At 46.5% G+C, this 144,179-nt stretch overlaps 1 pseudogene; it reads right to left on the bottom strand.

The window, feature by feature from the left end:
* Positions 1 to 23,724: 23,724 nt before the first annotated feature.
* On the bottom strand, positions 23,725 to 23,821 carry LOC125085351 (uncharacterized; annotated as a pseudogene).
* Positions 23,822 to 144,179: the final 120,358 nt, after the last annotated feature.

The following is a 144,179-nucleotide window of genomic DNA, read 5'->3' as shown; positions in this document are numbered from 1 at the left end:
GCCTGTTTAACTTGGCCATCCAGCCAGTTTCAGCCTTCGCAGGTGAGGCCCTTTAATGTTTTTTGTCCTGTGAAACAGCCAGCCTTGTTTCCCTTGATCCCTAAAATTGGTTGGGATTCTCTCAATTTGGCGGCACATTTCTGTTTCTGTGGGTTTGGGCTGAGCCTCAACAGCCGCCTTTCCACTTGTGTGAATAAACTTAGGTAAACCCAGCCATCCGGGAAAGGACTCTGAGATCCATTCCCAATGGGATACTAATGTGGGGAGAAGAGAGGAATAAACAGGGACAGAAACACCAGCCCGGTGGACGAATTTGAGTTCTCAGCAGAGGCATTGTTGGCAGCAAAATGACTCCAAGGTGGGCAGTGGGGGAGAGAAAGGAAAGCGGGGAGTGGAGGGGGAGGAGGGAGGGGATCGTTAATCAATGGGGGAGTGTTAAATCTGGGACTGTAGTCAAAATGTCCAATTCTTCCTTCACCCTCAGCCTAGATAAATGAGAATTCTTCCCAGTTCCCTTGGCAAAAGTGCCTGAGATGAGAGCATGAGGAAAGACCGTTAGGTGATAGAAAGCTTCATTTCTTTGTCTTTACACGCTGCCAAAGTGGGGCCCACCCCAGAGCCAGGACTTAGAGGCAGGAGATCGGTTCAGCGTCTGGTTTGCCCACTGCCTTTGTTTCTGTACCTTGGAGTCAAAGACATTTTATTTCTCTCCTTTTTTCCATGGTGTTGGTCATGGAGACTAAAGCAGGGTTGCCAGATTTAGCAAGTAATGGGACAGGATACCCATGGAGATTTGAAGAATGGCTCTATCTGCCAACTTTTTGTAGTTTATTGAAGCACGCTGAATACAGGACATTTAGGAAATCCTGACAACATCAATACAGGATGAGACATCATTAAACACGGGACAGGTCCTGGCTTTACAAGGACCCTGGCATCCTGGATGAAAGCCATCACATCTAAGGGCCATTTCGAGCTGTGATAAATACAAAGAAGGAAGCACAACATGGAGTACACACACACGTGCTCACCACTAGCTACTTATTCACAAGAAACAAGTTTATAACTTCATCCTTTGCCCAAGAGCTCCATATGGAATATTTCTGTGTTGATCATGAGCTAGGAAACGTGAACACCAACTATTGTACCATTGATCATTCTTGGTAATCACCCATTCATCTACTTGACTAGATGTCTCCTGGACCCATATGGGAACAGGGCAGACCCTGTGCTCTCTTCTTCAGCACCTGACTCTGGGGTTATTTGGGGTTCTGGGTCAGCCCCCTGGCTGTGTTCCCACAGTGAACTCACTGATTTCATGCAGATGGGAGTTCTGATGGACATCAGTCCTGTCCTTGCAGAACTCACTACAGGTCAAATCAAGAACTTGACTAAAGGTCAAGATGTCACATGACATCACCTGCAAGAGCTGATGGCAGGTGGCAGGAATTGGGAGGCCCACTGAGCCCAGGTGGGCAATGCAAAAGAAACCAGTGTTGGAGAACGGGGGCCATGTGGGAGAAGGAACTTTATGGCACACAACAGATGCACCTTTCTGCTTGATAGAAATTTCCAACCTGTCTTGTTTGGCTGTCAAGAAGCTGGTGAGGCGGGGTGCCTGGGTGGCTCAGCGGGTTGAAGCCTCTGCCTTCGGCTCAGGTCATGATCCCAGGGTCCTGGGATCGAGCCCCACATCAGGCTCTCTGCTGAGCAGGGAGCCTGCTTCCCTTCCTCTCTCTGCCTACCTGTGATCTCTGTCTGTCAAATAAATAAAATCTTTAAAAAAAAAAAAAAAAGAAGCTGGTGAGGCTTGGGATGTGGCAGAAAGGGGCCAAGTGTTCTGGGAAAGGCTGGCCTGCTCTTGGGGCTTGGGCAGGGTGGTGGAGGGCGATGTTGAGGAAATGCCTCTTGGGAAAGGAATCAATGGTTTCAGTACTAGACTGCCATGACTTTCCAATCCATATGTCTGTTCATCTGATTCCAAAATGGCGCTGAAGGGAGAAAATGGTGGCCAAAAGAAATTACAGATTTTTCCAAGGTCTCTTAGCATACATATGCCAGTACTCGGGTTATAACTTGTGGTCCTGTTTGAGTGGAAATGCCCAGAATGAGGGTAGAAATCTAAGATAATAATCCAACCCTTGCAAAATTACTTTCAACAGACTTTCAGCAGACTCAGCAGACTCAAAGAGTTACTGAAAAGCAGAACAATTAAAAAAAAAAAAAAGAACTAAAATACCTGCTGTGAGTCCCAAAGAAGGGATCCACAAAAGCCTAGGAGAAGTCCTTGTCCTCAAGGAGCTTGGACTTTAGTGCAAGAGATGAGCCAGACAACACACATGAAAGTGAGCCAACCATACATGACAAGTGTATTCTCGCATCCTGAAGCTGGCCACTTATATATGAGGAGTATATATATGCCAAATAGAATATATTATATATAATATTATATCACACACACCCCACACACACTTGCACCATAGTCACTAGCTTCAGGATCTGGGAATAGACTCCCTATGGTATATACATGTAGCATATAGAAAAAAAATATATATATGCCTTTAGTCTATTTTGAGTTTATTTTTGTGTATGGTGTAAGAAAGTGGTTCAGTTTCATTGTTTTGTTTGTAGCTATCCAGTTTTCCTAGAAGCATTTGTTGAAGAAATTTTCTTTTCCCCCTTGTCCATTCTTGCTTCCATTGTCTTAGATTAGTTGACCATATAATCAATCATAGGTTTATTTCTGGGCTCTCTGTTCTGCTCCATTGATCTACAAGTCTATTTTCTGTGCAAGAACCATACTGTTTGATTATTATAGCTCTGTAGTATTGCTTGATATCTGGGATTGTGATACCTCCAGGTTTGTTCTGCTTTCTCAAGATTGCTTTGGCTACTCAGGGTCTTTTCTGGTTCCATACAAATTTTAGTATTTTTTTATTCTAGGTCTGTGAAAAATACTGTTGACATTTTGATAGGGATTATGTTAAATCTGTAGATTGCTTTGGGAAGTATGGGCATTTCAAAGATATTTTTTCTTCCACTCCACGAGCATGGAATATCTCTCCATTTATTTGTGTCATCTCTAATTTCTTTCATCAGTGTTTTAGTACAGTTTTTAGAGTATATTTCTTTCACCTTCTTGGTGAAGTTTGTTCCTAGATATTTGATTCTTTTGGGTGCAATTGTAAGTGGGGTTGTTCTCTTAATTTCTCTTTCTGCTGCTTCATTATTAATGTATAGAAATACTACAGATTTCTGTATATTAATTTCGTATGCCATAACTTTACTGAATTCATCAGTTCTAATAATTTTTGGTGGTGTCTTTATGGTTTTCTGTATATAATATCATGTCATCTGCAAATTGTGAGTTTTACTTCTTTACTTACCAAATTTGAAGCCTTTTATTGTCTGATTACTGTGGCTAGCAATTCCAGTTCTGTGTTGAATCAAAGTGATGAGACAGGACAACCTTGCCTTATTCCTGATCTGACAGGAAAAATCTCTCAGTTTTTCACACTGAAGATGATATCAGCTGTGGGTTTTTCATATAAGGCCTTTATAATCTTGAGGTATGTTCCTTCTAAATCTATTTTAATTGTTTTTAACATGAATTGATACTGTACTTTGTCAAATGTTTTTCTGCATCTATTGAAATGATCATATGATTTTTATCCTTTCTCTTAATGTGATGTACCACATTGATTGATTTGCAAATATTGAACCACTCTTGCATCCCTGGAATAAATCCCACTTGATCATAGTGAATGATTTTTAAAGTGTATTATTGGATTTGGTTTGTTAATAGGTATAGTCCTTTTTATTTATTTATTATTATTTTTTTAAGATTTTATTTATTTATTTGACAGAGAGAAATCACAAGTAGACGGAGAGGCAGACAGAGAGAGAGAGAGAGGGAAGTAGGCTCCCGGCCGAGCAGAGAGCCCGATGTGGGGCTCGATCCCAGGACCGTGAGATCATGACCGAGCCAAAGGCAGTGGCTTAACCCACTGAGCCACCCAGGTGCCCCGGTATAGTCCTTTTTAAAGAAGACAAATTCTTTTAGATTCTGGGACTAATCCCTGAAACCTTTAGGAGTCTTTTCAGGTCAAGTATATGAGATACTGAATTTTTTTTTTTTTCAATCCAAATTCAATTTATTGATTGAGAAGTTTTTCTCATGGTTCAGATACAGTTCTGTCATATGAGTGCATGTTCAACTGGGAGGCAAAGAAAAAAGCCACTGTATTTTCATTTTAACTTTTTTTTTTTTTTTTTAAAGAATTTTATTAAATTTTTTATTTTTTTTCAGCATAACAGTATTCATTATTTTTGCACCACACCCAGTGCTCCATGCAATCCGTGCCCTCTACAATACCCACCACCTGGTGCCCCCCAACCTCCCACCCCCCACCCCTTCAAAATTCTCAGATCGTTTTTCAGAGTCCATAGTCTCTCATGGTTCACCTCCCCTTCCAATTTCCCTCAACTCCCTTCTCCTCTCCATCTCCCTTTGTCCTCCATGCTATTTGTTATGCTCCACAAATAAGTGAAACCATATGATAATTGACTCTCTCTGCTTGACTTATTTCACTCAGCATAATCTCTTCCAGTCCCATCCATGTTGCTACAAAACTTGGGGATTCATCCTTTCTTTCTTTTTTTTTTTTTTTTTTTGCAGCTTTATAAACATATATTTTTATCCCCAGGGGTACAGGTCTGCAAATCGCCAGGTTTACACACTTCACAACACTCACCATAGCACATACCCTCCCCGATATCCATAACCCCACCCCCTCTCCCAACCCCCTCCCCCCATCAACCCTCAGTCATTTTAACTTTTAATACTAGCCTAAACCTTATCAAAATCAAATATTATCAGATTGTTATAAGAGTCAAAAAAATCCCCAGTGCTTTTTATCCAGTGACTTGTGCAGTAAATTGCACACATTATTGAAGATTGATATCTATTAAATACTGAAGATGTTAGAATCAATAACACAATGTTCCTTTGTATTAATTCTGCACACTAGCCTCGGACTAATTTTAAATAAATGCATGTAAATGAGTGTGATCATAAGAAGTTCTGTGATGTTTTAGAAGTAATAGAACAATTCTACGCAAGTAGGAAATAAATGTGTTTTTTCTTACTATTCCCAAATTGTTTGTAATCACTATTTTTAACAATTTGAAATTTTTCTAATCATGAACTCATACAATAGTCCAAATGTCGTTTGTGATTAGACTGAAATTTGTAAATGATTGCACTTTTAAACAGTTAACCTGAAAGTACAGAAATAAGTGATTTGCATCAGATAATTTGGGCTGCCTTTGTGCCTAACAACTGGCGTGTGAGCCCCAGTGGCCTGGAAATAGTCATTTTTAACAAGTTCACCAATGATACTAACGGACTGGAAAGCTTATCTACTTTGTTACTTCATCACTTTTACTCTGGAGAAGTAAACAAATCAGACATACAAGTTTACCTAATTTGTGACCCGTTTTTGTCCAGAAGGCAGGATAGAAAGAAGGAAAGAAAGAAGAAAAAGAAACATTCCTAATTTATGTGAGAAATTCTCTACGTATTATTACTTCTTTTTTTTTATACCTTTTTTTATACCTTTTTTTTAAATTTTATTTTTTATAAACATATAATATATTTTTATCCCCAGGGGTACAGGTCTGTGAATCACCAGGTTTACACACTTCACAGCACTCACCATAGCACATACCCTCCCCAGTGTCCATAATCCCACCCCCCTCCCAACCTCCCTCCCCCCATCAACCCTCAGTTTGTTTTGTGAGATTAAGAGTCACTTATGGTTTGTCTCCTCCCAATTCCATCTTGTTTCATTTACTCTTCTCCTACACCCTTAACCCCCCATGTTGCATCTCCTCTCCCTCATATCAGGGAGATCATATGATAGTTGTCTTTCTCCGATTGACTTATTTCGCTAAGCATGACACCCTCTAGTTCCATCCACGTCGTCGCAAATGGCAAGATTTCATTTCTTTTGATGGCTGCATAGTATTCCATTGTGTATATATACCACATCTTCTTTATCCATTCGTCTGTTGATGGACATCTAGGTTCTTTCCATAGTTTGGCTATTGTAGACATTGCTGCTATAAACATTCGGGTGCACGTGCCCCTTCGGATCACTACGTTTGTATCTTTAGGGTAAATACCCAGCAGTGCAATTGCTGGGTCATAGGGTAGTTCTATTTTCAACATTTTGAGGAACCTCCATGCTGTTTTCCAGAGTGGTTGCACCAGCTTGCATTCCCACCAACAGTGTAGGAGGGTTCCCCTTTCTCCGCATCCTCGCCAGCATCTGTCATTTCCTGACTTGTTAATTTTAGCCATTCTGACTGGTGTGAGGTGATATCTCATGGTGGTTTTGATTTGTATTTCCCTGATGCCGAGTGATATGGAGCACTTTTTCATGTGTCTGTTGGCCATCTGGATGTCTTCTTTGCAGAAATGTCTGTTCATGTCCTCTGCCCATTTCTTGATTGGATTATTTGTTCTTTGGGTGTTGAGTTTGCTAAGTTCTTTATAGATTTTGGACACTAGCCCTTTATCTGATATGTCGTTTGCAAATATCTTCTCCCATTCTGTCAGTTGTCTTTTGGTTTTGTTAACTGTTTCCTTTGCTGTGCAAAAGCTTTTGATCTTGATAAAATCCCAATAGTTCATTTTTGCCCTTGCTTCCCTTGCCTTTGGCGATGTTCCTAGGAAGATGTTGCTGTGGCTGAGGTCGAAGAGGTTGCTGCCTGTGTTCTCCTCAAGGATTTTGATGGATTCCTTTCTCACATTGAGATCCTTCATCCATTTTGAGTCATTTTCGTGTGTGGTGTAAGGAAATAGTCCAATTTCATTTTTCTGCATGTGGCTGTCCAATTTTCCCAACACCATTTATTGAAGAGGCTGTCTTTGTTCCATTGGACATTCTTTCCTGCTTTGTCGAAGATGAGTTGACCATAGAGTTGAGGGTCCATTTCTGGGCTCTCTATTCTGTTCCATTGATCTATGTGTCTGTTTTTGTGCCAGTACCATGCTGTCTTGATGATGACAGTTTTGTAATAGAGCTTGAAGTCCGGAATTGTGATGCCACCAACTTTGGTTTTCTTTTTCAATATTCCTTTGGCTATTCGAGGTCTTTCTGGTTCCATATAAATTTTAGGATTATTTGTTCCATTTCTTTGAAAAAAATGGATGGTACTTTGATAGGAATTGCATTAAATGTGTAGATTGCTTTAGGTAGCATAGACATTTTCACAATATTTATTCTTCCAATCCAGGAGCATGGAACATTTTTCCATTTCTTTGTGTCTTCCTCCAATTTCTTTCATGAGTACTTTATAGTTTTCTGTGTATAGATTCTTAGTCTCTTTGGTTAGGTTTATTCCTAGGTATCTTATAGTTTTGGGTGCAATTGTAAATGGGATGGACTCCTTAATTTCTCTTTCTTCTGTCTTGTTGTTGGTGTAGAGAAATGCAACTGATTTCTGTGCATTGATTTTATATCCTGACACTTTACTAAATTCCTGTACAGGTTCTAGCAGTTTTGGAGTGGAGGCTTTTGGGTTTTCCACATATAGTATCATATCATCTGCAAAGAGTGATAGTTTGACTTCTTTGCCGATTTGGATGCCTTTAATTTCCTTTTGTTGTCTGATTGCTGAGGCTAGGACTTGTAGTACTATGTTGAATAGCAGTGGTGATAACGGACATCCCTGTCGTGTTCCTGACCTTAGCGGAAAAGCTTTCAGTTTTTCTCCATTGAGAATGATATTTGCGGTGGGTTTTTCATAGATGGCTTTGATAATATTGAGGTATGTGCCCTCTATCCCTACACTTTGAAGAGTTTTGATCAGGAAGGGATGCTGTACTTTGTCAAATGCTTTTTCAGCATCTCTGGAGAGTATCATATGGTTCTTGTTCTTTCTTTTATTAATGTGTTGTATCACATTGATTGATTTGCGGATGTTGAACCAGCCTTGCAGCCCTGGAATAAATCCCACTTGGTCGTGGTGAATAATCCTTTTAATGTACTGTTGAATCCTACTGGCTAGTATTTTGGCGAGAATTTTTGCATCTGTGTTCATCAAGGATATTGGTCTGGAGTTCTCTTTTTTGATGGGATCCTTGTCTGGTTTTGGGATCAAGGTGATGCTGGCCTCATAAAATGAGTTTGGAAGTTTTCCTTCCATTTCTATTTTTTGGAACAGTTTCAGGAGAATAGGAATTAGTTCTTCTTTAAATGTTTGGTAGAATTCCCCCGGGAAGCCGTCTGGCCCTGGGCTTTTGTTTGTTTGGAGATTTTTGATGGCTGTTTTAATCTCCTTACTGCTTATGGGTCTGTTGAGGCTTTCTATTTCTTCCTGGTTCAGTTGTGGTAGTTTATATGTCTCTAGGAATGCATCCATTTCTTCCAGATTGTCAAATTTGTTGGCGTAGAGTTGCTCATAGTATGTTCTTATAATTGTCTGTATTTCTTTGGTGTTCGTTCTGATCTCTCCTCTTTCATTCATGATTTTATTTATTTGGGTCCTTTCTCTTTTCTTTTTGATAAGTCTGGCCAGGGGTTTATCGATCTTATTAATTCTTTCAAAGAACCAGCTCCTAGTTTCGTTGATTTGTTCTATTGTTTTTTTGGTTTCTATTTCATTGATTTCTGCTCTGATCTTTATGATTTCTCTTCTCCTGCTGGGTTTAGGGTTTCTTTCTTGTTCTTTCTCCAGCTCCTTTAGGTGTAGGGTTAGGTTGTGTACCTGAGACCTTTCTTGCTTCTTGAGAAAGGCTTGTACCGCTATATATTTTCCTCTCAGGACTGCCTTTGTTGTGTCCCACAGATTTTGAACCGTTGTGTTTTCATCATCATTTGTTTCCATGAATTTTTTCAATTCTTCTTTAATTTCCTGGTTGACCCATTCATTCTTTAGAAGGGTGCTGTTTAGTCTCCATGTATTTGGGTTCTTTCCAAATTTCCTCTTGTGATTGAGTTCTAGCTTCAGAGCATTGTGGTCTGAAAATATGCAGGGAATGATTCCAATCTTTTGATAACGGTTAAGACCTGATTTAGGACCAAGAATGTGATCTCTTCTGGAGAATGTTCCATGTGCAGTAGAGAAGAATGTGTATTCTGTTGCTTTGGGATGAAAAGTTCTGAATATATCGGTGATGTCCCTCTGGTCCAGTGTGTCATTTAAGGCCTTGATTTCCTTGTTGATCTTTTGCTTGGATGATCCCTCCATTTCAGTGAGGGGAGTGTTAACGTCCCCTACTATTATCCCCTACTATTATTGTATTATTGTCGATATGTTTCTTTGATTTTGTTATTAATTGGTTTATATAGTTGGCTGCTCCCACGTTAGGGGCATAGATATTTAAAATTGTTAGATCCTCTTGTTGGATAGTTCCTTTGAGTATGACATAGTGTCCTTCCTCATCTCTTATTGTAGTCTTTGGCTTAAAATCTAATTGATCTGATATAAGGATTGCCACTTCTGCTTTCTTCTGATGTCCATTAGCATGGTAAATTCTTTTCCACCCCCTCACTTTAAATCTGGAGGTGTCTTCAGGTTTAAGATGAGTTTCTTGTAGGCAACATATAGATGGGTTTTGTTTTTTTATCCATTCTGATACCCTGTGTCTTTTGATTGGGGCATTTAGCCCATTAACATTCAGGGTAACTATTGAGAGATATGAATTTAGTGCCATTATATTGCCTGTAAGGTGACTGTTACTGTATATTGTCTCTGTTTCTTTCTGATCTACTCCTTTTAGGGTCTCTCTTTGCTTAGAGGACCCCTTTCAATATTTCCTGTAGAGCTGGTTTGGTGTTTGCAAATTCTTTCAGTTTTTGTTTGTCCTGGAAGCTTTTAATCTCTCCTTCTATTTTCAATGATAGCCTAGCTGGATATAGTATTCTTGGCTGCGTGTTTTTCTCGTTTAGTGCTCTGAATATATCATGCCAGCTCTTTCTGGCCTGCCAGGTCTCTGTGGATAAGTCTGCTGCCAATCTAATATTTTTACCATTGTACGTTACAGACTTCTTTTCCCGGGCTGCTTTCAGGATCTTCTCTTTGTCACTAAGACTTGTAAATTTTACTATTAGGTGACGGGGTGTGGACCTATTCTTATTGATCTTGAGGGGGGTTCTCTGAACCTCCTGGATTTTGATGCTTGTTCCCTTTGCCATATTGGGAAATTCTCTCCAATAATTCTCTCCAATATACCTTCTGCTCCCCTCTCTGTTTCCTCTTCTTCTGGAATCCCAATTATTCTAATGTTGTTTCGTCTTATGGTGTCACTTATCTCTCGAATTCTCCCCTCGTGATCCAGTAGCTGTTTGTCCCTCTTTTGCTCAGCTTCTTTATTCTCTGTCATTTGGTCCTCTATATTGCTAATTCTTTTTTGATTTCAACTTGGTTAGATTTTAGTTCTTTTATTTCTCCAGAAAGGGCTTTTATGTCTCCCGAGAGGGTTTCTCTAATATCTTCCATGCCTTTTTCGAGCCCGGCTAGAACCTTGAGAATCGTCATTCTGAACTCTGGATCTGACATATTACCAATGTCTGTATTGATTAGGTCCCTAGCCTTTGGTACTGCCTCTTGTTCTTTTTTTTGTGGTGAATTTTTCTGCCTTGTCATTTTGTCCAGATAAGAGTATATGAAGGAGCAAGTAAAATACTAAAAGGGTGGCAACAACCCCAGGAAAATATGCTTTAGCCAAATCAGAAGAGATCCCAAATCGTGGGGGGGGGGGGGTAGAAAGGGGATAAAAAGAGGTTCAGAAAGAAAGAAAAAAATTAAAAAAAGAAAACCAATAAAGAAAAAGTATAAAAAGGAAAAAAATATATATATATATTAGATAAACTAGTTAAAAATGTTAAAAAAAGAAAAGGGTAAAAGTTAAAAAAAATTTAGAAGAAGAAAAAAAAATTGAAAAAGAAAAGAAAAAAAAATTAAATTAACTGCAAGGCTAAAGAATCATGGGGAGAAAGCCATGAGTTCCGTGCTTTGCTTTCTTCTCCTCTGGAATTCCGCCGCTCTCCTTGGTATTGAAACTGCGCTCCTTGGTAGGTGAACTTGGTCCCGGCTGGGTTTCTCGTTGATCTTCTGGGGGGGGGGGGGGCCTGTTGTAGTGATTGTCAAGCATCTTTGCCCAAGGCGGAGTTGCACCCCCCCTTACCCGGGGCCGGGCTGAGTCATCCGCTCGGGTTTGCTGGGTTTGCTTTCGGGAGCTTTTGTTCCCTGAGCGCTTTCCGTAGAGTCCGGAGGACGGGAGTGAAGATGGCAGCCTCCCGGTCTCCGGCCCGGAGGAGCCGAGAGCCCAGGGCCCCACTCCTCAGTGCGCCCCCAGAGAACAGCGCCCAATGACTCCCGCCACCCTGGCCTCCGGCCGCGCTCCGAGCTGACCAAGCCTGCGACCGGTTCAAGGCAACCCCGAGCTGAGAGTCACTCCTCGGCTCTGTCTCTGTAGCCGGCTTCCCCGTTCTGATACCTGTGAGCTCTGCGACACTCAGACACCCCCGATCCTTCTGTGACCCTGCGGGACCTAAGGCCGCGCTGACCCCGCCCGGGCTTCACCCGGTTAAGCCTCTGGAGCGATGTCCCTCAGCGGAACAGACTTTTAAAAGTCCCGATTTTGTGCTCTGTTGCTCCGCCGCTCGCCGGGATCCGGCCCCTCCCCCCGCGGTCTATCTTCCTGTTGCTTTGGATTCACTTCTCCGCCAGTCCTACCTTGCAGATAGTGGTTGATTTTCTGTTTCTAGAATTGCTGTTCTTCTTCTCTTCGATCTCCCGTTGGATTTGTAGGTGTTTGCAATCTTTAGATAAGCTATCTAGCTGATCTCCCGCTACCTGAAGTAGTCTCAGCCTGCTACTTCTCTGCCATCTTGACTCCTCCCTCCTGAATTATTTTTTTTTAAAGATTTTATTTATTTATTTGACTGACAGAGATCACAAATAGGCAGAGAGGCAGGCAGAGAGAGAGGAAGAAGCAGGCTCCCCGCTGAGCAGAGAGCTGGATGCAGGGCTTGATCCCAGGACTCTGGGATCATGACCTGAGCCAAAGGCAGAGGCTTTACTCCACTGAGCCATCCAGGCACCCCAATACTGAATTATTTAAGGGAGTTAGGCCATCACTTGTGCCAACGTGATCATAAGTAAATATAAATATAAAGCATGAACAAATGACCCAGAATACATTCATTTTGAATTTCTAGATTATTGCAAAGAAAACAAAATAATTGAGAAGTATCTTTACCTAGAAAATCTGTGAGAATGTACAGACAGAACCCCAGACATACATAGGAAAATGGAGAAATTGTGGTCAAGGACAATAGAAAAATTCCTTCAGGGGGAGAAATGGCCCTTGGGTTTGTGAAACACCTTAATGGCTTACTGGTTATACAAAGTTAACTTGGGTCTTGTCTGAGTGAAGGGGAAAGGTTAAGGCAGATATTTATTTGTCTATGTTCTGTTTTCTTTGTGGTGGCTGGAAAGACAGAGGGTCTGGCCATGGGTCCTGTGAACTGAGCAGGGGAATGGGTTCCTGCTGAGCAAAAGAATGAGCCCCAGCAATATGGTGGCAGGCTGGCACCAAGTAGAGGAGGTGAGGGCTTCCCGGGAGAGAAAGTAACCAACAAACTGAAGGAATAATGAATCCAACATTCAATCTCAGATATTCCTAATCCCAAATCATCAACAACAGACTGATGGACCCAATAACTTGCTATGTTTGGAGAACGAAGGGGAGAGGAAGAGGCTGTGTTCACTCTGGAGAAAGGAATAGAGAGAGAAGGCCATGTCCAGGGATGAAAGGGGGAGAGGCTGGGAGTTAGGTAAGAGCAGGAATTCAGAGTGAGAGAGAGTGGGAAGGTGGTCACGTGGCAGCACCGGGAAATCCTAGTAGGTGCTCAGTGTCCCTCAGGCCCATGGGAGATGTGGGTTGGGCTATATATCTGAGTTACCTTGCATGCAGGCAGTGACATCTCTGCTGTTGTCTGGTCTTTATTTGCATTATTCCCTTGTATTTATAATTATATCATACTAAACTTTTTCATGTGTTAGGTCAATGCCATCTCTTCTTCAGTAGACCCTGCTTCTTTGAAAGGTACAACGGACTGTTTAAGTTTGGAAGTCTGTATAGAGGAGTAATCGGAGAGAAGTTGGAAGAAGTTGGTTAGAGCCAGATCACTGTGTATTTGGTTGCTATATATTTCAGAATACTTCAGTGTGAGTCCTTCCAGGCTTGTGTTTGTAAATGTGTGAAGTTGACTTCACACCTTAGGAGTGGTTAGTAAACAATCAAGAACTTATATGTGGGGGCGCCTGGGTGGCTCAGTGGGTTAAGCCTCTGCCTTTGGCTCAGGTCATGATCTCAGGGTCCTGGGATCGAGCCCCACATCGGGCTCTCTGCTCAGCGGGGAACTGCCTCCCTGTTCTCTCTGCCTGCTGCACTGCCTACTTGTGATCTCTGTCAATAAATAAATAAACCTTAAAAAAAAAAAAAAGAACTTATACCTGACAGGAGCCTTAGCAAGTGCGTCAAATGGCATTGGATAAATCTGTGCAGAGAGCCCATTTCTTTTTTTTTTTTTTTTTTTTTTTTTTTTAGAGAGCCCATTTCTTAGCATGTCAGATATTAGAATAACTTTTCATTGCTGAAATAAGTAGCACTCGGACACGTGCTTGGTGAGAAAGTTTTCACGAACACCTGCATGATAAGGTGTGAGGACACAGGGTGCTCAGGTTCCCTTCCGCCCTGCAGAGCTTTCCATGGGAACTCTGATGAGTCCTACGGCCTTATGTCAACCTTCCCAGGGGGACAGTCTCACTTGGAGAGACTGGGTGGTAGAACTCCTACGGCCCTTGACCAAGAGTGGACCTTGCATGAAGGATGCTTGCCGGAGCCTAAACTGACAGAGAGAAGTACCTCACCAAGGTTCCAGCACCAGGTAGAACAATTGTTTTAATGCCTGCTGATGACAATCTCATCTGGGTGTTGTGCTCATTGTAACATTCAAAGGGGCAGAAAGCCACTCCTAATATTTTCTGGTCACTCTGCAACGCATGGGTAGGCTTGAGACATATGCAAAGGGTGTTTAGAATTTTAAACTCCAGCCATGAGGGAGCCATTGAAGATTTTTGAAGCAGGGGAATGACGTGGAGAAGGTGTTGCCGTGTTGAGGGCCTGGAGGCAGGGAGACAAGTTCAAACCAGAGATCAGGGCCAAGAAGGAGGTGGACCCAGAGCTGGGCTTCCGCAAGGTCAAAATCCACAGACCACCCCCCGCCCCCGCCCCACACCAAATCCTTTGAGCCCTGGGGCTGGCCCAGGACTTCCCAGTCAGAGGGGTTGTGAAGAGAAGCCAACATAGTCCACCGTGACAAAGCCACATTGTGATGAGTCAGGAGGAAATCTGTCCCAGACACATGGATCACATTTCCCCTCAGATATACATGGTGATGGGGGTGGGGATGGAATTCCGAGCCAGGCCCATGTGAACGGCAGCCTGAGCTTTGCCAAGAAGACACGCTCACAGAAATGATGTTGAAGCAGGCAGGAAGGCTCGGAGGCTCAAACTCTCCTAGGGCAGACTCACTCGATCTCGTCTCTTCTGAGAGAAAACCAGAGTCTGTTGTAACGGCCTCTGAGAGGAGCTGGTGTGAAGCATCATTTTCATAAAGAAATGAATGGAACAGAGAGTCACCCTATGGATCCCTTGACCAGAATGGTTGGAGCGCTGAGTTCAGGACCCCTTCTTGACTTTTGGTTCTTCTTCCTGTTTTCCCTTTCTGGCAGGGTCTGGCATTCTTGCCCCTGCTTTCCCTCTCTGCGACTCATTTCCTAAGTTTGGCTTTTTCTCAGCTGGAGGCTACGCTTTCTCTGATCAAAACTCATGAGCTGTGCAATGTGCTAATTGTTGCTCCCTGGGGTGGGTTTTTAAGAGTTTGCAAAAAATAGAGTAGAACAAATAGACTTGGAAACAGCCTGGTTCTCCCCCCCCTAACCTCCAGGGCACCCCCAGCCTACCCTCTCTCTCCCAAGCTAGGTTTCCAGGATGGGATGGAAAAACTTTTAGAAATCTTTAGCACAATGGCTTTTTCTTAGTGTTTAGGCAAGTGTGGACCCTTGGGGACCTAAGCTCAGGCCAGATCCCACCTGGGGTCTCTATTAACGACTGATGCCAATGGTTTTTTTCCTCAAGATCTTGACCTCTCCCCACTCACAGCACTGCCCTGAGGATTAAAAACTATTAGTGAATCATAATAATAATCACTATGAATAAAGGGAACCATCACTGAGTGCTTAGTATCTACAAGGCACGTGCCAGGCACTTCACAGGAAGTAACCCAGTCAGAATTCACAGCTCTTTGAGAGGGTGATTCCTGAGCTCCCATTTTATAGATGAGGAAACTGGGATTCACATTAAAGATTTGCCCGAAGTCATTGCAGTGGGTTGAATGGTGCCCCCTGACCCCCGCCCATATGCCTGAATCCCTCAACCTGTGAATGTGATCTTATTTTTATTTCTCATTTATTTATTTCTTATTTATTTATTTATGTAGGTATTTATTTTTTTTTGTGATGTTATTTTTAAAAAGTTTTTGCAGACATCATTAAGGATTCTGAGATGGGATCATCATCCTGAATGATCAGGGTCAGCTCTGATTCAAAGACAGGAGGAAAGACACAGAGGGAGCAGAAGGTCAAGGTGGAGGCAGATAGTGGAGTCACATGGCCCAGAGCCATGGACCGTCTGCTATCACTGGACCCTGGAAGAGGCAGAGCAGGCTCCTCCCCTAGAGCCTCAGAGGGAGTTTGGCCCTGCTGGCTACTTGAGTTTGGGTTTCTGCTGTCCACGATGGAGAGGATGCATTCTGTTGCTGTAAGCTACCCAGTTCATTCTAGTTTGTTCCGGCAGCCCCAGGAATCCAATACAGTCAGTGATGGAGCAAAGGTGCCATGAAAGTTAAAGTTAAAGCCGTCATTACAGAAAAAGAACAAGTGACATCCACAAAGAATTATGATATATCATCAAATGGAAGAAACTGGTCTTCAATATGTATTTTAAACTTTTCTCTATTATATATATATATATTCATATTTATACATTTATATGTGACATTTATATATGACATATACATTAGAAGGAGGTTCCAGGGACTCAGACAGCCCTGGTCACCTGACTGGTGAGGAAGCAGGTGATAAGGTGGCCCTTCTTGGAATAGCGCCCCGGGAAGCAGGGTTCTGGAAGATGCCCCACTTTTTCGGCCATTTGGGCCACCAGAATCCCCACATCCTCTAGCAAAGGAAGCCTCTGGATTCCTCTTGGGGATCACAAAGTCCATCAATTAATTACTTTCATTTAGATATTATTTCCATAGGTACATTGGTCCATATATTCCAGTAAGGCTGTGAGCAAATGAAGTTGCAAGACACTGAATTGTACTGAAACGCAACAGACTAGCGCCTCCTTGAAACTCGCGTGGAAATTTTTGTGAAGTAGGTTATTACTTTGCTTTGCATCTGCTCCCACTGCCCACCCTCTCTGTTCCTGAAGAATCCAGCGTGGGTAGACTAGATTTCCTTGAAGGTGGGGGGGCCCTTGCTCTGTTGTCAGGCACTTTTAGCTCTTAAATGCAGCTACTCCCGGTGTCGGCGCGCTCCCCACGCCAGGCACACACCCCCGGCGCGGTAACCCCCAGCCTGCCAAGCCTTTGGCAGCCGTGCATGTGCCCCCGGATGCCCTGTCACCCGGGTTAGTGGGGAGGCAGAGAGAAGGGAACCTAGCACTCCTGCTTGCAGGACTGAAGGGGGATGTCGCTGGGGAGGTGAGGCCAGGGGGGTCAAGAAGAGTTGCAGGTGGGCCTGAGGCCCTGGGGATGGGAGGAGTCAGATCTGGGGTCTGAGTTCAGGTGCGGGCTAGCGTGAGCCGCGCTGCCTCCAGTCCCCTGACACTAGCACCCCCAGGGCTCAGCAAACGTGCCCACCGTGCCCACCGAGGGGGCGTGCTGCAGGGGCATGGCACCTGTCAGACACGAGGCAGGGAAGGGCTGCAGGACTGCGAGCCCTAATAATGAGCCAACGGTTGCTCAGTGTTGCTTTGCTTCCAGTGATGGAAGCACTTTAAAAGGAAAGGGAGGTCAGAAGTGGGTTCCCCCCACAGCTGGCTTCGAATCCTTCCACCTGGATTCTTTCATTTCACATGCAACGGTTTTGTGGTTTGTTTTTTTTTAATCTAAATATAATAAATGAGGCACTCTAGATAAAACTGCTAAGTTTTTCAAATTTTATCCATGCTAAAACCAAAGAAATCTCAAACTGGGCATAGGCATTGTCCATTTTTCAAGGTCTTTTTAATGAAACATTGTCTATGGCTCTTAGGAACAATTGACTATCAGACTCTAGAATCGGCAGAGCTTTCCCCTCGGTCCTAACAGTACCATCTGTCTAGTTTGAGTCGAAAGGGTTTCCTTGCATTGTCGTATGGAGTTGGAAGAACTCAGGGCCATGAGGACCGCAGAGCAGACTTGGATGTTGCCTGGACAGGAGCAAAGGAGTCAGGACCCCTTGGCCAGGGACAAGGCCAAACCCTGCCACCATGACCCATGAGCAACCCAGCACCTATGTGTCAGGACATCAGAATCTACCTTGTGATTGTTCAGAACGACCAGCTACGGTGCTCATCGATTCCTATTCCCCTCCCTCCCTCCCACGTGGAGACACCACTGGCAGAAAAGACTTGATCCCTCACCTGGTAATGGTATGTGGAGCTCCAGCCCCACGTGGAAGACAGAGTCTTACATTCTCTGACCTACATCAGAGCTGTCATCAGGAATTTTTTTTTTAAGATTTTTTTTTCTTTTTTATTTGACAGAGATCACAAGTAGGCAGAGAGGAAGGCAGAGACAGAGAGAGTGGGAAGCAGGCTCCCCGCGGAGCAGAGAGCCCGATGTGGGGCTCAATCCCAGGACCCTGGGATCATGACCTGAGCCTAAGGCAGAGGCTTTAACCCACTGAGCCACCCAGGCGCCCCTGTCAGGATTTTTAAGGACTGACTTGATGAATAAAATAGAAGCGAACCCCAAATGTACGGGGTTCAGGGTAATAAATAACCCTTTGTATGCCGAAGATCCTTCCAGATAACCCAACCAGAGAAATCTCTGCTTCAGCCATATCTGCTGCTGGGGAATGCTAAAAAACAGAGTGACTATAAAATGAAATGAAGCTTGGAGGTGAACCATATGAAATTCCGTGGATTAGGGGAGAAATCATCCACTATTACAATCCACTATTACAATGAAGGAGGGGGAGGGGAGGTGGGGAGCCCGTGAAAAATCAACAGCAAAGACTGAAAATGTGGATTTCTCTGGGGAAGCTCCCTTCCCCCAGAAAGAAGAAAACATGAGCCGTGAAGCTTTGCCTGGAGAGCCATACTCTTCACATTTGCATGTTAAACGGATTGAGGCTCCCCTAGGCTGCCCCTGGGGAGGATGGTCAGAGGCAGCTGTAAGATCTAATGGCCCCTTGCCCACACCTTACTCTGGTTCAGAGCCCACAGCCCCTGAAGAGACCCTTGTATGCCGTAGGTGCTCAATAAATATTTGAAGTGCATTTAGCATGGATTGCATAGAGCACAGGGTGTGGTGCATAAACAATGAATTTTGGAACACTGAAAAGAAATAAAATAAAATAAAATGAAAATAAAAGCTAGTTTCTTGACTGACCTACCCCCCCCCCCCCCCCCCCCCCCCCGCAAAAGGCTAGGCTCAGGAATCTCCCTATGTCCATCTTGAATTCTGTGTAATCTGTACAGGGAGAATTTAGGAAGAGTTAGTTTTCATCCAAAAGCCTTCCTTGCATTAATTTCAGTTTTATTGCCTGCCACTTACCCACCTTTAGAAAAATAGGCCTGAATTATCCCCAGAGGTGCAGAAGCAGCACTGGGAGTTTGAGACTTGGGGGCTTGGCAGGGTCAGCCTTGGTTTTAGCTCTGGTGACTTGCAAAACCCCGGCTCGCCCTCCCCAGGATCTCTGGGTAGAGCATAGACTCCTTACCCCTTGCCATGGGGGCCAGGCTCATCAGCTTCGTGCAACTCACTTACATTATGCGCGGCTCTTGGGACACCCTCCCCCTTCACACTCGTGAGACTATCACCCTCTGCTCAGACCTCTACGTCCATACGCTTGGATTCTGGTAGCTTCTGATTAATACATTTCTTTCCCCCTTTTTCACTCGACATATGGTTATTGAAGGACTGCTTTGTGCTTAGGTGCTTGGGGAGACAAACTAGATAAAACTCTGCATTATGGAGCTTACATTCTGGTGGGGAAGGACGGACAATGACAAAGATGACCGGTAAGTAAATACTGCGTTAGAAAGTGATGTGCTTCTATTAAAAACAGAGCGGGAATCAGAGGATCTGGAGTGAGCGGGGAGGGATTGGGATGGAATTGGTAGTTGGGACAAGCTTCCAACAGAAGGGAAGGCCAATGGCACTTTCAGGATAGCTGTGGGCTCCAGGGAAAGGCAGGCATTGGCTGCACGGGAACTGGTCTGACTCCATTATCTGCACCAAGAGGGAGGATGGAGGGACAAGTAGTCGGGGTGCATGGGGGTAGGGGGGATTCATTTATTGATTTTTGCATATTGTTTATGCAGAATCTGAAACAAACCTTACAAATGGGGAGGAGGGTAAATGAAGAGAATGAACTTGACATAGATGACAGATGGGAGCCCTGTCCAGATACCAAGAGGAAGGTAGGGGGAGGATGGAGAGGAGGACAAGATGTGTGTGTGCCAGGACACGGAAGAATGTTCTGTGCCTTCCCACTGGGTGGGACCCAGGCTGTAGTGGCCCAGGGATGACCTCTGTGGCTGGGCTTGTGAAAGGCCCTTCAGAAAGCTCAGAGGAAATTGTGCTCTAGAGATGGGGGAGGACCTTACCCTGGGAGGAGGGTCCCCTCCTCCAAGGGGAACACAAGGGCACCCCACATTGATCTCTGGAATGCAAGGGGATTTTATCCATCTGTTTGGTTTACTGGTTGCATCTTAAATGCCTAGGAAGGAGCCTGGATCCTAGTACAAGTTCGCTGGATAAGTGTTGAGCGAGTAAATGGATTCATCAAGTACTCATGGGCTGCGCTCTGCAATTCCACACTTGCTAGGTATGGCAAGGTCACAAGATGTGAGTGTCACTCCTCCTGGCTCCTCTGAAACGCAGTTCAAGAAGCAGCCTCTTGCTCCAGCAAGCCAAGGTGTCTCCTGAACTTTAGAGATGAAGACACAGAGCAAAGAGCTCTGAACTTGGCATTAGGGAACCCAGGTTTACTGGCCCCAGACCTGGCCAAATCACTCAACTTCTGTGAACCCCCTCATTTGTGAGTCCCCAAGAATGGTGTCCTGCCAGTCTTGCCTCTTTTCAGGGTGCCTTTGAAGAACACAAATGTGTGTAAGGAAGCACTGGGGGACCAAACCACCATGCAGTGTAAAGCATTATTCTCTCTACTCTTACACTTGGGAAAAAAATTAAAGACAAAGAAAAGTACAAAGACTACTATAACAAATCCAGAGATACTCACCCGTCAGAGTAACAGGTGCTAATAATCAGTTACATTTGTTTCCTACCTCTCTGGAAAAAAGTCATGTTGTATAAAGTTCAAGTCCCCTGTTACCCATTCCTTAATTTTATTCCTCTCTACCCTCCTCTTCCTCACTATTATGAATTTGGTGTATAAATCCCATGTCTTAAATATTTTTAACATACTATTTATGGGAATCACAACATATAAACAAAAATTTATTAAGTTTTTTAAACAAAAGTTTGCATAGGAGCACCTAGGTAGCTCAGTTGGTTGAATGTCCAACTCTTGATTTTGGCTCAGGTCATGATCTCAGGGTTGTGGGATCGGGCTGGGTCAACTCCATATTCAGCTGGGAGTCTGCTTGAGATTCTCTCCCTCTCCCTCTGCCCTTTTCCCCGCTCTCAAATGAATACATAAATCTTTAAACAAATTAAAAAATTTAAAGTTTGCATAAATAATACTAAATTTCTGCACTCAATTCCAAGTGTGTGTGGTTGGAGGTTTCTCATACCACCAAGAAATTCCCCAATGCCATCTGGATGTCCTAGAATTCATCTCAGTTCTGACACTATCTGGAGACAGCATCAGATTCATCAGGTTAAGGGTTCAGGCCCACAAGAGTGCCTCCCCCCACCTCCGCCCCAATATAAATCACAAAACTGTACTTGTCATTAGCTATGGACTGGAGACTCCAACAAATCCCTCCATGCGTTCATTTAATTTGCTAGAGTGGCTCACAGAATTCAGAGAAACACCTTACTTACAAAGGGCACTGGTTTATTACAAACAGGTATAACTCAGGAGCAGTCAGATGGATGAGATGCACAGGCAAGGTATGGGGAAGGGCGTGGAAATTCCCTGCCCTTTCTGAGCACACCTCTCTCCCCAAATCTCCACGTGTTCACCAATATGGAAGTTCTTCAAACCCAATCATTTTGGGTTTTCATGGGGGTGTCATTACATAGGAAGGATTGATTAAATCATTGACCCCCCAGGGAGGTGACTCCCTGATACAGACTCTGTTTGGGGTATGCCAAGGAGAAATGAAACAGGAGGGACTGGTCCCAGCATTGGAAATCGTTTTCCCTTAAATTCAATTCCAAATCCTGGGCTTGCCCTGGAGTTAACCAACTAACAACTTGGGTCCTTGGGGGAAACAGATGGATAGGTTTGATGTATATTTGGAATTTATTTGGACTCTGACCAAAAATGATCCCAGCTTAGACCTAGCTCTCAAGGAAAACTGATGTTGCCTCTCTCTCCCTCTGTCGCGCTCCTGGCCATAGCAACAATCAGGCTGACAGGAGTTGCCCCCAGGAATGAAGCGTTCCCTGGTGTTTTCTCCTGCTTACAGGGGTCTGGGTGCCCAGTACCACACAAGGGACCAAGTGCAGGGCTTCAACTTCCAAGAGCCCCATCCTCTGGCTTGTTCTTCCCAATACATTCCAGAATCATGACGTGTCTCTCAGAAAGGAAGACTTATTTTTGCCCAAAGCATAAATAAATCCAGGAACCAGTTCCAGTAATCACAAGTACACGCCAACTCCCAAGGGCACTTGACAAAAGCAGAAAGAAATCAGTATAGGCTGCCCAGAAAGGCCACTGGCGGTGTGGAAGCCAGCGGGATTCTGGAGAAAGAAAGAAGGAAGGAGGGGCTAGAGTTTTATATAACATTATCAAGTTTTTCAAACAAATGGAAAGATAGAGCAATTTAAAAAACAAATTTGAAGTTATTTTGCCCAATTTACTCTAGATATCAAGATAGAAAAATAAGAGGGCACCTGGTGGCTCAGTTGGTTGAGGGTCTGCCTTTGGCTCAGGTCATGATCCCAGGGTCCTGGGACCAACCTCTGAGCAGGCTCCCTGTTCAGTGGGGGATCCACTTCTCTCTCTCTCTCTCCCTCTGTGTGTGCTCTTGCTCTCTCTCTTGCTCTCACTCCCTCTCAAATAAATAAAATCTTAAAAAAAAATTAAAATATTATGTTCCACTAGAAACCTGACCATACTCTTTAATTCTCTCCCCAGAGGTCTTTGATCCCATCAGGTTGTTTCTCGTGCTTGCTTTAATATTTTCATGATATAAAAATAACTGTATGTGATATTCTTTTGTTTTTAAACTTTCTTAATTTTTTCTTTGATAAATGTATGTATGTATGTATGTATTTTTAAATTAAATTTTAGCTAGTTAACATACAGTGCAATATTGGCTTCTGGAATAGAATTCAGTAATTCGTCCTTTACATACAACCCCTGGTGCTCATCACAAGTGACCTCTTTCATACCCATCCCCTATCTAGCCCATACCCCACCCACCTGCCTCCCTCAAACCTCAGTTTGTTCTCCACCGTTAAGAGTCTCTCAGGGTTTGAAAAAAAAAAAAAGAGTCTCTTAGGGTTTGTCTCCCTCTCTCCTTTTTTCTTTTTTTTCCTTCCCATATGTTCATCTGTTTCGTTTCTAAAATTCCATATGTGAGTGAGATCATATGTTATTTGCAATTCTCTAACTTACTTCATTTAGCATTATATACTCTAATAATATATCCTAATAATATACTCTAGCTCCATCCTTGCAGATGGCAAGATTTCATTTTTTGATAGCTGAGTAATATTCCCCTGTGTGTGTGTGTGTGTGTGTCTCACATGATTTTCTACAGTACATACGATTTTGCAACTTGCTTTTTAAGAAAAACGGTAGCAAAAAGAAAAAAAAACCACACGAGATTCACCCTCCCAATAATTTCCAACTGTATGGTATTGTCAAACACATGGACCCCTCCTTCATAACTGAATCCACACCCACCAACCAAATTCTCCACCTCCCCCTTTCCCAGGGCCTGGCAATTACCATTCTACATTCTACAAAGTTGACTGCTTTAGATACCTCCTATAAATGGAATCACCGAGTGTTTTTGTGACTGCTTTATTTCACTCACATAATGTCCATGTTGTAGCACATGTGACGTTCTTTCCTTTGCGGCTGAGTGATACTCCATTGTATGTATGTGCTGCATTTGGTTTATCCATTAATCCATTCATTGATGTTTTTCTTTTCTTTCAACAATTTATTTTTATTTTAATGAATTTAATTTCAATTTTTTATTTGAATAATCAATAGTATTGTTACAAAAACATGGAACATGTTACAAATTTGGGTGTCATCTTTGCTCAGGGGCCATGCTAATCTTCTCTATTTTTAGTGTATATGCTGCCTAAGCGAGCACCATTCATGGACATCCAAGTGTCCTGTTGGCTATCATGAACACTGTTGCCACAAGCATGGGTATGCAAACATCTTTTTGAGATCCTGTTTTAATTTTTTTTTTTTGTATACATATTTAGCGGTGGGATTGTTGGAGCATATGATAATTCTATTTTGAATTTTTTCAGGAAACTCCTTATTGTGTTCCCTAGTGGCTGTACCATCTTACCACCAACAGTGCACAAACATTCTAATTTCTCCTCATCCTAGCTAACAGTTGTTATTTTCTGGGTTTTGGGTAGTGGCCATCCTAATGCGTGGGAGGTGATATCTCATTGTGGTTTTGGTTTACATTCCCTGATGATGAGTGATGTTGAGAATCTTTTCATGTACTTATTAGACATTTGTACACCTTTAGAGAATTGTCTATTCAAATTTTTCACCCATTTTTAAATTGGGTTATTTGTTTTTTGTTATTGAGTTCTAGGAGTTCTTTTTCTATTCTGGATATTAACTTTTTACCAGACAAATGGTTCACACATATTTTCTCTATATGATTGCCTTTTCACTCTGTTGACTTTGTTGTTGTTGTTGTTCACAGAAAATTTTAAGTTTGATGTGGTCCCATTTGTCTATTTTTGCTTTTGTTGCTGGAGTTTTTGATGTTATAGCCAAGAAATCCTTATTAAATCCAATGTCATTGAGCTTCCTCCCTGTTTTCTTCTAGGAGTTTTATAGTTTCAGGTCTTACATTTAGGTCTTCAACAAATGTTGAATTAATTTTTGTATGTGGTGAATGCAACTTGCTTTCTGAAGTTATTTTGTCTTTATCCATGTTAGTACAAGGAGTTCTAGCTCAGCTGTTGTCACCTCTGATGGAAAGTCCGTGTAACATTCTCCACAAGTTGTTCATCCATTTTCAACTTGTCACAAACAGTATCATGATGAATGTCCTAGGTGTCCCACACACATGTGTAACAAGCAGAATCACTGGCCCCAAGAGTGTACTCGCACACCTCTTCCATATTAATAGGCATTAATAGACATCTTTCAATCATACAAAGAGGTTGTATGAACAGACAGTGCTGCTTCTCTTCCCTACAGGCACCTACCTGTACCCACACTCACTGATGATGTAAGACGGTGCCTCATGACGCTAATTTCCATTTTCCTGATTACTAACTAAAACTTGAGGTATATAGTTTATTAACCTTTTTCATGTTTTTCTACTCCCTGGAGTAGTTGGAACAGGTGATTATCATAATGATAAAACTCAGGAAGTAACACTAAGTTACTCCATGGAACGCTCTTTTGTCTCCTACCTCCACGGTTTCAACTCAATAATAATAACCCATCATAGTAGTTTGGGGCAAAGAGGAGGGAATAAAACCAGTCAGCAAAACTTATGCTTATCTTAAAGAGATAAACTAAAGAAGAAATAGGTGCCTCATTTGGATAATGGGTCTTTAGCAGGACAAGAACCACCCTGTACTTAGGGATCTGGGGCTTCCTAAGTAAAGATACACTATAAATGTGAGGTAAATGACATTTTTCAAATTCAGATTAATAGTGAGATGAGCTGATCTGAATTAGTGATGACTGAGTTGTGAGCTATCAAAACTGCAAGTTATAAAGTTTTTAAGGGCATACAACAAAACAAGGGCACATAGGCTTGCTTTGGAAGCCCTGTGAGAATCACCTGTCTGGTCTAGCCCTCTAGGTAGGAAGAGGTAGGCACCCAAGGCCCAAAGCTACACTATAAATGCAGAAACAGTTTGTCTATTTGGGGTTGCAACAACACCAGGTAGGCTCCAATATCAGAATGACCCCCTGAGAAAAGGCCCTACCAGAGGACAGGATTCAGGTGATAAAATAGTAAGAAAAGATGCTGATCCAGTGTATTTGGAAGTTGTCACCCCTGTGTTCATGACAAAAAAAAAAAAAAAAACTGAACAAATTGAAAATCAACATCTCTTCTTAGATTGACTAACTGTTAGTCTGACTAACTAAAGTTAAAGGCTCATGAGCTGTCTCCCAGACTGGAGAGACAGACAGGCAGATAGAGTCACAGCTTATTGGCAGAGGATCACAACTTATTGGAACAGTAGCTTAGAAACAGAAATCTCGATGGGAATCAGTTATTGGTGTAGGAAAAGCCAAACTTTAATTGATAAATTGCTAGAAACTCCAGTCTGAGAATTAGACAAGTCTGAAAGTTAAAAATTTCTGGGGGAACTCAGGATTTAGAAGAGGTCCCCTTTTGGTGAGTTTTACTTCCATGAGTCTATTAGGTTCTTACAGTGAAGATTGGAGAAAAATCTCTTGGGCTTCTTGTAGGAAGAGGGGGAGAAGTAACCATTCTGAAAAATGTTAGAGCATTCTGTCCTTTATAAGGTCTGCCCTCAAAAGAAACTACTAGTCTGCTGGGGCCTAACCAACTTGCAAGAGGGAAAACACCCAATTTCAGCCCCCTCTAGCTGTCCTATTCCATGCAAGTTGCAGGGGTGGGGGTACAACTGAGAAGCACTTGTGAAGATCACAGTCCAGAGCTCAGGCTCATTAAAAGACTGAGTCCTAATCATAAAATCATAGGCCTCCCCTCTCTCCTACACCTCACGACAACATCAATAGTGCTCCTGTCTAATATCAGGGGAATACAACAGCAGGACTGTCATGTGTCTGACCTTATTTAAGAAGACTTTATGGAAACCCAAGCATGAACATATACAGGGGAGACAAAAATAAGGACACTGGAGGCCATTTTAGCCTGTGACACCTATGGCGATAGCAAACAGTAAACACAGCCTAACTCCTAGCCAAACAAACAACACTAAAGGCCTCTTGACTTTGATTCCTTTGACTTAGTACATCCTGTCTGGTTTTCGCCAAAAAATCACAAGCCTTACTGAAAGACTGAAGCACAGTTTGAAAAGACAGAGCAAATGTTAGGAACACAATCAGGTATGGCAGAGATGGAATTATCAGACCAGAAATTTAAAACATTTAAATCATTAACTATGATTAATATGTTAAGGTAATATGTTAAGATAATATGTTAAGGTAATATGTTAAGAAAAAGTAGAGAAATGCCAGAACAGATGGGTAACATAAGCAGAGAAATGGAAATCCTAAGAAATAATCAAAATGAATTCTATACATAAAACCACTCTAACAGAAACGAAAAATGCCTTTGAGGGTTCCTCAATAGATTGGACATAGCCAAGGAAAGAATCAGTGAACTTGAAGAAATGTCGATAGAAATTCCCAAACTGAAATGCAAAGATAAAAAAATTAAAAAGATGGAACCGTCCAAGCACTGTAAGACAATTATAAAAGGTGTAATACACATATAGTGGGAATACCAGAAGGGAAAAAGAGATAAGGAACAGAAGAAATGTTTGAAGTAATAATGACTAAGAGTTTTCCAAAATTAATGACAGACATCAAACCATAGATCCAGGATGCTCAGAAAACACTAAAAAGGATAAATACTAAAAAATCTATACCTAGGTATATATTCAAAATGCAGAAAATCAAGGGCAAGAAGAAAATCTTGAAAGAAGCCAGAGAATAAAACACCTTATCTGTGGAAGAACAAGAATAAGAATCACGTATGGCTTCTCTTCAAAAACTGCAAGCAAGGAGAGAGTGGAATGAATTATTTAGGGTTGAAATTAAAAAATCACCAACCTAGAGTTTTGTATCCAGTGAAATTATCCTTTAATAGTGAAGGAGCAATAAAGATTTTCTCAGGCAAACAAAAACTGAGGGAATTTGCTGCCATCAGATCGCCTTGCAAGAAGTATTAAAAGTTCTTTAGAGAGAAGGAAAATAATGTGGGTCACAAACTTGGATCTACATAAAAAAAGGAAGAGCATTAAAGAAGGAATAAATGAAGGTTAAATAAAAACCTTTTATTTTTCTTACTCTTACTTAACAGAAACAGCACAAAACAATGACAATTCATTTGGTGATTGTACTTTATGGGTAACTGAAGTCAATGACATCAATGTTGTAAGAAACAGGAAAGAAAAATTGGGAATACTCTGTTACAAGGTACATGTTAATATTCATGAAGCAGTGTAGTGTTATTTGTAAGTGGACTTGGATCAGTTTTAAATGTATACTGTAAGCTCTAGTGCAACCACTAAAAACAGTTTTATGAAAGATTAAAATTGATGTGGCAGGCAGGGTTCTCCAAGAAATAGGGTGTGTGTGTGTGTGTGTGCGTGTGTGTGTGTGTGTGTGTGTGTATAAATAAGGAATTGGCTTATGCAAGACTGAAAAGTCCCAAGATCTGCAATCTGGAGTGCCAGGAGAACCAATGATACAGCTCTAGTCTGAGTTTGAAAGCATGAGAACTGGTAAAGCCAATGGTGAAGTTCCAGTCCAGGTACAAAGGCAGGACACCAATGTCCCAGCTCAACATCATCAGGTAGGCAGAAAGAATCCTCTCTGGTCCAGCCTTTTGTTCTGTTCAGGCTTTAACAGATTGGATGAAGCCTGCCCACATTGTGGGAGACAATCTGCTTTACTCCATCCACTGATTTAAATGCTAAACATCCCCAGACTCCCCTAGAATTTTCTTTTAAGAAACATCTGGGCATCCCAAGACCAAATCAAGTCAACACATAAAATTGGCCATCCCAATTGAAATGCTAAGAGAAGAGAAAGTGGAATCATATAAAAGGCTCAGTTAAAACCAGAGAGGGAAAAAAGAATAGAAGACAAAAACAAACAAGAAACAAGAGTGATAGCTAGATAATGTAACAAATATGGAAGATATTGATCTAACTATATCCATAATAAAAATTGACTTTAAATGTCAATTGTCTGAATATACCAGTTAAAAAACAGGCTGTCAGAGTAGGTTGAAAAAAAAAAAAAAGACCCTGGGGTGCCTGGGTAACTCAGTCGTTAAAGCATATGCTTTTGGCTGAAGTCATGATCTTGGGATCCTGAGATTAAGCCCCAAGTGGGGCTCCCTGCTCAGCTGGGAGTTTGCTCCTCCCCTCCCTCTGTCCCTCCCCCTGCTTGTGCTCTCTCTCTCTCATAAATAAGTTAAAAAAATTTTTTAAAGGCCTGATCATATGTTGTTTACAAGAAACTCACTTTAAATGAAAGGCAAGATTAAAAGTAAATGGATGCAGAAAGTTAAACCATACTAACACCAATCAAAAGAGGTTTGGAAGCACTACGTTAATTTTACAAACAAAGGAAACTTCAGAACAAGGATATTTATCAGAGATAAAGACAGGTATAGATAATGATAAAGGGATCAGTTCTCCAAGAAGACAGAATAATACTCAATGTGTATACACTTAACAGAGCATCAAAATACGAGATAAAAATTGATAGAAATACAAGGAGAAATAGATAAATGCAGTGTTACAGTTGGAAGCTTCAACACTCTTTTATCAGAAACAGATCCAGTGGGCAGAAAGTCAGTAGGATACAGCTGAACTAAACAACACACTAACCACTGACAACTGTATTTAATTGACATTTCCAGGCTACTTCAGCCAACAAAAGCAGAATACACATTCTTTGCAAGTTCACAAGGAACAGTCACCAAGATAGACCACATTCTGGGTCATAAAACAAACGACAAATATAAAAGAATAGAAATCATACAAAATTTTCTCTCAGATAACAATAGAATTAAACTAGAGATCACTAATAGAAAGATCATGAGAAAATCCTAAAGCAGTTGGAGATTAAACAACATACTTTCAAATAACACAGGAGTAACACACCCACACACACACACACCCACACACACACAGTCTCAGGAGAAATTTAAAGATATTTTGAACTAAATGAAAATGAATATAAACTTATCAAAATTTGTGGGCTACAGTGAAAGCAGTGTTTAAAGGGAAATCTATTGCATTGAATAAATTGAATGTATTATAAAAGAAAAAGATCCAAAATCAATTATCTAACCTTCTTCTCTGGAAAACAAGAAAAGAAGAGCAAATTAAATCCTAGTAAGCAGAAGAAAATAAATAATAAAAACCAGGACAGAAATCAATGAAATTTAAAATAGGAGATTAATCAAGAAAAGTAATGAAACCAAAGCTGGTTCTTTGAGAAGATCAATGTAACTAATGACCTCTAGCCAGATTAACTAAGAAAAAAAGAGAGAAGACACAAATTACTAAAATCAGAAATGAAAGAGGGGCCAGCACTACTGATCCCATGGACATTAAAAAGATAATAAATGAATACTATGAATAAGTCTATGCCTACAAATTTGATAATCTAAATGAAATGGATTAATTCCTTGAAAGCTGCAATTTACTGAAATGCACACAAAACTCACAGAAGGAGAAATATATACCCTGAACAGGCCCATATCTATTAAAGAAAATTGAGCCAATAATTAATCATCTTCTAAAACAGAAAGCACCAGCCCAGTTGGGTTCACTGGTGAGTTTTACTAAACATTAAAGAAAGAAACTATACCAGTGCTTAAAATCTTTTCCAGAAAATAGAAGCAGAAGGAATACTTCCTAACTTAATCTATGAGGCCAACATTACCCTAAAACCAAAACCAAAGAAAGACATTACAAGAAAGGGAAACTACAGATCAATATCTCTTATGAACACAGACGCAAAAATCCTCAACAAATTAGCAAAATTGTATCCAACATGAATAAATAGAATTATACACCATGACAAAATGGGATTTATTCCAGGTATGCAAGGCTAGTTCAACACTGAAAACCAATTAGTGTAACCTTAGTCTGCTCAGGCCAACTCACAATATCACAAAACAGATGGCTTAAGCTACAGGAATTTATTTTCTCACATTTCTGGGGGCTGAAAATCAAAGATCAAGGTGTTGGCTAGTTTGGTTTCTACTGAGGCCACTGTCCTTGGCTTTCAGATGTCTGTCTTCTCTCTATATCTTCACATAGCCTTTCCTCTGTGTGCACGTCGTGTTATCTCTATCCCAGTGTCCTAACCTCTCCTTATTCTAACCTCTTCACAAATAGATCAATGGAACATTCAGATTGGACTAGGGTGCATTTTAACTTAATTACCTCTTTAAGATGCCCTATCTTTAAATATAGTCACATTCTAAGGTACTGAGGGTTGGGGCTTCACATGCGAATCTTAGGGAGGACACGATTCAGTCCATAAAAGGGAGACTCAACTTTTCAAGATGTCAGTTCTTCCCAATTTGGCCTATATATTCAATGCAATCAATCAAAATCCCAGCAAGTTACTTCTGTGGATATAGAAAAACTGATGTAAAGCTTATGTGGTGAGGTAAAAATTGCAGAATAGCTAACACAATATTGAAGGAGAATAACAAAATCAAAGCACTGACACTACCCAACTTCAAGACTTACTATAAACTATAAAAATCAAGACAAAGTGGTTTGGTGAAGGACTAGGCCCATAGATCAATGGAACAGAAAGGATAGCCCAGGAAAAGATCCACAGAAATATAGTCAACTGATGTTTGACAAAAGATGAAAGGCAATTGAATGGAGAAAGGATAGTCTTTTCACATAGTAGTGCTAGAACAATTGGGTTTCCAAATGCAAAACCATGAATCTCGACATAGATCTTAAATCTTTTACAAAAACAAACTCAAAATGGATTATGAATCTAAATGTAAAATACATCAAATCCTGCAGGATAACATAGGAGAAAATCTAGGTGACTTTGGATTTGGTGCTGATTCTTTAGCTATAAGACCAAAAGTATGCTCCATGAAAAAAAAATGATAGCTGGGGTTTATTAAAATTAAAAACTTCTGCCCCGTGAGAAACACTATGAAGAGAAACAAAAGATAAGCCACAGACTGGGGGAAAAAAATCTTTGCAAAACACATATCTGATAAAGATCTGACATTCAAAATATGTAAAGAACTTCTAAAAGCCAATGTAAGTAAACAGAAAACCTGATTAAAAAAATGGGCAAAAGGGCGCCTGGGTGGCTCAGTGGGTTAAGCCGCTGCCTTCGGCTCAGGTCATGATCTCAGGGTCCTGGGATCGAGTCCCACATCGGGCTCTCTGCTCAGCAGGGAGCCTGCTTCCCTCTCTCTCTCTGCCTTCCTCTCCGTCTACTTGTGATCTCTCTCTGTCAAATAAATAAATAAAATCTTAAAAAAAAAATGGGCAAAAGACCTGAACAGATGCCTAACCAAAGAAGATACATACAGATGGCAAATCAGCATATGAAAGATGTTCCCCATCATATGTCATTAGGGAATTGCAAATTAAAAACAACGAGATACCACTACACATCTATTAGAATGGCCCAAATCCAAAACACCAACAACACCAATTGCTAGCAAGAATAGAGAGCCACAGGAATTCTCATTCATTGCGGGTGCGAATGAAAAATGGCACAGCTGTTTTGGAAGACAGTTTGGTAGTTTCTCACAAAACTACATATACTTTTTCTATTTGATCCAGCAGTCTTACTCCTTGGTGTTCACCCAAAGGAGTTGAAAACTTATGTCCACACAAAAACCTGCACACAAATGTTTGTACATTTGTTATACAAATGTTGATTCATAATTGCCAAAACCTGGATGCAACGAAGATGTCTTTTGGTAGGCGAATAGATAGATACCATGTGGCACATCAAGAACATGGAATATTATTCAGCCTGAAAAAGAAATGAGCTATGAAGAGGTGCCTGGGTGACTCAGTCGGCTAAGCATCTGCCTTTGGCTCATATCATTAACCCTGGGTCCTGGGATGGAGCCTGGCATCAGGCTTCCTGCTCAGCTGGGAGTCTGGTTCTTTCTCTCCCTCTGCCCCTCCCCACCCCACTTGTGTGCTCTCTAAAATAAAATAAAATAAAACAAAACAAAATAAAATAAAATCTTTTAAAAAAGGGAAATGAACTATCAAGCCATGAAAACACATGGAAGAAACTTAAATTCATTTTACTAAGTGAAAGAAGCAAATCTGAAAAGGCTTCACTCATATTGTATGATTCCAACTATATGGCATTCTGGAAAAGGCTAAACTATGGAGACAGTAAGAAGCTTAATGGCTGCCAGGGGTTGGTAGAGTGAAGAGGGATGGACAGGTGGAGCACAGAGGGTTTTTAGGGCAGCAAAGTACTCTGTATGATACCATATGGTGGGTGAGTGACATGATACTATTTTCCCTCTAATCATAACACTTCTGACACCAAATGTGTGGAGTTTTCCCATATTAACGAATTCCAATCTCCAGACAGCAACTAGATGTCCTACAATTCAATTCTGACACTCCTAGAAGTTGGTGGAGACTCTTCAAAACCCAGAGAATGCAAAACACAAAGAGTGATTGTTAAAATGTATCAATATTGGCTCAACAACGGTAACAAATGTATCACACTAATGCACAATGTCAACAACAAAGGAAACTTGGCCCAGAACAGGTAAGGCTGAGGAAGTGTAAGGGAACTCTGTTTTCTGATGCATTTTTCTGGAAACTTACACCTGTCCTAAAAAGTAAAGTTTATTAATTTAAAAAATAGAGAATCAGGTGGTTTGAAGTTGAGTCAAGTGGAAAGATGACCAAATCAGAATGGGGAGGCAAGATGGCAAAGGAGAAATGACACAGGGATTGAAACAGAGCACACAGAGAGGGCCGGAGGAACGGGCATGTGGATGGCCAAGGAGTTGGTCACTCATTTTGACAATACTTGCCCTTTGCCTGATCAGAAAAGAGCCTTTCAGTGGCAGACACTGGACCATAAAACCATTAAATATACAGGTAAGAAAGCTGAAAAACTTTGAAAAATACTTTTAATAAAGTAAACCTTAACCTGTAGTATAATTTGTCCTACTACTTTTTTGGGAAATTTGTTTATTTTAGAGAGAGAGAGAGAAAGAGCACGTGAGCAGGGGGTTGGGGGGGCAGACTCTCCGCTGAGCGGGGAACCTAGGTGGGGCTCAATCCCATAACCCCAAGATCAAGATCTGAGCTGAAATCAAGAGTCAGACACTCAAGCAACTGTGCCACCCAGGAGCCCCTGTCCTACTGCTTCTTTAGGAGAACTTGTCTTTCATAGATAATTCAAAAGTAAACTAAATCCAAGCCCCTTGGGGAGTCTAGATTGGGGTCCAAGTGAATGAAGTTTTCCTATGTCACCATTCTATTCTGAATTGTCCCTTTCTGTGGTGATGAAGTAGCTTCATGTTTCTGGGTATTGTGGAGGGTAACAGAAGAACAAACACAAGCTCCACCAGCCATTGGGCGTCACATTGGAGCTTTATAGAGATAGGCTAAGACTGGCTTCCATCATTCTCGAAATCCCGCCTCTTACCTCGTTACCCGATATGGAGAAGGAATATCGTTGACCAGTCTCTTCCAAGAGAATGAAAACAAGGAGGCAAACTGTTCAGCCAACACACTGGGCCTCACTGGTCAACTTCTGTGTTTGCTGCTAAAGCAGAGCACTCGGCATGTTCAGCAATGTTAACGAGACATCATGACGGCAGCGGAGGCTGTGAGGATAAACAGGAGACCCTGGGGGTGTGTGCTGGGGGTAGCCTGGCCCCCAGGCATCCCTGGGTGAACTCAATGCAGATGCCTCATCAGTGTGGGAGACTGTTGACATGGGTCTTGTGCGTCATGGAGCCCTGGGGGTGGCCCAGTGATCCTGGTCCTGGAGAGCTCCCGGAGTGCCCGAGGATATGCTGCGTGTGATCGCTGCCCGCAAGGCAGTAGTAACTTATGTAAATCAGCCTGCTGGGGGTTGGGGGGGGGGGGTGGAGAGTGCTTAGAAGACACATTGGGAGACTTTAATTCGTCCCCTTCAAAAACAAAACCAATCAGAATTTGCAACCCCGGACGCCTGGGTGGCTCAGTGGGTTAAGCCTCTGCCTTCTGCTCAGGTCATGATATCAGGGTCCTGGGATCGAGGACCCCATCCCACTCTCTGCTCAGCAGGAACTCTGCTTTCCTCTCTCTCTGCCTGCCTCTCTGCCTACTTGTGATCTCTCTCTGTCAAATAAATAAAATCTTAAAAAAAAAAATCCAACCCCTTCCTGCCCCCCCCCACCACCTGAGGATTCCTCACAAAACGTCCAGTAGGTTCTAGAAGCTTCTCAACTCCCAGGTGGATGCAGCAATACTGAGTGTAGACCTGTCAGTTCTCTGTGGGTACTTGGGGCCTCAGCTGACATCCCAGAGATCCTGGTGTTGCCTTTCCAAAATTCCACCTGCTCCTGAAACATAGCCACTCCCGATTTCCCAAACAGGAGAAACACCCCTGGAGAATGGCTGTCAGTCTTAGAAAGCATGAGACATACCTGGGGGAGCTTGTTTAAAGTCTGGATTATACATACCTGTGAAAGCAGTGATGATTCAGAGCCCCGACGCCCCCCGCCACAAATGCTGGCATCTGTAACAAGGGTCCCTTCCCAGTGGGGTATGTTGATGGTGGGGAGGCTGAGCGTGTGTGAGGGGGGAAGAGGGTGCTTGGGAACTCTGACTGTCCACTCAGTTTTGCTGTGAACCTAAAACAGCTCTAGAAAAATTAAGTCTATTTAAAAATAAAAGAGTTCAGATTACTAGGGACCCACTTCCCTAACTGGAAGGGATTCTGATTCAGCCCTGCCAGAGCTGGGCCTGGGAATCCACATTTAAGAAACTTTCCCATATGCCTTGATGTCTGTGGTATGTGGATGACCCTCTGAGAAGCAAAACCTCTCAGCTCCTCGCGACAGCAGGCAGAGGGGGACACAGCCTAAGGTTCCCTCTCCAGGAGTCGGTGGCCCCCACCCTACCCTACCCCCACCCCAGGAGTTGGGGTGGGCCAAGTAGCCTGCCCTGGGGGGGGGGGGTCATGGAAGAGGTTTGGGTTTCTCCCCTCCCTCGGGGCCTGCCTTTTGGGTTGGCAAACTAGCGAGAAGGTTTATGAGTGTTGACCTACCTGGCCAAAGGTTTGGTACAGGTGGAGGTCGGATTATTACAATGAATTCCTTCCTGGTTGCTCTCCCAGCCTCAGGCTTTTCTCCTCTGCAGTATTTACTTACACAAATGACCACATAATGTTCCTCTGACACATTCTCATTCTGCTGTCTCCTTCCGGAGCCTTCTCTGCCTCCCTGCTGCCTTCAAGGTCAACCCCCAATGCTAGTCTCTCTGATCTCCAGATCCCCCCAGAATGGCCAGCTTCAGGCAGTCTACTGTGCTGTCTGCTTTCTGGAGGTGGGTTCTCCTTACCACCCGCTCCCTCCTTCCTTCCCCGGCTCTCCCTATCTGATGCACCTTGTCCCTTGATTCTGCCAGCAGCTCAGTAGAGATCCTCTCTGCCTGACCCCCCAGGACCCCGGAGCATGCAGGAGTGTCATTACGGGGGTCCATCTGTCTGAATTGGCTTTGGTGTGTCCTTCCACCTGTCTTCACCTTGCCTCCTAGCGAAGAGGCCAGTACTTGGGCAAAGGAGGCACAGGACAGAGACCAACAGCACCGAACCAGGGGACCTGGCTTCAAGGACAAACTCTGCCATTTGGGGGCTACAAGACCAGCCTAAGTTCTTCAGTTTCTCTGAGCTTTTGTTTCTTTACCATAAAGTGAAAATTATTCTAAGAATTCTAATTACTGTAATGCCCTTTTCCTAGGACTGTCAGGAGGGGGAAAGGACAATGGTCAGGGATGTGAAAGTGCTTTAAATGAGATAGCGCTTCCCAAGATCGGGCAGCTGCCAGGCTTCATCACGCCCAGTTCATCAAGGACCACGCCGGGCCCAGGGCAGACACGAGGCCAGAGAGGGGCCACTGTCCCGAGGCTGAGACTGGGGGAGGACGACAGAAACCCTACCCAAAGGCTTGGAGTCCAGAGCAGCGAGGAAGAATGTTGGGCTGGGTGTTGCAGAGGAGAGATGAGCGGAGCCGACTGGCTGGGCACTCGGGCAGCAGAAACGTCCCAGGACTGAGGCCGGGGCAAGAAAGTGGACAAGCAGCGGGAAGAGGTTGAAGACAAGGACACCAGTTTCTCTGGTTTAGCTGAGAGCGTCTGCCACACTCTTCATCCAGGCCCCACCTGTGGCCTAAAACATCTCTGGGGCAGCCCAAGAACGTGTCCCCGAGGTCAGGAGTCCCAGAAACTCAGGAGGCTAACAGGTTCTCTGTTAGAGGGCGCTTGTTGGTGTAGGATTTAAGGAGCCTGGACTATGTAATGATCTGGGGATTTGAAAGACTTTCTGCAGCCTCTTTATAGTGTTTTGTAAATTCCCGAAACTTCAGTTCCTTCTCTATAGAGAGGCTACTCATAATTACCTCACCGTGTTGAGGATGAGTATTTAATCAGATAAGACACATAAAATGCTTAGGATAGGGTGGGAATACAGCTGGGAGTCCCGAATCCTAGTTCGAATAATCATTCTTATTCTCCCAGAAGCTGCTTAGGCAATCCGGAGAAGCTGGAAGGATGTGGAGTCTTTCCTCGCACAAAATACACGTAAGGAAAACATGAGCTACCTGCTTCCCTCAAGACCAAGAGAAGCTTCCTCTGGCTGCTGCTGGGAGGAGGGCCTCCCGTGCTTGCTTCTATCTGAGAATGAGTCTGCATCTCCAAGACGCAGATGGGGGCTGGAGCGTTTTCCAGACCAGCCTTGGTCGTTCAGCCTTCCAGGTTCCCAATCCTTTCAAAGAACGCTTTTCCAGGAGGATTATCTTGAAAATGCGTGCCGCTGTCCCGCAGCTCACGTCCAGTAACTCAACAGGAAGTTACCCACGTTGGGCACACAGGGATGTGCTTGTGGGGGAAGCGTGGGGCTGGAGGATGGGCCCGGGGAGGAGCTCGCTCTGCAGGGGCAGCCAGACCCCAGGGGGAGTGCATGGTCCGGGGAGACTTTTTTTGATCTGTGACACAGCTACCTTGTAGCTGGAGGAGAAAACTCATTTTTGTGGGTAAAAATTTGAAAGCTGTGTATGTTGAAGTTAGCATTTCAAGACTAAGATAATACTGGGAGAAGGAAGGGAGAGGAGGAGGGAGAGTGGGAGGCTGGACAGGCTCCTAAGAGACTTTGGACATGCCAAATATAAATACTACTTCAGTTCATGTTTACTTTGTCTCAAGACTAATTTGCTAACCATTTCTCGCACTGCTATTCAGCAGCGACGTACTCTTACAGAGGCTTCTCTGGAAAGGTGGTCAAGGGAGCCTTATGGCGGTCCTGCTTCTCAGATGGCACTGCTGGCGGGTGTCTTCTTCCCAGTCGAGTGACATTTAACCTCACCACACATTTGGAACAAGTGTAAGGGGCGTCGAGATCCTGCAGCCGCCCTCGGTGTTGGAGCCAGGTGGGCGGGGGGGCTCCCCATCCCTCCCGGCCCGGGGTTTGGAACAACATAACAGAGCATGTGGGCTTTTCTTTGGAAAGCTGTCACATGGGTAGCAATCTGTGTGTTCTCCCATTATATAGTTTGATGTCTTGTTAGAATAGAGAGATTTCAAAATTAGCATCAACATTTGAGAAGAAATAAAATTTCTTCCATATGCTGCTTAGCTTGGGTGGCAGCAAAAAGGCAGAGCTGAACCCCAGAACATTCTGTTTATCGCCTCTCCCCAGGGTCCATCTGAAACTGTTTGCAGACGTGCTGCCACCTCCTCGGTGGCCTGATTCCGGCTTTCACTGCTCCTCACGGTTCCCCGACCCCACAGCCCCTTGGGGCCAGCTCTGCAGCCCCAGCCCTTCCAGACTCAGCCTCCCCAGGAGCCGCATCAGTGAAGGGGAAGGCCAGCCGCCTCCTTTTCCTCACTCCTTGGCTCTTTTGACCGGGCCTTCTCGGGATGACCCAGACCTGGGTGTCTTCCGACTGGGCCACACCATATTCTCGGGAAACCCTGCCACACCTCCCCTTGACCTAAACGTACAAACAGATGACACTCATCCCTGTAATAAGGCATTCATGGAGGCCTCAGATTCAAAGAGCAGAGACCCTCAGATCGAGATAAGCACAGAGTTATGGACATTCTTGCCCAGAAGTACTCTGTTTTCTGACTTATTTGTATTCTGGGGACATAGGTCTCTGGGCATTTCATGGGGCCCTATAGTCCAGAAAAAAAAGCAACAAAGACCTTGACTTTTATTTTTTATTTTTATTTTTTGGTAAGCTGAACAGTGTCTTATGTCTCGTCCATGCAAATGATATTTTTCTTGTTCACCAAAGTCCCTATGGTAAACAGTAAATTCTAATACAAAGGAGACAGCACAGAATCTCATCAGATAGGACTTGACTCACCCTTGAGGGAACCACCCGTTTGATCCAGGTGATCTGTCTTGGAAAATTGTTAACGAGTCCCAACTGTAAAACAAAAGAGTTTTTTCTTAGTATGCCTACATCCTTTCCCTTGGCCTTTAGTGCCATCAGAGCACAGAAACTCCACGGCCCAGGCTTCAGGATCTGGGCTTTGGCCTTGGGTTTCCGCCATCTCCCATTCCCTCCTTCTCTCTTAGATGCCTTGAGGCCGAGGAAAACAAAATAACTTTGCTAATAAAAATGATTGTATATAATGTATTATGTTAATAGATGGAAGTAGAAAACTATATTGTTTTCATAACATACACGGAAACAAATGACAACGTCCCACATCGATGCATTCTAAATAACGATTAGCAGATTCGAGATAGAAAGGAGCGTCCTTCTCTGGGCCCTTTGTCATTGGCACAGGTTAGTTTATTGAACAAGGTGGTTGGCACCTTGAAGCCTTTGGGAGTCTGAGGTTAGAAGTGGGGCTGGGGGGTAGGAAGGCCAGCAGCGTCCTTTGGAAGGCATAGCACCGAGAAGTTGCCCTTGGCACTCCTGCTCACATCCCCCTGACCAGAGGTTAGGTGATGCCACACGCAGCCTCTGGGAGACAAGGACATTTGCTGTCTAGCTGGGCAGCTCTACGTCCTGCTAAAGCCCCAGCTGAAAGCAAGAGTAAGAGAATGGACTCTGGGAGCTCGTCGGTGGTCTTTGCTGCACCCTCCCTCCCAGGATGGCCCGGACGCTGAGCCCAGAACACTGGGTCCTGGGCCCCTGCGCTGCTCCCAGCACCTCTTGCCTTTCAGTTACTGAGCCTGCATCAGCCCCTGGCCCCACACGGCCTGATTTGAGGGGCCGGTCTACTACCTTGGCTTCTATTCCAGATTATTCCATAGAAATATGGACGCCACTTCCAGCTGCTGGCCACCTGCCAGAGGCCCTGGCTGGGTGCTGGCAGGGGTGTCTCCGTTCAAGCAGCCCAAGTCCTTAGAGGCCACAGAATCCCCTAACCCCTGTGTCATTGTCCGCCCTAGGTCAGGCCCAGGCCTTCTCCCTCAGGCCCTCCTCAGGAGACATGGCCCCTAAAGGGATCCAGGGGAGGGTGACAGATGAAGAAGTGTCTGAGAGAGCAGGCTGGAGGTGAGCCCTGAGCCCCAAAGCACTCAGTGCCACAGGGGCTCTTAGGAATTATGTCCCCCCAAATTCCTGTCTTGAAGCTCTAACCCCACCTCACCCAAATGGGACTGTATTTGGAGACAGGGCATTTTAAAAGGTGATTAAATTAAAATGAGTCTTAGGGCTGGCCTTAACCCAGTCCTGGTGACCTTTCAAGAAGAGGAGATTGGGACAAGAACACACACAGAGAGAAGACCCATAAAAACACAAGGAGAAGGCTGCCGCCTACCACACCAAGGAGAGAGGCCTCAAAGGGGATCAGCCCTGCCGACACCTTGCTCTCAGACTTCCAGCCTCTGCAATTAAATGTCTGTTAAAGCCACCAAGTCTGGGGTATTTTGTTATTGTGGCCCTACAGACTGATATAGGGGTGAGTAGGAACAACAGGAGATGTCAACTCCAATTGCTTGGCTGTCAAGTGCACACTGCCTCACTCCCCTGCTCCCAGGGCAGGGCGAGGGCCTTAGGCTCAGTAGCAGAAGGCAGGGCTGGACGGAGACGGTGTTATTAACAGCCTTGTGTTCAGATCTGCCCTGTAGGTCCGAGAGGGTGGGGCAGCTCTGTGGGGCTCAGTCACCATTGTCCATCCTCTCTCCTTGATACTCAGAGTCGCCAGGTCTCTCTTGTGCATTTTGGGGGTTCTGTGTAATGTCCCACTTACCAAAAAGAATCCAAATGCTTTGGGGGGAAAAGAGCTTGAAAGCTCCTGATTGAGGACAAAACCTTCATTTTACGCCCAAGAAAAGCATGGGCTGGAAAAGGTCAGTGAAGGAGCTGTAGTCACACAGGGAGTTGGAAATCTCAGAAACAGAGTCCAGCTCTCCTGACTCACAGCCCAGAGGTCTTCCTGTCCCAGTGGGGAGGATAGAAGGTAGCAAATGTTTCAGCACCTGTGGACCAAAAAAGGAGCATGTCCCAGGCTTCCAAGGTATCAGGCCTGGAGCTCAGGGGGTTTGGGGAGTGCAGAGCAGTGAGTTCTACAGGAATTCTGGTTCAGCCTTCCATGGGACATCCGATTTCACTTCTCAGAGTGGTGTAGAAAGAGCACTGGGAGGAGGAGTGAACCGAAGCCAGGAAGTGAATTGTTGTAGGTATTAATGGGAAGCAAGTAGGAAGTCTCGGAAGCACCAGACTACAGTAGTGTTCATCCATGCTTCTCAAACTTTCCATGCCCATTCTGACTCAGTAAGTCTGGTGGAACCTGATCTGGAATTTCGAACAAGCGCTTGGGTGATGCAGATGCTGTGATGGGATCTGGGATTTTATATATTAACTTGGCTGGGCCATGTCCCCAAGTATGTGGCCCAACATGATACTGGATATTTCTGTGAAGGTATTTTTAAAATGAGATGAATATTTAAATCAGTAGACTTTGAGTAAAGCAGATTACTTTCCATAATGTAGGTGGGTCTTACCCAATCAGTTGAAGGCCTCAAGAGAATGAAAGCTCACCAAACCTAAAAAGAGGGAATTCTTCCAGCAGATAGCCTTTGGACTCAAACTGTGACTCTTACCTGGGTCTCCAGCTGCTGGCCTGCCTTTCAGGTTGTGGACTTACCAAGACTCCACAAGGACATGAGCCAATTCTTTAATCTCTCTCTCTCTCTCACTGTGAGATTTTGGACAGACTATTCCAAATCTTTGCTTCCTTCTTTGTAAAATGAAGATTATACATTTCATACAGTGCCTGGCACTACTTAGGAAACTCTTAATAAATTAGAAAAATAACATTTACACCATGACAATTATCACCACAGCACTGGAAAAAAGTAAGTAATCTCGTCTTTTCTGCCTTTAGGGAATCTTGTCTCCACTCCTTCTAAGCAGTAAAACAAAACAAAACAAAACAAAAACAAAAAAATCAACTCATCTTTTCTTAGAAATCTCAAGCAAATGAGATTGTACAGACCTTTTCCTGAAACCTAGCATCTCTAGACTAGATCCTGCCAACTGTGTTTTTTAGTCCTGTACCCTGTCCCAGAGGCAGCCCTTCCTGGCCTGTGAGGGGACCAGTCATCTTCTCCTGCCACACTTGAGTTCCCTGGCCTGTCTGCTCAGACCTGGTGGCCTCACTCCCCACCTCTCTTCCCACTGCCTAGCAGAAGGGATAAAGCTGCAAAGGGTTTTCCAGTCAGGACATGTTTGCCATCCACTCTTTCCCTGGTAAAAAGAGCTGGCTTTCTCTCCTTGTTTCAACTGGCAACAATCTGTTTATTACCAGCGTGGTTCTTTGGAGAAAGACCAGAAAAATAATTTCCTATCTGAACAGTAACAGAACACTGAGCTCCTCTCGGCTTACTGACTATCTTGAGGACGAATATAGACTTCTGGCTCCTTCTGCCGCACGGATGGGCAGGCATACTGAGGTAGTGTCCTTACGGAGGACTTGGCTGGTATCAGGAACACGTTTCTGTAGCACTTTGAGTAGCTCCTTGAATTGTGCACAGAAGGGACTTGGAAGCAGGAATTTGTTAGCAGGTGGGGGAAGGTACTAGAATTGTCCTGCACCTGTGTCTCCAGAGCATCCCCTCTGGTTTTACTCAGATGCCATATTATAAAGCATGGAGGTGACAAACTTTGATGCTGGGCCAAATCTGGCCCACCACCTGCCTTTGTAAGTAAAGTTTTCTTGGAATAAAACCCCATGCCCATTCATTTCCCTATAGTTTATAGGTGCTTTTGTGCCGCGGGGTAGACTCGAGCAGTGGGACAGACACTGTATGACCTGAATGCATAAACCTCAAAATACTTACAGTTTGGCCCTTTCCAGAAAAAACGTATCAACCCTTGACAATGACAGAGCAGTGACAATAACAATGTCTATATAAACACAAGAATACATCCTTTGCATGTTGCAAATATTTGAATCTGGGCATGTCTTGAGGGAATGAGGATGCCTGGTGGGGAAAGGAACATAGGGTTTTCCTCAGCTACCCGTTTGTGCTGCGATGCTTTAAATGCTCCCTCCTCCCACCTCCTCCTGCAGAATGCCCTAAGCTCCAGGACTCTGCCTTGTGTTAAGGTCCAGCCTCTGCCTGGAGTGCCTACTCTCCTTTTCTTCGAGTTGTTTCTCAGTTTTTTCAGGCTGTGGGACCCGTGGAAAATGACATTATTTATAAAAGAATGAGGCTGCTCCCAGTGAAAATGTCCTGTGTGGGAATTACCCTACCAAGGCCCTATCCAGGCCCCTGAGACTAGGGCCTAGGACTGGGCATGCGTAGATGCCCTTGAGGAGTCTGGGTGAGCTCCCAGATGGGTGTTGAGAGCTCTTTGGATCTGTACATCTAGGGGGTCAAGAAGAGTGAGCCCCACTTTCCTGCTCCTGCTCCAGGATGGGACCTCCTGTTCCCCTCCCACCCACCCCCAAGCTCCAACATGGACTTACTCTACCACCGTGATAAGGACCTGGGGAACATCCTAGACCCAAAGGTGAGCTCTCCGGTGTCTTCTTCTACCTTTCATTTAAGCCCAATCGAAGTTCTGGCCTTAGGCCAGGGAGCTACTGCTGTCTCTGTCTGTAACTGAGGAAATGGAACCTTGGAGAACCGAAGCAGGCTGCTCATGGTTTCCCCAGGCCCAGGCTGGCCGAGGGCGTGGCCTCTTCAGCTGGTGCGGCGGTACGGGTTGGCCACGGGCTCTCTCCTGGAAGTGGGAGTGGAGACCATGTATGTGCAGAGCCCTCCCAGCCCTGGTGGAAATCTGCCCATCGTCTGGTTGGGGCTGGGCTGGGGCAGGGGTGCAGCTGGGCCAGCCTGGCAGGAGGGAGAATAGGTACCGCGCCCAAGGCAGGCTCTCAGAGAGGAGGGTCAGGGTCTCTGGTCTGATGCCTGACTCTGCTACTCACTGTTGTGGGGTCTGAGAGTCAGTTCCTAAAACCCCCGGGGTCTCCCTTTCCTTATGGGTGGGCTGAATAGGCCTGGTGGAGTGTGGGAGCAGAACTGGCGGGGGAGCTGCTGTGGGCTCCTGCCTGGGACTCGTAGACTCTGGGAGCCCCGGGCACACCCACCTCCATCACCCACATGCAACCTAAAATGAGCATGACACCGAACTGTATGTTTAAAAAATCTGAAACATTCAGAGGTTTTTCTCATGATGCTCTATCAAAAGAAGTTTTTTAATGTAAATCGAAAACAAAAAGTGCTGGGGTTCCCGTGGTGATATTACAGTAAATTCTTAACTGTTCTATTGGATGACCCAGGATGGGGGTAGTATGTTTGGGAAAAATGGGTATCCTGTATCTTTCAGGACCCAGTTGGAAAAGTAGGAAGAAGTGAAGATGCCCAACTGGGGCTAAGTGGTTTGGGGCTGTATTAAGATAAATCCCCACAGGATTGTGCCTAACTTGCTGCCTTATTACTTTGTTCAACACCCCCTGAAGTGTTTGCTGAGCACCTCAGACCCAGGGACAGAAAGGTGAGATCCGTCTGCCCAAGCCAGCTTAGAGCCCTCGCTGCAGCCACGGTTGGTGTGAGCCAAAGGCAGAGAACGGTCAGGGTTGGGGGTTCTGGGGTCAGTGTGGGGGAGTCTGGAGAATCCTGCCGAGGTTGGCCACCAGCGCTGGTTTCCAGGATGGAAGGTGCCAGTGGGTGAAGACAGGAGGCCAGGACCAGCACTCTCCTGCCCTGCTGTGTGATAGGAGGGTTTCTCCTTCCTCTGTCACCTTGATGGCCTTGATTCTCCCTTCAATTTTCTCTCCCAGTTTGGTCCCCCAGCTTGTCTTCAGGTAAGAGGGAAGAGCGTCAGGAGGAGACCGGTCCCCCTGGTGGTCTAGACTGTGGGCGGGGCGGCTTCTTTTCAAGTCTCGGCCCTTGGCTTTGAATGGGGTCAGGAGAAGGGTGCCCCTCCTTTCCTGGAGCAGGAAGAACGTACCCAACGCTCCAAGTCAGCTTCACACCCCTTTCCTGAGCTCATTTTCCCATTAAGTAGCTTAGAAGCAGGTGATTGGCTGAAATTCGAAGAACTCGTATCTGGCCACTTTTAGCCCCTCTTGAGTTATCTCGAGCCCCTCTCTCTGGAAAGCAATGCATGGGCGCTCACGAACCAGCATTCTTTCCAGCAGAGACCTTCACGCAACAGACAAGTCCTCTTGTGACATCCCGGTCCATCCTCTACACTGATTTTACATCCTGACTGTAGGACCCAAAAACGTCCGAAGCAGTTGGGAAAATGGTGGGCACAAACACAGCGCATGCTTCCGTGCTGTTGTCTTACTTGCTTGACCCTCCCTTTCCATCAGACTCTGAAGGGGTGCTGTGTCCCAGAGAAGTTCATTGCCAGCTCCCTTGGCGCCCTGGGGCTGCCTTCCCCGCACGGTCTCCCGAGTCCTTGCCTGCCACTTTTTCAGCAGGTCCTTAGGTCCCCTCCCCCCACAATTCTGATTTAAACAAATGTTTTACCTTTTCATCATTTCCCAGTTGAATCTGGGATCCACTGTGCGGCTGAAGCCTGTTTCATCGGGCTTGTGTGGGTCGTTTCAGTTGGATCAGGTGAGAATGTCCCTGTGTGGTCCTGCCCACGGCCTCTGCTGATGTTCTGACAAAGTATCTAGGAAAGGTTTCCCCGCGGTTCCGATGTCTGCTCAGGTTTCTGCAGTAAAATCCGTGAACTGCTCACCCTTGCCCAGCATCAGCCAGAGGGCCCCTGCTCTAGGAAGCCAGGTCCCCCGAATTCCCTTGGTGGGCCAGAAAGAGCTAGGGAGAAAGGCAGAAAGGAAATACCGTCCCTGTACTGTTTTCTCTCTTCTTTCTAAGCTTCCTGATTGTCCTAGGAACTTCTATACTGTGAGCCTCAGTAGGGTGCTAGGTGAGGAAACAGAGAGAGGGGGTTCCTGTTTCAGCTTAATGACAAACTCTGATCTTTGTTACTTCGGTTAAGTGAGGAAGGCAATGCACTACTGACCCTTGGGGCATGCACAGCCAATCTAACAGCAGCTTTTTCCAGAGGCCTCCTGGGCCAACATCTGCACCAACCCAGCCTTTGAGCACAAGACCAGTAGCTGCTGATGGCAAAAGTCTGCGACCAAAGCTGTGCTTATGTATATATCTCCTTCATGGACAAAATTCTTGAAACTTCCTGTGGCAGTGACGAGGTAGATGAGGTGTATCTGTTCTGTGCACGTGTGCCTGGCGTGTGCCTTCAGGAACGTGAGTCAGAGCACAGGGCCACCCCCTCCGGACTCCCGAGACACATCCCCAGTGTGGTCAGGCCAGCGTTCTGGGTCTCTCTGCCGTGAGGCACATGGTCAGAGTGGGTTCAGCCCCGAGGAAGCTGAGGCATGCTGCCGGTCTTGTTCTTCCCAGGAAGACTTCGCAGTTAAGACGGAAGGCGAGGCCGCACACTGGGCGCGGACAGAACAGGCTCTCGCTGTGACACAGATGAGAGGAACGTGCCTGGCCTGCAGGGAGAGTGACCAGGTGGGGGCCCAGCACCGGCTGAGAACTCTGTGAACTCCCCTCGGCTTTCTTGTGGAGGAAAGGTCGGATGACCTGCGGGTGAGGTCGCAGACCTGGGTGGCCAGGCTCAGGGGATGCCTCGGCTGCGCAGAATGATACCAACAGCACGTCTGCACGCCCCAAAGAGCTTTCCCTTCCCCTCAGCTCAGCCTCACTTCTCATTTCACAAGAGGGCTCGTGAGCCCAGGCAAGAGTGTGGCTGGGGGTGGGGGGCGGCATCTCTCCAACTGGAGGCTTGGAAGGTTTCTTACAGACGTTCGCCTGATCCCCACTTACAAGTACCTCTGTCTTGGGATGCTTGGGTGGCTTAGTTGGTTAAGCCGCTGCCTTTGGCTCAGGTCATGATCCCAGGGTCTTGGGATCGAGTCCCACATCGGGCTCCTTGCTTGAGGGGAGCCTGTTTCTCTCTCTGACTCTGCCGCCACTCTGCCTGCTTGTGCTCTCTCTTTCTGACAAATAAATAAATAAAATCTTTTAAAAAAATAAATAAAGACTGCATCGGTCTTAAAACTGTACTCGGTCCTGGACTTTGCGAGCCCTCTGTGGCCTCCCAGGCTCTGGTCTTTCCCTAGGAGTACATCTCCATAAAATATCTCCTGTTTTATGTCTGGCAGAGGACATTCAAGACCCATAGGCCATCCCAAGGTCTTAAATAGCCGTGGCTTTGCTGGAATCAATTTCCTGGTGACGGATGGAGAGTGGACTCCATCGATCACCTCTTCCCACAGGCGCCTTCCTCCCTCACGGCACTTTCCAGCCAGCCGGTGCTCACTAAGCTGATCTCTCTAGAAAACCATGAAGGGAGGAGACCCAAACATGCCAGTTCCAAGATTTCAAGTGCCTGCACCTTACAGAGCCAGGATTCTCGGAAACACACCTGTCTGAGTGCTTCCGTAGTCCCCTCGTTGGGCTTGTACACAGAGGCAGGCACATACATAACCTTTGAAACTCCCTTTCTCTTTGTTTTCTTTTTCTTCCTTTAAGATTTATTTATTTATCTAAGAGAGGGAGTGCGCACGCCCATGCACGCACCAGCAGGGGGAAGGGGCAGAAGAAGAGGGAGAGAGAGAATCCCAGAGCAGACTCACCGCTGAGCAAGGAGCCTGACACAGGGCTTGATCCCACGACCCTGAGACCACAACCTGAGCAGAAACCAAGAGTCGGCCGCTTAAACTACTGAGCCACACTGGTGCCCCTTGTTTTCCTTTTTGGAAGCATCTTTATTTAGCACACTTAAAATACTGAATATACGGCGTCTTGTACTTGTGGGTCCACATCAATTTTATTTTCAGGTTTTGTGTTATGTCCTTTGGAAGGGAGGAGGAAAGAAAAGGAATCTTGGAGACACCTTCTTTTATTGATTCATTCATTGATTCATTGAATCATTCAAGGAAATTGCTATGTGCCGCATGCTTTGCTAGTGGCCACAGGTGAGATGAAAGATGGGATGAGCTTGCCTGGCTCTCTCGGGGCTGGGGGTCTGGCAGAAAGCCATCAGTGCATGGAGAAAGTTCTCCTGCTATTATAGATGCCAGCCTTACCCAGGCCACAGTGTGAGGCTGGACTTTGGCCTGGATGATTTTTCACTCTTTTTTCCTCTCAGTATCCACCATTCTCTGCTTCCCTGCTGGGCTCAGGAGCTCTTTGGAGATCACAGGTGGTCCCTGTGTTTCTCCTCCAGGGCCCCGGGCCTCCCTTCCCTGTGCCCCCCGCTCCTCATCGTCATGGGTCCTCAAAACTGCCCTTCCCACACGATTAACCTCAAGGATCACCCCTGACCACTGAACCGAAATAGTCATGTCCACCCTGACCCCCCTCGGGAGAGGGGCCCTCTCACCTGGGATGCCTAGTACATTTACAGAGATTGAGAGCTTAAGGCCTTTGATTTCTACAATTCTACAATAGTACTTGAATGAGGCAGTGTTTCTGTACCATTTTCAAAACTGAACACGGAAGCTAGGAGAGGTTGAATGAGCTGCCCAGGTTCACAGAGCTCATCAAGGGCAGGGTCAGGCATCAAAGCCACCTCTCCCGCCGTACCACATTGAGGTGGCCAGGGCCGTGGAATGCTAACCAGGCACCAGTCTGCTTCTATGTTTCTAGTTGCTTAGGGATATTTAGGAACTCACCCCAAAGTCCATGGTAGACTTTTCGAAACCTCGAGCCTGCTATGTGATAGTTACACACTTTGCTGGGTGTTACAATGATTTATTCATGGACGCCTTCTTCGGTAGGTGGGGAGGGCCCTTGAGGCAGGGAATATGGGATGTGTAGGGGATGGGAAGCCTGGATCAGGAGCAGAAGTCGTACTTGGGGGGGACTCCCAAGTCGCTATGGGATTACTAATAATATGAAGATAAACAAGCTGAGCTGGCCCAGGGAGTCCCTGGCATCTGCGTTTTCAGAAGGCCCAAGGTGCTTCTGACATCCTGGAGGGTGGAGAACCCAGACCCAGCCTGCACCTCAGAGCTGACCTTTGGTTCGCTGAGATCCCCCTGCCCTGAAGATGACTTCCTCTCTGGGCTTGGCTGAGCTTCTGCATTTCGAATCACTTTGACAGCCTTTGGCTTCCTGAATGTTAGGGTGAATAGAAGTCTGGGTAATTATTAATTGGCCAGTTCACATCTCCTCCATGTGGCAAAGAAGGGTGTGGGTCCTAGGGCTGGTAAATTGGAGCCGCAGCAACGAGGGCACAGACCGGTCTCCCCATCTTCTGGCCTCTTCCCCGTGGCCTCCTTCTCCTGGCCTCCTCCTCTAGGCTGTCTCTGCGTGGCCCTCACCAGCTCTCTCTACTCTGCATTTCTTTCTCTGTCCAGTCTGATCCTTTCTCTCCCTGAATCTCTCTTCCCTCTTCCTTCATTCCTTCACTCCTTTCTTCATTCAATGCCCATAATATGAATTTGATGCTCAATAGAAATTATTTGTAGGATCTAGTAAGCTAGAACTTGATGTAATATTCATTGAGCTTAACATGCTCCATCTTCCACCAGACCGAACTTCTCACATGCAGACGAATTCCAGAGGCTCTGCCTGGATGTTGCTCCAGGTAGGTCGGAGGCCTCAAATGCTCACCCTTCCCGGGCAAGCCAAGGGCAGTGAGGATGTGGGTGCGGGCAGGCGCTGTGTCCGGAGTTTGCTGCTTGGCTCTCACGAGGCAGATTTTATTCCTGATACCTTACTTTACCTCCCTGTAAAATACAGGCTTCCTGGGGCACCTGGGTGGCTCAGTGGGTTAAGCTGCTGCCTTCGGCTCAGGTCATGATCTCGGGGTCCTGGGATCGAGTCCCACATCAGGCTCTCTGCTCAGCAGGGAGCCTGCTTCCCTCTCTCTCTCTCTCTCTGCCTGCCTCTCCGTCTACTTGTGATCTCTCTCTGTCAAATAAATAAATAAAATCTTAAAAAAAAATAAAATAAAATACAGGCTTCCTTCAAGGAGATGCTGCCAGCGTGGGCCTCACCCTGAGCTGGGTGGCCGGCAGAACAGGAAAAAAGTAACAAAAACCCGATGTCCTGGGGAGTAATAATACCAGCCCGGCATACTGGGAGGCTGGTTCAGAGAACTCAGCTTCATTTCCACAGAAGAAAACAAGACACAAAGGAGAGCTTTGTGCCCTTGCCCCTTGCACTGAGCTCAAAGACACGCTTTCTTGGCTGATAGCCAGCCTTGGCGGGGTGCAGGGCGGGGAGATACACCTGCGCGGTCAGGCGGCATGATCAAGGTGCCTCCTCGTGAATTCCTTCCGCTGTCGCTGTGTGGAAGCATGTGTGGCTTCAGGAGGGGGCAAGCAGGCACTAGGAGCACCTGGCGGAAGCCTCTCTTTCCTCCCAGGTCTGGTCCGAGGTGGGGTCGGGGGGACCCATGCAGGGAAGGAGGATACACTCATAGGAGGCGATCATGCAAATAAGTAACTGATTTTATGAAGCTTTCTTACCAACATAGGTACTGTGTCTGATATGAGGTTATGTAAAAAAAAAAAAAAAAAAGCACACTTCAGAATCTGGATTCATGCAGCGTGAACTCCACAGCCATGATGGTCCTGGGAGGGAACCTGCGGGGTGCCCAGTGTTGGGATCACATTTGTCGCTGAGAGTCTGGTGACCTTGTGGGTACATTGAGCTCTGACAAGCATCCCTGGGAGGGAACTGAGGGGAAAGACCTGTGCATGGCCACTGACAAGGGCCTGGAGGAGGGGTTATTGACCTTCACTTTGTCTGTGTGCAAATGGATTTCCATCTGCGTCCTGAGAGTGCAAGCTGGGAACACACAGAAGAGCCCTTTGCACTCAGGGCTCTGTAGGGCTGTGGGTGGGAAGGGCCCAAAGGCCCTACCATTGGAGGGCAGACCAGAAGGCCGGGTTGGCCCTTCTACTTTGCCTACGGCTGGAGGAGAGCTCCAGGAGGAAGGGGCAGGGAGACTAACGGGACCAGCACTGTCCCTGGGAGCAGCGTCCCCGTCTCCAGGTGGCTTCTGTCCTGAATTAACTGTGTCTTTTGTTTTTTGTTTTCTGATGTTTTGACATCTGGGACCTTGCTGACCCTGGAAGGACTGCTCCTCCCAGGGCTAGCCAATTCCCAAAGATAGTAAATAAGTCACCCAACGCTCCTGCCTTCCCAGTGCAAAGCAACCAGTCCAGGGTCCACCCCTGTCCCACCTCGTCATACAGCTCTCATTCTGGGCCACTATCTGCCTGCCCTAAGTGCCCAGGGCCAGGTATCAGACAACACAGGACACCTCTATGCCCCAGAGCCCTGAAATTATTCAAGTTAGCTGAACCTCAGCCTGTTTGCCCTGCCTCTCCCACGCCTCCACAGAAAGCCCAGTAAAGGCTCTCGCCCACATTTCCTCTTGCTCCCTGTCCCTCCCAACCCCTGGTGCTTCCCTGTGCTCCTCCCCACCCCCCCACCCCTACACTGAGCAGACTAGTGGTATGGGGGATGGGGTACGCATAAAACCTGCAGAAATCAGCAGGGAACTTGCCCAGATGATGCCAGAGTGCCACACAGCTGGGTCGGGCAGTTGTTCCTGCTTCTTCCTCTGCACCCATCTCTTTCAAAGGTCAACAGCGAGCAGGCTATCCTTGGATGATGGAAGAAAGATTTGGTTCTGGTTTTGTTTGTTTTTAAGTGGTCTCTGTCTCCGCAAGGGAAAGATGGAATGGTGGGAGGGCAAGCCCTGCCAGGACCATCTCTGCTCGCTTAGGTCTCGACGAGAAGCCGCGAAGCGGAACCTCCACACCCGGAGGCAGGAACCAGCCCCAGCGCGTCACCTGCTGATCCGCCTCATATCCCGACCCCCCAGTTGGAGAGACTTTCACTCTGTAAGTTCAGTGAGAAACCACACGTGTTGCTGGAACAGATTCTCGGCCAGCCCTGGGGATGCTGGTGGGGCAGCTGTGCTGAATTAGCCTGGGCGGGCGGGCCCACCCTGCACAGCTGCAAGACAGCAGCCCATGGGGCCGGAAAGGAAGGAGAGGGAGTGCGGTGCTTTCCCAGGCTTGAAGCACGGGGACGAGCACCAGGGCGGTCGCAGGCTGGTGGCTGCCGTGGAAGGCAGCCAGCCTTGGCATCAGAAGATGGGCAAACTTGCACAGTGACCCCGGCCAGCCGATGAGCTTGGGCACATCATTTATCCTCTCTAGGTATCCGTTTACCACCTGTGAAATGGGCCCATCCTGACTTGTGCAAAGGCTCCTCCCCACCCCCACTCCAGTCATGACAAGCTCCCTGCCCTGTGCCCTCAGGGTGGCACTGCAGATGACGAAGAAGAGACGGGATTAACGTCTTCCCACTCTTCTTTCTAGAAGCCTAAGCCTCAGAAAGGGAGAGGATCCGGGGATATAAACAAAACATCGCTGGTAAAAATAGAGAGGGAGAGGGGTCCCTTGCCCAGGAAAGCTATCCCTTGGTGAGAAAGGCCAGAGAGAGGAAGAGAAGCAGCAAGAGAAAGAGGATGGAGATGAAAAAGGAGGAGGAGGAGGCACACAAGTGGTCTGGGGCTCCTAAAAGCCCTTCTTCCTCCCAATGCCACTAGGGGAGCCAGCAAGACCTCAGGCAGAAATGGCAGCCAGTGACCATGGCACAGAGGTGGCTTCTGAACCTTGGGGGCAACCTTGCCTGGGAAGCCCTAGCCTGTCCTCCGTGAGTGACTGTGTGGACAGGGCTCTGGAGGCCTCCCTGTGACACATGTGGGAAGGGAGCGGCCTGTGTCTGCACCTGGGGAGCCCCCGCCGCACTGTATGTCCCTGTCAACAGTAGGAGTGGGGAGACGCGGATGCTCAGAATTAACTTGAAATATTCACAATCTGGTGAAGTAAGATCAGGGTGTCTTTCTGCACACACGAAACACGAACTTTCCGTTCCCCCTCCACCCAGACTCTGGTAGGCTCTGTTCTGCCTTCCGTCTCTATGAAATGGACTTTTCAAGTTGCCTCATGGAAGGTACAGCGTCTGTCCTTTTGTGGCTGGTTTATTTCGCACAGCCTGATAGCTTCGGGGTCCTTCCGTGTGGTAGCCCATGTGACCACAAGTGTGTATATCACATTTTGTTTATCCACTCCATCACCCAATGGACCATTGGGTCGTTTCCTCCTTTTGGCTGTGGTGAATAACGCTGCCGTGAACGTGTGTACAAATTACGTACAAATGTCTGTTTGAGTCCCTGCTTGCAATTCTTTTGAATTCTTAGGAGTTAGAATTGCGGAATCACATGGCAATTTTATGTTCACCTCTTCCAGGAGCGGCCAAACTGTTTTCCACAATGGCTACACCATTGAATGTGACCATCAGCCATGAGCCAGGGACCTGCTTTCCCTACAGCCTCCTCAACACCTGTTATTTTTCTGTCCTTCCTTCCTTCCTTCCTTTCTTTTCTTTTCTTTTCTTTTCTTTTTTTTAAAGAATGGCCATCCTAATGAATGTGAAGAAGTATTTCATTGTGGTTTTGATTTGCATTTTTACTACTGGCTAGTCTTTTCACAGACTTATTGGACATCTGTAGATCTTCTTTAGAGGAATGTTTGTTCAAGTCCATTGCCCATTTTTAAATTGGGTTGATTGTTGTTGAGTTTTAAGACTTCTTTATATATTTTGGATATTAGTCCCTTATTAGATATGTGATTTCCAAATACTTTCTCCCATTCTTTGGGTTTTTGTTTCACTCCCATTGTAGTGTTGTTTGATGCACAAGTTTTGATGAAGTCTTACATATATATTTTTTATTCTGATGCTAGTGCTTTTTGTTTAATTTCCAAGAAATCCTTGCTGAAACTAATGTCATGAAGATTTTCCCCTATGTTTTCTCCTAAGAGTTTTGTAGTTTTAGTTTTCATGCCTAGGTTTTTGACCAAGTCAGAATTATTTTTTGCCTATGGTGTGAGGTAAGGGTTCAACTTCTTTCTTTTGCACATGGCTGTCTAGTTTTCCCAGCACTGTTTGTGTACAGCCTGTGCTTTCTTTACTGAATGACCTTGGAAGCCTTGTTGAAAGTCAACTGACCATAGAGGCAAAGGTTTATTTCTGGGCTCTCTGTTCTACTCCACTGGTCTATGTGTCTGTGTCTGTCCTTATGTCAGGGTCATACTGTTTCTCTTCTGTTGTAGCTTGGTAGTAAGTTTTGCAATCAGGAAATAGGAGAGCTCCAAATTTGTTCTTTTCCTACATTGTTTGGCTACGTGGGGCCCCTAGAGCTGTAGTATGAATTTTATTGTATAAACAAAATCTTTAATTATGTGTTAACATTTCACCTTCTTTATTTTGGTTGAAACCTCTTCAAATTATTGTGGGATGCAGAAAATAAACACCTGAGCCCTGGGGCAGGTTGCCATGCATCCTGAGACTGTCCGCAAGGGCCCTCTGAGTCTGGTACGAGTTCCAGACAAGACTTCATGCTGATGTCTTCATTGAGAAGTATAAGGAGGGTGGTTGTAAAGGGGACCAGCATGCTTCTAGAAAACGGCAACAACAAACAAACTATGGTGAAGAATGCCTCTCCCTTTTCCTGGGAAATTCTACCCAAAGTGATTTTAAATTCTCTATAATTAGTTTATCAGTCAAATAGAAGCTTCTATTTTATTATTTTTATTATTGTTGATTTTATTTTATTTTGTTTTACCCATTTGTATGTGTGCATGTGTGTTTGTGTGTATGCACACACGCTACTGAGAAGCCAGAGGAAGACTGATTCTCTTTCCTTCCCTAAAGTGTTACAGAAGTCCCTACCTCAATTCCACTCCCAAAAAGACCCCCTCTTTATCTCCTACCCTGACAAATTCAGGGACCAGCCTCACTAACCCTTCCAGGGGGCTCAAATTTTGGTGAACTCCTTCTGAAACCCTTCACAACCCCCTGTGGAGCTGGTCATCCCACACCCGCTCATCCCTTTGCTGGGTTTAGATGTAACTCGCTCTCTGCTCAGGACTGGATGGTCAAATAATAGCAAAGCTAGAGAGAGAACGGGGCTTCGGGGCTTCCTGTTGGTCCTAGTGTCTCCCCAGTCCAGCTCATTTAAACTCTTGCTGTGGCCCAGGATGGTGCCCAAGGCTCTCCTCTTGAATATGTATGTGCAGAATTCTCAGAATGAGGCGATGAGGTCCCACTCTTCCCTTCAGTGCCATGTTGCTGCTGAGAAAACGACTTGCAAGCTTTCGAAGAGAATTTTAGATGGAAGAATTGATGAGAGAAAATAAGACAGGAAGAAGGGGCCAACGGAGAAGACCCTTTATAAGAGCTGACTCCGTATCCTCTCACCCTGGCTTCATAAGATGAGTTAGAGGGATGTTTGATATCACACTTGGCTCTGTGGCCTGAAAACCAGAAATAGATACAGAGTGTGTAAACCATTAAAATGAGTAAGAGGACATCTGGGCCCAGTGGGGAACAGCTCCCTGCATTCCCAGATACCACTTCCCCAGAGGATGCTGAGGCCTGGCCGGAGGGCCTCTGGCAGGAAAGCCACGCCTTTGGGACCCGGCTCCGCAGGGGACCACAAGAAGGGAGAGAAACCTCCCAGGACAACTGGTCTACCCTATTAAAGAGTTGTTTTGAACCCCCTTCTTTTGGTAGCTGGTGTTAAATTTTAAAAGAGAGAAACCAGAAATGCCACCGAGATAGCAAATATTCCAGCAGCCACCAACCAATTTGTACAGTGGGCTGGTCTGGCCATATACGTGAGATTTTTTTCCTCAGAATCTGTACACAGATAAGTGTGTTTGAAATTTCTAACTCCTTTGTGTGTGATGAAAGCATTCAGAAATTCAAACCGTGGTGTTCTGCTAAGGACTTATCAAGGCAAGACTCTATCTAAACATTTAACTTTGACAACAGGCCAGCAAACAGAAATGCCATATGTGAGCTTCCTGCTTGTTCCTTATCTTAGCCATTATTGGTGGTTCCATCCTTCCTCTGTAGCTCCCCCTCTTTCTTTCATACTCATTTCATTATGGAATTAGTAGAAATTGACTTTAAAAAATGTGATCCGGAGAACAGAGCCAGCTGCACGGACTTGAGAGAGAAGGACCCTCCGTTTGGTTCTTTGCCGTAAGTGTCTTGAGACTCTTAATAACTTTTGGACTAGGGGCCTCGTAATTTCATTTATCACGTTTGCAAATTATGTAGCTGGTCCTGTTAAGATATATGACTTCCCATCTTGGCTCAAACTTGTGGCGTGGCTTTAGCCAAATTTTCTAGTCTTGGGCCTCTGTTTCCTCCTCTAATTTTCTCCCCATGGGCAGTGGCTGCATATTTATTTACTGTAAATTCCCAGCCCTAGTGCCTGACACATGTAGGTGCTCAATAAATAGTGGGGGAGGGAATGAATTAATGTGAAATAAAATCTGTCGCTGGAGATTTGAGAAAGAATGCTGAATTCTAGAAATACATTTCTTTTTTTTTAAAAGATATTATTTATTTCAATCTCAAGTAGGTGGAGAGGCAGGCAGAAAGAGAGAGAGAGGAGGAAGCAGGCTCCCTACTGAGCAGAGAGCCCGATGCGGGGCTCGATCCCAGGATCCTGAGATCATGACCTGAGCCGAAGGCAGAGGCTTTAACCCACTGAGCCATCCAGGTGCCCCTAGAAATACATTTCTTAAGAGCTACAGAGATGAACACACTGAATGGTCGATACGAAGTGAGGGTGGCCGCGACGGCACTTCTCATCCGATAGCTTGGCTGGTCATTTATTAAATAGTGGACGAAAACACAAGAAAAGAGCCTTCCGTGAATAAACCTGGGACCAATGCCAGCCGTTTCATTGGATCTTATGAATTCTTCATCTTTACACGAGCATTCATGGAAAAAAGCCTCATGAGCTCTAAAGCAAGCTCTGGATATTACATTTCAGGCCAAGGTCTAGTTCAGATGCAATCTGGGAAAAGTATCATTTGGAAAAGCTGTCTGCTGGCAGAATTCTATTCCTCATTAATATTTTGCTCTCACTCAAGACAGAGGCAGAACGCAAGCCTGCGCTGGGGAAGCGAGTGGGTTTCTTGTAAGGACGTCTCTAGGCAAAAGTGTGGGCCTGGCTCGGATAAAAACTAAACACCAGCTCCAGCAAACCTGGGACACGTTTGTTCAGCGGCTGTGCCGGACTCTGCCTCAGACTTCCGGATCCGCTTCCCTGCCTCTTTCCCATCCCTGGGGTGCTCTTGGGGAATATGGTGTACCTGCTGGGCAGGGCTGAGCTGGAGATGAGAGCCGGTAGCTCTGATCAGCACGGCTGAGCTTTTCACACTCAGTACTAAGGTCAGAAGAAGCGAGTGCACAGACCGCAGTAGGTACGAGTCCTGGACACCTCCTATGTGTCAGGGAACGTGTCAGGTGCTTCGTGTGTTATGTGGAATCCTCAAAGCTCCGGAAAGAACCCGTTATTATGCCCATTTTAAAGATCAACTTATTTATTTTAGAGAGAGACAGAAAGAGAGAGAGCATGAGCGGGAGGGGCGGAGGGAGAGAGAATCTGAAGCAGACGCATTCCTGAGCGTGGAGACCGGAGCGGGGCCCCGATCTCATGAGGCTGAGACCACGCCCTGAGCGGAAACCAAGAGTCAGACTCTTAACAGGCTGGACCACCCAGGTGCCCCTCTTCTACCCATATGAAAGGTGAGGAAAATGATGCTTAGATAGGTTGTTCAGCTGATTTCACACGTTTCCTGGTGGTCCAGCTGGGATTTGAACCCATAACCCAGGTCCCTCAGGCTCCAAAGCTTATGGTATGCTTTTTCTCATCCACTATCTGCCTTTTGATTTCAGGCTTGGCCACGACTGCTGATAGATTTGGGGTGGGTGTGTAGTGGGCAGTGGCTCTAAAAGTGCTTGTCACAAGGGAGCGTGCCTGAGGGAACCACCGTCCCTCAGACTCAGCCTCCAAATGGCCATGGGGAACACCCTGAAACACGATACATGACACTAAGACTGCGAGAGCTGATCAACACAAGCCTGGTTTCTCTTCCTCGGACAAGAGAGCTAAGATAATACATTTATGAATTTAATACCTATTTGTTTATCGATGACTCACTCTGTGCCCTGGGCTTGGTTCTGGGAATACAGTAGCGAATTAGACACCAGAGGCTTCCTCAGTTTCGCTTTGGGATTCATCCTTCTCTACCCAACTTTTCAGTGTCACCGTGAAGGCTCTGTTCTAGACTCGCTCATTTCTCTACAGTCCTTCCTAAGCAATTGTGTCTCTATCCGTCGCTTTAATTCCACTCACGTCTATAGCCGAGCTCCAGATGGGCTGAGCTAACCACATTTCCACTCTCTGCTTCACTTTCTCACCTGCAGTCTGTAGGCTCTCTCTGCTCAACATTTCCAAACTAAACGTAATGCTCCCTTTCCCCAAATCTGGGCTTTTTCCTTTTGGCAACCTCGGAGGAAGTCCTGTCCTCATTCTGTGCTGACAGAGCTCCTCACGCGTCTCCGTGGTAGGGCTTACAAAGCAGGAATTACATCTGTTAGGCAGTTGCTCGTCTCCATCACGGGAATACAGACACAGATCCGTGGGGAACTAGGTAACTTCACCTGCAAAATAAGGCTCTAACCTACCCGTAGCTTTCGAGACTTTCTGGGGTCTGGCCTCAAGGGACCATCTAGGCCTCATTTCTCGGCTCAGGCACCTAACACACTAGAAAGGGGAAGATCTGTAAATGTAGGAAGAGTATGACCCATTGTCCCTAAAATGCACAGGGATCCAGGATGTTCGTGCCCCTGGGCCTTGCCTGCTGGCTCTGAGGAGCAACCCCTGCTCTGAGTCTGCTGTCCCAGGAGCTGCTGCTTTGCTGTCCCTTTTACCACCCTGTTGCCCACCCCCCACCCCCAAAGATCCCAGCACAACAGAGAGAGGGAGGGAGCAGAGCAATCGAAGTGAAAGCGAATCCCAACAAGGAGAAGGGAAAGTGGTCTGTATGCTTTCGGCCCCTGCCCGGAGCTACAGAGTTCATAGCGAGCCCTGGGGCTAGTGGGTCACCTTTTTCCTTTTTACAATTTTCCTGTACTACAGACTCTAACCTCCTTGTCCATTTCTGGAAATCCCCTCATTTTACTGCTTTCCCAAAGGGCCCATTTAAAAATTTGGCTTTGCCCTTAGCGATATTTGGATCTGAATAGCTTGAAGATAAAGTGAAATGTTTCAAGTTAACATTTTCTTTTGTTTCAAGATTGCATGTGTATTTTTTTTCTTCTGGGCAAGACCGCAGTCCAAAGTCCACATTTCAGACACCACATCCCAGCCGCAATCTCAGACCAGTGAGCTCATGCCCTGTTTGTCTTGGCTCAGGCTCCCCATCCAAACAGGCTCTCGGGGTGGGACTCCAGAATTAGAGTGACAGCGACAGTCCAGTCCTGAGTTTTTGTTAAAGGCAAAGCCAGCCAGCTTCCTGGGGAGCTCAAGACCTCGGGCACTCCTTGCTGATCTGCTGTCAGACCTGCTTTGCCCCTCTGTGGTCTTTGACCTTGGCCGATGCTCTTCCGCTCAACTAGGACAATGGTGGCAGCTGGTCAGGGACCTTCTGAGCAGGTCGCAAGGCAGACTGGGGAGTGGACACATCCCTGAGAGTCTCTCTGAGCGGATGTCATGCTTGCCTCCAGGGCCTGGCTCCAGACCTTGGCCCAAGGTGCTCAACAGCACTTTCCTCACCAGCCAAGCACAGTCCTCCAAACAGAGTCAAACACACAGAGGCCACACCGCCCCGTGACCCTGTCCAGTGTGAGAGCTGCCCCAACCTTGCTGGCTAGATTGTGACTTCCTACCCCAGCTTGAGTCTTTGCTGACCTGCACACTCCTATCTAGAACCCTCCTGTGCATTTCTAAGTTGCCCTCAGAGCCCATCGAGGCCTCTCCTTGCCTGTTTGCATTAAAGCTTCAAGCTTGCTCCAATCTCACAGCAGCTGGGGTCCTATTTCTTTTCTCTGATCTTCTCCGAGGGCCAGGCTGTACAGACTCGGGGCCTCAAGGGCTCAGGGCCCTTGACAGCCCATGGTGCTGGTGCTTCTGGGGGTGCAGGCTTCAAGAAGCTCCCAGGTCCTGAGCTCCAGGGGGAATGACCTTGTTTGGACTAAGGCGGTAGCACCATACTGTTTGCATTTTGAATTTTGTGGGCTGACGTGGAAGGTGACTACTACTAGGGATGCCTTTTCAGAGAGAAAAGATACCTCGCAGTCCATTCCCCTGTTCCACACCCAGAGCTCTGGGATGTGTGGGAGGCAGCGTCTGAGCTGTGGAGGCTTGGGTTTGGAACAGGCCAAGTTCAAACCCAGGCATTATTGCCATCTTCATGGCCTGGTATGGGTGGCAAGGTCAAACCTCAGTCCCCTCTTCTGTAAAGTGAAGAAAATCGCCCAGTTGTTAAGTCTTTGTGAAGGGCAAAGGAAAATGTATATGAAACCTACTGCACAAGGCCTCCCATAGAGCTCTCGATGCTGTGAATCCTAGCCATCCTTCGATAACTTGTTTCTAAGAGATCACTTGTCTGTAGGTAAAGATCTTCCATAGAGCTTTCTGGAAGAACATAGCAGTAAAATAGAGGTCTTGAAATCTGAGGTGGGTCACAGCAGCATGTGACCATGTCACCCACAACTGCTCCGGGCCTTGCTTCTCCGATGTGTACGATGAGCGGCTTGCCTAGAATCGTTGGTTTTCAAGCCAGCACTGACCACTCAGAGATGCTCCGGGAAGAAGAAGGGAGGGGGAGCTTTGTGCCCATCTTCTGGCTCCTGCAGAAGAATCTATCTTTTTCAGGGCCCCCAGAAGATCTCATTTGCACAAAGTTTAGAACTTGCAAGGGAAAATCAAAAACCCCAGGACTAGGAAAGAGGTAAACAATCCCAGATCTAGCATTCTGGAACTGAAGCTTTAGCCGTCCAGCCTAGGGCAAGCTGGCATTGCCCTGTGCTCCCTGTGTCCCTTCTGTAAAGGTTGACTCACTCACAGGAGGGAAATGAATTCTTTTTTTTTTTTTAATACTTAATTTTTTTTAAATTTTTTATTTCTTTTCAGCGTAACAGTATTCATTATTTTTGCACCACACCCAGTGCTCCATGCCATCCGTGTCCTCCCCAATACCCACCACCTGGCTCCCCCAACCTCCCACCCCCCACCGCTTCAAAACCCTCAGGTTGTTTTTCAGAGTCCATAGTCTCTCATGGTTCACCTCCGCTTCCAATTTCCCCCAACTCCCTTCTCCTCTCCATCTCCCCTTGTCCTCCATGCTATTTGTTATGCTCCACAAATAAGCGAAACCATATGATAATTGGCTCTCTCTGCTTGACTTATTTCACTCAGCATCATCTCTTCCAGTCCCGTCCACGTTGCTACAAAAGTTGGGGATTCATCCTTTCTGATGGAGGCATCATACTCCATAGTGTCTATGGACCACATCTTCCTTATCCATTCGTCCGTTGGCTCTTTCCACAGTTTGGCGACCGTGGCCATTGCTGCTATGAACATTGGGGCACAGATGGCCCTTCTTTTCACCACATCTGTATCTTTGGGGTAAATACCCAGGAGTGCAATGGCAGGGTCATAGGGAAGCTCTATTTTTAATTTCTTGAGGAATCTCCACACTGTTCTCCAAAGTGGCTGCACCCACTTGCATAGGGAAATGAATTCTTGTCAGGGAGAACGGAGCCAGGATCCAGCTCATAACCAAGTAGGCTAAACAACACTGGTTATACAATGTCAACAGTCAACAATGTCAGCATGTCAACTCGTCAACTCGTCGCAAAGTGCCATATGGTTGATTATTTCTAATAAAATGAACTCACAACGGAGTGCCAATCTGGGTGTGTCTCCACTGTCCCAGAAAAGGCAACCTAAAGTGATTGAAAGCTGCAAGTCTTCAGAAACCACGCCGCAGATACGGTCCCTGAACTCAGCCGTCACCACCCTTGAGCCAAATATGGCCGGCAGAGATGTGTGCGTCGATGGGGCGTGCTCTGGGCTGACTCTCTAGAGGTGGTGGGGTGAGGCTGGGCGTGGGGTCAGCATGGGCTCCTCACCGGGGGCAGCCAAATGGTCCATGACAGCGGCTCAACCACTGCCAATTCCTCACCCAATTCCTCCGATTTCTTCTCCTGCCACTGTCCCCACTTAAGAGACAGAGCTTGGGGGTTGGGGGGTGGTGAGTGAAGACTGTAGGGGCGTGGGAGGCTGCAGTAGTAAAGCTCCTGGAGACAGCCTGCTTTGGCAGGGACACGATGGCTCTGCTCCCTGCCTTCCTGCCGAACCGAGCCCAAACTCTGCCCCGGTCACCCTGTGGTCTGTGGAGAGTCTAGAGTTGCTGCCCAGGACAGCGGCCACTGTGGCAGTTCCAAATTGGGATGTGGTGCCATTTTATTTATTTTTTAAGATTTTATTTACTTATTTGACATACACAGAGAGGGAGAGCACAAGCAGGGGAGCAGCAGCAGAGGGAGACAAAGAAGCAGGTTCCCCGCTGAGCAGGAGCCTGATGTGGGGACTCGAACCCAGGACCTTGAGATCATGACCTGAGCTGAAGGCAGACGCTTAACCATCTGAGCCACCCAGGCGCCCCTACCATTTTAAACACATACTGGATCTCGAAGATTCAGTACCCCCCCAAAAAGAAAGAAAGAATGTAAAAATTTTATTAATACTTTTATATAATAATTTACATAGATCTTATTAATAATTATAATAATTACATATTGACATGATAATGTTTTGATAAATTGAGTTCAATAAAACATATAGTATTGCTAAAATTAATTTCAACTGTTTCTTTTTACTTTCATGTAGCTACTAGGAAATGTAGCATGACGTGTGTGGCTCACATAAAAATTCTGTTGGACAGTCCTAGAACTAGAAAGAATCAGATTTGCAAGAGGCCCAAATGGACCATTTCAGCAGCTCCAGCAAACGTTCACCAAGCACGTGCTGTGTGCCTGGAGCTGTGCTAGGCAAGGCAGGGAACCAAAGGCCACTCAGCTCTTTTTGCCCTGCAAATCACTGGCTGAGCTGCTAGGGGAGGTTGGGAGGGGAGCGCAGGCTGGTACTCTGACAGCCAGAGGAGGGAACTGTCCCGTCGGAGCAGTGTCCACTGCTGCTCTGAGTTACACCACCGACATCTTCCTAAGAATGTCCACTCTTGGAGGGTTCCCTAGAGATGGCACAACAGAGGACAGCCACCGGTGCCCACAACAGTTGTGGGCATTTCACAGAAGCACATGGGGTGAGATGGCGGAGTATCGGCTCTGACCAAAAGCCCTGAGAGCCCCTTGCCCTCTTTTCTCCTCCACTGAACACCCTCATCGTCCCCATGTGGTTGACAAAGCCCAGGTAGCTCCAAGATTTCAGGGAGCCATCTCTCCTCCTCTGGGTCCTCTCCTCTGTGGGGAGAGCCAACACATAGCACAAATCCTACAGTCATTTGCTGATTGGATAGATAGTCTGGTGGAGAAGGGTGGGAGGGAAGGAGGAAGGAAAGAAGTTGTCACAGTCCCCCCAGGAGAGCCATGGCTCACCTTGGACAGATGGACTAGGACCAGGTGGGTGACCGGTTCTGGCACTGGTGGCCCTCAGCAGGTGAGGGAATACGTGTGTGGAGTTCTGTCCCCATGCCTCCTCCGTCCCTCTGTCCCTCCTCCGTCCTTCCCCCCTCCTTTCCTCCAGCTCCCTCCTCTTTGATGCCTGGAACTAAGCATGGGAAGAGAGCAAAGCTCTTAGAAACATAAAAGCTGAAGGTAAACCCCAAAGCTTCCTTTGTTTTCCCTTAATCTGCTTCAGGCTCCCACTAGCTCAGTCCTAATTGAGTTAGTCCTTGAGTGAAAGGGGGGTTTAGAGATGTTAAACTGTTATTTAATCACAAGTGGCAGGTGGGATGTGGGGCAAAGGGCAGGAGAAGGAGGGTCCGTGGGAACACTGAGTGGAGGGACGCCCTGGATGCCCTTTCATTAGCATTTCAGCCAGGGCTTTCCAAACTGCTGACCATAAGCCATTAGGGGATTGGGAAATCAGTTTAGAGGATTTCCACCAGCATGTTGTAAATGTGGGGGTGGGGTAGGGTGGAGAGAAGAGAATGGAAAAATAACAGAAGGCATGGCATGTAGTAAAAGGAAGTGTTGCTTTGTGAAATTTTGATTCAGGGGTGTGTGTGTGTGTATGTGTGTGTGTGTACACCCAGCTGTAGGTCACCAGCATGAAAGTGGGAAAGACATTCTGATGTAGCACATGCTTCCAGAAGCAGAGCCCCCAGCGTGTTTGGATCTGGAGACATAGTAACTCACAGGGAGAAGAGTATCCTTCAGGCAAACAGCTCTGCAAGGGGGCCAGGGAAGGATCTGGGGTGGGGGTTGGGGGGGTTGGGGGGGCAGGCCAGAGGATTTGGAAACAGGAATTATGGGCTGTGGCAGAAAAGGCAGTGGCTAAGTGGGGTGGGAAGTGGGAGGAACCTCATGGCCTGAAGGTCTACCCCAAGTCTGAGCATAGGTGCTGGACCTCAGTGGGTGTTTGGCTCCCTGTTTTGACAAGTGAGGGTCTCTGTCTTGCTCCATGTTCACGTGTGATGGGGAGGAAAGGGATGGCAAGGGACAGATGGTCCTGGAGAAATTTCGGACCACACTAGCGCAGACCCACCGTAGGCAGCTTTCCTCCAGCCCAAACAAGCTTTGCAGAGGACCTTTCTGTTTCCATCTTTAAAGAACCCGTCTTATTCATTTGCCTTTCATCTTTTGTGTGTCACATGAGTCAAAGAGACTATTAGTCAAATAATGAGCACTTGAGGATTTGTACCAACTTATTTGTTCTAGTTCTAAAATCATTTTTCACTGGATTTTTTTCTTTCGGTTCCCTTTAAGTATTATTGCAATTAAACTCAACTAGACCAGAAAGTGCAAAAAAGCAAACATAATGGTGAAATGAATCATGGCTGATATGTAGCCTGTGGAAGGAAGCAGCTCGTCCCTGGAAGCACAAAGACAAGGTCATCTGACGCTCCAGCGTGCGTGCCCAGTGGCGGCTCGCACACCCCCAGAGCCTTGAAGCTGGCGAGTAATTGTCTGGGAGCTGCGTGAGCCCTTCACACCCATGCTGAACCCTGAGACTCTCACAGGGAAATAGAACTTTATCTCCAAGACAAACTTTGAAGTTTCAAAATAAAAGCCGGCTGGCCATTTCCTAGAGGCGGTGTCGAGATTGCACAAAATGGGCTATTTCTGTGCAAATAAACAAGCGTCCCACAGGCTAAGGAGCTAATCGCCATTTCAGAGCGAGGGGAAACTCCGGCTCGAAGGCAGGCCCAGGGGAAGGCACGTTTATTCTGGGCTAATGTGCTCACATCAAAGGAGAGATTTTAAGAATCACCTTTCTTACAGAGAAGGGGGGACAAGCTATTATTTCCAGATGAAGGGGAGATGGGGCATCCGGAGGAGTTTCTGAGCTGCTGTGGCTTGAGAAAACAACAAAGAAACAGTCAATTGGTGAGAAATTATGTGTCTATCTTTGCTCCCAGTGGCAGGTAATTAGTTACGGAAAGAAGCCCAACTCGAGGTCATTCTCCACAGTCCCGGGGGACAAACCACAGTGAGCAGGGATGAGAGGGGAGCGGCGAGCACTCGGACCTGACAACTTGGCTCGTTTTTACGTGCCTTGCTTGGGGCATGGTGGCACAGACTTGGGGTCTCCTCCCTTCTCGTGTGTCCCTTAGTGTGTCCCAGCAGGACGAAGCGAGTCTTCAGTGCATGCCTCTTGGCCCCGTGGGGCTTCTCTTCCCCTGCTTTGCCTTTCTTAGGCACACGTGGCCGCTGGCAGTGGCCTCCAAGCCATCTGCAGGATACAAGGGAAGCCACCAGCCCTGCGTGCACACTCTGCCCTTTGAAGAAACACACCGGGGATCCTCTGTTGTCCTTCTGCAGGAAGGAGCCGGGCCACCCGGATGTGGTGTCGACAAGCTCGCGTGGCCCCAGCTGCCTGCCCCTCTTTCTCTGTGGCCATCTTCGCACTCCCAGCTCGTCAGTCCCCTTCTCTGCTGATGGCCCGTGGACGGCCCCGGCGGCCTGTCTGTGGGAGGCGGTGACTGCTGGACATCTGTGTTCACTCGCATGTTCCACAGCAGACCAGACCCCTGGGATGTGGACTTAGGAGGGCCTGTGATTTTGCCAAAGGCGGCAGAAGACCACTCCCTCTGCTCCAAAGCCCACCACCGTCAGGCCATCCTCTCCACCTCCTTCACGAGAACTCCGAGGTCTCCGGAGGGTCCAGGAACTGATCACATTCTGATAATTTGGAAGTGGCAGATTCCAAATGAAAAGCAAAGCTTTGCAATACCGAAGTTGGTGCTGGGCTACTGCAGCCGGCACCTCTTGTAAGTCACGGGTAACTTCCCGTTGGGGGAACAGACCAGCGGTCTCTAAATCCCACCTCAGTAATACTGAAGTACGATATAATGTGGCCTTTCTTTCGGGACCAGAGTGACTGCCCCGCTCCAGGGAACCTTGGCCTCTCCCTGGACTAACCCACCATCTTTGTAATGAATACTCCCTCCCTGGCGTGTCCTTCCCCCAAAGAGAGGCTTTGTACGGGAGTGCTGGGGCTTGAAGATGTTGGGGAATCAGGGAAAATTAGACACGCCTCTGGCTGTACCCCAAAGCTTCTGCACAGCAAGCCAGAGTTTATGTGTTGCTTGTGTGCAAGGAAAGCGCTCGTATCTCTACGTAGGCTGAGCGGGTGATGGCAAGGGTTCTTGTTCCCGTCATCGGTATCTCTGGTCCAGAGAGCCAAGCAGAAACAAATGATTAGCTTTGTTCCAGCTTTCCTTTCTCTGGGTGCTTTGGCAAAGATGCTCTAAATTTTCCTTTCGTTCTACTTGAGGCAATCCTATCAGGAGGGAAGATTTCATCAGGACGAATGGATCAAGTCCTGGTTCCTGGCCATCCAAGCCTCCCCCAGGGTCTCTCCCGCCTCCTCGCAGCACGCCAATCAGCCAAGGCTGGGCACTCCTCCTGGCGTGGGGTCTGGGCAGCAGCTACAATGCACGCTTTGTTCTGGAGCCTTGGAAAGGGAGTTGAGTACCAGAAAAGTTCCTCCACTGACCAGGCCTGTCCTTGACATCTGGCATCTCTCCCAGGATCCAACTTTCCCCTACTCAAGCAAGATTTTGAATGAACAAAATTGGAGTCTTTTGAAGTGATGTGACAATTCTCCTCTCCTGAGTTTAGAGTACATTTCCCACTTGGTGTGTCTAGATGGCTCCAACACTTTTAGCAATAACCCCCTCCCAAATCCCCTATAGGTAGTCCACACAGTTGTTCTTTCTAAAAGAATGCGACTTCAGTAGGACCTCCTGCACCATCTGATGGTGGCCACGAGAGTCTGCCCTCTGCCACGCATGGGGTGTTTTATATTCATTCTCTAACATTCACAACAACCGTAAAGGTAAATAATAAGATCTTCACCTTTTTGATGAGATCAGGGTTTTAGGCAGTTGCTCAACTAGAACATGGCAGAAAGTGGATTCAAACCCATATCCTTCTGAGGCTAAGTAAAGGCTCCATGGCACTCCTCTAAGGGACGGTTGTCTATGACGGTGTATTTACAACCACATGCCGACAATTCCTGATGGAGCACCATGGTGTCGTGTAAGATAGGCTTCAAATACGTCAAATCATGTGTTTCCTGCTTCTCGGCTGGCATACTGCTACTTCAGAGGACAGCAGTCATGTGGATGAAGCTAGCCAGCCTCCTGCTGCCTTGGCATATAGCTTTTTTTTTATCCGAAAGCCATTTTGTCAGCTAAAGCTAAAATATTTCATGCAATTGACTCCACCCTGACTCAAATATTATGATTGTCATAGGAACCAGCAACAGAAATAGACAGAATTGAAATCTTTTAATGCCCTTCCCACCATCCTCCTTCTCCCTGGGACTTCACCTGGAAGCAAGTTGCAAGTGGAGTCTATGGTTACTGTTTTCCATTCAAGGGTCTTTTTTTTTTTTTTTTTTAAGATTTTATTTATTTATTTATTTGACACAGAGAGAATACAAGTAGGCAGAGAGGCAGGCAGAGTGGGGGCAGGGGGAAGCTTCCCTGCTGAGCAGAGAGCCCAATTCGGGACTCGATCCCAGGACCCTGAGATCATGACCTGAGCCGAAGGCAGAGGCCTAACCCACTGAGCCACCCAGGCGCCCCCCCATTCAAAGGTCTTAAGACTCTATCAGAACTGCTGCAAATACATACCTACAAAAGGAAAATCAACCCTCAGTGTGATCTAGGGCCTCTGGATTTTTTATTGCGTTAAACAAAGAAGGGTCAGAGGAACATGTCGAGTGACGCCATGAAAATCGCCAGGAGATCGAGACCGTGGGAACCGCTACAAGTCACACGAGCTACTTCATTCCCCAGCAACATCCATGCGCAAAGAAAATGAAGGGAACCAGCGAGGGTAGGATGGGCTGGTTACAAAGACTTCAGAGACCTAGCAGCCAATCTCGGTAAGGATCTTCTTTTGAATCCCAAGTCAAGTAAATGAGGTACAGAAAAATGATAGGCCGACTGAAGAAATGTAAGCAGTGGCTGGATGCACGACGATATTCAGGATTCACTTCAAAGTTTTAAAGGCATAACGGTCATGTGACCATGATGGTCTGTTTTTCGAAACAGTCTTTATCTTTTAGATGTAGGTAGTTGGCCTTGGACAACATGGGTTTCAACTGCATGAATTCCCTTACACACAGATTTTTTTCAGTAAATTCAGTACAGCACCGTGAATGTACTTTCTCTTCCTTCTGATGTTCTTAATAACATTTCTTAATAACATTTCTGATGTTCTTAGTAACTGTAGCTTACTTTATTGTCAGGATACAGTACAGAGGAGTCCCTCGATGGCTCAGCAGGTTAGGTGTCCTACTCTTGATTTTGGCTTGGGTCTTGATGTCATATGCTAGGCATGGAGTCTACTTAAGAAAAAAAAAGTATAGAATACATATAACATACAAAATACATGTTAATTAACCACGTATGCTATTGGTAAGTCTTTGGGTCAAAAGCAGGCTATGAGCGGTGAAGTTTTTAGTGAGTCAGTGACACGAGGATTTTCAGCTGTGTGGGGGATTAGCACCCCAATCCCCACATTGTTTGAAGGTCCACTATAATTACTGAAATGCACATGCAATGATATGAGATCTGGTATTCGCTTCAAAATGACGTGAGTATAGGCTGTGTTGCTGAGTGTATGGAAGAAGCATGCTAATTGTCGATGGTAGGTACTGGATAGATTAGGTATTATAGGTTATGCAATTTTGCCTATGTTTGTATACTAGCAAGTTCAAAAAGAAAAGCAAACAAGGGCAGACTCTCTGTGCTGCATTCCTGATACGTGGCCTAAGAAGAGGGTGGAGAACTTGAGTCTGGATTTAGCTCTGCAAAATCGAGCTTGCCTGGGTCTTGCCTCACCAGGAGCTTTACTGGGGCTCACTGAAGATGAATCAGAGGCAGAAAGGCCATTTTGAGGGCAAAAAAGAAAGAAATGGAGAGAAGTTACCAGTGCAGTAGCAGTCTATGAAAGAAAGGCATTTTCACAAACTGAGAAATTCACACAGTCTTAGAACATAGGGCTGTCACAATGTTCGCAAAACTTCTACCAAAGGAATTTAGGTAAAATAATTAGAGGCCAGTGCAGAAATACGAGGATAAAAAAAAGGTGTGAAAATGCAAGAGGGTGTTAATGGGTCATGAGTAGGAAACTGACTCTGAACGTGCCTGGACTTGGGTCCTTGGCTCTGCACTGCTCCCGACCTGTGGACTAGGACAGGATTCAGGGCACAGGGCAGGGCTGCCCACCTCCCCGCTTGGCTAGCTTGGCTGGCAAGGCCAGTTCCTCACGAAACAGACTCGAGATCTGGGATTGCCCAAGGTTCTCAGCAAAGTGCTACCACACTGCCAGAGGCGAAGGTCGTGGGGAGAGTGAGTGGGAGTGGGAAGGTGGCCCGGAGATTGTGATGGGGGGAAGGGTGCACCTTAGCCAAGTGGTCAGAGCTGGGAGAGGCTCTGTGTGTGTCAGGCAAGGAGGGCCGGGCAGACCCTGCTTCCCCTTTCTTGCTGCCTCTGGCCCTTAACCACTGGAGCCACTTCTCTGGTCCTTAGACTCCCAGACCTCAGGGCAGGAGGAGGTAAGACTGCCCGGGCATGGAGCTGGGAGAGGGCCACTTCTCATCAGCTCCTCCAGGTAGGCTGGCGACAGCTCCGGAGGAGGGCTAATGAGAATACCGTCCTGGGGCTCCAGGGGCTGGCGTCAGGCACTTAAGGCCCAGAGCTGCATCCCAGCTTGCTTCTTATTGGCTGCCACCCTTACGCAGATCATTTATTGGCTTCGTCTATGAAATGGGAGGAGGAATACCTCTGGCAAGGTTTTATTTCTGTGTCTGAAAATTAAATGAGGCGCTGTGTATACAACATGCAGCAGGTCGTGGTTACTGTCATGACTAGAGAAGCTTGCTTAAAGGAAGTTTAGAGACTCTGTGTATTTCCACTTTTCCTGGAACCTTCTCTGCGTTGCTGCGATCATCGGGATGATTGCTGTTTCTGGGCGGGGGTGTGGGGGGCAGGAAGAGCAGGGTGCCGGGAGGTGTAGGGGAGAGAACAGCGGCTCTAGACAGAGAAGGATAAACCCCTGTTCCTCCTCTCACCCATCTCCAGCTCTGGAAGAAATTTCTGGAACTTCCTCTCGCTTGAAAATGTTAGGGTCCGTGATCAAAGGAATGAGACTGATATAAAGCGAGAATCAAACAAAGCTTTATTTCACGCCAAGCATCAAAAATCAAACTGACCGGGGTGCCTGGGTGGCTCAGTGGGTTGGGCCGCTGCCTTCGGCTCAGGTCATGATCTCAGGGTCCTGGGATCGAGCCCCGCATCGGGCTCTCTGCTCAGCGGGGAGCCTGCTTCCCTTCCTCTCTCTCTGCCTGCCTCTTTGCCTACTTGTGATCTCTGTCTGTCAAGTAAATGGATAAAATCTTTAAAAAAAAAAAAAATCAAACTGACCGGTCAGGGCTGTTTCTTACGAAAAGACGACGACGTTGATTCCGACAAGGTCACTCCCAAGAAGGCCACTCTGGACGAGGCTGCTCCGCAGATGAGGCAGCTCCCCGGTTGGAGCCACTCTCAAGAAGAGGCCACTCTGGAGGAAGCCGCTCCTAGGGCGAGGCTGCTCCCAACGACGAAGAGGCGATGATGACAGCGACAATGACAAGGAGGACAACACCGATGACACAGACTCTGCTCCCCATGATGCCACTCTGACAAGGCTGCTCCCCAGAAGAGGCCACCGCTCCGGACGAGGCTGCTCACTGACGAGGCCACTCCCCAGTCGAGGCCGCTGCTAATGAGGTTGCTCCCTGGGCAGGGCTGCTCCCCGGACAAGGCTGCTCCAACGAGGCAGCTCCCTGGACAAGGCTGCTCCAGCGAGGCCGCTCCCCGGACAGGGCTGCTCCCCGGACAGGGTTGCTCCGGCGAGGCTGCTCTGGAGGAAGCCTCTTCCCAGACGAAGCCGCTCCCCGGAATGACACAGCTCCGGCGAGGCAGCGGCTCAGGGTTTGTGGCGAGGTTGCTGCCATCTAGGCTGTTCCCCGCGGTGCCGCTGCAGAGGGTCGAGGTGTGTGGGCGGGCACGCTGGCATCAGGGACGCTGGTGTCTCGGGGCTGCAGGCATCTCAGGGCCGCAGGCATCTCGGGGCCGCTGGTGGCGCGGGACCACTGGTGTCGGGACCACTGGCGTTGGGACCGCTGGCATCTCGACCGCTGGCGTCTCGACCTCTGGCATCTCGGGGCCGCTGGTGTCGGGACTGCTGGCAACTTGGGGCCACTGGGACCGCTGGCGTCTCGGGGCCGCTGGGACCATTGGCGGCTCGGGGCCACTGACGTTGGGGCCACGGGCAGCTCGGGGCCGCTGGCGTCTCAGGGCTGCTGGCTTTGGGGCTGCTGGGACCGCTGGCAGCTCTTATAGCTCTGACAAGAGCTGTTATAGCTCTCCTTCTTCTGCTCCTGCCAACTCTCCTTTTTCTGTTCCTTCTTCTTCCTCCTTCTTCCTCTGACAGCTCTCCTTCTTCTCCCCTTGACAGCCTCACAGACCAACCTTTATGGGGGTGGTTGAGCCCCGCCCCTACACAGGTGGCCAATTGAATCCCGATTCACCCCAGTGGATATACGCACGCCCCACTGATTGGAAGTCTCCACCCGGCCTGCCCTGCCCCTACATCCGGGGTCTACAAGCCCGTTCCTCTGGGAGGGGCAGGCCCTTACATTGCCCCCTTTTCTTTGGAGATTAGTCAAATCCTTAACTTTTCAGCTAGTTCTATGTTATACTGAGCATGTAAGACTAACATTTTATCGCTCCAATTTTCTTTAGTACAGCAACAATAAACTTACAGCTTTTTAGTCTTAGTTTTAGTCCATGGTCAGCGGGGTCTGTTGGCTGCAGCTTCCATCTCTGGGGGGCATCCTTACTCTCGGCTCATTTGACGTGACCCGCATGAACCCAGGCCCTAATGCCTTCTACTTTTACTGCCGTGGGGGTGGTTAGGATGACAGTAAATGGTCCCTTCCAGCGAGGCTCCAAGTTCCCCACTTGATAGTGACGTATCCAAGCCAAGTCCCCGGGTTGTAAGGATGTGGTTCCTTACCTCTTTCTCTTTTCCCTCTTTCCATTTTAGTTCTTCCCACATTAACTCCCTGGCATTGAGCACATCTATCAACTACATCCTGAACCATACACCCTAATTTAGAAACCTGGAATTGCTTGCCTACAAGGTCTTTGAGTTTGCGTATCACCAAATGAGTACCCTGATGTATCTGGTCTACTAACTTCTTACCTAGTCTTCGAGGAAGAATTATTTTTCCTATTTTAGTCTTAGCCCAGTCCCCTTCATAGTCCAATTTAACCTATTTCTGCAAATACTTTAAATCTTCTTCTGAATAGTTCGGTTTTTCTGGTAGAGCTGGAGCTGGGAGTGTAACCAGCTCTTGCACTGTTTCTCGAGCTGCCTGCTTTGTGGCTTGATCTGCTAAGTGGTTTCCTTTTGAAATCAGATCAGTTCCCTTTTGGTGTCCCGGGCAATGCATAACAGCCACTTCTTTTGGGTCCCAAATAGCCTGGAGGAGAGCCAATATTTCTCCTCTGTTTTTAATTCCTTTTCCTTCTGCTCTTAGTAGACCCCTTTCTTTATAAATAGCCCCATGTATATAGAGAGTAGCAAAGGCATACCTGCTGTCCGTATAGATGTTGGTGGTTTTACCTTTGGCCATCTGCAGTGCCTTAGTGAGTGCAATCGGTTCCGCTTTTTGTGCCGAAATTCCATGTGGCAGGGCTGCTGTCCAGAGTTCCTGCTCAGGAGAAACCACCGCAGCCCCTGCATACCTCTTTCCATTGACCATGTAGCTACTCCCATCTGTGAACAGAATCATCTCGGCATCCGGGAGGGGAATGTCTCTGAGATCCGGCCTTATTCCTGTGATTTGGGTTAAGACCTCCCCACAGTCGTGTGGATGGTCAGCTAGCTCCTCTGGCAGCAGTGTGGCTGGATTTAGCACAGCTGGGGGTTGGAAGGTCACTTTTGGTTCATTGAGGAGAAGGGCCTGATACCCCGTTACTCGGGCGTTCGTTATCCATTGGTCTGGTGGAGTCCGGAGAAGGTCCTTGATAGTGTGTGTGGTGGTTACGATAAGATTTTGACTCAAAGTCAATTTAGTCGCATCCTTGACCAGGAGGGCCGTTGCAGCAATTATGCGGAGGCAAGGGGGAACCCAGCTGCTACTGGATCTAGTTTCTTGCTAAGATAGGCCACTGGCCTTCACCAAGGCCCCAGAGTCTGAGTTAAAACTCCTTTGGCTACCCCTGCTTTTTCATCCACATACAATTGGAAGGGCTTGGTAACATCTGGGATGGCCAACGCTGGGGCACTCTGCAAGGCTGTTTGTAATTCCCGAAATGCTCCTTCTGCCTCAGCTGTCCACTCTATCATAGTGAACCCTCCTTTTGTCAGTTTCTAGAGAGGTCGGGCAATCTCCGCCAACAGCGGTATCCACAGCCTACAGTAGCCCACCATCCCAAGAAACTCCCTTACTTGTCGGGACGTGGTGGGGCGGGGGTATCGGGTGATCGCCTGTTTCCTGGACTCAGACAGTGAACGCACTCCCTCGTGGAGATCAAAGCCTAGATATGTGGCATGGCTCTGACAGAGCTGTGCTTTCTTTGCTGACACCCGATACCCTTTTACCTGCAGAGTCTGTAAGAGAGCTCTCGTCCCCCACAAACATGACTCATAGTCCTCAGCGGCTACTAGCAAGTCATCAACATACTGTAACAGAGTGATTCCCGGGTTGGAGGTTCTGTACTCACGCAAATCCTCATGTAGGGCCTAATTATTTACATAAGCTCAGCAAGAACAGTGAAGGATCATATAAATCTTTTAGAATCTGCTTTGCTGGAACTTCTTGTAAGGAAACTCTAGGTTGAACTTATGATAGCCTCTCCAGATAGTTTTCCCATAGGTTTAAGTAATGATGAAAATTGGGCTCCTGTGTCCACCAAAAAATCAACTGATTTCCCCTCCACTTCAATTTTTACCCGAGGTTCGGGGAGGGGCTCCGAACCATGGCCCCTTCAGTCTCTGGTGGCAAGCATTGCTGTCTTCCTTTTGGGGCACTTCCTGGCCCAATGTCCTTTTTCCTTACAGTAAGCACACTGATCTGAATCTAAGTCTTCCCACCTGCCTTCTCTGTGCTTAGGCTTTTCCTTCCATTTACTATCCCCTACCCGTCTCCTCTACGCCTCATATGATGCCAAAACCTTAACCAGTTTTTTTTTCTCTGTTTTTCATCCTCTTGTGCATCCCTGTTGTTAAACACCTTTTCTGCTATTCCCACTAACTCAGTCAGATTTTTCCCTTCAAATCCTTCAATTTTCTGAAGTTTCCTATATCTGGAGCTGACTGACTGGCAAAGCGGGATTCATTGCCCTCTGATTTTTGGGTGCCTCAGGATCGATCAGGCTATACATTTTATAGGCTTCAATTAGCCTTTCTAGGAAAGCTCCTGGAGACTCATTCTTACCTTGAGTCACCGTACTAATTCTGGTTTAGTCCGAGAGCAACTTTTACTCCTGGAAATTCAGTTCCAGGATTTCAACATATCAAAGACCTGTATTTGTTCTGAAAGTCTCCCATATGAATTTCCTTTAAGGCGGAATTCATCTTATGAGAGAATTAAAACAATTACAAATGACAAAAAAAAAAAAAACCCCTCAGGATATGGTAAAATATCAAACGATGACCCTTATCAAGACATTAAAACTTTAGGAAATGTATAGAACCTCTGGAGTAGTTAAAGCATTCACCCAAATGTAACCCAAGGTTTATCATTGATTTAGCAGTACTTCCTAAGTAACTTTGCATATCAGGGAAAAGCCTTATGAGTCAAAGAGGTCTCATTTACAATTCTGGGTGGACAAAGAAAACCATTTACATTTTCTTAGAAACATCTCAATCTCTAGTGAAGACTAAATATTAACCGATTGTGAACTGTTGCAATAGCAGTTATGCACAAAACATGTTTACCAACAGATGTCAAAAGCACAAACCTAGTTCCAGCAACCAGCGCCCTAGCACTTCATCCCATTTGTCATCCAAGCAAAACTTCAAAGCTTCAGGTTACCAAAGACTCTGAAAGCTACTTTAACAATTACCCTTTAAACCCTGAGACAGACAGTTAACCATCAGCCCAGCCATCCCTCCACCAACAGACCTCATGTTCCACCTGGGCCCATTCCACTTCAGACACCATGCTTTCCCTGCCTGCAAGGGGGTGGGGCTAGGCAGTCCATGTCAGGCCAGAGAAGGCAAGGAATTCCCCGAAACAAAGGGAGTTTCGGCAGCTGCTTGGGAATATTCCTTAAAGTCTGTCTCGAGGTCGGTTCATCCCACAGTGCCAGTTCTGCTTACCAAAAGTGGCCCACTAGGCACTCATATTCCACACCTGGCTCCAATGAGCATCAACACTGGGCACCTTAACCCGGCATTAGACCAACCCCAGTTGGCTCCAGTTATAGCCCTTAACACACGAAATGAGCGAGGGAGAAGCCCCAAATCTATTAGGAGGAATGGAGAGATGAGAGTCAGAGCCCCCTTATTCTGTTTGCCCCATTCCTTCAAAAACAACAGACAGCACAGCAGACAATGAAGAGACAAGACAAAGACAACTGCAGGCCCAGCAGTTCTTACCCAGAACCTGCCACTGGTGGGGGCTTTCTTTATCCCCCAACCGCCTAGGGGGACTCGAACCCCTCAACTGTCTAGGGGGAGGCAGGGGACTCGTACCCCCCGACCGCCTAGGGGTACTCGAACCCCCCAAGCACCCAGGGGGACTCGAACCCCCCAACCGCGTAAGGGGGACTCGAACCACCCAACCACCCAGGGGGACTCAAACCCCCTGACCGCGGCAGGGGACTCATACCCCCTGGCCGTCCAGGGGGACTCAAACCCCCCGACCGCCCTGGGGGACTCGAACCCCCCAACTGCCCAGAGGGACTCGAACCCCCTGTCGATCTATCAGCAGAGGGATGGGGTGTCCCCGCATCCACTCCAGCCCTGGGGAGCATGGCTGCGTCCAGCTTCTCCCCGGTGGGCTATACCCTGGAGCTCCAACCAGACAGACAGATAGGATCCCAATACCCAAGATCCCAATACCCAAGATCCCAATACCTCCAGAGGCTTTTCCTAAAAATTCCAATGCTGGCTTAGTTCTCGTCATTTGATCCCGGACGAGCCCCCAGTGTTAGGGTCCGTGATCAAAGGAACGAGACTGATATAAAGCGAGAATCAAACAAAGCTTTATTTCACGCCAAGCATCAAAAATCAAACTGACCGGTCAGGGCTGTTTCTTACGAAAAGACAACGACGATGATTCCGACAAGGCCACTCCCAAGAAGGCCGCTGCTGGTGAGGTCGCTCCCCGGACAGGGCCGGTCCCAAGAAGAGGCCACTCTGGAGGAAGCCACTCCCAGGTCGAGGCCGCTCCCAACGACAAAGAGGCGATGACGACAGCGACAATGACAAGGAGGACAACACTGATGACACAGACTCTACTCCCCATGATGCCACTCTGACAAGGGTGCTCCCCAGAAGAGGCCACCGCTCCGGACAAGGCTGCTCACTGACGAGGCCACTCCCCAGTCGAGGCCGCTGCTAATGAGGTCACTCCCTGGGCAGGGCTGCTCCCCAGACAGGGCTGCTCCAGCGAGGGCGCTCTGGAGGAAGCCTCTTTCCTGACGATGCTGCTCCTGCAGGGCTGCTCACCAAGGAGGCCTCTTCCCAGGTGAAGCCGCTCCCCGGAATGACACAGCTCCGGCGAGGCAGTGGCTCAGAGTTTGCAGTGAGGTTGCTGGCGTCTAGGCCGTTCCCCGTGGTGCCACTGCCGAGGGTCGCGGTGTGTGGGTGCAGCCACTGGTGTCAGGGCCGCTGGCCTCTTGGGGCCACAGGCATCTCGGGGCCACAGACGTCTCGGGGCCACAGACGTCTTGGGGCCACTGGCGGCACTGGACTGCTGGCGTCGGGACCACTGGCGTCTCGACTGCTGGCGTCTCAACCACTGGTGTCTCGGGACCGCTGGTGTCTCGGGACCGCTGGCGGCTCGGGGCCGCTGGGACTGCTGGTGTTTCGGGGCTGCTGGCAGCTCGGGGCCACTGGGACCGCTGGTGGCTCGGGACCGCTGGCAGCTCTTATAGCTCTGACAAGAGCTGTTACAACTCTCACAGCTCTGACAAGAGCTGTTACAGCTCCTACAGCTCTTACAAGAGCTGTTACAGCCCTCCTTCTTCTGCTTCTTCTTCTTCCTCCTTCTTCCTCTGACAGGTCTCCTTCTTCTCCCCTCGACAGCCTCACAGACCAACCTTTATGGGGGTGGTTGAGCCCCGCCCCTACACAGGCGGCCAATTGAATCCCAATTCACCCCAGTGGATATACACGCACCCCACTGATTGGATGTCTCCACCCAGCCTGCCCCGCCCCTACATCCGGGGTCCACAAGCCAGTTCCTCTGGGAGGAGCAGGCCCTTACAGAAAATAGTTCTTATTTTCCTCTGTACTTTCTTAACAAATAACAACAAAAAAGTTTCTTCTGTAATCAAGCCCTTCATCTCCATCCATGTTTTAAAGAAGGACACGATTACCCTTTTGGGAGCATGGAGGTAAAGTTTGAGAAGATAATAGAAGTACAAGCTCTTGGAAAACACTCAGGCTATTGCACATTTCTCTCAAAGAAAGCAAGTTGAGAGAAGCAAATAAATTAAAAGGGCTCTGTTCCCTGCTCTGAAGTATCAGTATCATTCATAGCAAATTAAGGTTTTTGAAGATGGTAGGTGAATGTTACATGAGACTACAGAGAATAATCTTCACGGAGAAAAGTTGTCTCTCCATCTCTTTCCGCCTTCAGGGAGAGGATGTTGGCTCTTCTGCCATTGAAAGGGCTAATTAATACCCACCTTGTGCTTCTTTCTGGAGATCACTTCTGGGTTAGAGATTTGCCCTCTGTCTGTGGCTTTACTCACTGTGGTCTCACTGATGGGAGCCGGAGCCCCATGAGAAGAGCTGCGGGCAGCAGCTGGAGGATGGAGCAGGGGGCCAGAGGCTTTACCAGAAAGCTCATGGGCTCCTGGGGGGATCTAGATGCGAAGCCTCAAAAGAAAGTTACTCTGTTACAACCATGTAATTCCATTCAGCAGAAGGAAGGCAGGCCACCGTTGGCGACAGGAGCCCTCGGTGTCGCATGGGTGTTGAAGAATTGTGGAGAGCCTTCTCTAGGGATTCGGGGCCCGTGGCACACCCTCAGTCCCAGACAGGTGATCCAATTGGCCCTCTGTCCTTTGTGGGGTGACAGCAGTGTCCCCACAAAGAGTTGTGGGTAGCCTTGCCTATGGGCAGACTGGCTCAGAGCCCGAGGCACAGTTCTAGTGGCTGGATGACAAATTCAGGCTGGAAACAGGTGGCCGGGGCCAAGCACAGGCAAGCTAGCACACAGCAGGGCCCAGGGGACCCCAGCTCTTGGAAACGGGCCACCCTTGTCCTGATCCCCTACCTCAACACCCCACATTCTCTCCTCTGCCACCTCCTAGAGCTAGCACCCCACCAGCTGTGTACTGGAAAGCTCTTGCTGAGTAATTTAAGCCAAGTTATTCCTAACCGAGAGCACAGAATTTGTTCTCAGAGGTGCGTGAATTAAAGAACGGTTTTCATTTGTGTGTGTGTGTGTGTGTGTGTGTGTGTGTGTGTGTGCAACTCTATGGTGTAACGTGACATTTTCTCAAAGCAAATCGCTCCTCCAGCTGTTTTTATATCGTCTTGGGTTTTTCCAGCTCTTGTTCATTTGCATAAACAAAGTTCAGTGAATCAAGCAGAGCATGTGCTATGTGCCAGGCATGAGTGCTGGGCACGAGGCAGCAAGCAGCAGAGATGGCCCAGCCCCTGCGGAGGTCATGTTCAGGGGCGAGAGGGACAAGGCACAAGTCAGCGCCAGTGCAAAGGACTGCCAGAACCTGTGGGAAGTGCCACAGAAGACCGCTGGGCCCCATGGTGAGGATGACGAGAGGGACCTGCCCGGGCATGAAGCTCCAAGCTCCCTGCTCCAAGGAGACGCTGTTCCATCAACGGCCTCATCTTCTCTGTAGCCACCTATTGTTTTATGACTCACACGTTTGTCATTCAATTTCCTATATGCTCACCTGGTAATTGCTCATTTCATGTGAATTGGCCCATCATGTCTTTTTCCCAATTAGGGGATGGTTTCCTTTAATTAGGAGAAAGGCGGCAAAGGAGAGAAGGACTGAGGGGAGCCTAACATTTGTTAAGCACCTCCTACATACCGGTACTGAAAGCGCTTTTCTTTCTTTCTTTCCTTCTTTCTTCCCTTCCTTCGTTCCCTTCTTCCTTCCTTCCTCTCTCTTCCTTCCCCTTCTCTTCCTTCCTTCCTCTTTCCTTCTTCTTTCCTCTTTCTTTCTCCCTTCCTTCTTTCCTTCCCTCCCTCCTTGCCTGCCTTGCCTTTCTTTTGCAAGATCCTTGACAGGAAGCATCATGAAATCCACTTATTGATGTGGAAAGGAGACCCAAGAGTCCAAGAATTTGGTAAGTATCAGAGCAGGCTTTGTGGATCTCAGTGGATCTAACATAATCTCAGGCTCTTTCTACTCTAGAAGTATATTTCACGGAAGACCAGTCTTGCAAAGTGCTGCATGAGGAAGTGTTCTGTGACCAAGTACATTTGGGTAATGCTGAATTCTGCCTACATTTCCCCATTGCCCTAGAATAATAATGCACTTCATGCCATTAAGAGGTCTGAGAAGTTCTGTAGTAAAGATAAACCACCTCTTCAACTTCAGCCCGTCAACTTTCTCTCTTTGATACAAATTCTGGTGGACTTACACAGTGGAGTAGTTTACAGCTACGTGGTCCAGTGCAGAGCCACGAGACCCTGTGGCTCTTGAACCCTTGAGCGAGGGCAAGCCTGAACTCTGAGGATAGCATACACACCGAGTTACAAAGATTTAGTGCAAGAGGAGAATGTAAACTGTCTCATTAACAATTTTTATATTGGTCCAATGTGGAAGTGATCATATGTTGGCTATATTAGAGTAAATAAAATGTCAGGAAACTGAATATTACTGATTTCTTCTTTTTTTATGTGGATACTAGAAAATCTAAATTATATCATGGTATTAAAACAAACTCTAACTACATTAACAAGGATAAATTGCAAGACATAATTTTACATAGAAGATCAAGTCATAAAATGATAAATGAAATATGAGATTATTTATTTAATGTTTAAAACCGTGCAGTATAATAATATCAATGAGTGTATACATGTGAAATATACATTTGTAGGATCAAAACCATGCATAGGATTAATACCAGAACTTTGGGTAATTCATCATTTTTGTAGACTGACACTGGGCCCTTTTCACCTCTTATCCCTTTCAACACATCACAGAGCTCATGTTCTTTGAGAACACAGCTGGGGAATGCGCACTCAAAGACTTCATCTCTGTCGGTGGAATTTAAGGGATAACCCAGTGGGCCGGAGAAGAAAATATTTTTAAAATGGGTGATCTCTCTGGCTCAACACTTCTACTTTATGTGTAAACCAAGAGGAGATGAAAGTGAAGGGAATTTTCCTGCATACACATGAGAGGCCCAGCGAGCCTGGCAAGTGTCTCAGCTTCCCCTTCAGGGGAGAACTGACCCCAAGGTAGGGTCATGGCACTGTTCACGGTGGGGGTGGGGGGGTGCCCCCCAGGAAGCCCCCCACCCCCAGGCACAGTGTGGTGGACTGTGTCACCGAGCTACCTGGGCTAAGGTCTGCTCAGCCACTTGGGCACATTACTTACCCCTTCAGCCTTAATTTTCTCATCCGTAAAATGGGGATGATAATGGTCACAGCTGAATGGGCTGGGGTAAGGATTAAATGAAATGATTATCAGTGCCGTGCTTAGACTAGTCCCCATTTTGTTAAGTGCTTGTTCAAGAAAATAAACCGAAATAGAATCCTGCCCTCTCGACTTTTGTCTTAAGGAGCCACTCAGACTAGCGCCTGAGCCTCCACTGCCACGATCCCGATCCTGTCCTTAGATGCCCACGGAATTCCCACAGGTATCTGTGGCCCCTGCGGGGAACATACAGGACAGACTTGGCCTTCGTGCCAACAGAAAGAGGGTTTTCAGTCCCCGACACGGTGTCGTCTTACACTCTGCCGGAGCTGGCCGCTAGAACTGGGTCAGCTCTGTGAATGCCCTTCAGTCTTCTGTGCGGGACGTGTGAAAGTTGGGGCCACGCTGCTGGGAACGAGGCATCTCGCACTTTCCCTCTGCTCTTCGCAAGCATTCCTGACAGCTCTTTTCTGTCTGTCTGTCGGGTTATCACAGAAATAAGGACGTGGTCATCACACAAGTGAAACAGCCTGAGATAATTTGAGAGCGGCCTCAGGGCTCTGTTTTCTCCCCCAGGTTATCTAGAGTTACTGAACAAGGCACGTAACTCAGAGCCACCAAGAAAATCTTAGCATTTTTCTTCTTTTTCCTCCGCAAAACAGGAGGACTGGGGGCAGGAGTCACTACCTGTTCCTCTCAAGTGGGCTTGCCCTTTTACTCATGAGTTAACTATAGTCAGATCTTATTTATTTAAATAATATGAAATGTAATTCATACAGGACTCCAATCAATGTCTGAGACTTGGCAAACAGTATTATGTTGGTGAAAACCACAGAAAGGGGGCTCCTGGGTGGCTTAGTCCATTAAGCGTCTGCCTTCTGTTCAGGTTATGATCCCAAGATCCTTGCATCCAGCCCCACATCGGGCTCCCTGCCCAGCAAGAAGTCTGGTTCTCTCTCTCCCTCTGCCTGCTGCTCCCCATTCTTGTGCTCTCTCTTGCGCTCTCCCTGTCAAATAAGTAAAAAAACATCTAAAAAAGAAAATCATGGAAAGGTGAAGGGTCCTAAATTCAGGATCCAAAGTGGGTGGGCTCAGCTCTTAGACCAAGAAGTTACCATGAGGCCACCAGGTTTCCTAATTTAGGTATTCTTATCTGTAAAGTGGAAATCATAGAAGTGTATACCTTGCAAAGGTGTAAGGATGCAACAAGACAATGAAAGTGAACAACCTTTGTAAACTGTAACATTATGCAAATAAAAATAACATCGTTTTTATGCAGTGTATCATAGGAGTATAAAAAGAAAAATAGGGGGTGGGAGGTTGGGGGCACCAGGTGGTGGGTATTGTAGAGGGCACGGATTGCATGGAGCACTGGGTGTGGTGCAAAAATAATGAATACTGTTATGCTGAAAAAAATAAAAATAAAAATAAAATATCCAATATGATACTGCAAAGCTCTATGAGCATTCCATCTTCTTGCTATTGCCAACCCTTCTTTTTAATCTACCATGACCAGCTTCCTAATGACCTCTCTTTGGAATCACTTCTTTACCAGTACAAAATTGTCTTTTTAACACAGTCACATCTTTTATAAAAAGTCTCTATGCTGACGGGGTCCCTGGGTAGCTCAGTGGGTTAAGCCTCTGCCTTTGGCACAGGTCATGATTCCAGGGTCCTGGGATCGAGCCCCGCATTAGGCTCTCTGCTCAGTGGGGAGCCTGCTTCCTCCTCTCTCTCTCTGCCTGCCTCTCTGCCTACTTGTGATCTCTGTCAAATAAATAAACAAAATTTTTTTTTAAAAAAAAGTCTCCTACACTGAAATGTGTCCTTTCCAACCATTAGGACAATTAGGGAAGTCAGTACATGCTTCCATTTATAAATGGAGAGATCAGGACGGGTTACATAGTTTATAGACAGAAATATAAAATGAAGACGTAGGTCCCTTGCCCGTACAACATGAAGAGTTCCAAGTGGTGAACACAGAGCATCAAACCAAGAACAGGGCCTTTCTGAGCACAGGGCCCTGGGTGACGGCAGTGTTGCAGGAAGGTCAAGGGCCGAGAGCAGGGAGGCCGGAGGGCCACCCCTGCTTTGATTGTGTCTCAGCAGCTAGTAGGAATTTACCTGCTTCTAATGCCCAGCTCAGATTTCTACGATATTAAAGAAATTAGAAATAGTTCTATTGATATGGCAAACATGTATTAGGCATCTCTGTACACAATGCTAAAACCGGGTCCTGAAGGAGTGGGAAAAGAAAGGCAAACAGTCAGAAAGAGGAAAGGGTAATAAAACGATAAAAAATAGGTCTCTGGCAATCCTTCCAAGGCAGCAATGAATTCTAATGTGGAGAACAGGGAAGGGAGGCTCCTGGGAAGAGGGGGACTTTGAGTTCACCCCAGCACCTGGTAAGACTTGAACAAAGTCCTAAGCATCTCCACTCGGGAGTCAAGCAGACCCTTGGGAGTTACTGCTTATTTGGATCCTTGTAACCCTGGGCGGTTCCCCAGGAACCCTGCCAGGAATCCCACATACAGAAGATGGTGTGATACGGCCAGCCAGCACCAAGAGTGACAACTTCTGGAGAGATCAGTTTGTTTCTCATGGCTTTATTAAGTGTTTATATGGAAAAGAAGTTAGTTGGTGAAATCCCCATCTATCACTCACTGTGACTGCAAAAATTTCTAAAAACTATGTATTTTCAGTGAAGTGTGCAGAGATAAAAGAGTAGCCAACCCGCTTCAAAGAGGGGTCCCACAAAATGCAAGGGATGAAGCGTCCCTCTTCGGATTGCTATGAAAGGAAAGCTTGGCTTGGTTGAATCTTTAGACACGCGGGAGCAACCTCTACCCTTGGAAGAGAGCCCTGGGGCACCGGCGTGTCTTCTCTCTCTTTCTTTCTTTCTTTCTTTCTTTCTTTCTTTCTTTCTTTCTTTCTTTCTTTCTTTCTTTCTTTTTCTTTCTTTCTTTCTTTCTCTCTCTCTTTTTCTTTCTTTCTTTCTTTCTTTCTTTCTTTCTTTCTTTCTTTCTAAGATTTTATTCATTTATTTGTCAGAAAGAGAGAGCACAAGCAGAGGGAGCTGGCAAGCAGACTCCCTGCTGAGCAAGGAGCCAGATGCAGAACTGGATCCCAGGACCCCGGCATCATGACCTGAGCTGAAGGCAGACACTTAACCGACTGAGCCACCCAGGCGTGCCGTATCTTTGCTTTCTTATGCTGTTGGTACTTTTCACCTCCAGTAGATTTGTTCCTTACCTTCCCTGCCCCGTTCTTCCCTTCCCCCCTTTCTTTTCCATGAGGATTTGGGTCTACTTAGCCACACATTATCTAAATCCTACTTAAGATAATCAGGAAAAGGGATTTAGGAGTTAGAGTGGAAAAGTTCTTCAAACTTTCAAAGGGGCATGAAAACAAAAGGGAAGTGGGTAGGAAACCAAAAGGGGAGGAAATTTCTAAGAGATTTCTAAGGACTGAATGTTGAGTAATATTTGTAATATTTGCAAACAAATCATACAACTGTATCGATCCCTGGAAGCACATCTGTGGGTAGCTAAGAAGATATTCCTCCCTTAAGGCATAAAGAAGGACAGTTCCAAAAGTCTTAAAATTGTACACTTTGCACATAAGGTTGACATTTGGGAAGGTAAATTTTAGAGAGTACAGGCAGTGAGGAGTAGAGCAGCAAGTTGCAATAGCAAACAGGTTGGTCAGCAGGAACCTCAGACGTGTTTAAATGTCCTGATGCTCCTATAGGACTAAAGACCCATGATGCCCCACTCCCAACTTCCCAGCTAGCAGTGCGGGTTCCCTCCTACCCACCCACCCGGGCCCTACAAGGCTCTGTTCAGACTTCTGCCTGTCCTGAGGTCTCCGGTCTCTGAGGGAGGAGGAGACACTTTGCCTCCAGGGGAGGTGCAGGAGACAGTGGGAAGATACCCCAAATCACATTTTTATAAAGAAAGCCATGTAACCCTATCACAAAGCTCACGAGGCAAGAAGGAAGTTGAGCCCCATTTTTCAGCTGAGGGGCATTCACTTGACTGGGGTCCCCCAGAGAATTCCTTTTTATTTTTATTTTTAAAAGAGTTCATGCATTTATTTGAGACAGAGAGACAAGACAGAGAGAGAGAGTGCCAGTGCCAGAGCTAGGGGAGGAGCAGAGGAGGAGGGAGAAACAGGCTCCCCGCTGAGCTGGGAGCCCGATGTGGGGCTCGATCCCAGGACCCCGGGATCATGACCTGAGCCAAAGGCACCCAGTCCCCCTCCACCACCCCACCCCTGCCCAGAGGATTGTTAGAGTGTTGGCAGAGGGCAAGAGCAGCAGAAATTCAAGGTGATTCCAACGGCTCTGACCCATTCCTAGGGTCTTTTAAGCCCATCTCTTCAGAGGCTGCAGGCAAAGGCCCACTTCTGAATGCCCGTTTGAACTGGCATCATTTCTCCCTTCACCTTGTTGTGCCATCTGGAGGGTCTTCTAGCCTGGAAACAAAAGACGGCCGCCATCGAGCCCCACCTGCACTGGCCCCATTGCTGCTCCATAAACATGGCCTTGTTCTTTCGAAGTTCCTCCTGGTGCAACTTGTCAAGGCTTTCCTGGACTGGAGGGAACAGTGTGGGGGGGCAGGTCCTCCAGACTGCGCTAACACTGTCCAGGTGCAGCTCAGAGCAATCAGCCCGGAGTCAGATCCCCTCCAAGGGTCCTCACGTGGAGGCTGCATATTCACAGTGCAGGGCTCCTTACCTCCAAATAAGATGGTGTGGATACCCAGCATGTGTCTCGACCAGGGGCCACCCCAAGGAGGCAGAATTCATATGGTAAATAGGCATGAGGCCAAAAAAGGCAAGGGAAGTACTCGCTTTCATCAATGCGCTGACCATTTGGGCTTAGCCACGAGCTCTGACTGTGCATCAAGATGAGTCCTGTGGGGGCCAGTGCTCCCCAAGGTGTAGTTGGGGGAGACGGGATGGATGGAGAGGACTGAGGGGTCTGTGTGGGGCACAAACACTCTGTCCCAGCTCACACCTACCTTCAGCCTGCCCTTCTCCCATGTAGGTTTTCATCAGTGTGCAGAGACCATAACTCACCACACTTACCGTAATTGTAGCCTCAACCCTGACTGGGGACCTGGCTGCCATTCCCAGCCGTCTGACAGCCAGAGCTAACTTTGAGTCTCTGATCTGAGAATGTCCCTGGTTCCTGAGTCACAGTTTGTCACTGTTGAATCAAGCCTGTGCCCAACCCAAGTCCAAAAGTGAATTCCTTCTTCCAAGGAGAAGGGGATGGGCTGAAGGAATTCGTCCCATAAAATGTTGTTTGAGACCGAGAAAAGAAGGAATGTTTCTCTAGTGGTCTTGGAGTTCAAATATGTATCTTCTATTCAGATTTATGTACATCCTGTCTAGGTCAAGTTGATCAGGTATATTAACTTCTCTAGAACTCAGTACACACATCTGTAAAAGGGGGGCAGCAACTCTCCCCCAGAGTCGGTACCAGGATTAAATAAGGTAATGTGGGCGCCTGGGTGCCTCAGTTGGTTGAGCGGCTGCCTTTGGCTCAGGTCATGATTCCAGGGTCCTGGGATTGAGCCCTGCCTCGGGCTCCCTGCTTAGCGGAGAGCCTGCTTCTCTCTCTCCCTCTGCCTGCTGCTCTGCTTATTTGTGCTCTGTCAAATAAATAAATAAAATCTTAAAAAAAAAAATAAATAAAATAAATAAATAAATAAACAAGGTAACGAACGTGGAGAAACTTTGTGCTTTTCAAATATTAGGTATTACAGTCTGAACAATCTAAAACAGACCACTCCTGGGCTGGCATCGAAAGCCACTCTCTCCCTGACCCCAACCACACTCCGGCCACCCTAGTCACCCCATACTGATTCTCCCAGCCCCTGAAGAACTTTTGACCATGCTCACTTTCACAACCCTTGTGTCTTCTTGACATGCATGTATTCACCCCCATGACACCATTTGTCCCTTGAGGGACAAGCTTCCTTGTTATCTTTTCTAAGTGCCTCACTGGTTGGATCCCTGCCCTGCTAAGGCACTGCCGGTCTTACAGGGTCCCGATGTCCTGCCCTCCTCCTGCCAGCCCAGCCCCTCCCTGAGTACAGGCTGACACACATGCCTGGTGCCAGCCAGGCAGGAAGCATGTCCTTTGGCACACAGGAGGGCTCCCAGGCTGCATGGCCCCCATCTCATCTCGTGCTCTGGGAGCCTCTGGCCAGCACTCCTCAGCACGGGCCTCTTGTCCCAAGGGGAGAGGAAAATACACATGGCTGAGCCATTTTCAAAGGTTAGGAGCAAGGCAAGGGGAATCAGAGACCCTGTCAGAACCTGAGGGAGCTCCCGCAAGATGGCACCTGCTGGGTTTGCGTGGATTGGTTTCTTCCCTGAGCATGGATGTCCCGGGGGCCTGCTGTCAGGTGGCTGTCAGGTGGGACGAGGGCTCCCAGGGGCCGGTCCCAGAGGAGCGCACACTGGTGAGTGAATAAACACAGTGCACGAGAGGGCCACGGCCAGGAGCGAAGGAGGAGACAGGCAGTGTGCAGAGCCTTTTGGGAGACACGGCCTGAGGAGGACAAGCTCCCCGAGAAGGGATATGGGGAGATGGCCAGGGAAAGGGGGCCTCCACACAGTCCAGTCTGTTCCCTGAATTTGGATCTCTGGCTCCTGGAGGTGGGGGTGGGGTGACTTCAGCTCTTTCTCAGAGGTCCTGCAAACATTCAATTTGTGTTTTTCTTTTTCATAAAATATTTTTAAAATATATTTCAACCAGACAGGAAAGTGCAAAGAATAATACAGCTAACGTTCGTGTACCCATCAAACAGATTTTATAAGTGTTGATTTAGGAAAACTTTAGATGTATGGCTCCAGAGAGATAGACACACTGGTGTATGTGTACACACACACGCACACACACACACACACACACACACACAATATGTATTTCAATTATGAAAGTATGAAAAGTAACACACACCCAGGCAGGCACTGTGCAAATGTATACATACTGATCAGACTAACTCTGTGACAACTTCACAGTAAAGCTCTCTCCTCCTCTGTGCCTTTCTTTAAGCTCAGTATACATGAGCCAACAGTAAAGAAGTCTGTAGCTCCATCTGGGGCCACACGTCAAGGTGCCTGAGGCACCAGACAGGAGTGACAGTAAGTCACAGGAGTCCTGGACTCCAAGTCCAAGGTCACTAGGTGGGTCCCCATGTTTCCATCCCCTTTCTGCACAACCTTGCTTCCCCTTTCTTGTCTCAGTGTCTTCCCCTGTGAAAAAGGCACGAATCATGCTTACCAGGGGGTATAGTTGTGAAGGCTAAATGAGTTAGCTCATGTACTGTAGAGCCATGCTGACCCGTGGTAAGAGTCCATAAGTGTTGGCTGTGATTGCTACAAACTATTGTCATTGCAGTATGTGTCTGCTTGGCACATGGTCCTGTGAAGGCATGACCATGGTTTTTGAGGACATTGCGAGTTTTCCATGCTTTTTGTTTTACTTCTACATTTATAAGTGCCTTTTTTTGGGGGGGGGGGTGCAAAGTAGAAAACCTGGAACTGGACTACATGTTAAAAATGAAAAATTGGGGGTGCCCTGGTGGTTCAGTTGAAGTGAGCATCTGACTCTTGGCTTTGGCTCGGGTCATGATCTCATGGGACTGAGCCCCCGCATGGGGCTCCACATACAGCAGGGAGTCTGTTTGAAAGTTTCTCTCCCCCTACTGTCTCTCTCTTTCTCTCTTTCAAATAAATAAATAAGAAAAAAATAAAAGAAAGAACTTTATGGTATAGGCAAAGAGATTGTCTAGGCCTATGGTAAAATGACATCACGGCAATCACCCAACCGATGTTTTGCCCAATGCCACCCACCCTGACAGCCCCGGAGGACAGGAAGGCAGAGGAGTGGAATTCGGATCCAGAGGGCAAAGTCCTACATCACTTGTTGTGACAAAGATCTCATGCTCTTGGTATGCTTATGCTGTTCCTGCCAAATTAAGATATCTTTTGAAAATAAAAAAAGAAGGAACATAAAAATATGGTTTTCATCTTATTTCAGTGTAAATTGAATGTTCCTGAAAAAAGAATAAAAACAAATGAAATGAGAAGATAAAACACACATAATAGGGATGTTATGTGTAGAAGTTGCCTCTGTTACACATAAGAGATTGAAGTTATAAAATGTGAGAAGAAAACTTGCCTTATTTGGGGATGCTTGACATAAAGTGTATGAAAGGAGTAGGCTTTGGGAAATGCGAGTTGGGAAGTGCCACCGTCTGGTAAGAGAGCCCAGAAGTGGATCCAGGAAGCTTTGCTCTGACTCGATGGCTTAGTACAAAGTGAGAGATCAGGGGCCTTGTGCCGTCAGCTGGGCGAGTGGCCATGTCCTGGGTTTCTGCATTTTACTTATTTTTGCTAAATAGGTTGACGCAGGTAAGCAAGGTTTTTCTTATATAAAACCTGACACATTCACAACAACCACAAAGAAAACATCCCATTCAGGGGGGTTTTAATGCAACATCAAGTAAACGAGAACACGCAGCGACGTCTGTGACCACAGTTTGGCAGTCCAGGAAGAGGGTCCCAGGAGGAACCACATGGCCACCTTGTGTTTTCCCAGTTCCGGGGCATGTCATCCCCACATTCGAAGACCTGTGACGTGGGCTCGCACTGTACCACCACCACGGGCCAGCTTGCTGCCAGGTGTGGTGGTCATTGCTCCCCCTTGCTGACAAGGCTCAGCGTGGCCCGTTCTTCAGGACGGGAGAGGAGGATCCTTTTAGGATCCGAGTCATCCCCAGCTAGGCAGCTCAGAAGAGGTCCTCCAGGAAACACAGGGGTCGGCCTAACTTTGTGAAGTTTTCATAAACAGCTTCACCGGTTTTATTCCACGAATACTTTTTGTTTTACGAAAGAATATCACGTGATTTTTAAAAATACGGGTAAGTTAAAAAGAATACGTCTAACAATGATAAAATTACACAAGAGGAGGTAAGAAAGCATTGTGTCTTTGGCAATGTTTTTCCTTTCTTAGTGGTGCTCAAGATAACGGTGTTAGCTTACATATCGTGCACCTCTGATTTGGTGAAATGAAATTGCATAGAAAAGCAGTCTGCTAGGTTCTTTCTGTTATTGAATGACGGCAGAAATTGTCAGTTTTACTAACCGTTACTTTTACTGGTATATAAGAATTTGTCTTTTCTTAATGAAGTCTGAAGTCTATCTCTAGAGAAGATCTAATATTGAATATTTAAATGAGACACAAAATCACATACATATTACGAGTGTAGACGTGTGTGTATGCATATACATATAAAGGTGTATTTTGTGTATGTACATATACATATATACATTAAATGTGCTTTTTTTTAACTGATGGAGAAACTCTAAAACTAAATACTGTCAGATATAACATGTCAGATATAACATTGCTCTAGTTTCCATGTTTTGCTAATATTTTTAATGAATGGAACAAATTAAATTCAGTCTTGGAGAGTTATAACATTAAGATGATTGTAACGGCAGAGAAATTGTTGGCAATGAGAAAACAAGGAAAAGTCTGAACTTGATGTGCAAAATTAAATAAATTTGGACTGTTTTAAAACTTTGCTGAAATGTTTTCCAGAGATGGGTATTGGGTTATCTAAGATTTTGTTTTCTAAATGGCATGGTTTAACATTAAAAATGTTTCAAGGACAGGGGCGCCTGGGTGGCTCAGCGGGTTAAAGCCTCTGCCTTCAGCCCAGGTCATGATCTCAGGGTCCTGGGATCGAGCCCCGCATCAGGCTCTCTGCTCTGCGGGGAGTCTGCTTCCTCCTCTCTCTGCCTGCCTCTCTGCCTACTTGTGATCTCTGTCTGTCAAATAAATAAATAAAATTAAAAAAAAATAAAAATGTTTCAAGGACCTATTAGAAAACTATTTTTGTAAGACATGGAAGAACAGTCTTTGACTTCCTTCAAATACCATATTTACTAATCAATGATGTGAAAGAACCAGAACTTTTTTCGGTTGATGGTTCAGCTTTGGAACAAAAATGTTCTACTATTGTTCTCTTGAGTGCCGATATCAGAGGTTAGCAAATAACAGGCAAATTTCAACTCACCACCTATTTTGTGTGGCCCATCAGCTAAGAGGGGTTTTTCCTTTTTTGGACGATTGAAAAAAAAATCAAAAGAAGAATACTATTGTGACATGTGAAAATTGTATAAATGACAATTTCCTTGTATATAAATAAAGTTTTATTGGAACACAGCGAGACTGATTTATTTACACTTGGCCTACAGCTGCGTTTGATACAGAACAGAGTCAAGTTTAGTTGTAACGGAGATCATATGGCCTACAAATCCTGAAATGTCTTCTACTCAGCTTTTACAAAAAATTCTGCCGGCCTCCAATCTAAGTGAATTTGGTGAAAGCACCTCCTGGAACTACAAAGTAGATTATCTAAGAATCATTAGCCTGCTCAACTACTTATCTGAGCAGGCTACACCTTTCTCAACATCCTGAAACTAAAAACAAGAGATGGAAATAAATCAGTTGGTAGGACTGTCATCAGTATTTCTGGACTTTTTTCTTTCTTGGTATTTCTGAACTTTTAGCTAAGTAAAATGTTTCTAATGATCATTGTTGAGTCTGTAATTAATAAGTGTTACAAATTTTTTAAGAAGATTTTATTTATTTGTTTGACAGAGAGAGAGAGCACAAGTAGGCAGAGCAGCAGGCAGAGGGAGAGGGAGGCAGAGGGACAGGCTCTCTGTCTAGCCTGGAGCCTGATATGGGGCTGGATCCCAGGACCCTGGGATCATGACCTGAGCCAAAGGCAGCCACTTAATGACTGAGCCACCCAGGTGCCCCAATAAGTGTGACAAATTCGAAGTAGCATACATTGATGCTCATAAGACATCAATTTGTGGCTTTGGCATAAGAGTTTGTCTAAAAATGGAATCCATCCCTGTAAATAATTTAAAATTTATTGAAATATAAGAAGAGTTTAAGAAGTAGGGATTTCTGGGCCTTAATGAACCATTCTTTGAGGTCTCTTTCGAACACCCCCTTCCAGGTAGATGCTGACCACTTTGGTTCTAATTTCCTCTTCTCGTCTGGGTATGTCATGGAGACCTGCTGTCTCCACGTAGGCACTTCCCTTAGAAATGTTTCTTCTGTTTGAGTCTAATCTCCTTACTGACGTTTTAAGTTCCTGAAGACAGGTCAAACGTCTACCGTTCATTTCTTAACTGAGTGGTGACTTCGGGGAAATTTATAATTTATTTGCATTTTTACACTTTCCCCAACTTTTGAGTTAGGCCAGAGAGATAGCATTAAGAGCTAATGATAGTCTTTTTTTTTTTTTAAGATTTTATTTATTTATTTGACAGAGAGAAATCACAAGTAAGCAGAGAGGCAGGCAGAGAGAGAGGAGGAAGCAGGCTCCCTGCTGAGCAGAAAGCCCGATGTGGGGCTTGAACCCAGGACCTGGGATCATGACCTGAGCCGAAGGCAGCGGCTTAACCCACTGAGCCACCCAGGCACCCCTTTTTAAGATTTATTTATTTGACACAGAAAGAGACAATGAGAGCAGGAACACTAGCAGGGGGAATGGGAGAGGGAGAAGCAGGCTTCCTGCTGAGTGGGAGCTGGATGTGGGGCTCGATCCCAGGATCCTGGGATCACGACCTGAGCAGAAGGCAGAGGCCTAACAACTGAGCCACCCAGGCGCCCTGCTAATGATAATCTTATGACATTACTCTTGACCATGGTTTTACAGTTAAGTATTTTTGCATGTATGATCTCAGTTGAGCTAGGAAGAGCCAGTCATGATTCTGTAATGGGAATAACAATACACCCCTGGCAGGCTTGTGTGAGGATAAAATGAGGTAATGTGTGCAGACACACAATGTGTCTCATGTGCGTTGGGCACACAGGAAGCATGAAATTCTTGTGAGTCTCTCTCTGTGTCTCTGTGTTTCTGTCTATCTGTCTGTCTGTCTCTCTCTCTCTCTCTCTCACACACACACACACACACACACACACACACACACTTAGAATAATCCAATTTATTCCCTCGGTATATGCGCCATGCTTGGGGAGCCATTTGGAAAGTAAACGATGGTGCCAATGGCCAGTGTCGAGGATCAGTGGCAAGGCTCTTAGATTCCCCATCCTAAGATCAAAGGGACTATAGGAAGCTGAAACAGGAAGAGAACATGAAAAACACCCCTTTGTGTTTTAAGAACTTGCTCACACCGTATTTTGATTCCCTGGACAATAGGAGCTGAATCACGCAGAAACGCATGTCTGGACAAGAGCTTCCTGCACGTGTCCCTTGTGTCCACTTCCTGCCCCATCCACACCACACATATCAGAACCCCTGTTCCAACCCAGGCTGAGGGACGAGGACAGCTTCCCCAGGGTGCTTGGGTGAGAGCACAGAACAGCCCAGAGTAGCCAGCCATCTTACGCACATAACATTTTCCTCTGTCTTGACAGTACATTACTTGTGGACCCAGAAGGCAGGATGGCAGAGGTGAGGGGAAGGCTACTGTTCTCCCCTAGGCCTGACTTATCTCGGATATGCAATTATCTCAGGGCTGAGCAATCCTTTCTACCCCCCTCCTTTTTTAAAAAAAATTTTTAAAGATATTATTTATTTATTTGAGAAAGAGAGAATGAGAGTGAGAGCACAAGAAGTGGAGGGTCAGAGGGAGAAGCAAACTCCCTGCTGAGCGGGGAGCCGGATGCGGGACTCAATCCCGGGACTCCAGGATCATGACCTGAGCTGAAGTCAGTCGCCAGCCAACTGAGCCACCCAAGCACCCTCCTTTCTACCCTTAATGCAACACTGAAGTCCACACCTTAGGAAGAAAAAATACATAGATAAGTGACTATGAGAGCACCAGAGCTTTCTTTGCAAGCTTATATGATATTATTATAGGCCTGCAAAACACTGACTGGGAAAAACATCCCTCCTGCGGATGCCTGAGGTTTCAGGAGAAGTTCTGGCAATCGTCCCACCAGCACGGTGTTCAATGTTGTTCACAAGCACAACGCCCCAAGAGAGGGTGTATCAGCTGAAATGTCTGCTGGCTCAAAGGCTGCTTTGGAGGTTGAGAGAGTGTCCATCGGCTGACAAGCACGGACTCATCTCGCCCGTAGCTCTGGCGAACCCGGGTCTGCACCAGGCCCAAGACACACGTTAAAAGCAACCCATTCGTTCAGGTTTCTGCCCCAGCCCAGCTGAAGTCCTAGGAAGGCCCAAGAAAGGAGCCACCAGCTGAAGTGCTGTTGCCTCATAGCCCTTGCTGGAGGGGAGGAGGGCTCCCCCACCCCAGGGCTTCCCCTATCCTGATGTTTGTCACGATTCACAATGGGTGCAGCCAGAGTGTCTCCAGAGTATGGCCCAGGGACCTGTGGCCACAGGAGGTCAACAAATGTTTGTTGACTGACAGACGCCATTTCTTATTTATTATAGAAACCCTTCAAGGCCTGTCCCCACTGGTGAGCCCCTAGGACCCCCACCCCCCCACCCAACCCCCCCTGCCAGAAAACAGGAGACAGTCAATGGAGATGGATGGTCTGTGTGGGGAGTGACCCCACCTCCCATTTGGCCAGCCCCTCCCCAGCTGGGCCCTCCCTGAAGGTGCTGATGGAGTCCCCGGCAACAGGGACATGGGGGCTCTCCTCCTTCCCTCACCCCGCCCCTGACCCGAGGCAGGACTGACAAAGGGAAACACCATGTGGGTGTCAGATTACTGGCCTCCAGTTTGACACCAGGCCTGGCAGGAGGCCCAGGCTAAAGTTTCACAGAGTCAACAGATGTGCTTCTAATTATTTATTAGAACGTCTCTCAGTGGGAATCGGTTCCTCTGAGGAGACCCCGCAAGCAGCCGAAGGTTCACCTGTAGGTCGATCACACAAGCAGCATGAGGAAAAGCAGGAACCGCAACTCGGACATCCCCGTACATTTTTATGTATGAAATGTGGAAAGTCGGGGTGCCTGGGTGGCTCAGTGGGTTAAGCCTCTGCCTTCGGCTCAGGTCATGATCTCAGGGTCCTGGGATCGAGCCCCTCGTCGGGCTCTCTGCCCAGCGGGGATCTTGCTTCCCCCTCTCTCTCTGCCTGCCTCTCTGCCTACTTGTGATCTCTCCCTGTGTGTCAAATAAATAAAATCTTAAAAAAAAAAAAAGTGGGAAGTCACAGATAGAGACACAAAGCCAGGTGTGCGTTGGCTGCAGAATGACCCGAATGGTGACTGCTATGGGCTGAGTTGTGTCCCCCAGCCCCCGAATTCCTAGGTCAAAGTCTTAACCCCCCGTACCTCAAATGGGACCGTATTAGAAGCTGGGGCCTTTGCAAAAGTGATTAAAGTTAGCGGGATCATTCGGTGTGGGGGGTGCGGATCTGACTTGGTCCTTATAGAAAGAAAAATGGGACAAAGACACACACAGAAGGAAGACCATGGGAGGACACAGGGAGGAGGTGGCCACCTGCACGGCACAGAGAGGCCTCCGAAGGAACGAATGCTGCCGACCCCTTCACCGTGAACTTCCACTGTGAGGAAAGAAAGTGCTGCTGTTCACGCTATTGGGTCCATGGTCAAAGGAACGAGACTGATACAAAGCGAAGGTCAAGCAAAGCTTTATTTCGCGCCAAGCATTGAGAATCAAACTGACCGGCCAGGGCCGTCTCTTGCAAAGAGGCGACCCCTCTCTTCTTTGCAGACTAGCTTTTAAGGGCAAAGGCCATGTGGTTGGGCCTGGCCACACACAGGGGGCCAGTGAGATTGCAACACACAGAGAAAGCTGCACAGTCCTGCTAGGTCACACATGTGACCAATTGAATTACAATTTACCCTATAGTAGACATTTGAACCAGCCTATCACCTTGGTCAGAATTGGTGCCCAAAGGACACCCAAAGCGCGGAGCCCATACTCCTCCTTGGTAGCTAGGGAGACAGTGTGCGCCCCCACCGATTGGATACCTCCACCTGGCCTGACCCACCCTTGTATTTGGGCTTTCTTACCTGGGACTGGTTTCCAGGACTTGTTTTTAAGTAAGTTCCCTGAAGGGGGGGTGGGGGGGAAGGTTCAGGATGGAGCCACTCTAGCTAAATAGGCCCTTACAACGCCAACCAGTTTATGGTACTTGGTGACAGCAGCCCCAGCAGACGGACATAGTGACCACGGGAGGCCCGGGGAAGGCTGCCCTTTGTATGGTGACGTGTCACAATTTAGAGCCTGCACTCCTGGCTGGGGGCTTCTGTGACCCTCACAAGAGGCATGAAGGGCAGAGCGGGAAGGGTCCACAGCACGTAGTCCCTCAACCAAGCTACTGGGGACAGATATGTTTGGACTTGAGAATTCCTCATTTTAGAACGAATCCGCAGGCATAAACCACTTCTCTAACATACTTAGAGGTCTGAGATAGCACCCGTAATTGAACACAGTAACGTTTCTGAAATGAAACAGAACAGCAGATGTGGATAGATATCTCAATATGGACATATATTTCCATTAAGAGGAATATATACACATCTCACCTCAAGTTTGTTCAGGTCTTATTTTGCCTCCGCTAAATGGAAAAAAAATATTTGCATGGTTTTGGAGATTTCAGAACTATGCATAAGGAATTACAGACTTACCTAGTACCCCTGCCCCTGCCTCCTGACTTGAACTTGAAATCAAGATTCAGAGGGTTAGCTGCTCCTTGGGGATCATCTGGCTCAAAGAGGACCAGCTGAACTCTTCTAATTCCGGGTCGGTCTTTTTCAATGAGCCCAGAGGTCCACCCTGTACAGCCTGCTCCCTGTCAGCTCCTTGCTGGATATCCCCTTCTCATCCACACGTCGTGAGAACGTCACAGCTGTCGACAGACGTCACCTCCTGGGCTCACCTCCCTGACCTGCCTGACTCTCGCAATGTCAGAATTGGAAATGATCTTAAAGACACAAACCAAGCCATTTCGGGTGAAGCTTGAGCTCTCTTCCTCCCCCAACTAACCAGAGGGAACCAAGGGACCTCCACAGAACTATGGGGATCTCCAAGTACAGTCTGACCCCCCCAGGGTGGTATGACCCCCGTCAATCATAGCAGCAGCTAATGCCCATGACAGGCCAACCAATTATTCCTAATCTATTACACAGAGTTGGAAATTGAGGCCTGAAAGAGGAGAGGGCAAAAACCCAAAGGCTTGCAGGCTGCTGTTCACATAGGAGCCCGTGGGCCGGGCAGCACGGCAGCTGGCAGGTCAGGCAGATACTGGTTCCATTCCGAGTCACTCTCCCATATGTTAAATGAAAGAGCAAGACATACAGTTTGAAAGGACGCCCAGTTGCTTCTTAGGACGATGAGGCTTTTGTTCAGGAATTCTTAGTAGGGACGGTGTGCATAACATGAGCCACAAACTCTCAGGCCCGTCCTTGTGCCTCAACCATTCATAAGAACGCAGTGACCCCTGAGTTAACCAAAGAAATCCCAACATATGTTACGCAAGAGAGATTTTTATTTCTCTGCTCTAGAAGGTGCCAAATGGAGCTCGTTCAAACTTTCCATCTAAAAACAAAACAAAAACAAAAACAAAACAAAACAAAAAACCCCTCGGGGCTCAAATCCAAAATGTAAGAATCCAGTCCAAAAGGGATAAAATTTTAAAAGGTTGTGATCCCGTGAATATGCTGGATTGCAGTGAGAAATAAAATTGTCATGGTAGGAAAAAAATATATTTGAAAGTATTCTGTATTTTGAAGACGTTTCACCAAAAAACCTTGACTTTGTCTCTGAGTTTTCTCTAAAAACCACCCCCATCTTTTTCTCTGCTTTCTTGATATTCCGTTGTGAAAGTCTCCTTTGGATGTTTGAGAACAGCTCCAAGGATCTCAAAGTTTGGGGCGTCGTGCTGGCCAGCTCCTGTCTGAATGGAGCAAGGTAAGGATTGTCATTGACCTTCCACAGCTATGTCCTTCTCTTGATAACAGAGTCCTCTGAGGGGCGGGGCTCAGAACTCTCCGTAGAGAGATGACGTTTCTCAGCCTTCCTTGCAAGGACCTACCACCCTTTGATAACGTTCAGGCCGAAGTTGATGAGGGCAGAAGTGATGCAGAACCACTTCTGAGTTATGTCCTTGAAAGGACAGGCTTGCGCTTCTCCCCGCTTCATGAAATCAAGGACAATACCGTAGGGTTTTGTAGAAGGGAACCAGTTCCCTGGATAAGCCAGCATTACCCAGGTTCTGGGCCATGTGATTCTGGACCCCTTTGTTACAGCTGCTGAGCTTCGGGGGCTAACCGGTATAAGAAGTTATGCATGGGTGTGAGGGTTAACGTCTCCTGCTCCCTCCCCGTGCATTTGCTTTACTTCCTGACCCGTCTTCTACTTGTCCTGGCAAAGTCCTCTCTGAGGAGAATGGCCCTGTCCTCCTTGTCAAAGCGCCATGGAAAAATCTGTGGAGGAACGACTCTGAGGAGTGCACTGAGCTAGAACCAGGGCAAGAAGTCCTGGCCTTGAGCAGAAGCCAGAACATTAAGTCAGCTTCGTGCTCACTCATAAGCTGTTGGAAAATCAGCCGTTGCAACCAAGGACCCAGGAAGGCCCCGGTGTTCCTGCAAACATCTGCTTGGTGTTGTGCTCGCTGATAAGGGCCATCTCGGCCGATGAGAGCGGTTCCGCCGCAGAGTGCGGGGGTGGCTTTTAGGCCTGAAGCTCTCACATCTGGTTCAGATAATGCTATCTGATGCAGTCATCGCCACACTCCCTTCTCCCAAAGGGCTTTTCTCCTTGGAGCAATACGCAGATGTGAACTTTCTAAACCGTGGTCGGGGCCGGTAGAGGGGACTGGAATTTTCGATCGCTTACTCACTTGTTCATCGAGAGCTGTGTCAGGTGCTATGCTTGGTAACAGTCAAGGCCGCTGCTCTCACGGCCCCAAAACAGTCAAGGCCGCTGCTCTCATGGCCCCACCTTGTAATGGCGGAAGACAGAGAACAGACGAGTCAGTAAACATTTAACAGGAACATTTCAAAAAATAATTAGCGCTATCAATACGTTAACATTGGGTAACATAAATAATGAGTTGAAGACTGCTTTAGGAAGAGTGGTCAGAGAAGGCCTGTCCCGGGAGCTGGTATATGAACAGAGACCAGAACAATGAACCACATCAGGGAGCAGCAAGTGCAAATATCCCGGGACCATGAAGATCTTGGAGGAACCCAGAGAGAAGGCCGTGTGACTAGAGTGCAGGGAGTTCGTGGTGGAAGGAGATGAACCCAGGTCAGAGCCGTAGGCACGGGGCACATGGTACGGAGCCTTTTAAACCCTGATATGAAATTTAGGTTTTATTTTAAGTGCTATATAAAGCCATCAGAGGATTGGAAACGGGAGAGGCACGTGGCCTAATTTGCATATTAAAAAGATTGCCCAGCTGCTGTGTGAAGAATATCTTTTAAGAGTGCAAAAATAGAAATAGGAAGACCAGAGAGGAGGGTATCACAGTAATCCTGGCTGGAGGTAATAACTATTATTATCCCCATTTCACGGAGGCCTAGAGAAGATGTAATTGATGCAAATGCATACCAAAGATAATAATAATGCCTTACTTTTACTTGCATAGTGATTTCAATTTGAAAAGCCTCTTTACCTATAGCACTTTATTTGAACTTCAGAACTGGGATAAATTGTGATCTGCATTCTTCAGACAAGGAAACCAGGCTCTGGGAAGTTGCTGCCTGATGAGAGTGCAGAAATGTTCAGTACAAGAAACCTGACTTAATTCCGGGTCTCCTGGTGGCCAACCCTGTGCTTTTCCCATTCCTCTTTAGTTCTGCCATGCCACTCCCTCAAATTAAAAGCAGTGGGCATCGTTGTACCATGACAGATGGTAGACACACTTGTGGTGGGCATAGCATTACATATGGCACTGTTGAATCACTATGTTGTATGCCTGAAATTAATGTGACATTGTATGTCAACTATACTCAGAAAGAAAGAAAGAGAGAGAGAGAGAGGGGAAGGAAGGAAGGAAGGAAGAAAGGGAGAGAGAAAGAAAGAAAGAAAGAAAGGAAGGGAGGGAGGGAGGGAGGGAGAAAAAAAGAAAGAAAAAGGGAGAAAGGAAAAAAGAAAGAAAGGGAGAAGGAAAGAAAGAAAGAAAGAAAGAAAGAAAGAAAGAAAGAAAGAAAGAAAGAAAGAAAGAAAAAGGAAAAGAGAGAAAGAACATTTAAAAAAATACTTAATACTGTAATATCAACAAAAGGTTAATATTTATTCATGGCCTTCTTTTGAAAATCTTTATTCTTCTAAAACAAAGTTCTTTGAAGAAACAAGTCTTCTTCTTTATATCTAACTGTAAAGATTTAACAACAACAAGAAGTAGTGGGCATAGAAGCCCAGCCCCAAAAAGCAGCCTTCTCAAGTCTTAAGGCCAGTTGTTCCAGAAGGAGCCTGGTCATTCAGATGACACTCATTCAGGCCCCTGGGATGCCACGTTCTGCTTATCTGCTGCAAGAAGGTCAGAGAACAAAGGAAAGAGAAGATACCCCTCGGCCTTCACTCACTTGAAATCTAGTAGGAAAAATTGGACAGACTTCTGTACATAATCTGAGAATGCTCAGCAAATTACAAGTCACATCCAATCAGAAAAAACTTGAGGAAGAACCCAGATTCTTTCCTTGTGGTGCACGGGCCTGAATTCCATTAACAAAGGTCGCTTCTTCGAATGGGCCGTAATGTCTTCAACGATAGGCACCAGCCCGTCCATACTCCTGGCGTCGTCTGCTTCATGCTCACCCGGAGAAGTCCTTCTCACACGCCCTCAGGCAGTCACTACCGAATAGCACAACACCCACAACTTAGTGTCCTTATACCATAACCACTTTTGTTATCTTCGTGAGTGTTGTCATACAGCGGTTTGGACAGGTCAGAGCAGAACAGGCTGGTCTCTGAGCCATCTTGTCTGGGCCTTGGCTGAGGGGACTCAAATGGCCAAGGGCTGGAGTCCCCTGAGAGCCCACAGGGCTGGCGCTGGGATGTCTCGAGGCTGAGCTCAGAGAGGCTTCCTGATCAGAGCATTTCCATGTGGTCTCCCCATGAGGCCTGGGGTCTTCACAGCATGACAACCTCAAGGAAGTCATGCTTCCTGTGTGCCGCTCAGAGCTCTGAGAGTAAGGGTCCCAGAGGACAAGGTAGGAGCCAGTGGCTTTTTAGGATCTGGCCTTGGAAGTCCCACAGCGTCAGTCAGGCAAAGCATCAGAAGCCCATCCACACTCAAAAAGGGGACCGTAGACCCCCTGCCTTTCAAGGAAGAACATAAAAATTTTTATGGCCATATTTTAGAACTACTACAGTCTCTTTTTGTGCCTCAATCAAGTAAATGATCACATATAAAGGATTAATAAGATTGTGAAATAAGACTTGTGCCATTGTTTGGGATATTTTTTTCTTCACAGTAAATAGCTATGGAAAACAAAGATATCTTCTTATATCAAGTGATTTGGAGCACAGCATTTTGCTGTATTATCAATAAAATGCCACCATTACAGACCTTTGGCTGTAACTCTGTAACAATTTGTAACTATTAATGTGTGTGTGTGTAGGATTTGAACCCTGTCAGTAAATATAAATTAATACAAAATAAGGTAGGCATGTGAACATGACTGGTGTGAAGCATAAATAAATGGTTACATGTAAGATCCCCTACTTAGGAGGGTGTTAATTTAGACATTTTTTCTGGAATGTTCATTGCAGTCAGGGTTTGAAAGACACAAGAAAATATTTATTTCAGGTGAATGCTGCTAATTATAAATGAATCAACTCTTTCCATTAAAGTAAGCCCAGCAGGATTTATACTTGGAAGTACTTGGTGTGAATTGTTAGAGTTATTATGTACTTGAGATAAAAAGAGAGAGAGCTCTGGATTGCGAGAGGAGGAAAAAAGTAAAGTGCCAGTGAAAGAACCATGAGGGGAAAAGTGTGATTTTTGTCGGCTGATTCCCCTGGTGGGCTCCGGGACCACCGTCTAATCAAGTCTCTGGTAACAAGAGCAGTGTGATTTCAGAGTGTGGGACAAAAGACAGAAGAGGTTTTCTTCCCCCACAGTAGGATATAAAGAATGTGCACGTGGCAGAAGGAAAATATGGGCTAGTTTGACCTCTTCCAATTGCTTTTTTAAAAAACCCTTTTTGAGATATAATTCAGGCACCATAAAATCTACCCATTTAAAGTATACAATTGAGGGGCGCCTGGGTGGCTCAGTGGGTTAAGCCGCTGCCTTCTGCTCAGGTCATGTTCTCAGGGTCCTGGGATCGAGCCCCGTGTCGGGCTCTCTGCTCAGCGGGGAGCCTGCTTCCTCCTCTCTCTCTGCCTGCCTCTCTGCCTACTTGTGATTTCTCTCTGTCAGATAAATAAATAAATTCTTTAAAAAAAATTAATTAATTAAAAAAAATAAAGTATACAATTCAGTGGCTGTCTGTTCTTCCCTAACGTTGTGCAAAACTCAGCACAATCTAATTTTAGAACATTTCCATCACCCTGAAAAGAAACCCCATACCCATTAGTAGTCGCTCCCCATTCCCAACCCCAATCCCAACCCTAGGTAAGCAGTAATGTACTTCTGTCTCTCCAGATTTGCCTGTATTGGACTTTTCACATAAATAGACCTTAAATGATTCTTCATATATGGCTTCTTTCACTCAGCATTGTTTTTAAGGTCCATATATCAGTATTTCATTCCTTTTAATTCAAAAACAATATTCCATTGTGTGGAAATACCACATTCAGTTTATCTGTTTATCAGCTGATGGATATTTGAGTTGTTTTCATTTTTGGCTATTATGAATAATACCGCTATGAATATGTGTGTCCAAGTTCTGTGCAGGCATACGTTTTCATTTCTCTTGGATAGACACCTGTGAGTCGAAGGCAGGGTCACATGGTGACTTCGTTTGACACTTTGAGTATCTGCCAAAGTGTTTTCCAAAGTGGCTGCACATGTTACATTCCCATCAGCACTGTGTGAGGTTTCCAATTTCTCCATGTCCTTGCCAATATTTGTTATTGTCTGGTTTTGACTATGGTCACCTTTGATATTGTGAGGTACTCTCTTGTTGGAATTTTGACTTGCATTTCCCTGATGACCAGTAATGTTGAACTTCTTTTCATGTGCTTATTGGTCATTTGTACTTCCTCTTTGGAGACATAAATCCTTTCACCCATTTTTAATTGGGTGACCTGTCTTATTATTATTGAAGTTGTGTAGGTTTTTTATATATTCTGGACACAATTCCCTTATCAGACATGCAATTTGCTAATATATCTCCCCATTCTGTGGGTTAATTTCCCCTTTCTTGCTAAGAAAGAATTTCTGTGCTTCCTTGTAGCACAGAAGATCTTAATTTCAGTGAAGTCCGGTTTATCCAGTTTTCCTTTTGTTAATTGTGCTTTTGGCATCATATCTAAGAAACCACTACCTAATGCTAAGTCATCAAGATTCACTCATAGGTTTTCTTCTAAGGGTTTTATGATTTTAGCTCTTACCTTTATGTTCATGACCATTTTGAGATAATTTTTGGGTATGGTGTGCGGTAGAGGGTCCAACTTTATATTTTTTATTTGTGGATATTCAATTGTCTAGTACCATTTGTTGAAACATCTGTTGTTCCTTTCATTCAATTATCTTGGTAACTTTGTGGAATTCAGTTGACTGTAAATTAAGGATTTATTTCTGGACACTCAGTTCTAGTTCATCAATCTATTTTCCTCATCCCAGTAATAATGCTGTCTTGATTACTATAGCTTTGTAGTAAGTTTTGAAATCAGGAAGTGTGAGACCCTCAACTTTGTTCTTTTTCAAAACTGTTTTGGCTATCTGGGGTCCCTAGCATCTCCATATGAATTTTAAGGACCAGCTTGTCAATTTCTGTGAAACAGCTGGTTGAGATTTTGGTAAGGATTAAATTGAATCTGTAGGTCAGTTTGGGGAGGATTGTCACCTTAACAGTAGTAAGTCTTCTTACCCATGAACTTGGGGGTCTTTCTATTTATTTAGATATTTAATTTCAGTATTTTATAGTTTTCAGTGTATGAGTCTTTTTTGTTGTTGTTAAGTATATTCCTAAGAGTTTTATTTTTTGACACTATTGCACATTTAAGTTTTCATTTTTAGAATTTTCATTTTTTTTATTGTTCATTGCTAGTATATGGAAATATAAGTGATATCTGTATACTGGTTTTTATATCCTGCAATATCACTGATACTTAGCTGTAGTAGTTTATTAACTATAATAGTTTTTTGGTGGATTCTTTAGGATTTTTTATGTATAAGATCATGCAATCTGCAAATAAAGGCAATTTTACTTCTCATCCAATCTGGATATCCTTTGTTTCTTTTTCTTGTCTTATTGCCTTGGCTAGAACCTCCAGAACACTGCTGAAAGGAAGTGCAAGAGTGGACATGTCTTGTTCCTGATGACAGGGGGAAAGCATTCAGTCTTTCATCATTAAATATGCTATTAGCTGTTGGCTTCACATAGAAGCACTCTTAATATGTTGGAGAAATTCCTTTCTAATTTTTGTTGTTATCATAAAAAGGTTTTGGATTTTGTCAAATACTTTTCTACATCCATTGAGGTGATCATGGATCAAAGTCTTTGTTGTTTATTCTGGTAATATGGTATATTACATTAATTGATTTTCAGATATTACACCAACCTTTCATCCCTGACATAAGTCCCATTTCGTCATAGTGTATATGTTGGATTTAGCTTATTAGCATTTTGCTAAGGATTTTTGCATCTATATTCATGAAAGGTATCAGCCTGTTATTTCTTGTGATTTATTTGTATGGTTGTGCGATTGTAGAACAAGTTGGCATGTACTCTTCTCTTCTGTTTTTTTAGAGGTTTGTGAAGGATTGGTATTAATTCTTAAATGCTTGGTAGAAATGGGCATGGACTTTTCTTTGTGGGGAGTTTTTAAATTATTAATTAAGGGGCGCCTGGGTGGCTCAGTCTTTAAGTGTCTGTCTTTGGCTCAGGTCATGATCCCAGGGTCCTGGGATCAAGCCCCACATTGGGCTCCCTGCTCGGTGGGGAACCTGCCTCTCCCTCCCCCACTGCCTCTGCTTGTGTTCCCTTTCTTCCTGTGTCTTTACCAAATAAATAAATAAAATCTTTTTTAAAAAAAGATTTAGTTTAAATTATTGATTAAATCTTTTTTCTTGTTTCACAGATCTATTTATATTTGCTATTTCTTCTTGAGTAAGTATTTTAAGGAATTTGTCTATTTTACCTAAGTTAGCTCATATATTGGCAAACACTTTGTATTTAGTATTTAACATACTCCTTTTATTTATGTAAGATCAACACTTATACTCTCTCTTTCATTCTTCTTTTTGCTTTTTTTCTTGGTCAGTCTAGCTAATGGTTTGACAATTTTGTTGTTCTTATCAAACTGTTGGTTTTGTTGATATCCTCTTTTGTTTGTTTTTGAGAGAAAGAGAGAGAGAGGGAGCACTCACAAGCAGGGGGAGGGGCAGAGAGAGAGGAAGAGAGAGAATCTAAAGCAGGTTCATGCCCAGGATGAAGCCCAACGGTGGGCTCCATCTCACGGCTCTGAGCTGAAATCAAGAGTCAGATGCTTAACAGACTGAGCCAGCCAGGTGCACCCGCCCCCTTTGTTTTTTTCTGTTCTCTCTTTCATTTATTTTTACTATAACTTTTATTATTTCCTTCTGCTCTCTTTGGTTTGAGTGTGTCTTCTTTTACTAGGTCCTTAAATCATAAGTTTGTTATGATTTGAAATCTATCTTCTTTTTTGCCGTAGGTGTTCACAGCTGCAAATTTTACTTCCACCACTGTAATAGCCATATCTTCTAAGTGTTGATATGTTTCAGTTTTATTTTCACTAATCTCAAAATATTTTCTAATTTCTCTTGTCATTTCTATGTGATTTCTTCTTTTCTCAATGGATCTCTTTGATCCATTGGTTATTTAGGAACGCATTGTTTATTTCACTCATTTGTGAGTTTCTCAAGTGTTCTGTTACTGATTTCTACTTTATTTCTATTTGTGGTTGGAGAAAATACTTGGTAAAACTTCAGTCCTTTTAAATTTATTTAGGCTTTTTCTATGGCCTAGTGTATGGCCTATTCTGGAGAGTGTTCCACATATAATTAAGAATAATTTGGGGGTGCCTGGGTGGCTCAGTGGGTTAAAGCCTCTGCTTTCGGCTCAGGTCATGATCCCAAGGTCCTGGGATCAAGCCCCGCATCAGGCTCTCTGCTCAGTGGGGAACCTGCTTCCTCCTCTCTCTCTGCCTGCTTCTCTGTCTGCTTGTGATCTCTGTCTGTCAAATAAATAAATAAAATCTTTAAAAAAAAGAGAATAATTTGTATTTTGCTATTATTAGGTGGAGTATAGAATACTATTGTTCTTGTCGTCTATTTTCTTGTTAATCTTCTGCCTAGTTATTCTATTCATCTTTGAAAGTGGAGTATTGAAGTCTGTAATCATTTTTTAATTATCTGTGTCTCCTTTCAATACTGTCAGTTTTTGCTTCATGTATTTTGGGCTTCTGTTGTTAGGCACATACATATATACATATAATCATTGTATCTTTCTAGTAAGTAGGCCCTTTTATCATTATATCTTTTGCCTGTAGTAATCTTTAACTTAAACTCATTTTGTCTGATATTAGCATATACTAAACTATATTACAATATGATATATTTTGTCTGATATTTATACCTTTTAATATAAAGTGTATCTCTTATAAAGAACACATAGTTGGGTTATTCTTTGGTATCTATCCTGTCAGTCTCAGATTTGATTAAAATTTTTTATTCCATTTACAGTTATTATAATTGCTGATTAGGCAGGATTTACATCTGCTATCTTGAGATTTGTTTTCTATGTTTTATGTCCTTGCTTCTGTATTCTTTCATCACTAACTTCTTTTGTGTTTAATGTTTTCTAGGTATCATTTTAATTCCCTTGTATAGTCTTATACTACATGATTTCTGGTTATTTTCTCAGTGGTGGCTCTGGAGATTACAGTTGTCAGCTTAATTTAATATACCCTAATTTGGATTGACACTAGCTTACTTTCATTAGTACACAGTTTCCTCCCTTCTCTCTTCTTTATTGCCTATTATTGTCATAGGAATTTTATCTTTGTATATTATAAATCCATCAGCACAGTTTTATAATTATTTCTTTAGGCAGTTTTCTTTTAAATCAGCTAGGAGAAGAAAAGAAGTAAAAAGTGCATTTATAAGTAACTTAACCAATGTTACCTTAACCAATGTTAAGGTTACCTTAACCAATGTTCTTTATTTCTTCATATGGATTTGAACCTAGAATTGGAGAAGATCTGATATATTCCTGGGGATTGGTAAGGCTATGCACGTGTACCAGGGTGTTCATATGCTCAGGGAATAACTGAGAAGGTCCTGATCTGTTTATTTGGGCTGACCATGAAGCTCAGTACAAGCAGAAAGTAAATATTAAAGCAGAGTTATAAACTGCTTAAGCAGTGGAGGCATACCTCAACAGACACAGAGCCCCTTGGCAATGGACAGAAGACTTACTGGTTCAAGGCATTTAAGGAAATCTCTGGCCAATCATTAGCTGACCACTAAGCTAACAGAGCAGAACTTCAGTGCCTACACAATATAGGGAATGCAGACTTTATAGAATTTGTCCAGGAAAGTCACTAAACAAACTAACCAGAAACTAAAACCAACCAACCAACAAACAAACAAACAAACAAAAAATCAACAAAAACAAGTCTGCCTTTCGGCTCCGGTCATGATCCCAGGGTCCTGGGATGGAGCCCCACATCGGGCTCCCTGCTCAGCAGGGAGTCTGCTTCTCTCTCTCTCTCTCTCTCTCTCTCTGCCTGTGGCTCTGCCTACTCGTGATCTCTCCCTCTCTCTCTCTGTCAAATAAATAAATAAAATCTTTTAACAAAAATAAAAATAGAACTACCCTATTATCCAGCAATTGCACTCCTAGGTATTTACCCAAAGGATACAAAAATACAGTTTCAAAGGGATACATGCGCCCTGATGTTTATAGCCACATTATCAACAATAACCAAACTATGGAGAGAGACCACATGTCCCTCAACTAATGAAAGATAAAGAGGATGTGATTTATATATCCCATGGACTATTACGCATCCATCAAAAAGAATGAAATCTGGCCATTTGCAAGGATGTGGACAGAGCTAGAGTATATTATGCTAAGTGAAAAAAGTCAGAGAAAGACAAATACCATATGACTTCACTCATATATGGAATTTAAGAAACAAAACAGATGCACATATGGGAAGGGGGAGAAAAAAAGAGAGACGGAAACAAACCGTAAGAGACTCTTGACAATAGAATACAAACTGAGGGTTGATGGAGGCAGGCGGGTGGGGGAAGGACTGGATGGGTGTTGGGCATTAAGGAGGGCACTTGGTGTGATGAGCACTGGGTGTTGCATGTAAGTCATGAATCACTGACTTCTACACCAGAAACAAATATGTTATGAAACAAGTATGTTAATGAAGTAAAAATGAAATTAAAATTTTTTTTAATTTTAAAAATAATGGATTCTTAGAAACCACTCCAAGACTAAGGCAGAAGTTCTGCAGAAACCGGTCTCCTAATCACATAGGCACATTTGGATACCCCCCCCCCGCCACACACACACACACACACGTGCACACATACATGCACGTACATGCACATGTTCCTAAACGTGCACATGTGCACAGAACTCCGTGGTGGGTACGCTGAAGCCTGATGGAGGAGGCCAGAGTCCCCAAGCAGGTTGCCTGCTCCTGCGAGCAGCCTTACCCTTTTATCACAGGTGGTTGTGCAAACCTAATCTTTACACTGAGTGCCACAGCCCAGGGAGGTCTGTGAAGTCCTGCCCAGGAGGCGTGGGAGTTTTCACAGGAGGAGAGAAACAGGGCTCTGTGTCCTTGTCCTGGCCCTGAGGAATCAGGAAATTGGTTCTAGTCCTGCCTTTGTCACTCTTCTGAGAAAGTTGCCTCACTTTCCTGGGTCTTCTTCCTAACCAGATGAAGACATTGCACGTGATTTTTCTAATTCTTTCCAGCTCTGGAGTTCTTTGAATTTATGATCCGTAACTTCCTTGAGCAGGGAGTCCCAGTGTCTGCACGGCCATGGTGCCATAAGGGGCCCTTCCCTCCGCCCTCCGGCCTCTTGTCAGGCTTGTTCAGGCTACGCCTCTGGAAAAACAGCCTCTTTTCTGGTTTCTGTCAGCACGGCAATTGTGAACTTCCTGCCATGTGGCCCATAAACCCAGAGTAGGAGCCAAATGTGGAGAAAGGGCAAGCCTGCCCATAAGAAAGGAGCTGGCGGACCGGCAGGCCCAACTCCAGCTTCCTGCTCATCTGCAGGCCCAACTGCTGGGAGCCCCTGGCCCAGTGCCCCCAGCCACGTTCCGTGTCCGGGGCACCTGACAAACAAGGCACCCTGTGTTACCACGACCACAGCCTTGGCCTCTAGTGTGTTTGGGCAGCTCAGGCCCTCAGGACTGGGCGGGGTGGGTGGGGGAGGGGGTCCCGTGCAGATGACATCGGCCAGCCATCCCCAGCCTCCTCTTTCATCAAAGCAGTGGACCCTGGAGCAGGCCTCTGAGGATGTCCCAGGAGCAGACTCGGGTCACAGCTGAGGAGAACTGCTCATGAAGAAGCCTGTCCTCATTTTACAACTCGAACTGGATGCTTTTGCAACGGCGGCCAGTTGATTAAAATCACACACACACAGAAGACAGGGAGCTCTAGAAACTTTGCTTATTTTGCAAACGCAGTGCAGTAAGACTGCAGTGTCGCCGCTAATGCCTGATCTGCTAAGAGTGCCCCTGGCATCTTTCCAAAAAGGCGGCTGGGCCTGTGAGGGTCATGCGGGAACCCAAATGCTCAGTGGAGAGCCCCTAAACCTGCCCACCTCGTGTTTATCCGTGGGTGTGTCAGGTCCTGCCTGGCCTGAATCAGCAGGGCTGAAGGTCGTGAAGACCTCACGCGTTTGATTCTCTTGACAGGAGAATCTGGGGCCAGCATGTGGCCCGGTCAGGCTGTACCTCGGCGGGAGGAGGGGAAGGCTCAGGTCATCCCAGGCCATCACTGCAGGCCAGGATGCAAATGGGGCCGGCCTGGGACTGGCACATTGATGGTGTCTAGTTGAGACTGGTTAAAAAGTCTTCTCGTCGGGGCACCTGCCTTCTGCTCAGGTCATGATCTCGAAGTCCTGGGATCGTGCCCCGCGTCGGGCTCTCCGCTCAGTGGGAAGTCCGCTTCTCCCTCTCCCTCTGCCTTGCCCCTCCCCCTCTACCTCTCAAATAAATAAATTCTATTTAAATAAATAAATAAAAGTGCTCTTGCCAGAGCTCCTGACTCCACTGAAGTGGAGTAGTCTACCCCGCGGGTGCTGACGGCCCCTGGGCTGGTCCCAACCTGGAAACCATGTTGGCTTCTGCCCCAGCCTGGCCAAGCTCACCCTCCTCTCTCCAGCTCGGCAGAGAGTGCGTTTCTGAAGCTCATCCTCCCTCAGCCTGCTCAGGCCTGGCCTGGCGGGGCTGTGGCTCCCCCTCCGGGCAGGGGTCAGGGCCAGGAGTCCTCGCTTTCAGCACTGGCCCCCTGCTGCTGCCCCTCCTTGTGTCTCCTCTCTTCCCTTATAACCGGCTCTCCAAACACAACAGGAGCCAGGGTTCAAAAACGTAAGTCAGATTGTATAACTTCCCTGGCTTCCCATAGCTCCTGATTAAAAACCTAAGGCCTCACCACAGTCCAAACGCCCCGCCTCCCTCCTTGACTCTATCTGTTATCTTTCTGGATCAGTCTATGTGCTCCAGCCCGAGGGGCTTCTTCCTGTCCCTTTTTGAGCCCCAGATCCCAGCCCTTCCCCAGGACATTCATGATCCCAACCCTTCCCCAGAACATTCACGTTGGCTCTTTTTTCTGCCTGGAACGCTCTGCTCCAATGTCACTGGGGCCAGCATGCTCTTATCACCTCCTCAGGGACAGTTTTCCTGACCACCCAAGGGACCAAGAACCCCTCCACGTCCACGCTTCTGCCAGACACTTTGCAGTTTATTATTTGCAGGCATCACTACCTGAAATTTAGATGACTATTTTTAGAGTGTTTATTAGCTTATAAATTAACATTCCTTTTGTTCTCACAAAAGCTCCCTGGGACTTTCTTGTTGACCACAGTGCCGCACGGTAGAAGCCCAAGAAGTGCTTGTTGACTCTGTGAGGCGGGGTAAATGGAGGAGACCAGGTTCTACTCTCAGATGTCAGCTCGCCTCAGGAGGAATTCCCATCATTTGGAGAACAGCTCACCCCACAAGGATCCCGAGGTCATCAGGGCAGGCTCAGGCAGGAAGGTCCCTCCTACAGGAGGCAGGTGACACTGGATTTCAGCAGAGACCTGGGAGCCCTCCTGTGTAGAGACACACATCAGCCCGTGGGTGAGGCTCAATCCTCACTTAGGGGTCAGCAGCTCGTGAGTGATCAGCTGAGGTCACCATGCTCTCCCTCCTTCTCTACCTGGTTGAACAACCCTCCTTGTGGTTGGCCGTGGGAGAGCGAGGGACGTTTGTGAGTGAAGGAAGACACAGGGTGAAGAGGAGCCCAGCAATTCCACCTTTTTCTTACCTCTATTTTGTAATCATTTTATAATGACCATGTATTTCTTTCATAATTTTCTAAAAGAGAAAAATGGTTATTAATAATGATATCATAAAAAATATTCCAGTAGATGAATACCGTCAGAAAAAGAAAGAAGGCTGGTAACAGTAATTTACCTTTAAAGTTTCCTGACAATAGATGCAACCACGTACAAATTTTTATGAATAAAGTTTTATTGGCACACAGTCCCATTCCTATGGACAACCTCATGCTACAACACCAGACTTGAGACAAAGATGGTGTGGCCCCCACCGCCAAAAACATTTACTATCTGCCCCTTTCCAGGAAGAGTTTGCTGACTCCTGTCCTGGCTAGAAAATTCTCTGCCTTCTTTGTTTCCTGGGACTCTCTCCACGATGCTGGGCAGTCATCTGCGGCTATTTCTGAGACCTCTGTCTCTGTATGGTGTGTCCATCTGTCTCTCTACTGTCAGTAACACTTATCTTTTTTTTTCCTAATTTTTAAAAATTTATTTCAGAGAGAGAAAGGAGAGAGAAAATAAGAGTACACAAGCATGAGCAGGGAGAGGGGCAGAAGGAGAAGCAGACTCCCCACTGAGCAGAGAGCCCAGTGAGGGGCTCAATCCCAGGACCCTGAGATCATGACCTGAGCCAAAGGCAGACGCTTAATTGACTGAGCCACCCAGGCGCTCCAGTCACAGTCATCTTTATATGACTACAGGGCCTGCCACATTTTTGGCCTTTGAATTAGTTTATATTATATAACTACAATTGGCCCTTGGTCACGCAGGGATTAGGGGTGCCAACCCCCACCCAGTGGAAAATCTACATATAACTCTTGACTCCTCACTTAACTATCCTTGACCAGAAGAATGACCAGTAATATAAACAACCGATTGTAGGTTATACTTATTGTATATTGTATTCTTACAATAAAGTAAGCTGGAGAAAGAATGTTATTAAGAAAATCATAAGGAAGAGAAAATACATTTACAGTACTATAATGTATTTATTGGGAAAAGAAATTTACATATTAGTGGACCAGCGCAGTTCAAGCCTGTGTTGTTCAAGAGTCACCTGTATTTCCATCTTGCCTGCTTGAGGAAGGCTCAGCTGACATCCTGCTCTTCTGTGGGGGCAAGTGTGGCTGCAGAGAGGGGTTCTGCCCTCAGCTGAGCCCCGTGCAGGAAGCCCACCCCCTTCTTGGCTGGACCACAGGGGCACGCTGCAACCTCAACCACTTAGCCATGCTGGCCCACTTGAGACAGCTCCTCCATGGCACCCCCAGCCCGAGACTGCCATGAGAAATTGTCCAGGAGTGGGGGCAGTACTCCCACTGGTCAGGACAAGCTGGGGAGGGGGTGATCACCTGCATTAGTCAAGTCCGCCATGTAGCTCTTTTTTTTTTCTTTTGGTTTTTTTTTTTTTTAGAAATGCCATTTTGTTCCGTTCAAAGGAAAGTAACCAGATTCATGTTTAGAAAACATTTCTCAGGATGCATGAGAGGGGGCATGGATAGAAGAATGTAGATCGACTTGTGAGTTGTAGCAAACACCAGTGGTATGAAACAGGGAGCCTGGTCTAATAAATTTAATTTGCCCCCAATTTTGTGCGGACTATGAATTAGATTTTTAACACTCTCTTCACAAGGAACGTAAAGGCAACTAGCAGCCGGACAGAGCTCACGGCCAGACCAAATGATCACAAATCCAGGCCAGCAGAATTCAGTCGGGGAGACGGCCAATGGAGCAACAGGTCCCATCCTTCATGTACTAGAAGACAATGTCTATGGCGTGGGCCTCCAGAAGCTGTGTGTGTGTGTGTGTGTGTGTGTGAGCACATGTGCCGGTGTGTATCTGTGGGCTGGTGGGTATGAGGGCCCAGTGGTTTCTGGAAACAGGAAGAACTGGTTCGGTGGTGTAAGAAGTTCTCTTACTCGCCCTCTTTCTGCTCCCTACTCTACCAATGGCCATTTGACTCAAGACCAGCCATCCTCCGACTCAGGAGGAGCTGAGTGTCAAAAGTCAAAGGCACAGACCCTCCTTATCTCGGCCGCAGATTCCCATTAAGGCCATTTCCCAGAGAACTACCGCCCTCTCGGGTTAACAGCCCAGGGCAAATGAGTTCCTCTGGGGCCGCTCTGTGGGAGCACCTGGGGGGATCAGCGCTCCAGCTTAATTAAAGGACTGCAGGCAGCCAGGCCGGCCGGGGGACATGCAGACCTTGACTAATTGCAATATTGTGCTCATTACATTTCTGGAAGGAGCCATAAGCTCAGTCTCTCACAAGCCCTCCGTCCCTAAAGTAAGGAGGCCACTGTTTTGCGTTTCCTTCAGAATTCTGATTCCCAGGGAGCTGCCAATGCCGGGCAAAGACTCAGTTTTGTTGCCATGGGGCACGGCTTGACCACAGAGCTGATGGGGGACGTTCTGACTGTCTGCCAGGCAGGACCCACAGTTTGTCCCCCAACCAAACCCCAAGTGTTGTCGGAGCAGGTGGGCACTGTGAGACAGGATATCCCTTTGGAGGGGGAATGTCCCTTTGGGGGGCTTAGGTAAGGACCACTGATGACGGAGCAGCATTCTCTCTGTCTCCTTCATGGCTTCCTCCTCCTCTTTCTACCCCTCTTATCTGCAGGTCTCCAGGCTGACCGCAAGCTTCTGAGAAACCAGTTTAAAATGCAGATTCCTATTCCAAGTCTGAGGCTGAGGTGGGGCCTGGGAGTTTGAAGCTGGTGAGCCACAGACCATACCTCAGCAGCACTGTCTCACCTGCCTATGGTCCCCGGATCCTCCTCCTGCTGTCACCACACACCCCTGTGCTGTCTGTCCTGGGCAGAGACACCCCTCTCCAGGTGTAAACTATGACCTCAGCGCTGGCCCTTGGTAACTTTTCTCCTGAGCCCCATCACCCATGGCCCCCGGTGATAGTGGAGACTGTAGACCCTGGTTAGTCCTCTCTTTGTCTGAATTCCAAACTCATGGAGGCTCTCCTGCAGGCCCCAGGGGGTTCCAGCACTAGCACACTCTAACCTGAGTGCTGAGTCCCCAGGAACCTAAGTCCCCCACCTTCTCTGCTTTTCCAGGCTTACAGAAGCCTCTCTCATCCCCAGATAGGACCCAAGGCAGCCTCCTTCTCCTCTCCAGTCACTCAGCAACCCCTCCCCACCCTCTGTGGGGAGTGTGGTTCACTCCAGACCTGCAGAAGTTTCCAGCCTCTCTTTGCCTTGATCCCCCCTGGCCCTCAGGTCTCCTGCCCCTTCCTAGTGCTGCTGGATCCTGGAGGCCAGGAGGGTTGTAATGGAGGCGGGGCTCTCCTGCCCTCGGGGCCTTGACCGTTCAGGGACAGCTCCCTGTCGTCTCCACCTGCTGCCTTGGCCTCGGTGGCAGCACCTCCCCCCTGCTTCATGAGAGAGGCCCATCCCTCCCTGCGGGGACCCTGGCTAAAGCAGATCATTTAAGAGAGCAGAGGAGAAAAAAGTATGGCTTTTATTTGGATTGAAAATATATTACATCGAATATATTATTTTTGTCGCACCAGCGGGATGTGGCCGTTTGGGCGATTTTTTGAGAATGCGAACCTTCAAATCAATTCTCTCTGTAGAATATACACCAGTTAGTGCGTGCTTGTGGGCACACAGGGGTGCAACTTGACCTTGGTGTGGGTGCGGACAGCTGGCAGCCCGTGAGGGTGGCTTCCAGAGCTGGCACTTCCTCACCAGTCACCTGGGGACAGTGACGTCGACACTGCCGGCCTCTTTCAAGGAGATTTCGTGGTAGCTGTTCAGGGGTCGGCTCCCACTGCCGGCTGCGGGTAAGGACCGTAGGACTTTCTTCTCAACTTACTTTTAAAAGCCGGAGCCAAGCACCAACTTCTCCAGCATTCTCTTTACTGTCCATCCCAGAACAGCTCCTTCCTTCTTTTTTAAATAACCAAGTGAGAAAGGGAGAGAAGCAATGGCATGTTTGGGAGTGAAACAGAAAGAGCTTTCAGAGGTTGGAAAGGACGTGTGTGGCCTGTGTTAGACGTTGTCCTGAGGGGAGAAGACGTCTGTCTCTGGGTGGCTTCCCCGGGATCACCCCCCTCCACCGTAAGGTCAGTCACACCTACGGGGTCCAACCCCAGGTCGGCTCCTTGTAGCACCTTCCCGGCGACATGAACCCTTTGCTGTGCCCTCAGCATTTTCTTCTCGTCTGGAACAGCCGTGTTTGTGTTTGCAATTGGTGGTATGTTTTGCCTTGTACCCACCACCAGGAAACACCACCAGGCCTTGTGCATAGATATGGACTTAATTTACAAAGTGAGAGAAGAGCATGCGAGGAGCCATCTTTTGTGGGGGTCACGTTTCTGAATCCAGAAAGAGGTAAAAATCGCTGCTTTGCCCTAAGGTAGCTCACCAGATCATCATATCGTGTTATCACATATCACTGATACAAGAGTATCAGTCTTCAATGTGCTTATCCCACAGCATACCGTGTAATAATACACCATTTAATACACCGTGATACCCTCCACAATGTCCAGTGTGGACCATCTATGCAATATAGCTCAATATGTAGAATATGATTGTGTGTGTGTGTGTGTGTGTGTGTGTGATAAAATGGTATTTGGGATACCAGCTCACTTTGTCTAAATGGAGCCCAAAACACAAACCTTCCATGGGAGACCCAATGCTGAAACTTCAGGGACCAGAGAAGCACACGGCATTCCATAAACTCAGGAGAAAAGACACGTAGGCACCTTTTCACGCCATCTTCCCCATCGGGATACAAACGGGGTCCTCATGTGGCATCTCCAACCTGCTTTCTGGATTCAGCCCCGCCTCCTTTGTTGTGGTTCTTCAGATGCCCTGGGTCACCCGTTTGCCTCCTCTGAGCCCTGTCCTGGGGCCCAGCTCCAGACACCTCTGCCGGAGACTTTGCAATCATGAATGTTCATTCGCTTGGTTCTCCCATTAAACTGTGGGCTCTAGCACTCTTCAAACTTCTCCTCCTGGCCTTTTCGTCAATCATGAAATCCATGGAGTGGGCTGTGATCAGTAGTAAAAGAAGAGAACAGAACAGAACATACCAGCATGTATCATGCATGGTATGGGTTCACTCATTTTGTAGAACTTTTATCTCTCCTGTGTGTGTGTGTGTGTGTGTGTGTGTGTGTGTGTGTACTAGATCACAAGGTACAATACATTTTTTTACATTTTACCATAGATTATGATTTAAATGACGTTTGAAAGTGCTGAGCTAGAGGACTGGCATTTTCGTACCCATTTTTGTTTCCCTCAGTGTCTACAAAGTGTCTGACCCCAGTCCATGAGTTCATACACCAACAAAGAGTTAAACTGATAGAGAGGTAGAGCTGCGGCCTATCTTCTCAACTTCCTCGGCTCCAAGACTTCTAATTTCTGTCCCTCCCTCCTCAGAGCTTCGGAAAAGGGCGTCCTCCCTCAATGGCATGCACACAGTTGACACTGCATTTGTGAGGGACTTGGGTGTTTGCGAGGCTGAAGCCTGCCTCTATTGTATCCTGCACAGTGTGAGGTGAGGGCTCTACTGGGGCCTGGTACCCGGCACCTACATGGAGCACCGCGCAGCTCCCCGTCTACACAGCCGAGGGAAGGCATTCTAGAACCGTCACCGTGTAATCACCGACAGACACACCCGCGTCCCGCTGCCCTTCCTTTGCCAGGTGTCTGATCTCGCTGGGCTCTGGGAAGGCCACGCTCTGCCGCGAGGTGGTCCAGCATCTGACAAGCTGTTTTTTCAAGGCAGTGACTCTAGACGAATACTACAGTTATCCAGCTAAAAATGCTTCTCTGGGTGGAAACCCAGATGTCGTGCTGAATCGCACTGTTCCTGCCCCTTCCTGAGACTCCACAAGCTTCCCTAGGGAGAAAAACGTTTCCATGATGATTGGTCCCATTTATCACATGATTTTCACTCCAAGATCCTTTGGGAACTGAACCGGTGCCAAACATTTGACCTGAGATTAGGCCCTGGGCCAGACCCACGCCTGATGTGCAGCGTCAGCAAAACTGAGCAGAGCAAAGTGACCGAGGCCCGGAGGAAATTGGCCCCCAGCCGGGTTCCTTCCCCAGGGTTTCTGTCAGAGCTTCCCTCCCTCAGGGAAGGAGTGGAAGGGATAGAGACTTGACAGCTATTCAGACAGAGAGGAAAGGAAGCATTGGGAACACACATTGGTCCCAGAAAGCAAACAGCCAGGCTAGCCAATGGGCTCTCCTCTGGACTACTAAGACTTTTTGTAGTTTCTAGAAAGTATAGATGATGTCTCCCGTTTGCTGTCTACTACACTTGGCCTACGGGCTGTGGACAGTCTACTGCACATTGGGTATTCAGGTGGCATATCATAAATGATTACTGGTCAAAGGAATGACCCTTTAAATGATCTTTCGGAAGCAATACTCCTAAGTGATCTGTTGATTCCAGAAAAGCAGAATGAATGTGTCTCCTGAAGTAAAACAATTAAGATATAAATTAAAAACAAACAAATGAACACCACAAATGTTCCAAGAAGCTACAGTGGTCTAATTAATTGAAAGCAAAATGAGTCTAGGGATTCTGGCTTTCATTTCTAAATCCCCAGTGCTTACGCAATGCTTGGCGTGCACGTGCACATTAAACATTTAATGAATGAGGACGGTTTAGTTTCTAGGGCTGAAGAAAGCGTCCTCCTTACCTCCGTCTTCTAGCCCAACCCTGTCCCACCTACGCATGTACACCACACACACACACACACACACACAAACACACACACACACACTACACCACACACACCCACATACACCACACACACACACACACATACACCACACACACAACACACACACACACATATACACACACATACACCACACACCCACACACACACCACATACACACACATACTCCACACACACACACCACATACACCACACACACACACACCACACACACACACATACACCACACACACACACACCACACACATACACCACACACAAATAACACACATACACACATATCCTCTCATTATGTTCCAAGGCCTGAAATTCCATAATCAGAGATACTTTCTTTTAAATGGAGGCCTTGACCCTTTTAAAAACATGTTTGAGGAGTTGCACACACAGTCTTATCTGCTATAACCCAGAGAGAAAAGGAATGTTTGCCAACCCCTTCCTGGGAGTTTGTTTACAGGAGAGCTGAGAAGAGAGCGGACGCCAGTGAGGAAGCCAGCAGAGCAACGGGCAAGCGTCCCAGGAGGGTGGAGGGGAAGGTTCCTTCCTCGCCGGCCTCTGCGCTGTTCACCTACCCAGACCCCCTCCGGCCCTGGAGAGCCCTGCAGACCAGAAGCTTAGGTGACAGTAATCCAGGCCTGGATCTCGAAAATCTGTGATGAAGTTACCCCAAATGGCGAGGAGCAGATCCTGTCATCCCAACTTTAGAGAGAATCGGGCTTCAAAGAAAAGGGGCAGAATTTTAAATAGAAAATCTGCTGGCACCCTTCAGAAAATGACAGAAATAAAGCACCAGATTTCAATTCCAAGTTTGTGGGTGGGTTTTCTTGTGGCAGTTAGATATCGAGGGGGACAAACAGCTGGGGACCCCACAGGCTCATGGTAGAGTGTCCTGGATGGCCCGCCTGCCGGGAGGGAGGGGGCTGGGAGCCAGCAGCAGTGAAACTCAGAAGCAGATTCAGCTTCTTCCCCACGAAGCTCAGCCTGTGCTTCTGGCTGGACAGAAGGATCAGGACAGAAGAGACGAGATGGGGGTGCTGAGGCCAAGGCAAGAGATGACTCTCCTGGGGCCACACTAGCCATTTTCTAGAACTGAGCCTGAACCCCTCACCTTGTTCTCAGGCTCCGTGCAGGTGGCCCCAGGCGGCCCTTGCTGGCGGGCCCTTGGGGGACAGCCAGAACAGCTCAGGCTGGCGCACACAAAGGCCCAGACTTTATTTGGGAAGATGGCACCAGCAACTGCTTGTCAGGTTTTGAGAAACCGATTATGTATGGTTGTCACTGACAGGACACCCAAGTCACATTCTATTAATAGAGCTCGGCCCTGGTGTGGCAACGGGGCACCAACACTCCCAGTTTGGGCAGTGCCTTTATGAGAGCACTGACTACAGCTTTCAGCTCTTGGAGGCCCTCCCCGGCGGGGACAACACAGAAGACATGGACAGAGACACCGGAGGGGTCAGCAAGCCCAGCAGTGCCTTCCGTGGGAAAAGAGCCAAACTGATAGAGAAGCTGCGTCCTGACACTTGCACACCCTGTCTAGTGCCTGCAGGACCCGTAGAAACATCATCCCTCAGAGGGTGTCACTGCAGCCCGGGCAGCTGAAATACACTTCCCCAGGCGACATGTCCGAGGCTGCTGTTTTTCAGGCTGAAAACTCACCTCCAAGCTCCGTGTCTTAGATGCCACATGTCTCTTCAGCAGGGCAGCTGGGGGCCAAGCTTCCTAACGTGTCCTGGGCCGGAGGACCCCGAGGAGGGCTTGGCGCGGAGGGGGCTCTTGGGAGGGAATGGATGAACAATGAATGAAGTAACTCCTTATTTAATCTCCTGAGATAAATACTGATTCGTTAACTTATGAAAACAATTACTGAACGCGCCGCACACAACCGGAACGCTGATGTGTGGCTCTCCTTTCCTCCCAGGGTTGAGACAGAACTAATGAAGCCCAGAAGCAGAATTCGTGTGTGAACAATACAGACAGTATGGGAATTTTTGCAGACACAAGAATTGTGTTTGGGGTGCTGGGTGTGAAGCTGTGAAGCAGACCGAGGAGAGGGAAGGGGAGGCAGAAGAGGAGGAAAAGGCGGGAGGCCAGAAGAACAGGTCTCCCCACCAGGACCCACAGTGCAGACTGTCCCTGACAGGGTAACCACGTGCAGACAGCTGAGAGTGGGCCGCCCGGGCGCAGTCTGTATCTGGTTACCGGAACTGGTCTGGAATAGGGCATCAGGAAGGAAGTAAAAGCAGGAAACTCAGGGCAGAGCAAGGATGTGACCTGAGAAGCGGGAAAAGTCTTGGCTGCTGCAGAAACTGAGGACTGTTCTAGAAGAACTAATGGTCCTGGGGCCCTCAGGAAAACAGAGGCTCAGATGAGAATGACTCAGCCCTTCATTGGAGCTCTTAGACTTTACTGGAAGCTGCAAGGAGGGGGAAGGAAGGAGAGACTTGGCCTAAGGAAGGACAGGAAATCAGAACTAACCACTGGGCCAGGGCAAGGTGCCCATGTGTCCTTTGTTAGGGAGAAGACTCCTGACTTCAACTTTTGTGTTTTCTTTTTATTTTATTATTTTTAAGAATTTATTTATTTAGGGGCACCTGGGTGGCTCAGTGGGTTAAAGCCTCTGCCTTCGGCTCAGGTCATGATCTCAGGGTCCTGGGATCGAGCCCCCATATAGGGCTCTCTCTGCCTGCTTGTGATCTCTGTCTATAAATAAATAAATAAAATCTTAAAAAAAAAAAAAAGAATTTATTTATTTATTTATTTATTTAAGAGAGACAAAGACAGAGAAAAAGAGTGGGGGAGGAGCAGAGGAAGAAGGACAGACTTCATGATGACAGCAGAGCCTGACGTAAGGCTCAATCCCATGCCCCTGAGATCATGACCTGAGCTCAAATCCAGAGTTTGTCACTTAACTAACTGAGCAACCCAGGTGCCCCCAACTTTTGTGTTTTCTAAACTGTCTCCTCACTGACAACTTTCATCCTCTGCCAGATCCTTTCCCTACCTTCTCTTTCCTTCTTTAGGATTCTCTCTGTTCAGGAAGAGTCCTATATTAGTTGACCAGGGCTACTGGGATATATATGGTGTCCTTCTTTCCAAGGGAAGAAGGCTCATGCGTCTGAAAGGTTTACGTTATCCCATTTAATTCTTTTCTTTTAAGATTTATTTATTTATTTGGGCAGGGGCAGAGGGAGATAGAGAGACTCTTTTTTTTTTTTAAAGATTTTATTTATTTATTTGTTAGAGAGAGAGAGAGAGGGAGCGAGCATGAGCACAGGCAGACAGAGTGATAGGCAGAGGCAGAGGGAGAAGCAGGCTCCCCACTGAGCAAGGAGCCCGATGTGGGACTCGATCCCAGGACGCTGGGATCATGACCCGAGCCGAAGGCAGCCGCTTAACCAACTGAGCCACCCAGGCGTCCCAGAGAGAGAGAGACTCTTAAGCAGACTCCCCGCTGGGCGCAGAGCCCAAGGTGGGGCTCAGTCTCACAGCCCTGAGATCATGACCTGAGCCTAAACCAAGAGCTGGACACTTCACCAACTGAGCTACCCAGGTGCCCTGAAGTACAGGAATTTCTAATGGGGCAGTGAAGAGTCCCAGGGAAGCTGACCATCAAGCACTTATGTCACAGGTCGTAAGGACTCAGGTCACGTGTCGCTGAGCACACATGTCACAGGTCCAACACACATGCACATCACAGGTCAAGAAGGTGGGCAACTATTACCACCTACCGAATAAATCTTTTCTTCCTGTTTCCTCTACTATCTTTACAAGAGCACTGATGATATTTCATGGCCATTATTTATTAAGTGATGTCACCTGAGGTAGCATCAGGTTTTAGTTCTGAAAGACCCTAACCCTTTAACCTTTTTCTGTCATATTCCACCAAAGGAATTTAGTCAACTTTTGTTGTTGCTCATCAGATGGTAGCCAGTAACTAGCCACATTTGAAACCAATATGGCGCTGCCATTCTCACCTCAGCCAAAGTTGGATCTGTGTCACAGAATTCCATTAATCTATGGCTCCTCGGTATAGCTCTGTAGCTGTGTGGGCCCCACAGCGCCTGTCACAGGTGGGCGCTCACTATGCATTTTTTGAATGAATGGATGAAGAAGCTTTAAGTCAACCCTCTTACATGCACAAGTAGCATAGAGTGGGCATTTTAAACTTGTTATGCTACAGTTTCTGAAAGAGTTTACAGTGTTAAAATTGCAGTTAACAGTCATTGAGTATTTATTAGGTACCAAGTATTTTCATTCAATATTTAAAATAACCCTATGTGTCATTATCACCCATTTAAAACAAAAGATGATTGAAGCTTAACAGGGCCCGGTGACTTGCCCAAGGACAGAGCTGGTGAGCGGCAAGGTCAGAACGTGAATGCCTACCTGAATTTGGAGCTTGCTGTCTATGAAACCTGATAGGACGACTGCCCCAAGAGTGTGGCATAAAGGATAGGTGCCTGAAATAAGATTATTTGAAGAACTAAGGGCAAGGCAGGAAGGAGGCCAGGATATCAGTTCTGCCCTTGGGCCAGAAGTTTAGAAATTCTCTTGACCCTTACAGTATTTGTGAAATGAGGTAATGGCCCCAGCCCAGTTAGAAGATACCCCAGGGTTTAACATCACAAAAAAGGTTCAATTCAAGCTGCCCATCCATGTGGACATTCTCCAGGAAGCCAAGGGCTGACTCCCACCCACTGACCAAATTGTCTACTCTTGGAGCTGGGGGGGAGGGAGCAAGGTCAGATCGGGGACAGAATAGCAGAGACAAGACTGAGTGCTTCTTAAATGGTGCTCCCATAGCCCCGGGCCTCCCCCCAGGCTTCCCTGGGCTAAAATGAAATAATACAGGAATTTTTCCCCCCAACAAAACTAAAATTAAATTAACAGAAAGGACAGTCTCTATTTTCAAATTCCTCCCATAAAGTTTTCTTGAAACTTGAATGCCTCCTACGACTTATCTACTAAGAGGTAGCAGAGAACAAAACAAATGGAAATGGGACAAAATTAATACATGGACAAAATCATAAATAGCTAATTAAACTGATTTTAATTGTTTACTTTTTATGTGTTCATCTGCTCATCATTTTATAATAGACACTTGGAATACAGGAAAGCAGTCTGTTAGGACTTCACGTACTGCAATTGAATGTAACAGAATGGGGAAGGACGGCACAGCAAGAGGAAGGATTATGGGCTTCAGAGGTGGTGGATCACCATCAGAGACCCAGCCTCACCCCAGACTACCAGCTGCGTGACCCCACGAACATCACTCTGCCTCTCGAGGCTTCCGTCTGTGAACTGGAAAGTGGGGAATAATGGGTTCCACCTTGCCAAGTTGTTCTGAAGGTCAAGACAATGGAGAAGGTACCCAGAACATGAACAAGTATTCAAAGGTAGCTTTCATTCTTATGGTCTCATGGAGTTACTGAAGAAGGAATTGTTCTGCAATTTTTTTTTAAAGATTTTATTTATTTATTTTGACAGAGAGAAATCACAAGTAAGCAGAGAGGCAGGCAGAGAGAGAGGAGGAAGCAGGCTCCCTGCTGAGCAGAAAGCCCGATGTGGGGCTCGATCCCAGGACCTGGGATCATGACCTGAGCCGAAGGCAGCGGCTTAACCCACTGAGCCACCCAGGCGCCCCTTGTTCTGCAATTTTAAGTGGTTTGCTACTTGAACAATTTTTAAAAAGGCTGCCTCGGGTTTTGTTGTCATCTTTATTTAGGCAGATTTTTATGCCACTTCAGGGACAAGATCTTTGGGGCTGGCCAACTGAAAAGGGGTGCTTGAGTGACGTGATAGAAAGTGAGATCCTCAGCTTCATTTGCTTTTTTTCCCTCATCTCTGTCACCATCAGGAGCAGCAACCTCACTCTCACCAGCCATGCATGGTTACAGACAAGATCAAGCTTTCAGCAACTTATGAGAGGAAAAGTCTATCTTTAATCATTTTATGACACCGAGGTGGGTGGGCAGGGCTTCTGTTTTGCAAACATAGGAGGCACTCTGTGCACTGGCTTTTGGACCTTCTCCTTTGAAGAATTACATGTTTTCTACCCACATTTCATAAGCTAAAGCCAATAACATGGCACCATTTCATTTAAGAAAGGATGGGGGTGCACCGCCCTGGCCTGGACCAGGCAGGAGCCCGAAGTGCTTGATGGACAGCTCCAACGCAAACCATGGTTGTCATCACACAAAGCATCTACGACCACTGAGCTTCTGTCCGTGCCAGCTATCAGGCCTACAAAAGGGTCGAAGGGTTGACTTCTCCGAAGATCACCCAGCTGGTTAGGGTCAACACACAGATAAATCAATGAATGACACAGACTTGCTATTTTACCATCTGAAAGGCAAAAAAGCATTGTGGACACTCTTGGGATGGAGAGAATCCCAGTGTATGGAAGTCAAGACAACTTCATAGGCGAGGGGACTTGAATCAACCACAGAGGAAAGGCAGACCAGGGCAACCACAAGCATGAGGAGGAGTGTTCTAGGCAGGAGAGCTGAGGGGAAAGGCTCAGAGACAGAAACACATCTAATGCACTCTGAAAACTGTGAGTAAACCCATGAACTGGCATGGAGGGTGGCTTAGGGGAAATATGGGAACGGGGATGGGGGAGTGGCAGCCCTGGGACATGGGGGGACCATCCATTCAAAGTTTTTGAGGTTGGGGCTTGGAAAGAAGGCTTTATCCTGTAGGCTTATGGAAGTCATGGCAGGCTTGTAAGTGGGAGGGTGACATGTGCAAGGCCATGCTTGACACAGAGCAGTCCATCAGTGGTGTAGAGGATGGGGCAGAGACACAGCCTAACAGCGGGCAGGGACACAGCCTAACAGCAGGCAGGCCCAACCAGTCTGGGTGGGAAGGGCTGAGGTCTAGAAGAAGTGGGGGTCTGGGATTAAAAGGAAATGAGGGTAATGACTGACCATTGTTTGGGCCAATTTTTCCATTGAGAAGAATTGGAAGAGCTGGACAAAATAGAAAGACATAAAAACAAACCATGTCTGAGCCACCAACACAGTGAAAGTGAGGAAGACTTGAGAGAAGTGAGGCCAGCGCCTAGGCTCACAGGCCCTGCGAGGCCACAGCCAGTTCTAGAAGGAAACAGACTGAGAAGCTCAGCAGATCTTGGGGTACTTCCACAAGACAGGGGAGACAGAAATTGAAACAGGACATACCAAGGTGCAGGGTGCCTGCAAGACATTCTTGGTGTAAGTGGAGTCCCAAGATGGCAGCGGGGCAGGAAAGACTGAACTGGAAATTAGTGACCCTCACAAGCTGGGCAGCCATCTTTGAACCAGCTGTATCCCCGACTGGATTGTCATGGTCCTCCCCGTTCTAAGAGCGAGAAGGAAAGCTACCCATCATTCTCTCCTGAACGAAGAGTCAAAAACCCTACACAAAATCTTAGCAAATTGAACCCAGCCATATACATAAAAAATAATCTATCAAGATCAAGTTTCAAGGTTAGTCTGACATTTGAAAATCAATTCAGATAATTAATCGCATTAACCAGTTCAATGTATTAGTTAATAACTAATGAAGGAAAAAATCATAGAATCATCTCCATAGAACAAGAAATAACATTTTATAAAATTCAAGGCTTATTCATGATTTTTTTTAAAAGACCTTAAACTTAGCAATAGAATGAAATTTTCTTTATCTGATTAAAATATAGCAAATGTTATATTAAAATTAAGTTTTACCCTCTGAGATCAAGAATGAGACACATTTGCTTACCATCTGAATTTCTGTTAAATGAGATGCTGGAGATCTCAGTCAGTGAGATAAAGCATGTAAGGAACACACAGGAATAAAATATATGTAAGTGAGAATGAAAGAAATAAAACTGTCATTATTCCCAAATGACATGATATTATACAAAGAAAATCCAAAAGAATTTATATATCATTTATCAGAATTAATCAATAAATTTAGCAAGGTTTCTGGATACAAGGTTAATACACAAAAGTCAATTATATTTCTTCATAATATCAGTTATTAAATGAAGTAAAAAATTTTTCATTTAGATCAAAGAGCTAATAATACATCTAACAAAGATGCATAAATCTTCTACACAGTAAACTGTAAAACATTCCTGAGAGAAACGAAAAAATTAAACAAATGAAACAATATACCACATTTGTGAGTTGAAAGGTCAAATATTTGGAGTTGACAAGTCTTTCCAAAGTGGTCCATACAGACTTAATGAAAGTCTGATTAGTGTCCTGACAGCATTGGTAGTAGAAACTTATAAGCAGATTCTATTATTTATATTGAAATGTCAAGACTAAGAATTGATGGGGCGCCTGGGTGGCTCAGTGGGTTAAGCCGCTGCCTTCGGCTCAGGTCATGATCCCAGGTCCTGGGTTCGAGCCCCGCATCGGGCTCTCTGCTCCGCGGGGAGCCTGCTTTCTCCTCTCTCTCTCTGCCTGCCTCTCTGCCTCCTTGTGATTTCTCTCTGTCAAATAAATAAATAAAATCTTTAAAAAAAAAAAAAGACTAAGAATTGCTAAAAGAAACTTAAAAAGGAAGAAAGTTAGAGAACAAACACAACTAGACACTAAGACTTATCACAATGTGCCAGTAAGACACTGCAGGACAGCGACAAGAATATGCAGAGAGTCTAGAAATAGAACCATATTACAGGGACACTTGACTAATGATAGAAGTGACACATGAAACAATGAGGAAATTATTTTTTTATTTTAAATATTTTAATTTTTTAAATTTTTTTTAATGGAGAAAGGATTTTTATAAAAATATGTAATGCTGGGTCAAGTAGATATCCATTTGAATAGCCCCCAAATAATAATCTTGATCTATGTTCCACATAGAAAGTAGTATCAGCCGGATTATAGATCAAAATGTAAAAGGTATGTAATCAGGCTTATTGAATAACATTGAAGATCGTTTCCATGATTCTGAGGTCAAGAAGAACAAACCAACCAAGAAAACTACTAACTACAGAGGAAAAGATTTATATATTGGACTCTATTAACGTTTATGACTTCTGTTCAACAAAATATACCATAAAAAAATAAAGAAGATATCTGAAATATGTAATAAAAAGCTCAAGTCAAGAGCATGTCAATGGGTGCCTGGGTGGCTCAGTGAGTTAAGCCTCTGCCTTAGGTTCAGGTCATGATCTCAAGGTCCTGGGATCGAGTCCCACATTGGGCTCTCTGCTCAGCGGGGAGCCTGCTTCCCCCTCTCTCTCTGCCTGCCTCTCTGCCTACTTGTGAACTCTCTCTCTCTGTCAAATAAATAAATAAAATCTTAAAAAAAAAAAAAAAGAACATATCAAGAACTCCTACGGATCAGTGCGAAAAGGAGAGATCCTACGGATCAGTGCGAAAAGGAGAGATCCTACGGATCCTGGCAGAAAAATTGGCAAAAATCTGAATAAGCGCTTCACAAATGAAAGTAAACTAATAAGCATATGAAGTGTATGCTTTCCTCCTATCACATTTGAAACCTCTGAACTGAATAAACCCACATTCCTTTTAGGTGAGATAGCAAGCCCCAAATGATGAAAACAGTTTGCAAAAAATGTACTAGAATATTTTGAAAACGGTTTGTGTTTGAAGGAAGGCAGGGAGGGTAAAGTTTTCAAACGGATCTTTGCCTGGAGAGGCTTGTGTTCAATCACTCTCAGACGTTCCTCCGTCCAGCCTTGGCAGTCGTGCATTTTCTCTTTTTCTTTCAGGAGGAAAAGTCACCAAGGGAGGATGGGAAAAAAGTCCTTCCCTTCCCTTGCCTTCCCCTTCTTCCCATCCTGTGTTTGCCTCCAAGGTCATGATGTGACCTCCGGGTGTGACCTCCACTTCAGCCTGGGCCCCCCAGTCTCACTCCTCCCTCTGAACTGTCTGTGGATTTCCTTCGATACTTAATTATGTAAGGTTTATGTCACTCCCGCTCATCTTCTACAGCAGACTGTGAGCTCTCAGAGTTCTAGCAAAGATTAAATGACACTTGGTGCATAAATATTTGGTGACTAAATTAATGTTTGCGCCTACAAGAAGCAGAAAACCCTGACTCCAATGTCCTCATCAGTCAGGGATGTATGATCTCATACAACAAGATGTCCCAAAGAAGGTGGGACAGCTCTGAGTTTGGCTAATCTGGCAAGTCAGCAACCTCTATGGGGACCAGCGATCTTCCTCTTCTGTTCTGCTATCTTCTCCAGGACACCCTCTCTCATGGTGGTTAGGGTGCCTGCAGGGTTCCAGGCATCTCATTCCAAACAGCATCCAGAAGTGAAAGGACCGCCTTTTTCTTGTGCGCTTTTCAGTTGTGCAAAAATCTTTCTCAGAAGTCCCCCACCCAACCCCAGCAAACTTCCCCTCATGTCTCCTTGGCCAGAATTCGCCCATCCCGAAACCATCAGCTGGGGGAATGGCTCGCTGTGACTGGCTTGTAGACTAGAGTTTAGGATTTGCCCTGAGCTAGGGACCTAGCTTCCCTAGGTCACCTTCCCAGAGCGGGAGACCCAAACAAGGCTGGGGTTCTGTTACCAAAGAGGATGAAGGACCATTTGGGAGAAGGCAAGACAATGTTTGGTGCACAAAGGACTAAAATAGAGATTTCTCCAAAGAAGACACACATGAGGGCAATCAGCACACACACAAAAAAATGCCCAATATGATTAGTCATTAGGGAAAAGCAAATCAAGGCCATAATGAGATACCACTTCATAGCCATTAGGATGGCTCTAATTGAAAAAACAAACAAAAGGAAAATAACAAGTGTTGGTAAGGAGGTAGAGAAATTGGAACATTAATTTATGGCTGGTAGGGATATAAAATGGTGAAAATGTTGTGAAAACAGTTTGGTTGTTTCTCAAATGGTTAAGCATAGTATTGCCATAAGACTCAGCAGTTCCACTTCTGCCTGTGTGTGCAAAAGAAGGGCAATCAGGGACCCAAACAGACACTTGCTCACCCACATTCACCTCAGCATTCTTCACAATGACTGAAAGGAGGAAACGTTTGTTCATTGACAGATGAACAAAAAACCAAAATGTGGGATTGTGAGATAATAGAAAATATATATGGGTATCTATCTATCTATATATATATATCTGTCTCCCACTTCTTAGCACAGAACTCCTAAAACCCTTATAATTTCCTAAGCAATAGGAGCACTAGGAGCATCTTTTGTTCTAATGAGGTAACTCTGGGTGGGCTCCCGGACAGCTCCCGGATGGAAGGCGTCACCAAAAAGATGGAGCCATAATTAGAAGCTTGAACATTTTTAGCCCAACCGCCACCATTGTCTGGAGAGGGGAGAGGGACCAGGAATGGTGCTAATGATTGATCACACCTGTGTGAGGAAACCTCCATAAAATCCTAACTAGTAGAGGATTCAAGGAGCTTCCAGGCTGATGAACATTCCCACCCTGGGAGGTGACACACCCCAACTCCACAGGGACAGAACTTCCTGCTCTTAGGGGCCTCCCAGACCTTACCCTCTTCTGGCCATTGCCCAAGATCCTTGATCATATCCTTTAATAAACTGGTAAATGGAAGTAAGTGTTTCCTTGAGTTCTGTGAGCCACTCTAACAAGTTAATCAAACCTGAGGAGGGGTTCATAGAAACCTTCAAATTGTAGCCAAGTAAGAAAGGAATTGTGGGTAACCTGGGAACCCAGTACTTGTAATCCACATCTGAAGTGAGGGTGGTCTTGTGGGACTGAGCCCTTGACCTCTGGGATCTGACGATATCTCCGTGTAGTGTCAGAATTGAGTTAAATTGTAGGACACCCAACTGGTGTCATGGAGAACGGCTTGGTGTGGGGAAAAACCTCCACCCCTTTGGTGACCGGAAGTGTCGGAAGGAAACACGGACTATTATTCAGCCTTAAAAAGGAATGAAGTTCTGACACATGCTACAACATGGAGAAAAGTCGTGGACATTATACGGAGTAGTCAGACACAGAGTAAGTCAGACACAGAGAAATATTGCATGTTTCCACTTATACGAGGTGCCTTTCATAGGCACATTTGTAGACACGGGAAGAAGAGAGGTCACCAGAAGCTGGGGGGTAGGGGTGGGGAGAGCTTAATGGGTACAGACTCTTGTTAGAGGTGTGGAAAAGTTTTGAGCATAGGTAGTGGTGATTTTTACACAACAATGTTGAAGGGTTTGTGTGCATTCATGAATGGTTAAAATGGTAAATAGTATGCTGTGTGCATTTTAACACGATAATCTTTGTCCCATTGACTGTAGCCACCCCTGGACTGTCGCCTGCCACACACAGGAGAAAGTCAAGCGTGCGTCTGTGCACGGCCTCAGCCCAGGCTGCTCTGTGGGCTCGGGGACTGTGTTTTCACTGAGCCAGCACCCCCAGAGGAGAACTCCGCAGGCCTCACGGGGGACCTGTGATCCGCTGAGATCCAAACTGAGGAACCCCCGGGGGTTTTTGTTATCAGTCTGAAAAGAAATTCTGACAGTTCTGTGCTGTTGATTTGTTTTGTCTTTACATTTTTTATGTGTGTGTTTTGTTTACAAAGTACACACGTGAAGCTGGGTTTACATTCTGTCTGTAGCTCTTATGCAACCACAGAACCTCGCAGAGATATGAATAGTTAAAAAGCTCTAAGGCAAAAAACGCCTATGAAGCTACACCCAGTAATGCTAACACATCAGATGTTATTTTGAAGACACTAGATTTTCTCTGCCTGAATATGGCCCCAGCCTTGCAGGCTGTCTTTCCACTCGGTATGCCCACCCTGCCATGTTCCGCCTCAGTCCTCCCCCAAGCCCCATTCTCTCTGCACGAATTACTGCCCACTTTCTATCTGCAGAGACTGGGGGGAGGTCACTGGGCCTCCAACAGGTCTTCTTAGAGCTCCTTCTGTCATTTTGTGATGAACGGGGGATCGATAAGTCTCGCCAGGGGGGCTAAGGCTTAGAAATATAGTTTCTGCAGCAGTGTTCACTTTTGTCACTCCGATGATCCAGAAGAAGAAAAAAATAGAGATGCTTACATACATACATATATATATGTATGTATATATATATATGAAGTTTATCTTCGAAATTAAAGTATAACTTTAACATTTTCATTGAGAATGGTTGGACTCCTTATTAACTAGAATTTCTTATTTTCTGTGTTCGGATGCCCTGACATCCGGGATCTTGCTAACCTTGGAGGGACTGCCCCTCCCATGGTTAGCCAATTCCTAGAGATAGGAGTGAACAAAGTACCAGGGAGGGAGTTTTTCGAGTGCAAGCCAGTCAGTCCAGAGCCCATACGCCAGTCAGCTCCTCTGTGACACTCTCGCATGCTCTGGGCCACTATAGCCCTGCCGGAAGCACCCAGGGCCAGGATCTGACAGCTAGGGACAGCCGCAGGGCCCCCGAGCTCACTGAACCTTACTCAGCTAACCAATCCCGAACCTGGTAACCCTGAGGCACCTGTTCCTTCCCATGAAATCACAGCAGAGTCTCTCGCCTACATCCTTCCTGGCCTCTGCCTTTCTGACCAATGCTGGTGCTTCTCCACGTGGCCCTGTGTGGCCGGCCTCCCAGTTAATATGAGCGTAAAAACTTCTTTCAGGAGTCATTTCCACATCTGCGTGTCTTGCCATACCCGAGAGAAATAAATCCTGGGTACATTCTTACAACAGACTCCCCGAGGATATGCCTATGACCTCCCAGGGGTTTGAAAAGTGCCTGATGTCCTGAAAGAACACGGGCCTCAAAGTTAAGAGCATGGGTGGGTGTTTGACTCAGTCCTAACTCCATCCTGCCTAACTGACCTTCTAATGGGATTAAAAGAGATAAAAGTACATGTGAAAGTTCCTGATGAATTTCCCATGCTCCATAAACACTCATTTTCTCACTGAGCCTGACCTCTTACTTCTTGCTGTGAGGCCCATCTGGCCATGACTTGGAGTTACCTCTCCAGACCGCTGATCGCACCACCGGACCAGCCACATGGAGTCCATAAGCAGAGGGATGAAGGCATCCCATGAAATAGAAGGACATCCCCTTCTCATGAAAGGGTTCAGGCATCCTCTGAAATCTTTTGTGAGAGCTCCACGTCTTCAATGACACGACAAAGCCCCTCCTTCCACAAAATGTCATCCGTACGCCCAAGCTACCCAGCCTGCTCAGTTCTGCTTGGAGAGCCAAGGTCAGCTTGCACCTGTGAGACGTCATGAGGCATCCTGAAAATCCTCAAGACGACACCTCACACACCTGAAAGGTGGGAAATTAAGGAAAAACTCCGTGGAAACACAGCAGCAGCTTAAGAGAAAGATCTCTGGGTTCCCAAATAACTTGAGCATCACTCTTGGTCCTCATACCACATCCAGCTCCTCTCTTGTCTCACTGGCCCATGGCCCACTGAGGACAGGGACCCGGCCTTTTCCAGCTCACTGTTCTCAGCACCGGCCACCTGGGAGCTGCTGAAACAGGGGGGTGTGAACCTGAGACAGAAAGTTTTCTTTTTCAGCGTTCACTGAAATTAACACACACATGCACATGTGCACACACACACACACACACACAAAGGAGGTTACCAATAATGTTTTATACACTTTAAACTATTATAAGACTTTATAATTAATGTCCACTTATCTTTTTTCCATTTATCATGTTTTACTTGCTAGAAATTTTCAATCTTGGGGCACCTTGGTGGCTCAGTTGGTTAGGCACCAGACTCTTGATTTCAGCTCAAGTCATGATCTCAGGGTGGTGGGTTCAGGCCCCATGCAGGGCTTTGCCTCAGCATGTAGTCTCCTTTAAATTCTCTCCGCCTCTCTCTCTCTCTGTCTATCTCACGAGCATGCATGCTGTTTCTAAAATACATAAATAAAATATTTTTAAAAATCTTTAGTCTCCCTTTTTTTTTTTTTTTTTTAATTTCAGCACGTCTATATATTGGTTTTTTTCTTGCTCTGGATAATTTCACTTTAGGAGATTACTTCCTTCCTCTCTCCATCTCTCCCCCTCATTCTCTCTCTCTTTTCATTCTTGTTCCCTATTCAAAGACCCCCACAGTGCCAGCGTCTGATGAGCTTGACTTGTTACCCAACCTGCTAAGCAGAGGTAAGGGTATCCTCAGGGTCCCTCCCAGGGCACAGGGCTGTCCAGCTTGAGCGTTCCGTGTGATCTCTCCACCACAGAGCCTAGCCAAGCCTGTTCACTCCTGGTCTGCTTAGGCAGACCCTCCTGTGCTGTTTCCTATCAGTGCTGCATTGTAGGAACCTTTTTCCTCCCCCCACCTTCTTTCAAATCTCTTTCCTATCTCCCAGCCCCTCTCCTCCACAAACCTTTAGTGATCCCTGGTAGGACCAGGTTGTCATTAGTGGATACTAAACCTGGAATTCTAAGAAGAGAAATAGAAGCAAACACGCATATCCTGAAACATCAGATCTGGGGAGGGATTTCTATCCTTTCTTTCTCTCGAGCTTAAGCAGTGTGTGAATTTGAAGAGCCAGCATCCACCGGAGATTTCCTTCGATAGACAGATCTAAACAGATGCTAGCTCGAAGGCAGAGAAGCAAGTCTCTGTGGAAGGAGGGAGACGGGAGCAAAGGGAGTCATTCTAGTCAAACAAATTATCCTCCTGTCTCTGCGGGAGGGAGCGAGGCAGCGGGAGCTGGCCCTCTCTTGCTGACTGCCAGCGGAATCGCTCGATGACTTGCCATAAGCACAGCTGTACAGAGCTATCATTATTGATGCTGATTCGCAATAACACTGTGCTCTTCCCAGCACAAGGTCTGGCCTTGGTCCTTCTCCCAGTCTTGGTTACAAATTCCTTTTTGTAAGTGCAATAAGACATTCTGGGCAGCGCATTCCTTGGGGATTATTGTACTGCTTGGGTCTTTGGCCTCATGTTTTAGGACGTCAACTGAAGTCATGGATAATGGACCAGAAATTCATTCTCTGTTGGATCCTATTATTTAGTGAAAGCAGCTTTCAGAACTTCCCCCAAGCCCAGAATGCAATGACTTCTCAGTTCCCGCTGCCCAGTGGGACCTAAACAGAGCCCCCCTCTCCACGCTGGGGGCATATGCCCATTTTTGCTCTCTAGGCCACTGGGGGAGCTGGGCTAAGGGGCAGGCTGTTAAGTGAAGGAACTAAGGAAGAGAACTCCAGACTTAACTTGGCAATGCATTTGGGGAGAGTCAGATAAAGGTCACCTGCACAGCACACGAGCGGATCTCCAGTTTCTAGAAGGGGGATCATTCCCAGAGATCCTGACACTGCGGAGACCAGCACCCAAGTGTGGTCCTGCCTTGGCTAAGAGGATCAGGTGGCCCTTTCTCCCTGGGGTCCTGATGGAGAAGTGCCTGTTCCTTCTCCAAAGTTCTCCTGCCACTTCCACAGCGGAGAGAGCTTGAGCTGTGGGACGAGGTGGGGCAAAGAAAGCCACTATAGCCGGCTGTTAATGTTGAGGAGGGCAGAATTGGCTACCTGGAAAGCAGACTCAAGTCTTGATCTTGCCACATCCAAGCTCTGGGACCTAACCAAGTGACTTAAACTTTTGGAGTTTGGATTTCTCCTTCATAAGATGAAGATCATCGTGTCTTCCTTTATTCTGTTATCATAAAGATTCAGATTCTGCGTATGAAGCAGTCTGTATACTCTGGCCCATGGCAGATGGCTCAGTAAGAGCTCCTAGTAGTAGTACTAACACAAAAAGAAACTCTAAAATGTGAAAGAGGAAATAAAATAATCTAGATAATAAATCAGATGTGAAAGAGTCTCTGAAGTGTGGAATCTTAGATTGGAATAAATGTCAATGGTCATCTAGGCCATCCTTGTCCAAAGTCCCTCCAAAGTCTCTCACTTTGAGAGAAACGGGGGCTGCTCGTACTCTCTCTGCCCTGCTTGGGCCCTGTGCTTTCCAAGCAGCCACCTCTCCCACCTCCTGCGAATAAAACCACAGGCCGGGGCAGTCCTGCTCAGGCTTGAGAATATATAACCCGTCTGCAGGGAGCAAGTGTGACCATTACCGTAGGCCAAGTTCTTACCACACTATTTACCCCTTGAATTTCATCATGCCTGCTTCGGTTGGTCTCATATGGGCCTGATCATCTTAAGCTCCTGGTGGGCAAACACTGGGCTCATACCACATTCAGGCATCCCCCAGCTCTGGTCTCGAGCTGACCATAGGTGCTTACTAAGACTTGCTGTTTGCTTGAAAAACTATTTTGCGTTTCACTGGAGCTTAACAACTGATCAAATAAATACAAAAATAAAGTTCACCTGTCATAAAGATGATCTTCCCATGACCCACAACAACCACTGTGTTTAAGAAACTACTTTGTGCTAAAATGAAGGGGAAACGTTAGAGATAGTCCCATAATTATTTGGGAATCCAAGTTTTTAAGAGATCAGTAGCAATGCTTGAATTGCTACAGAGGAAGAAATTAGGGTCACCCATCAGGTTGGGCAAGGGCATGAAGGGATTTGCCTAGAAGCAGGGATTGTCTGGCAAGTTCACTGCTTTTTAAACTGTATTTCATGTTTATTTGGACCAGCTTTGAGAGATACCGGAGATTATGGGGAAGATTATGGGTCATGAAGACCTCAAGATGTAGTGTCAGCACGGCCAGAAGTCAATTTTATAATTCCCAAGTGTTGGGGTCTATTCCTTTCCCCGCTCTGCTAGTTACCTGTTGCTGCATGACAAATTACCCCAATACTTAGTAGATTATATAATAAACATTTATTATCTCACATCTTCTTTGGGTCAAGAATTTGGGGATGGCTTAGCGCACGGTCTCTCATCGCATTGCAACCAAGATGCTGGCGAGGGCTGCCTCATCTCAAGTTTGGACCAGAGCTGGAGGAGTTTTTCCAAGATGGCACGCTCACATGGATGGTGGCAGGAGGCCTCAGTTTCTCACTGCATGAGCTCTCCACGGATGGCCTGCATGTCAGTGGCTTTCCCCAGAGCAAATGAACCTGGAGAGAGAACCAAGAGGAACCCAAAGCACCCTCACATTATGGCATCAGCCTTGTTCCCATACTCAGAGAAAGAAAACTGAGCCCTACCTTTTGAACTATGAGTACAGAGGAATTTGGGAACATATTTTTAAAATCATCCTCTTATTAGCAAGCAGCAGGGCAGGTCCCACTCCCGGATTTACAGAGTCACTGTTCCTGAAGTTGCTTCAGTCAAGATGGGCTGTTGAAACAAACCACCCTCAAATCTGAGCGGCTTATTGCTCTAAAGCTTTACCACTCTTGCCATAACATGGGCTCGGGGAGGGGCTCCAGTCACTGTCCCAGCTCGGGGACTGAAGATGATGGAGGCTCCATCTCGACGTACCTTTCCACGACTGCCAAAGCAGAAGTCTAGAGCAAATCCCATGCTGTTCATAAAACCGCAGACTAGAAGTGACACACATCACGCACTATATCGGCCAAAAGAAATCACATGGCCTGACTTCAAAAGGGTCATACGGCATGCAATCCAAACAGTCTAGAAGAAGGGAAACCGGAACACTTGGTAACGTACAGCGGTGACTGTTAATCACCTTTATTTGGCCCTCTTCAGTAGTAGTGTACTTTAAGAAAATCAAAGCGCAAGAGCAGGATTAAAACATCCTCTGGGAGCCTTCCCTGGGTTCCCTGAGGGGACGACTGTTCTTAGAAACACTTCAAATCTCTTACATTGAGACTGACCTGTGTGCAGGGAATGCATCAGACAATACAAGAGAATGAGTTTTTTCTCCAAATACAAAGCTGGGTTGCCACTGCCTCAACCCTCAAGATCGCTCTCACACAAAAGACACCAAAGGCAGAACAAGAACTTTAGAAATGCAATAGGTTGGGATGCCTGGGGGGCGCAGTCAGTTAAGTGTCTGCCTTCAGCTCCGGTCATGATCCCAGGTCCTGGGATTGAGTCCCACATCGGGCTCCTTGCTCGGCAGAAGCCTACTTCTCCTTCTGCCCGCTGCTCCCCCTGCTTGTGCTCTCAATCTCTCTCAAAGAAATAAATAAAATCTTAAAAAAATGAAAAAGAAACAAAGAAATGCAATAGGGCAACAAGTAATTTCAAACATCCCATCGTTATCTACTTACGTCATCTTCATTGTGATCGTGGCGATTTTGAAGATCTTTACTCTCTATCTGTGCTTTGCTGTTTGTTTCCCCCAGAATCCCTCAGACTTTCAGCAATAATTAATGACCCCTCAACATGTTAAGTACCCCTCATCATTATTTATTCATCTAGCATTAAAAATGATGAGCCCATGCTGGGGGAGATGGCAGCAAGGTCTCTCCGGGGGGCAATCACTGGGCTCTACAAAGAGATGGACGGCACATGCTCTGCCTCCCCAGTGCCCGGAGGTCCTTCTCGAAAGGCACCAGGATGAGCTACGAGAACTTTAGCTGAGAAATCATGGAAGCCTTGTTTCAATTCAACTTGGCCTGTACTCCAGGAAGATGCTGCAGATTTCAGTCACAGCCTTAAATTTTCAAATGACAGATGTTTACCATATTCCAAAATATGAATTACTAAAGCAGGAGAAGAGCTCCTTCTCTAAAATCTCCCTGAGAGCAGCCGTGCATGCATACCCAGGAAAAGGACAAGCATCGATGAGTCCGGGACTTCAAATCAGTTAACATAAGCAACTGCTTTTTAAGAAAATCATTCCAGACTGAAGAGTCTTTAATCCTGCTTTCCAAGCTTTGTCTGTGTGTGGAACTCCACCTGGAATGTTCCCTCAGGACTCCTTCCCAATTGTCTAGCTGGGATATCACAGGATCTCATGGATTATCTGAATCTCCAGCCTCCCTTCTGCTATGCACATGAAGTTTCAGGGTATCTTTCCTGCTCCCCCAGCACCTTCATCAGAACCATCTATGTTTACCCTGGCTTTTCCATCTGGAGCATCCTTAGGTCTTATGGGCCATGTTTTGGTATCTCACCAGTGCCTGCAGGTAGAGGAAAGTGCTTTGCACAGAGGAGGGACTGAGGAAGAAAGGAGGAAGGCAGGCGTCCTCAACCAGAGCCATAGACCAGCCTGGAGCATTCCCGGAGATGGCTACGGACTTGCTGTCTCCGGTCTGTCCACAGGGATTTGTCTGATCAAAAATAAGGAAATGGGGTTTCCTAAGATGAAACTTGTCCTTCAAAAAAAGAACCCAGTAACCAGTTTGAGGCTCTGGAGTCTGTCTGCCCTGGGCTGGCGTTCTGCCTCCACCAATGATAAGCAAAGGATCTGACGTCACCCAGTCACCTCTTCCTCTTGCAGAGTGAAGGTAATGGCATTTCTTCCCTCTGGAGGGTTACTAGGAGAAGTGAACGAAATAATGCATGAGAAACACTTAGCACCAAACCTAGTGTTCAATAATTAATACCCAAGAATTTTAAGTCATTCACTCTAATTAGGCTTTCGCATGTTATGGGCGTTTCTCCACACACTTTTGACACGCCTGTCCCTGCTGGTAGGGAAGGGATCAGTGTATAGGAGACACCTGTGAGCACCACCCAGCCAGCTGAGAATTACCCAGACAGGTGTGACTATGACACAGACAGGTGTGAGTACCACCTGGACAGGTGTGAGCATCACCCGACAGGTGTGAGCATCACCCAGACAGGTGTGAGCATCACCCAAACAAATTAGGGTGGGAAGTCATTATCGTCATTATCCTAACACAACCAGTGGAGTTCAGATGGTTCCTTCCAGCCCTGGAGATCACAGCACGCAGGGATTCCTGCTGCAAGGCCTGAGTTGTGCATCATGTAGCTCATACAAAGAGGGTAGGCCAGCTAGGAGTGGGCAAGTGGGGACAGAACAGCGTAGAAACCTTACTCCCTTCCTCTTAAAAGTCACAAGTCCAAGGTGAAGGCGGAGCCCCAGCCTCTGAGTCAGAGATACAGAGGGGCTGCGGTCCTACCCTGCCCAGCAGCAGATAATGGAGTGGCTGTCCTCTCCAATCAGGCAGGAAGGGCACAGGGGTTTGGGGGCCCTGCCTCCCACCTCCACAACACCCCCCATTTCATGGACATTGGGACCCCTCCCCAGGGCACTACAGTCAAGAGGGGGCACTTCTCAGAAAGCAGACCAGGGCCCTGGCCCATGCTGACCACCACGTCCACTCAGTGTTGTCTCCCGGAAGCCACAGGGAGGGAAGCCTCTGGGGGATGAACTGAAGTCAGCGACCTCCCCCAGGCTCAGTCAAGGATAGCCCTTGGGGTTCTCCCTCTCCAGAAATCATAGACCCTGGCTTCCCAAACTTCCTTTCTTCTTTAAACCGTCAGGAGACTATGACAAGCTAAACATCCATGGGATAACACCGGGAGAAAACGCAGCTTTGATGCAGAGGTTTGTCTGCAAGGGAAGCAGAGGGAACCTTCTAGGGACCAGCTCCCGTGCGAGCTTTCACCTGCCCTGTGTCTTGTCCACCGCTTCTGCTCCCTTCCTGTCCACGGCCTTCATGGACGCGGCCCTCTCCTGTGGAAGAGCCGTGGCTGTTGGTGCAGCACCGTGGGGGTGAGCTGGGTGTGACCCTCCCACGGCGGCAGCCACCCACGGGGATGGCCTCTCGGTGAAGCACTGGTGAGGGGCACAGTGCCACGCACCTGCTTTTTCCTCTGTCTGGAAGCCGTCTGTGTCACGAGACTCCGCTGTTGGACACGTCACAGAAGGAGAGGGTATTGGGCGGGTATACACCAGGCCACCAGGCCTCACCGCCATGTGCTGGGCCCTCGCTCCTAGCAAAATGGCATTTTCCCCGCAAATGGTGTCTTAGCAGGCGCCTCCCTTCCCCCCGGACTCTGCGTCCTGTTCAGTGGAGGCCACACCGGTACTCAGGCGTGTCGCTCTCCTTTCCCTCACCCGCCCCCTGCATCTGCACCATGTTGGACGCCCTTTCCAGTGCCAAGTGTGTCGCCAGATGGAGCAGAGTGTCATGGCGCCCTCCTCATCCCCAAGGGTACGACAAGTTCTAAGCGCCCGCCAGCAAAGATTTGATTACCACCTCGGAGCAGAGTGTGTTTCTCAGAAGGAGAACAAGAGGAGCTACTTGCCGAATGGCCTAAATGTAAGAGGTGGCCTGGGACATGGGGGACCAAGTGGTTCAAAGAAGGAGAGAAAGAGTGTGACCCCAGGGGCACCTGGGTGGCTCAGTCGGTTAAGCGCCTGCCTATGACTGGGGACATGATCCCAGGTCCTGGGATAGAGCCTTGTGTGGGGCTCCCTGCTCAGTGGGGAGCCTGCTTCTCCCTCTATCCTTACCCCCTGCTCATGATCTCTCTCACCCTCTCACGTTCTCTCTCTTTCAAACAAATTTTAAAAAAAATCCTTGGAGAAAAAGGAAGGAAAGAAACGAAGAACGTGGCCACAGGTCTGCATCTGTGGTCTGGGAACTACCTTGGAGGGTTTGCAGGTTGGTAGACCTCGGGAAAAGTGATAGGAGGGCCAGGAAGGTGTCATTCCTTCCTGCCGCAGGTATTTCTTGAGTCCCCGGTGCCCAGGAGCTGAGAATAATATCAAAGTGAATGAGATTACAGGGCTCCTGGCCTCACGAGGCTTACATTCTAGCTTGAGGTGGGCAGCACATCAATCAAGGAAATTAAATTAAACAAATTACATTAAAGAAGTTTTCATGTTGTGAAAATTGCTGCATGCACGGTGCTTGAGGATGGACCATATCCCGTGCGTAGAATTAAGCTGATTTCTGAGAAAGCTCGAAATAAAATGAAGGACTGTACACAGCTGGTAAAGAAAAAAAAAAAAAGTCTACAGACTCAAGCTCAGAATTCAGTACTCCAAGAGGTTTGTAGCTCTAAAAGAAATTATAATGTATAATTTACAGTTAATTTGTGAAGTTAATTAGTTTTAAAAAGCTTTTTAACAACTTCCTAGAGATGCATTCTACATTCTACAACACTCTGATGATAAGCTGTGTCTCGAAACATCATACACAATCAGGCAGTCCCCACCCCCCCTTAAAAATGGTCCCATGGAGCCACTGAATGTTAGCGGGTGTCAGTGACCCTGTGGACAAATGCATACAGAGAGGGCCAGATTAAAGGAAGTCGCTCCAAATCAGGGATCGTTTGGTAACAAAAACAGAAACCTGTTGGAGGAAGCTCGAGAGAAGACAAACATAATTTGAGCAATGGGGGTGTCTTAGAGACCCCGAGGGCCAGAAGTAGTGATGAGCCCGTGAGGAACTGGAACTAGGAGTTGAAAGTTTTCCAGAACTGAGAACTCACTTTCTCAGAGGCCATGTGGTTTTGCTTTTTAAATTTAATGTGTTGGGACGCCTGGGTGACTCAGTTGGTTAAGCGTCTGCCTTTGGCTCAGGTCATAATCCTGGGGTCCTGGGATTGAGCCCCATGTTGGGTCCCTTCTTAGCAGGGAGTCTGCTTCTCCCTCTGCCCCTCCCTCCAATCCTGCTCAGAAAGCTCTCTCCCTCTGAAATAAATAAATAAAATCTTTAAAAAAATAAATTTATTTTTTTATTTTTTTATTTCTTTTAAAGATTGTATTTATTTATTTATTTGGCAGAGAGAGATCACAAGCAGGCAGAGAGGCAAGTGGGGGGGGGGAAGCAGGCTCCCCACTGAGCAGAGATCCTGATGTGGGGCTCTATCCCAGGACCCTGAGATCATGACCTAAGCCGAAGGCAGAGGCTTAACCCACTGAGCCACCCAGGTACCCCCCCCCAAATAAATAAATTTAATGTGTTTATAATACTAGTTGTCTGTGGGATTGCTTTTTTGTAATTTTTTATCGTGCTAAAATGCATATAACACAAATTTTGTGACTTTATTTTTTTTAAGGTTTTATTTATTTACTTAGTTGAGAGAGAATGAGAGGAGAAAGGTCAGAGAGAGAAGCAGACTCCCTGCCAAGCAGGGAGCCCGATGCAGGACTCGATCCTAGGACTCTAGGATCATGACCTGAGCCGAAGGCAGTTGCTTAACCAACTGAGCCACTCAAGTACCCTCATTTTAACTATTTTTAATTCCAACATCCTGCCATGTTTAGTTCTGATGCTTGCTCTGTCTCTTCCGATCGTGTTTTTTCCCTTTCGATATGGCTTGTTATTTTTCTCAACAGCTAGGTGTGATGTCCCACTGCTGCAAATGGGCTCTCGCTTGGTAAGGTCGTGATGAGGCGTGGTGAGGATAGGTGCTCTGTAGTCCTACAATTAGGTCTCTGTCCTTCAGTGAGGCAGTGACTCTGGACTGTGAGCCTCAGGCATACGTCTCAGTGTTTTTCTCGCCCTCAGGAGGACGGGGTGGCCCAAGTGGGCTGGAATTCGGTGTTTCACCTTTCCCATGGGCAAAGCTAGAGCTGGGGGCAGGTAATACTTCCCTTACCAAGGTCAGTTACCCTAGCTTAATACCCTAGCAGGTTAGCCTCTGGTTAACTAGTTTCCCCTGAGGTCACGGCTCCTAAAAAAGAACAGAATGTTCTGGTGTATTTCAGGTTGGTTTCCTGCCCGCCCCCCACCAGGGGATTCTCCTGTGAGCTCTACTGCAGATAAACTTCAGGAGACCATGGAGGTCCCCCAAGGACTGGCTCCCCCTGGAGATTTTAGCTCTCAGAGTTGTGAGCACTGAGCCTCCAGTAATTCATCAACTGCAGTTCTGGTTCCCCACTGGGGCACTGGTTCCCACTGTGGAGATTTCTACTTTCAGTCTCTACCACTGGAAGCCAAGATTCCCTCTGTTCACCTGGCTGTCTCTCCAATCTTGGACGCCGTGGTTTGCCCTGTGTCCTCCCTTCATGGATCCAGAAGAGTTGTTGATTTCTCTGTCCATTCAGTGTTTAACTTGTTCTTAGGGTGGGAGGTGACTTCCAAGCTCCTTCCATGTGAAACCAGAAACCATTTTAGTCATTTTTAAGAGTACAGTCCAGTGGCATCAATTACATTCACAGCTCTGTGCAACCATTAGCACTAACTATTCATGAAGTTTCTTCATTACCCTAAACAGAAACTCTCTACCGCTCTGCAAAATGACCACCGGCATACAAGTTTGTCTGAGTCTCTGTTTTCAATTCTTGGAGGTATAGATACCCAGAAGTAGACTTCTACCCTTAGATTTTTAAGGAACCGCCATGCTGTTTTCCACAGTGAGTGTACCATTTTGCATTCACACCAGTAATGCACACAGGTCCCAGTTTCACCATGGCCTTGCCAACACTTGTTTTCCTTTTTTTTTTTTTTAACTTATAGCCATCCTAGTAGGTATGAAGTGGCATTTCATTACAGTTTTGATTTGCATTTTCCTAATGGCTAGTAACAGTTGAG

The sequence above is a fragment of the Lutra lutra genome, chromosome 14 (genome assembly GCF_902655055.1).
Source record: "Lutra lutra chromosome 14, mLutLut1.2, whole genome shotgun sequence".
NCBI lineage: Eukaryota > Metazoa > Chordata > Mammalia > Carnivora > Mustelidae > Lutra > Lutra lutra.
Note: the sequence above shows the minus strand (reverse complement) of the source record. Positions and strands in the feature narration are given on the sequence as shown.